The sequence below is a fragment of the Diadema setosum genome, chromosome 2 (assembly GCF_964275005.1).
Source record: "Diadema setosum chromosome 2, eeDiaSeto1, whole genome shotgun sequence".
NCBI classification, from domain to species: Eukaryota; Metazoa; Echinodermata; class Echinoidea; order Diadematoida; family Diadematidae; genus Diadema; species Diadema setosum.
The window spans coordinates 17081938-17219825 of record NC_092686.1 but is presented as its reverse complement, the minus strand read 5'-3'; the positions used below and the strand labels follow the sequence as shown (position 1 = coordinate 17219825).

The window sequence follows — 137888 nt, the reverse complement described above, 5'->3', positions numbered from 1 at the left end:
GATACAGTATATTCCTGTACGTGGCAGATTTTGCTCTCTTCTGCAGTGTTTGGGAGGGTTTCTATTCGTAGCATTCACTCTTGCAGAATGTGAGCTACCAAAACATTCCTATTACGCGTGGTTCTAGCTACACGTACACGTGTACAGTAAGTCTTGCACGCACATAGATATGATAGAGACTAGTGCACCACTGCAGTGTGCATACATGTGTGCATATTAGAAGGCTGAATACAGCGTTTTTGAGGAACGAGTTCCTTGAAATTATCATTAGTATTCTAATTACTAGCTTATTTTAGGGAATCAACGCACAATGAAGGGAAAATATGACTTCCATTTCATTTTATGGTAGGTTTGCTACAAAATCGGTAGATCAGAAGAGAAAATCGGTAGCCGGTCAAAACCTCTAAAAAGCGGTAGTCTACCACCCAAAGCGGTAGAGTTGGCAAGTATGTTACAGTGCTTGCTGTGGTTGATGCCATACCATGCCAGTGTTAGAATCTTAATGACAAGACTATTAAAATTTTACAAAACTTAGTGAATCAATCAGAGAACATTGTTTTGAAGTCCCATGCACTGACACTTGGAAAGCAATGAGGATGATGAATCTAGAAACTTTGGGGCAGAGAGATTATCATTAGTGGTGTTTTGATTCTTTGTTTGCATGGAGCTTAGCACACCATACCCACACAGTATTTGTACCAATAGCATGCCTATACTATGTCTGTACCCTTATCATACCCATATTACAGTATATCTATACCCTTTATCATACCTATACTACCTACATTATCATACCCATAGAGTATCATGTAGTTTTAGGGTTTTGCAGTTGTATAAAGATTTTTTTCCCCCTTTAATATGAATTTCACATTCACCCCAGCCCGAGAATATATGATGCAGTAAGACAAACAATTCGACCAGAGATGGGAATTCTATATTTTCCTCTTTTTTTTAAATTTCAGAAAATCAGCACGATGATCGTGATCATACAAGTTTTTACGTTTTCTTTTCGGGCAGTACAGTTATGCATCTGTTTACAAAGGGTGATTAAGGTAGGTCTAAGGTGGTCTGTTTGTATAGCGAGAGACCGCCGCTTTAATGTCAATTTACCTCCGTTTTTAGCATCTGAAGTGTAGCTATTCCAAATAAGGAATAACGGCTGTATGATCCACTGAGGTTAATCCGAAAATGGTCGCTGGGCTAAATCCTAATCACGCGTGTAAGAGATCGCAGATGAGCTAGGCTTCTACTCGATCGAGGCATCCCGTCAAAGATGACCCGCCATGATGTCATCCGTCAGTGAAACCTTCGAGAACGGTGATGTTGATGAGCGAAACTGATGAAGATACTGCAGATGGAGACTGTGGAATAATAACTTCCTCGGCCACAACACTCTCAATAAGTTAGTTTAGGACTTGCAACCATGCTAAACAAGTTCAGGGGATGCCGAGATGAATTTCACGATGCGCTTGATGATGACACTGAGAGCCGTGGTGCTCTCAAAGTTCAGGTAATATTAGAGGTCTAACGTTAGAACTATCTAACAGAGGCGGGGGTTAGAGGACAACCGGACCACAAAGAAGCGAAGGTGTCAGAGTTCATCTCGAGTTGACGACGGGTAAAGGAAATTGTTCGATGATGTCGGACGTGACGTGCAACGGCCGGTATCACGACAGAGTCTGATTCATGTTTGGGACAGATAAACCAAGCCCCCCGATGATGTCGGATATGAGATGCAATGGCCGGGACCATGACAAGGTTCGCTTGGATAGAAGGAATCGTCAATGTGCGAATCAGAGATATAATGCAACGACAAGGATCATGACAAAGTTTACCTCAGGCGGACGATGGTGATGATGACCACTCAACGGCAATGTATCGCGACTAGTCCGAAAGCTGGTAGGATCTATAGGATCTGGTTTTCAAATGCAACACATCGATGGCTACTAAATTGTCCAATCCTAGTCAATAATGCAGGAGGTAAGCATTGTGGACGTGGTGTTAAATTGCCATGAAATGAAAAATAGCCAAAATGGAGTACGAGAGACAGAGCAAGACATGATGGCCTTCTCCTCTGAAGGCTAAAACGGAGACTGACTTGAAAAACCTGAAAAAATCCTAAGCATGTGTTTGCTCGCCCAACCAAACAACTTTTGGCCAATCAAATTGTGTCTTTACGAGCCGATCAAAAATAAGGCAAACTGACCAATTACTGCTAATTACTTATGGAGGAAAAATGTCAAAGCGAGACTTACTTGTGCTAGACTACGTTTAAAATTTAGTAATTTTGTAAAACCCTGACCACAATCATTAAAAGTTTTATACAATTATGAACACTTAACATTAAATCGCCATATTAATTAAACTACTTTCCATCTTAATCAAATATGCATTCAGTAAAAAGTTCAGAAGCACATGAAAAACTGACTAACCACACCAAAGAATGGTATTGCAATGCAGTCACATAACTGTAACCAACCAGTGAAATGAAAGGAAATCAAGTGAAGGAAATTGTGTGCCCATTCATGACATATTTTGTGCAGGCTATGAAGGAATGTACACATGGTGGGCCACCATGCCGCATAGATCGGAAACAAAATCATGTCCCAGGCCAGCACGCCTTGGCTCTGTTAACACGCGTGCCTGTGGTCGCTGCTAAAACTGTCAGCATTGTCAGCACGTTTCTCACAGCTGATATGCTGTGCGGGCCACTACACATGTGTGTCATTATTGTGTGATGAGATCTTGTATTCTTGGTCATTTATACACCCATATAAATTTTCATGGTATTTTGTTTCTGAGAACTCTCTACATGTACAGTATATTAATATTATCAACTTGTTACATAAAATAAGTGATAAGAGAATATGGGCCTACATGCAGCATACATCGATGTTTCAGCTTTCAAGAAGCATCTGGGTATATTGCAGCTATTGTGTATTGTAGTACATGTATCATCCATGCACACATACATTTAGTCCAGTTTTTGCCCTAGTATAAATGCACAACCTGTCTGAAGCAATTGATTGTACATGTGTGATACCCTTGCCTTGAATAATAAAAACCAAATATGGAGCACATAGATATGTGCATAACAATTAAACAATATGTGAAGATCTTATGTAACTCTGCAGTGCTGATAGTGTCTTGTTCTGCTATTGATAAACAGGCACTTTCTCTGTTCAACATCATTTCACAGTAGGGACCTACATGCCTTGGTGTCAACTACATATATACTTTTGAGTTTGAGAACTTTGTGTGTGTGTGTGTGTGTGTTAATTTGTATTTTTGTTTATATGAAAAAGAAAATAAAAATAAAAGATTGACAAAAAAAAAAAAAGTTTTATCAAGGAATCAAAACAATTAACCTGTTGAGTGGTTTATATTTCCCGACCTGCGTATCTCAATATAACTACATGTATATTTTTTTACAAATGACTATAATCTATGTGGTATATCAAATACAATAGCTATAAAAAACCCTCGAATAATATACTATTTATTCCTTATTTATCTAGCGATCCACGTCCCACAAGCTTTGCTTTTTAGTGGATCACTATTTTCCATAATCGAATATATTTTCCGCACGCCCACGAAGTATATATGCATTGTTCCTCCTAATTATTGTATATACATGTATATAAATATATGTTGTTATATAATTTATCTCGGATACTACATGAATCTTTTGCAAATGTTTAAACAATATTATTTCATGACATGTATACAGTGTACTTTGTACTATGTTTTGATTTTCGTTGATTGGAAATAAACTATGATTGAATTGAATTGATTGAATTGATATTCACGGCATTTCTTGGCAAAGGCACAGAAATACAGTCTTGAAACATCTATTGGGAAAAAGAAGTATTACATTTATATAACATGCAAGTACAGGAATGATCAAACAGAATTTACCTTATGAATATGGTTTCAAAAGCCACATGTACCTCTTCCGTAAAATTGTTTGATTCAAACCATTATTGTTTTACATCTCTTGAGAAATTTTCTCTAAGGACAATATTTGAACAGTGGCAATGCAATAGAACTAACAGGATAAACATTAAGAAAATCAAATACTAAGATTACCAACAGTGACTATCACAAGTCAACTAAAAAAACGTCTCGTGGGCATCTCTAAGCAGTTATTGTAGACATTGTATTGAAATGGTTGAGGTAGTAATTTCTTAATGTGGCTTGTTCATCTGTATAAAATGTTTTTGTTTGTTTTTCAAAGATACTTGGCTAATAAAATGAGAATGATGAAAATATTCACAACACACAAGACAAGTCACTCAACTGACATAGCCATTCCTTTCAACCCTTGGGATCCATGCTAAAATGCATATCGTTGCTGGGGCGACAAAACCTTGTATCTACAAAATGTCAAATGTTCAGGAGAGCCAAAACACATGGCGGCCAAAGCACTATACCAAATGGGACAGCAATTCCTTTGACGTGCCATGGTGGCTTCATTTTTGGGGTAAGACATCTAGGATTTGGACAGGACATCACTTAACTGATTATTTGACCATAAATGCAAAAAAGTCATTTTCACCAAAATTGCAGATACAAGGTCTTTTCATGGGTGTTACAATAGTTTTTGATGTTTTTCTGTGGTTCAATGTGCTTGTATTTTCACTATTCTGTATTTGCTTCACTTAGAGGGAAATTAAGCCCAATGTACATTGTGGATTGAGTGAATGCAACACTATAAGTAGAACACATCCGTGAAAGTTTGAGGAACATTAGACAATCCATTCAAAAGTAACAAATTTTTGAAGTGTTGATGCTGTTGTTGCTGGATGAGAAGACAATGTACCAGTTTGTGATGTTGGTGGTATGAAAACTTCGTTTCACCTTGTAGCATAATGAACGAGCACTTGACTTGATACCTCTTTCAGAAAGCAGGGGGAATGATATTACCCTTAACATATGAAAAGAATGTGTACTTTTCCTTAAAAATTGATTTTGTTGAATTTTCTGATTTTTTGTGTATAAGCCTACTGTCTTTCATACATGTACAGTGTGTGACATCACAAACACCAGTATTCTTCTTATCCAGCAATGGCAGCATCAAGACTTTAAAAATTCATAAATATTGAAAGGATTGTTCAATTGTCCTCAAACTTCAACTGATGTGTTCTACTATCAAAATATTGCTGCATTCACTCACTCCACATGTTTATTTGAGTTTCATTTTCCTACACAGTGCACTCCCGTTATAACAAACACAGTTTTAACAAAATTCCAGTTACATTGAAAATTTTAGGCTGCAACATTATCCACTCTGTTTTTTACTGTTTATTTGTTGGGTTATAATGACAGAAAACTACCGGTCCCAAGGAACTTTGTTGTAACTGGGAGTCCACTGTATATTCATCTTTCTAATCTCATGGATGTCACAGAAAGAAGCACACACTTAAAAACATACTGCTTTCAATTGCAAACTAACTTTATTTCTAACATCCATTAGGGTAAATTTCTTCATAAATCTACTTTTGTATAAGTTCAGGGTATCAAATGTACCATTTCAGTAACTAGAGACCACAGACACAAGCAAGTATGTCTGCTATGTGTCTGTGCTAATTCTACTTTTCCACCACCTATGATTAGGTGTACCTTGCAATACTACATCTACTTGTGTTTCATACATGAACATACAAATATCAATGTGCCACCATACTCATGTAGCTACCTCTCCTATTCAGTGGAAGGGCCCTGCTGACATGAAATAAACACAACGAGCATTCTAACCAGGCAGCTCTATCATACTCCACAGAGAGGTAGGTTCATTGCAAATCACCATGCTGTATGTTTCACAGTACAAGACAATGGCTTGCATGTCATACTTTGCAAGACATACTTATTGTCATGCAACTTTGACTTGGCTTACTTGAAATAACTTTGTTAAAATGACAAAACCCTTCCTAGAGAAGAATTGCACAGCCAAAGAAATGTGTAAATTCAATGTGCAACTGAGTTCTTACACATACATGTATGTAGATAATGGCAGATGCCGTTCAAAGCAAGTTTCATCAAAATCTGTATTACATAAACGACACAGTTTTTATGGTAATAGTGTTTTTTTTTTTTTTCTTTTGTGTTCTCAACAGAAATCTATCCTGAGGCAGTTTGTTAGTAAGGTTATCCGGATGACAGTAAGAAGCTACAGCTGTCATTGTCAAGGCAATTACATGGGACTCCTAAACAAGAGTACTCAAAAGTCACAAAGATGGAGAATGCAGCGTCTTGGCAGCGCTTGGCATATCACAGTTGTCTATCAAAACACTGATACAAGCTTGCATTCTGCATATTAAGAAACTACACATACCCTGCAAGCCAGAGAAAAACAAGTCTCCAGAACAAACTCATTTCATCTAGAAATTTCTGCAAATATTTCTTAAAATTAGGAAATCTTGAAATTTCATAGTTGCCAATAGTGAGGAAAGACGCAAATTGGAACATTTACAGCCGATAGCTACTGCATATAACACTATGCAGATTACTTCTCACAAGCAGACAGTTTTCAATGTTAATAATCAGAAGTTGCAAAGAACACTGATCACAAATGTACAGACACATAAAGAAATCATTTCCTAGATCGAATTATCACACACAGCTATGTTAGACATTGGTCTGTTTAACGGAAGATTGACAAATGAGGTACTACCAATTTCAAACACACATTGCATCTCGACAAAAGTCATTGTTCACTTACCAGCTTCAAGAGAGTTTGCTCAAATTAGGGAAGATTTTGCTGTGCCAAGCAGTCGTAACATTCAAATAAAAACTGTTACAACTCCTTCACCCCACACCTGACACTTGCTCAAGAAATAACATAATATGCAACCTTTGATTTCAGTTTGTTACACTACAGTGTACATGTGAGTGTACATGTGTGTGTATTTTGTGTGTGTGTGTGTGTGTGTGTGTGCATGTCTCTAATTAGGTATGGCCTAGCATCAAGTGCTTTGGAATAAAAATGTGCAGGAAACCTCTTCCTGGCAGAAGAGTGGTCATAACTATTCCATAATTTCACATCTGCCTATCACAAGTATCAATATCTTCTTTGTTGCTAATAGTTGTATACACATGACACTCTTACAACACACATCATTCAATGGCTAGTAATGCTTACTACCATGTGATGAATCAATCTGACAGAAATCTGCTTGAATTTCTAAAGCATGAAAATTGTAATATACATTTTGCACCAACGTCCACTTTAAGAACAAAAGTACCTTTGCTTATCAATAACGTTACTGCGATAATAATGGGATACGATTCATTTATCAAAAGTACAAAATTTACTTTGACAAAAGCTGATGTAAACAGTACAAAATATTTCCTACAGGTTTGTTTGAATAAATATCTCCACAGTATTATACCAACACAACACACACATCGAATGTATATCAAGCAATATAGTAATATCATAAATGATTTTCACATAATCAGAATACCAAATGAAAAAGGCAATGTCTGGCTATTAAAAAAAAAAAAAAAAATGTAAGACACAGAAACATTTCACATTCTAAGGATAACACCATGTTTTCTGGGGAAATATATACATACAATACATGGTTTCTTGATTCTGTAAACGAGCATGGATATCGAGTCTGTCCTACACTTAGCTACCATCCCAAAGTTTAGGCAAGTTGGTATTCACATCTTGAATAAACATCTGCCACATAACATAATTCATGAGATATCATGTGACTAAATCATTAAACATAAACTGCAGCATTGAGTCTGATAAACTGAATACACACATTTCTAGCAGAAATGAGCAAATTTTTGACTGTTGTGAGCTTTCTAATGGGACCACAGTTTGAGAAAAATGTGTGTTCCTTTCTTCACATCACAAGTGATAACACATGCTACACCAGTAATGATGACTCCTAAATAAAGGTTACAATTCAGATTCTGAAATGCACATGGGGTATGGTCAACTTATTCATGAAGTCTTAGACCTAACATGAGCAACTGAAAGGTAAAATGCATACAATATCAGTGTACAAAACACATCGAACAGGAAGATGTTTCATAAATTATGCCATGAGATTCCCACTCTGTAGCAAATTAGTTTAGAACTTGTTTTCAAGAAAATGTTAGAGCAAAGGAGAGAATGCTTCAAATCTGGAGAAAATATGGATGTGACAGAGTCAGATTGATAGGTTTTATTTCTGGCTATTTTCCCCCTTCAAAACAGCATCAAATCCACCAAATGTCAAATAGTAACGTGACTTGAATGTAGTGACGCTCTCCTTAAATCCTAAAACATTCTTGTATACATCGACGATGCAAACAGTTTCTTCAAAGTACTGTCATGAATCTGTACAGTGGTGTTTCTATGACACTGTCTACCCTAATATTCTAGCACCCAGCTGGCATGGACAAGGTTTGTCTCGGTGTAAGGCAAGTTGAGTTACTTTATGCACCTAAAGATTGTTTCAATTTCATTTTGAGTTGACCCGTCTACGACATTGCTAAACTCTTTTACACTCTTTCTGAAGACCAATGCTCTTTTCAAACATTACGAGGTGCAATTAATACTGAATAAGCTGTTATTTTCACGAGGGTTTAATTTTTGCGAATTTTGCGAATCACGCATGGGCCGCGAATTCAACACGCGAAAATTTCACTGTGCGCTGAGGTAATAGTGCGCTTATGAAGCTCTCTGCATCAATTTGCGAAAATGTCTATGATCCCCTCATTCGCGAAAATATCTGTACGTGAAAATAACAGCGTACACAAATACAGTATTCAGTTCTGGAGCATGAGGCTGTCATCCATACACATGATGAGGCAGCATGAGTTTCTCAACTTTCTGGATCTTGGCCCCATTTCATAAAAAGTTGATATGATAGCAACTCTTGCTTGAGTGGCAACTGTCATGGAATCGACAAGAATGCACCTTCCTGATTGGCTGTTGCTATTGGAAGTTGCCATTCCAGCAAAAGTTGCTATCCTAACATTTTTTAATGTGAAATGGGGCTGTTGTCATCCCCTTGCTAAATTTCCAGTGTTTGAAGATGTTTTCTTGATAAAGGGTTAAGACGTGTAACTACTCCACTATCTCTATCTTTGTGGTGAAGGACTGATTAAAAAAAAGATAATAATAAATTGAAGTACAATCAATCTTGATAATGGAATGTACTCGCAATATGCCGACACCCTATTCCAGCGCCTGTGTGCTGAACAGTGACTTTATTTGGATTGGAGTGACATGAATTTCAGTTCTCTCATTGGACAATGACAGTATCTGCTGCATAAATGAAAGATGATCACAGATATTCCCATAACGATTTGTGAAATATGCAAACAGCAATATAATACAGATATTTCAAGGAACACAAATTGACTGACAGTGTAACTACAGCATCAAACAAATGGAATGAATCAATACTATTTGGTATGGTCAAAAGAAAAGCAATCACATACGTGCATACAACACTGAATTAGCAACAGACACATACACACAAATTATATCTCACCCCCACTTACACACTTTGAATCAAAATCAAAAGCTGAGGCATTAACACAAGATTATTGAGTGTTTCTCACTACAAAGTCATGTCAGTCAATGAAATATTTTCAACCACAATGCTACTATATCAAAAGAAAAAAAAAAAAAGGAGAAAGAGATATTAAGTGTATTTTTCTTGGCACGTATAATATTGTGGAAATACTGGTCGTCTTTCTTACCTGATGCATTAGCATATGGGCACATGAAGAGTGACAAATGGTCAGCAGATTTATACAGTACAAAGCACTGCTACACGCACATGTACTAAAGAATCCAATGTGCGTCAGAAAGAGACCTCTCTACACACAGATTTGCATGTTAGTCTGGAACATGTATCGATGCAAAGGTGTCACATGGACAAGAGATGATACATGTATAAAAACACAGGCACATTCTAATACATTGGTTTTAGAACCCAGAGTCACACAACCTATGTCCACCCTCAGATGGCATGTATACAAAGTTAGAATAACAATGGAATCAGTGACATAGACATGTACAAATGTAAGCAAAGGTTACTTTTGAAGCAAAAATATCTCTACTAATACTATCTTCTTGAATTTTTAATGGTATTATCTATTGCTCTGTGGTTTTCTACACAGTATCTAGTTCTACAAGGAAATAAATAACATTTGCTTTGAAAAAATCTTGCAAGTGTAATCTACATGGTAAACCATTTCTATAATTTAATTGCTTTTCAAAATATAAAATAAGTCTTTATTTTCACTGTAATCAAAATAGAGATCTGTACTATTACTATATTGTATAACTTAGGATTCAAGAAAATTGAAGTGCTGTAACAAACATCCACTTTATTTTTTCACAACTGTGATATATTTCTCTAACTATTAATATGAAATCACATTTCTCACTCTCTATAATGAGTACTGCATGAATCTACAGCAGTTCATGACTTTCCTGTAATTGAACAGATGTGAAAGTGAAACATTTTTTGGCAAGATCATAGAGTTGGTAACATCATATTCAGGCTCATACACAGTGAGACCATGTATAAGTAAAGACAACTTGGAAAAGTTGGTATACTGGCACTGCACATGACCAACAGTGATTACTTCTCTGCATTAGTTTGGATATTTCTCCAGTGCACTCGTATGGCTACCACTCGCATTACTAGGGGTGCTGAATGCACTGCTTGATTGCACCAAACAATTCCATGCGATGGAACTGATGATAATTCCACAGCTGCTTTCACTTTTCTCATTTAAGTGAATGTCTAATGCATCAAAAACTGAAGAACAAATTGTCTCACCCCTTCCTCAACAGAAATGGCTTCCTTCCACCACCTGATGGGAAGACAAAATCCCAACTGAATGGAGACTGTAAGGAGACATAACTGAACCAGTGTAAGGTCTGCTACAAACTGAAAGTGTTACGTCAGTGAGTGATGATGAATTCAATGCTCTTCACAAAGGCCCGCACGACTGTGCTTGTAGAGGAAAAACGACACGTTTGCTCCATGAATTCAACAGACAACCTTGTTTTCAAATGAAACTAGATATTTGTAACTGCTGCATTAGAGCCTTGCAACTCTTACTAACAGTGTAGGAGTACCAGAATGCGACACCCTCTTTATTTTATATACACACATTGCAGTCAGATAATGTCTAGCACAAGAACACGTAATCCCTCTATATGCTACCACACAATGTAGCTATATAAAGCAGACAGATCAACTACACACATTCTAGGACCCTTCCAATATCAACACATATTTTCTATTCCAATAACCACTGCAGACAGTGAGCATGCTGTAAATACACTCTCTGACCAGTTAACTGCCTTTCTCCGGATTACATCTCATCTTCAGCAATGATTAGTATGTTTTTTCTTGCTTGGTTGAATTTTCCTCTTCGGCTGGTTGGTGGGTAATGTAAAACCAGGTTTCTTTCTCTCCTGGTTAATTCTGAGGATCCCTCCCTAATCCATCACCAATCCACACAATCTGAATACTGGGAATCTTCCTCGCTGTACCCACACTCATCAGCTTGCACAGATTTGACCATATCACCAGCCCCATCACATCCCACTCCCCCCTCCTCTATGCAAATTCCACCCACAACTACCTCCTCCTCATCTTCCTCTTCCTCCTCCTCGACATCTTCCTCCTCCTCCTCCTCCTCCTCCTCCACTTCTTGGTGTGCTTCCCTCTCCTCTTCATCTCCTTCATCCTCTCCATCGCCCTCTCCACCATTCCCATCCTCATTCCCTTCTTCCCACTCATCATCAGCGTCCACCTCTCCATCCTCATAGTGACCCTCCACCAGTGGTCCAACATTCTCCTCCCCATCTCCGGATGTTGGGATGTCACCACTCCAGTCCGAGTCGAAGTCGTTCTCGCTGTCGCCGTCAGATCCCATGTACTGCAGGTAGTCGAGAAAGTCATCAGCCTCACTCAGCTCGCTGAAGTAATCCCATTCATCATGCCAGAGGGATGACCCGAACAGGAAGAAGTCGTCTTCATCACTTCCGAAGTCAAAGAGGCTGTTGCGTTGCTCGAAGAACTCCCAGAGGAGATGGGGACGCAGTGTCTTGATCTTGTTGCTGGATGAGCGGCAGTGACGAATCTTAGAGCGGTCCTCCTTGGTGCCGTCAGGGAAAGCATGCAGATAGAAGCAGTCTGCCCCAAATGGACACTTTCCATTTCCCTGGTCAAAGTACTTGCATGGCTTGGAACTGTAGACCAAAGCAGAGATGTAAGATATACATTAAAATCCTTCTATCAAAACATTACCATTCTTTGAGTCATTCGTACTGGACATAATATATTGATTCCTGAAAAAAAGAAAGAAAGAAAGAAAGAAAGAGATGATAAATAAGACTGACAATTTCATTCATAATGTTTATTACATGGATTGTAAACATAACTGATTTCCAGCTGCAGATATCCCCACTGATCTGCTAAAAAGGCTTCTCCCTTCAAAGCAGGGAATAATTTTCCTGGTATCGCACAGAAATTCACTATACATTTTGGATATGACTGCCATATGAAATGCCATTTGTGGAGCACTTTCATTACATAGAATTATACACTTTTTTGTTAGAAACATTTACCCATTGACTAAAATCGGCATCCAATTTTGAGAAGGGAAAGTATTCCCTGCAAGGCTGACATTAAAACAAAATAAGACAAAAGAGACATACCTCAGAGCAGCTTTGTACTTTTCAATCAGCTTGAGCTTCTCCTCAGGGTCCTCCACCCAATAGTCACTGGGGGTCACAAAGTTTGACATCTTGCGACAGGTGGGACAGCCCCTGATACATGAAGTATGACATACACAGACAAGGACAGAGTTAAGAATCAGATTTCTTTGGTTCACGTCAAGCACAATGCGTAATGTCAATAGATATGTTAGTCCCTTCAATAGTAAGAATACCACCACAGATCTGAATTGTGCAACATCAAATATTCTCAAACATATCATCTCCTTATAACAAGTAATAGATCATTCACAGCATACACATCATATACATGGCATACTCTGCCTCATGTGACCTAGAAGCACTGCTGTGTACGTGTAAGTATCTTACCCCTGGCTGTGCTACCATGTATGTGTGCGTATTACAGTACTATGACCCACTACCACTACTCGAGTACAGCGCATTGCAGTCATCGAGGTTTTCAGTAATGTGTATAAGCGTAGTGTCTTCTACCGCACTTTAGAGACTCAGATGCAAGTGTGTTAGGTGGAGAAATATTTAGGGCAAGTTTGAAAACCATTCAAGAGGCAGTGCAACACTACAACTAGCTTCCTAGTGTGATAGCGGGCACAAGTACATAACCATTGATACACAAGCCAAGCTCTTCATACTCTTATGCATACACAAGTGTTGTGCAGAGACAACTTGTCCATTCATGATGTCAGTGCTGATGTTCTCTACAGCGCGCCACATACAGGACCACAGTATCACAGTACACACAGCGGTAGGTTTGTAGATTATTCTTGCCTAGCAGTACAAGTAGGATAGTGAGTATGCACTATCTACGATTCTATTAACATGGCGTGTGCTTCGATACGTGTATTTCCTCTGTATTTACGGCTGCCAAAAAGTAGTAAATATAAAAAAATGGCAACTAAAAAAGGACGTGGTCAGGGATGTGAAACACAAAATTTTGATATCTTCATCAGATGAGCCCAGGGACAAGAAACTACATGTACATTGTACTCTACATGTACATTGTACTTTTTCTCTTTTTCTTGGCTTAATCTAAAGAAGCATGCGCATTATTGATTACATGAACATCACTTCTGTCACTCGTTCATTTGGTATGAAAAGTCATATATCCGCTACTTTGTGCCTCGCTCCAAATGGTTGGTGATTTTCTGCTTATTTTGTTTCATCAAACCTCCACACCAAACTCCTTTGTTCTTCTTTATTTTTTTGCCCACAGTTGCCTTGTAATCTCTAGAAATAACACACGGCCATAGGTTAACGCATAATAGAAATTTGGGCAATGACTTCCCTCATTACATATGCAGTTTTTATACTTCATCTGACCTTGTTGTCCCAAGATTCCCCTGTAAACAATGAAATGGTGGAGAGCCATGCTTCTCAAATTTCCAACCCGATGCCAACTTTGGCTCCTACAAATCTCTTGAGGCCCAGTTAGATCCCATACGTATGTTTCTTTTCTATTTGATTTTTTGCCGACATTGCTTCCCACCTGCGAGCGCTTTGCGACCCACTGGTTGAGAAGTGAGGGTGTAGAGCAGATATCTACACATTAATCAGCAGCAAACTACAGCACAAGAGACACAGGTGTGCATTATTCATTCTACCTGATGATGGTCTTCTCAAACTGCTTTCCGCTCCGCCACTTCCTGATGCAATCCAAACAGTAAGGGTGAGTGCAGTCCGAGAGGATGCCAAATTTGCGTTCCCGTGGCGACTTGTCCATGATGGTTTCCATACAGATGCCGCAGACTATATCTTTACTCTGCTGGTACAGAAATGCCTCCTGCATCTCTTTCTCATGCTTCTTGAGGCAATCCTGGGATACAATGTGAATTATCATTCTAAACTTCCACACACTGAATGACCATCATAGATATTCAAAAGATTGTTATATATGTCTCTCTTTTCACAAAACAAACATACTTGCATTTTGCAGAGATAGAATGATGTAACAGGAATATCATTTTCACTTTTACAAAAGTTTTAGTAAACAGGAAAGACAAAAAGAAAAACAATTCTGGAAAATTATGAAGGTCTGTAGATATCAAGAAAAAGACGACCAGCCAACAATCACTTAGTTAACCAACTCTTTCATACAGGCATTTACTCAAGTATCACACTTTACAAATTGTAATTTGTGAACAAACTCTCTTCTGCTACTGCTTAACAACTTCCATATAAGCTCTGTCAGTTTCCTATTTGAATTATGCATACTCTCTCTCCAAACTATTGACTCTATGGTAAGAGACAGTAATGACATACACCTGAACACAGTACAACACAACAATCTAGAATAAAATATGTGGCCTGTATGACAAAGGGTGTTGTTGTCTCCTGAAATATATGAAAAAGAGGCTAAAACATGTTCCCTTTTGAGGATTTCACTGTGTGTACAAATGCTTATACAGCTGCACACTATATTCAATGATACTCAGTATTGTGATGATATGTAATTTTGTTTGTCTTTACAGATTTTTATAGAATATTGTATGCACAAATTGTATATTTTTTTTTTTTGAATTGCATTTAATTATAATTCTTGCCCATCCTTTTGTCCCACCCTTTTATGGTTGCTTTTGGTATGTCTTGGTTCCTTCCCTTTGAATGTTCTTTTCATGTCCCTATTTATTGCAAATCCGGTTCTTTTTATACGACTCATGATTTATGAAACAGTGTATAACGACATACAGTTTTAATATTGTATATTTGCTCATGGGATAGCCTCGAAAGGCCAATGACCTACTGCTGATTTCCTCCACCATTTATTTTAATTGTTATGTCAATCTTGAACACACACTTTTTAATTTTTAACTGTGATTATGTACTTATCCAAAATAATTTTTGGTTTGTATATGTATTGGTTAGAACTGATTGATTGTATATTTATATGTTTTTACCTGAACTTGTGGAAATAAACTAAACTGAAACTGAAACTGAATAATGGAAACAATTTGTTAAGTGGTCTTGATCAATTAATATCTACTTCAGCCTAAGATTATAGCTAATGTACAAATCAAATACTTGTCTGATCACATCAGTACAAATAAAGTCACCCTAAAGATAAGAAGAAGACTGCAAACTTCAGTCGCTGGTAAGGAAAGCCTGAAGAAAAATGCCATCAAAGCTCTCAAGTATAGTTTGAATTCCTCTGAGATGATATGTTAATTGAACATACATTGGTATATACAGAAAACAATTTCTTGTTCATTTTGTCTGGCATCATTGTATTAAATAATGACTTACGAGGAGAACAGGAATACATACCAATCGATGTTGCTTGTTTTGCTCGTCATCAAATGGCATCAAGCAAGCCTCACCACAGAGATCACAGACCTCTCCATGCATGTAGAGACACTTAGTGCCATAGCGACACGTGCCCTTCATGGCATACGGGCACAGGACTCCCTGAGGAGGCCCAGGGCTGTCAGGTTCTGCTGAGATGACCAGAGCATTACTTTCACCGTTCTTCTTGGCTGCCGCACTGTAGGTTGGAGGTACTACAGTTCCAGAAAAATGTAGAGAAAAACAGTCATTTAGTTCATTAACAATATTTCCTTTTAACTTAACTATCCAATTGATGCTTTTCTTTATTTTGCTCTTGAAACATATGAAATTTGAATATGTAATATGAAATGTGCAATGTTTCATTCTTGGTCATATGTCCTACTGCAAATTTTCTCAGCATTCTAAATATTGGGAACCACTAGAATGCCAACTTAATTCACTTTGCTATCATATGTCTACTGCAAATTTTCTCAACATTCTAAATATTGGGAACCACCAGAATGCCAACTTAATTCACTTTGCTATCACTAATGAACAAAATTAAGCTAATCAGTTTTCTTGTTTACATTTGGACTTAGGAAATTGTGGAACTATGCCTCATTAAAATGTCACATTAGGTAATCAAGATTTGATGCTCAAAACTAAAGTTTATGCAAATATATATGATCTTAACCCTATTCTAACTGGGCTATTTGAGACCAAGTTTTTACTGAGGGGGGGTCAATTTGACCCCCCCTTCAGATCTCGGCCGCCGATCGCGCGATCGCCGTGAAATTTTGCCTGAAGATAGAGCTGGATGTCAACTACAAGATTACATCGTCATACAATAGAAAAATATTGCCTTTCTATTTTTAATAAATTAATTATGCAAATTTGTGCATGAAATCATATTTTTACCTATAACTCCATTAAAAAGACTGGAGGATTGCTAAATGTTTGTGTCAGAATTCCTCAAGACACATCAAACAATTTTTGTATAAAAAAATAGCTCAATTGAAATTAATTTCTTTTGTTTTTTATTGTTTTGTTAATTTCTTATGTATTTTATTGTTTTTTCAACCTTTTGTTTTCTTTTGTTTTTTTTGCCAAAACTTGTTGCAGGCACTCTTTCAGGCTTATCTACACTAGAATCGATTAATTTCAATGGTTAAAAGTTGAAATAATCTAATTTATATCAATTTAACCAAAACACACAATTTGCATTGGATTTGCACACGATATCATGAATTTGAGCTGTTTTTTGGTTGACATGCATATGCAAAACATTACGTAACTTCAAAACGGTGTACCCGGACGTCGCAAATTTGGTCCCAAAATATGCGGGAGACTTCAATGAAAAAAGTCGTGAAACGACGCGGTAAAAGCTTTGCGCGTTGCGAAATCGTGGCGCGAAACGTCGAGGGGGGGGGGGTCAATTTGACCCCCCCCCCCAGTTAGAATAGGGTTAAGGTTCATTAAATCATGGCGCTTACTTCTCTTCACATAACACAGAATCTCACAAAACTGAAAAGTTTCATTGCTCTATTCTAAACATATCATCAAACTTGTATCCTAGACTCTCATTGTTGCTTTTGTATGATATTATGAGCTTCAATAGGTCTTACGACTGTAAGGTGATTACTTCAACTGTAATAAAATTATCTTCCTGTCAAGAAAATGTACGACACTAAATGTGGACTGCTCTGTATAAAAGCTAACCATACATATTAAAACCAACTGCACTGCTGAGACTGTGTAATGTCCCTACATAGCACTTTTTCACATAATTTTTTGTTTGAAGAATCCCTTTACATAATTATGTGACCGTGCATCACAAAACAAACAAAAAGATGCACCCCTTGATTTTATGTGAGGACTCAAAAAAGATGAAATGGGTCAACCAAGTCAATCTTGAGTTTTTCATATTTTCTGAAAGGCGTATCCTTCTTCTACATTATTCATAAGTTTGGGATCATAACATGAATGGGAAAATGTGTTTTCAGCAGTTTTTCTACAACCCTTTTTTTTTGGGGGGGGGGAAGAACAGTATGTCCTAGAGTCCCCTTTTCATTTCTTGAAATCCTTTACACACTCTTCACTTTCAAGTCTAATAACTTTTGAAAGGATAACTCTACTGCTTTGAAAGTTAGGATTAATCATGGACAGAATGTGTCAATAGAACATGCTAAAATTTCAGCTTAATCTGATAATTCCTTCATCGTTGTTGCTCCGGTGGTTTACTTTTTGTGTTTTGTCCCTAATTTCACTGCACAGCTAGCACAGCTTAGTAAAGATTATAGTGCTTGAATAGACTCTGTACTTCACAGCCTCTTTTCCCAGTTCACAGTTTTCCAGAGTATGTGCTTTCTTTCCAGTATTTAGATAGGTTAGGGGAGTCCAATTGAATTGAGTTATACATCTTAAAGCTTAGAGTCTGCTCTTTAAGAATCTGCCCTCAACTAAAATTCCATGTCTGGCGACTCTTTGTTCATTTTGTGATGCAAGGTCACATATATGGAAATATTTTGGGTGATGCTGTTCAGCAGTCGATGTTTCTTATAAAATCAAAACCATTGAGAAATTTGTGTCTTACATGACCCTTGGAATGGTTGTCCTGGGATGAACTCTTTGGCATTGATGAGGTCTGCCATGCGGTATTTGCTGCCCGAATCTTGATGCTGGGCATTCTCACTCTCTTCCTTGCCACTTTGGCCCAGAGTTGTCAGGTTTGACTTGATGTCCTTGTCTTTCATCGACACCACAGTGGGCGATGGGCCGCTGGCCTTCTGGTTGGCTGGTGCTACATGCTGAAACCTGAAACAGGTATCAAAACATGTTCAAATACCTACATGTAAGTACCTTTCATTCATATGTTTAGTGAAAGCTCCTAATAAGTATTTCTGTAGTTACACGTATATAAAGGTATGTTTTAGCAATGGTGACTTGTATAGAGAAGTATATAATTATTTCCATCTGTATGGAAAATGACTTGATAAACTCACAGTGTGTTAAATCAAAACATTATTCTTATCTTAAAACATGTACTACCTATTTGGTGTGGATGGTTCTTTGGAACAGGGCGACTGAATCGAAGAAAATACTCCCCCCCCAAAAAAAAAAAAATAAAAAAATAAAAAAAATAAAAATAAAAATAAAAATAAAAATAAAAATAAAAATAAAATTCTTATGAAGAAAGAATATCACCATAAAAACCTAGCACTGCTCATTACAAAATAATTATGTATGATGCAACATCACTTATCATAACATGAATTTCAGTCTTTGATTTCTGAATCTTCTTACAATAATGTCACTATTCCATCCATAACACATTGTATTCTATGACCATGGTCTAAATACAGACAGTGTACATTGTGCTCATTCTCAGCACACCCTTTTCTTTTTTGTCTATAAAAGTAAGACCTGACCAGACAGAAAATATTGGTTACTGCTTGAACAGGTACATTGTATGCGTGTCATTGTTTCTTTGAACATGAAATGTTGCTTGAAGTCAACAAAATTTGCATATTTTCACAGATGCCAGAATCATGTTTTGAAATTTTTGTGGTCTGTATAAAGATTTGGCAATATTTACTGAATGGCTGTATATAATCCAAATACTGTGCGGTGGCCAAGGTTGCAGCAACAAGCTTTTTGGGATGAAGGTAAGCTGACTCATGATTAACACATTTATATAATACTAAAACAAAGGCAGGACAACTAAAAGTATACAATACATTTACCACAGCGCAGAACTGTACAAGGACTACAAGATGAGAAAAGCTATCACAATCATACATTTTCACATGTAAAATCGAATGTGAAATATTTCATGCAGGATAATCTTTTACAGAGACCGTTTCATACAAGTTCTACAGATAACACATTGAGCTGACATTTTGGATAAGCATTGTTACAAACAACTGGCAGATGGCCAAGCATCTCACTGGTCTCACAGATCAGTCACACTGTCACACACATGCCGTACGCCCTATACTATACAATGTCATAATTTGGCAGGCTGTCTAGTCAGCTGTGTGCCCCAATGATATTACTCATTGCACAAATTGACTTCAGCAGAGCATGTAACCCAGGGTCATGACTTTGACACAGTAAAATGCTGAACAGTTTCTGCCTCAATAGGAGCAAAACTTCAATTGTACTTGAATGGAACGCTGCAAATACATAAAAAAGGGTCAACTTGGGACACATTTTAAATACAAATCACCACAATTTATCTCCATAGAAATAAACTGTTTCTGTGCATTACCAGAAAAAAAAAGAAAACAACATGAAATGGGATTACCCACTACGCACCAAGCTTCTCTTTATCCTGGTTAAAAGATGCCAATACTCCAAACCCAAATACTACACATGCTTCTATATAGTGTGCAAATCCTCACAGAAAGTTAACAGTGGTACAAAAAGTATGATATTAACTAACCAAAGCACATCTACAATGTAAGATCCGAACTTAAATAGTGATTTCTCACTGCAATGCTGTAAATACCTGTGTGTAAGAATATTTACATCGTAGTATGGAAGCACATATCTTCTTTGAATACAACAGGCTTCTCCTTTATATTGTCATTGCATATATCACAGCTCCTCCCCCTCACACGTGAACTTTCCAACCTGCAGTGGGCTACGGCTCCAACGGAAACGAGCATGAGCCCTTTGTACATACACACAAGACATTTAATTGTGAGTGACAATATACATGACAGATTGCTTACTTGCAGGCTTCTCCATACAGGCATTTCCCCTGGAGGTAATAGCGACACACATTGGACTTCACCCCGGGGTCAGACCTGTAGTGAGCATATGCACATCTTTCCCCTTCCCTGCACATGCCGTGGATGAAATACCTGCAAAACAAAGGACAAACACAAACACATATATCATGCAAGATTATATTCCATAGCTCATGGCAATGTGGTGTCACAGCTTTTTATACAACTCACCATGGCAGATTAATTTCCTACCTTGCACTTGAATTCTTTCTCTGGTAAACATTTCTTGATTAGCTGCATTGTATTACAGTACATCACTGGGGTATTAAGGCAAATTAATGCAAAGAACACATCACTGCCTCCTATTTATATACACAGTGTACATTGTACATGTACCGGTACATGTACATAATTTTGTCTTTTCCCTGCACGTAAAACCGAGATATGCTGTAATAAACTCCCAACATTGTTCTTGCTCAGTTTGCCTTCACTTCAAATCAGTCTGGCAGAATACATGTACCGTATATCACAATGCTAAATGTTGTAACAACACAGTGTACACTGTGCATGAACGTATAATAATACATGATCATGTTGTTTGCAAATGTACTGTACATGTACCAAAGACCTCCAAAAATGTAGCGTAATACTTGAGAAATTTCTCTCAGTCATACACAAATAGTTAACACTATTCAGCCAATGTTGTCCCACATAGCCATACCTGTGTAAAGTGTAGCTACTACTGTTCACAGTACAATACAGTTTCTGTACTTCTTTACCACCTGATAGCTGATGCTGTGCACCAACAGACTACATACAGTAAGATTTATATTCAGTATGTTACTGACAGCCTACTTTGGCTACATGTACATGAATGCATGCCTGCATATAAAATTTGATATGAAGTCTAAAAATGACCCTGATGGTGAACTTAGTCATCACTATTCTAACAGAGTTCAGGAAAATACTGTACAGTAATCATCTACTAGTATACTGCACAGTGAAATATATACAGGGACTGGTACGTTGTGTGTAGATTCCAATAACAATCTATCTCAAACTCATCTTCAAATACAGAAAAAAAGCTATATCTAGCAGAAACACCACTTTCTAGTTGATATAATATGCAATCTTGTATATTGTACATGCTATGATTTAAACAAGCACTACTCAATTCTCAGAAGGGCACTGTGTATTCAGTGTTACTGTACAACAATGTCATACAATGGTTTAACAGAAAATAATCCTTTGTCATAATCATCACAGTATATTCCTATACGGTACATTTATCGTAGTGTACAAATGGGTACAGGGCAAGTACACCCTGGGCAATTACCCCAGTAGACCCTTCCACTGACCCTAACCCTAATCCTGATCCTGAACCTAATCCTAACCCAAACTCTAACCGTAAAACTAACCCTAACCCTAATCTTTACTCTAACCTTATCACTAACCAGTATTTAGCTGGGGGGTGGGTAATTGCCCTGATACGGTGCAGACAGCAGGGTTCAAAGCAAAATGTTCAGTTCTCATGTATGGATTTCTTTGATTAATGGGCTATTTCCTTCTAGAGTAGACAGACTTAGTGTGGCACTGATATAATCTCACTTGCTCTAAATTCCTGGCAGGCGATATCATATATTGATTGTGCCCCATGAATATGTCAGTTTCACTAAGAATTACTAGAAAAATAAATTTGTGCCAACTGCATGATCACTAAACAAAAACACACTTCCTTGTTGGATGTTGCTATAATGTTAAATTGAAGAAGACTGCAAAGAGATGGTCAAATTTGACAATATAGGGCTTACATTATGTATAGTATTTACATGGATGTACTGTAAAACATGATATATTCGCGGCATGAAATTTTTGCGAATTGGTGCCGACCGCCTTTTTCGTGGCATGAAATTATCGCGAACATTCCTCGTTTTACAGTACATTGTATAACTACACAGTAAAATATAGCAAGTGGATGTTTAAAGTGAAAAGCATGTTCTTTGTTCATTCTTTATGCGATGAAAGATAAAAAGATCCACATACAACTGTAAGGTGTAAAGGAAAACAACTTATACATCTACTAGATCTTTGTATTGCCTCAGAGACAGAGTTACAAACATAATTTATGTTCATATGAACTTTGAGTGCATTTTTTTTTTATATAACACACTGAGTGTATACTGTAATTTTTGATACCATGGAGGTTTATGACTACCATAATATGCAATTCCATTATTACAACTGGTTGTTTGCAGACAATGTCAATGGAAATATGATGTGGAGGACCTAAGGATGTTGATTGACAGAGGAAAAATCAAACAAGTAGAACAGAAGAAGTTTCACTGATATATCAGTCATGTTTAAAATATCAAAATGAAAATATATTATCTTCAGAAATTGTCTGGAAGCAGTGCTATTGGCCACAATCACAATCAAGGCAATGAGATCCCCTCATAATTCTCCCCTGGTTTATTAGTGCATACAACTGAAGGAAAATTATGAGCATCATGGTTTCGGTTTGAAAAAAAAAAAAAAATGTACTGAGAGCAGCCCCACCCTTCAAAGTCATCACTGCTCTACTTGAAAATGTCCTAAAACAAGACAATTTGTCCCTTGATTCCAATAATGGTAAAAAAAAATGGGAGACACATTTATAGGTACGGAGACTATTGCTATTTGCATGATAAATGTCAGTGCCGTATATATATAAAGAGAGTCAGTACAACTGCTATTAATTGGACGCCATGTCGTCACTCAGCGTATTACACATTAGTGAGTTAGCATGTACTCTCAGACATCATAATGAAAGCTACATGTAGCCAAAGGGGTAGTTAACAACGGACACTGCGTGCGAGCGCACTTTGGTAACGACATGGCTCCATGAAGATCATGAGAACAGTTTTGACCAATTGCACGCTTCAAAACTCACAAGCCAAAAACCAAGTTGGCCAGACTAGAACGTATGTGTGAAAGTTTGAGGATGATCGGACAATCGGGTTAAAAAACTCTGAATTTTTAAAGTTTCAGGGCCACCATCCCTGTATCAGAAGACTAATTACTACAGGTTGTGATGTCATGTACGCGCAATGATATGAAGAAAGCCTAAGGAGAATTGAACATATTTTTCCCTTTTCTAATACAATGAAAGAGGCTTAGAGCACTTGACTAATACCTTTTTCTGACAGTGCCAGGGGAATACTATTATCCTTGATCCAGTATGTCAATACCGGATCAAGAAATGTGTACTTTTCATTAAAACTTGAATTTTGTGGAATTGTCTTTATATTTTCTTTATATCATTTTATGTGACGTCATACAGTTCACCTTCTGAAAATAGTGCCACTGAAATTAATCTTTGTATGAAAGAGTATAATAATAGTGTAGCACTTCTTGCTGTAGAAAACAATACAGCAGCCAAAAATCTGATGATGCATGCAGTTTTGAAATTTTATACTCCTTCATATATTTCCCTGCTTGCACGCTTTTAGTAAAAAATGTGACAGGCATTGCTGTATTGCCATTGGTGCATTGTACAAAGGTCAAATTGTCATGAATCACCACCAAAGAAAGTTGTCATGTGCAGTCCTCAATGGCCATCTCTAAGAATAACGGCATCCACTACCCTCATGTTAAACAACTGGTACTCTGTACCATATGTGACCGGCGACAACGGTTTCAGGCAAAAGTCGGGAATTTTGAAAATTCATTTTTTCATTGAATCACTTTGCCCATTTCCTAAGCTTTACATTGATATACAACACTTGTATTCTCCGGTACTGTAAGTGGTCATATAAAGCGAAATATAACGCACTTTTTTATTTGTTAGCCTGACAAAATTGCGAGAAAACGGGCTTTGAAGATTCCCCTCATGCTCAAAGACAATGCCCAGCGGCGATGCGAGGTGAAAATCACCCATCCGTACAGTAGTGCCAATCGAGATTAAGCTCCGCCTCTAGCAACCATAGCGGCTTCTGATTGGCTCACTGAGAGAGTCAAATTTCCCGGGCACCTTCCTCGAAACTCAGTGTATGGAGCCGAATGCACAATGCGTTTCGCTCAGGTTTGTTTACCAGTACGTCTTTCAAGATGGCGGATACGATAATTACAAGCTGCTGGTTGCGTGTGTATGGTGCATGTATTACTCAATGGCATCCACACGCTATGCCTGTGTGTATGTACGTCACAGAAGCGGGTGGCACTTTCCACATCTTTACAAATCATGTTTTCATAGCGGTTGATTTGTCTTGTAAATTTTGTCATTGGGACCCTTTCAAGGGCAGAAAGATGAAAAGGGTCATGCTTCCTGTTTTTGTTTTTGTTTTTCAAGCTGTGAATGTGTTGCATTGTGCGGTAGACATGCAAGCAAGCAAACAAACGAACAAACAAACAAACAAACACAACTTTACTTAGTTTGGTGCAATTTTGACGTTTACTACAGTGTATTATTTGAATACTGGTCATTTATGACCACTCCTTTTCTCTCTTCTAACGTCTTTTTGAGTCAACCTGCTGTCATATTTACTACAAGCACAATTAAAAAGTCAGTTTCCGATCGTATGTTGCACGATTTGTGTGGCGATTTGTCACTCTGATATGCTTAAACCATGTTCCCTATCGTATCTGTTTTTCAACTTAGTGTTATGCTGTGAAATTTAGTGTAGATGTACAAAAGAGATATCAAAGATTCAATTTCTGAAAAAAAAACCAAAATCGACAAAAATAATGGTCAAAATCTTTATACCCCGCCTAGGAGGGAATTTGCTCTTGCGACTTTTGCCTGAAACCGTTGTCGCGGGTCACATTCTTACGCAGCATTTACTATACTGCACAGGGAGAGTGAGGTCATAGTGGAGATGCAGCACACTACGACATTGTGAATTTACTTGTACCTGAGAGTGTGCTGCATCTCCACTACAATGACAAACTTAAATCTGTGCATTAGTTGTTTTATGAAATGAGTCTTATGAACTATAGTATCAGCCATTAAATCTATGTATTAACATTGGGCCACTCTTCAATCAACCGTGCCGACTGTGTGAATCAAAGTGATTGTTTGGGTTTGTGCCACTCACACAGCAACAAGATATCACGTTAACATAACCTAGAGAAATCTGCACTTTTGATTTTTGATTGAATGTTTTGATGAAAGCCTTATTATTTATTTACAATAGCATACAGTACAACTGTACATGTGATTTCAGCGTGGGCTGCTATGTAGCTGTTTACGGGGATCCAATTACACATGCACATAAAGGAAATCAGTAGTTTCGATAAGTGCATACAACACATCATGACACACGCTGTAACAACTGACTTTTTGCTCGGACTAATCTGCAAAAGACATGGAATATCATTCTCAGCAATTAGATGTCTGCCATAGTCATGTGACACTGCTATTAAGTAATATTGGATATTTAAAGTGTCTGCAGAAGTCATGCAGACATTTCAATTCAGTCAAATTCATGCTACAGTTTGGTGGGTTTTTTTTTTCCCCCTGTACACTTTGGGCACTTATTGTATAATCAGCATCAGAGTTCAGCTCAATTCTAACATGTTCCTAGTCAGATAGTGAGGCTACCATTTAGAAGTCTAATCTAAGGTATTTAAGCTAGATAAATCTAATACAACATTACTTTAAAAAGTGAATAAATCTACATGTATGTTTGTTAAAAACTCATCTGTTCATTTCATAGTTTCATGCCTGAGCAAGTGCAGAAATACTGTACATACATGTAGTACATGTATGTAGACCTGAACATTCTGAAACTGTACATCTTTCTCCTTCCTTTTTCTCTTTCTTCTCAGCACTTAGAGACATTTTAATTGTGATAAGTGCTTTATGAATATTGTAAATTATTATCAACTAGAAACTTTTTCTACTTCTGCACCGACAGCAGTTTCCGCAGCAGAATTTCACACAAGCTGGCTGATTTGAACGTTTACATTAGACTTCTAGTTTTCTACTTTATTTGTTACCCTACACTGTAGCAATGTCAGAGGTCTTAAAACATGATTCTTTTTTCCTCTGTTTCTGAAATTTGAATTGGTTGGCTTGCAATTAATAGATCTAGAACTACACAGTTTGAGAAAATTCTATGTATTCAGCACAGCTGGTTTACTTGTAATCTATAGCTTAGCTGTGCAGAGTGTCACTAACATCAATCACAGTCGTCACACTAAAGGTACAGAAATGTGACTGGAAGAATAAGAATGGTTCAAGTAGGGAGCCTAGATTCTAGATCTCAATCTAATACTAGCATAGACTAGTTACGGGCAAGGACAATATGTTACCAAATATGGGTTGGGATCTATGAAGTGCTCACAGCATGTTGCCACATGGCTCACCTATCAACAACTACTCTGAGAACGCAGACCTCCGCTAAGCAGCTAATTTCCACTGGGTCTACGATCTTGTTCTTCCATAGAGATCAGTGATTTCCACCCATCCGATGCATGTTGAAAATCCCCTAAATTCCCAATATAGAAGCCTTTTGTTACGTTATCAAACCTCAGCTGCGCGGCACCTCGCCCTAGCAGAAACTAGAGCACGCACTTCAGTGCGCGTATGAAAACCTCAAAAATGCGCAGCTTGAACTCCCAAGTTCGCTGATCCTACCTGCCAAAATATAAAAAATCCACCATAAATTCCATAAAAATTCCCAGATCACTACCAAAATTTAATCACCTGTTACTTGTGTCATTCTCAACCTTTCCTCTTAGTTTCATCCAAATCCCTACACTACTTATTGAGTTATTTTGCACACAGGCAAACAAACCAATGCCAATGAAAACATAACCTCCTCCCTTGACAGAGGTAATGGGTCAGAAGTTGTTGTTGTTGTTGTTGATCAGTTCTATTTATTTATCTATCCACAACAACACAAGCCAATTAACCCATTGAGGACGAGTCCTGAGTATACTCGGGCAGGTGTCTATGGAAAATACATGTTTTAAGTAGCAAAATCAGTCCGTTCTCAACAGGTTAAAGTTAAGGTTACTTTCATAGCCATGTAGGTATCTCAAATTCAACAAACCCAAATCGCATCAAAATCACAGGCATTACTAAATCACTCTAATTTGCCATCATGGTGGACGCTGCCAGCACAATCTGAAACTGACTTTAGCTGTCTAAAATCATGTGACATATTAAGTATTAATCCATGAGCATCTACAATTATCATGACATGTTGAAAGAAGTCATCTGAGTATGCATGTGTATGTCTGTAGCTTTGTGTGTTTGTGTGTGCCCTATGATCTGCATTATCAACTGACTTCATTCAGCTTGCCATATTACTGATTTTTAGCTCCTGGTTACGGACTGTACTTAAGCTCTTACTTGAAATATATGTCACATAATATTAAACTTAGGTTTATAATAATTTCAGGTTCACATAGTGCAGGCAGGATACGCCGTGATGGTGAACAGAGGCTCACGAAAAGCTAGTTGTTATGAGTGAGAACATGAAAGATGACATCAATATTCTAGCTTTAAATTTGCCAATAATTGATTTGAATCAAATTTAAGTTAGTGATTGGAAATGATGAGCTACATTGTAGTTAGCATATCCTGTGATTTTGATGCAATTTGGGTTTGCAGATTTTGAGATGCCGATAAGGATATTACTAATTAGAGAATGTACATCAGTGCCAAAGTTATCGTGAACATAAATTAGGGATCTACTGCAATGTGCAATGCCGACCCTTGAAATTGACATGATTATCAGCTGTTTGATTGCAGTCACTTTACTAGGAAGAAGAGACATATCTCTGTAGATACAGTACTCTCTACTTAATCTTAATGCCTAATTGGGTACTACCCTTAATTGATTTACATGCTGAAAAACAGTTTTTGATGCACGTTTTCTTTACCAGATAATCGTGTAGGCATTTTGGATAATAAGTGGCTGTAAGTGACATACAATGTACATTGTACAGAAAGTAAATAAAAGGCAAGCTGTCCATAATTCAACCATGGCAACAACACCTTCAGAAGTCAACGTCTTCTTCAAGGCCAAGGGGGCATATTAAATTCCCCTTTAGAATACCATTATGCACCAATCTGGTGCAATTGGTGCATAGCTCATCCTTCTTCCCCAGAACTTCTAGAGACTGGACGTGGACTGGAACCACCTACCAGCAGACCCGGCTGACTCACCCTCTCTCGAGGTATTCAAGTCCTTCTTGAGGGAGACGTTACTGCAGCTCATATATACGAAATTATGAATTTTACTTGCACTCCATGTAGATATATATATGTTGTAAATACACTACTTGTAGAATTTGAGTGATGCAGCACACATACGGCTGCACACTCTCACACACTATAGTACAGTGCATAATCTTCAGCCTTCAGGCATGAAGCTACACTTAAAGGGAAGGTAAACCCAAAGAGCAATGTGGATTGAGTGAAAGCAGCAACATTAGTAGAACACATCAGTGAAAGTTTGAGAAAAATCGGACAATCGATGCAAAAGTTATGAATTCTTAAAGTTTTGGTGTTGGAACCGCTGGATGAGGAGACTACTAGAGGATATGACGTATGAGTGGACAACAATACAAAGAAAATATAAAGGATATTCAACAAAAATTCACTTTTCTAGAATTATGAAAGAGCAGTGGACCAACCGCTTTCAGAAAGCAGGGGGAATAATTGCTACCCTTAACATATGTCAATATCAAGTTGATGGAATTTGTAATTTTCATGAAAAATGGATTTTTGTAGTATTTTCTTTATATTTTCTTGATATTGTAGTCCACTCATACGTCATAACCTCTAGTAGTCTCCTCATCCAGCGGTTCCAACACCAAAACTTTAAAAATTCATAACTTTTGCATTGATTGTCCGATTTTCTTCAAACTTTCACTGATGTGTTCTACTAATGTTGCTGCTTTCACTCAATCCACATTGTTCTTGGGGTTTATCTTCCCTTTAACAGAAGAAAATAACCCTGTCCAAGATTCTACTGCCAGCTAGTTTCTACACTGTAGGGCCTACATGTAAAGTCCTACGCTTTTGGTTTGCGCGCAGTCAAATTCTTGCACAGGAGGTCGAATCTTGGAGTGGGTTTTTACCGTGCGGTGTGTCAGATGCAGTAGAGAGGTGTGTGGTGATTGGTACGCGGAATCTGCATTGTGAATGAACTAACAATGCTTTCTGGTTAATCAGGAATTCTGCTGTAAATTTAACCTGGGTGTGGAGCTGTGTCCCATTGAATGTCTTGTCTTGAAGAAGGCAGAACCTCTGTCCCCTTTCTTGCTCATTCTAACTGGCCTGGGATTAACCCCGGGGAGCTTCGGGAGCTCCTTGGACACAGTTATACTGTGGGAGCCAAACGCTTTGCGTTCGAGCTGGTCGCAGTTTTAGGCTGGGATGGATGGGGTGCGTGTGCATTCAATGGCCAACAGTGACGTTTGGGAGAAAAACATAGGTCTATATAAAGAGAAAGGTGCAAGTAAAATACAAAAAGTACAAACACTAGAAAACCAGAGAAGGTCCTATCATTCACTGCCATTAAAACTCAAGAAGACGGTCTCAGCAGCTTTTTTAGTTTTAAAAGCATGTCCATGTCCAAACTCTGTTTTTATGATGCTTGTTCATTCTGACATTGACATTGTATTTGTAATTTGTAGATTCTTTCATACATGACAACACCACAGAGATATAGATCTAGATCTTTTAGAGATCTAAATTTATGTAAATTGGTGATCTTGCATTTGTCAGACTGATGTTTATCTGTGTCTGATTTTCATCCAAAATAGAGACGTAGGCCTAGGCCTAGACCGTCTATTGTCTAGATCTAGTAAACGTCAAAGTCTAGAAATAGCAGAATCTATTTACCTGCAAGTGATGTTCTTGCGCCAATCAAAGTGTGAGTGTGTCGGCATGTCGACCTGCATGAAACTACCAGCAGCAGCCATGATGAAACGCACTGTCTTCAGAATTATCTTCTGCGATGCCGGGAAGGGGATCGACAATGGGTGAAACTATTTTTTTTTCGATGAATCTGTTTGAGGACGACGACACCACCCAGACAGCAGGAGGACTGTGCAGTTTTGCGTGAAGATTGGTCTCACTTCTTCTAGCTAGCTACACAAGTCGTCGTCTGTCCCACTGTAAGTCAGTACGTACGTTCGCCTCTCTGGAATTGTGTAGTCAATTTGTTGCCTATCGCATCATAACGAAGTGTTTCTGCTGCCTGCTGCCCTAAATGTTATTGTCAATTTCGCAGATCGATACAACGTAATACGCTTGATCGATCATGAACAGCTGCGCAGGGGGCGTGCGCGCGCGCTAGAATGCAGCATGATTGGGCGCGGCCTGCGTGTATCCTTTGACCTGCTTTGACCAGGGGCGGATCAAGCTTTTTGCTATATTGGGGGGGGGGGGGGGGGGTGTAACCCCCTGACAATGGCCGGGCCATGACAAGCAAAACAACGACAAAAAGTCTTCACATTTTTAGACGTTTAGCTGAGCCTGAGACAGGGTGCTAGGAGCACACTGTGTGGGTCTGAATACAATCATAATTATGGCGTTTTCCACATCACATTTTCACTTGACAGCCGAAGGAGGAGGGGGAACCCTTGGCCCCTCCTCCCGTAAATCGGCCACTGGGTACTTCCCATGGTGGGCAGGGAACTATTTGAGACATCCATTGAGAAACGAAGATTAATTTGTGTAAGCTCTGCTTTAACGAAGTAGACCCCATCTTGTGCTATTTAAAGTATACAAATTTAGCAGCCTTTATACGAGCCTCTTTCACGAGCCTCATTGAAAACAACTCTCACTAAGTAACTCACGTAAATAGTCATCGTAAGCTAATGTGCCGAGGCAAATATTATTGCTCGAACATTCTGAAGAATGCGCTTATTGGTGAACTTGTACACAAGCATACAGGTGCACTGCGGAAGTTTGAAATTCTTAGCATTTTTGCTCCTGAAACGATGTCAGATGGGTACCGGCAAATGATCATGATTGATGGGAAAGCTTCTAAGGATACTCTTCTGGCCCATCGTTAGATAATGATGAAGAAATTCCTCCGTAGTGGCGATGCAAGTCCCATCACGAAAATGCAAAGATTCCAGGTTTTAGTGATAAAATCACAAAGTTTAGATCATCATAGATAGGCCGAATACCTCTGAGCGCACTTGACCACAATCCCGAAAGGTACATACATCCACACAAGTCATACACTTAACATGTTTCAAATAATTATTTCAATTTTAATGAGATGTGACATAAAATGCGATATATAATAGGCCTCTACAATGAAAGACGAATGCACACATCTGTCACATTTAACATGTGATGTTTACAAAGCGTTTGATGACTCGGTCACCCCGCCTTTTACTGTTGTCCTACTGATAACCCAAACGATGTTACACAACCTAATGGTCTCTTTGAATCGAGATGGAAGTCACGTTTTCCAATACCAGACACTATAATAACACCAAGATTTAGTGAGCCATATTTTATACTTGGAAATCAGAAGCGTCGAACCATTTTCAAGATGGGGGGGGGGGGGGAGGGGGAATGGGAGGGGGCAAAATATTGGATGATATGCGCGAGAGGGAGAGCACCTACTGAGCGGTGATGGGAGAGGAAGGGTATCCCTCCACCCCCCCCCCCCCCCACACACACACACTCAAGGGAATTCTCTGGTATGCAATGGACACTTGGGTGAACTATCAATGTTTGGAAACTTTCTTTATTCAAAATAATTGGGGTGAAGAGCCTTAAAGGAGAACTTCAGATGATTTTCAGACCTTTATAGTATACATTTTGAACAAGTGTAGGCCCTAAATTGGTTATTATGGGCACGGAGGTTCAGAATTTATTGTCATTGGGCAATGGGATAAGGAACAAGAATATCTGAAATCTATAAGAATTCACAACGAACAAGGATGGTAACTTACATGTAGCTTCACCATAAGAATGCACGAGTGGGGGCTCGAGGAAGCAGAACAAAAGAAGAAAGGTGATAGCGGCATTGTAATGGAATTTAGTTGCTATGAAATTCGTGCGAGCCTTTTACTCATAAATTCTTACGGTGAGCCCCCACTCATGCATTCTAATGTGGTGAAGTTGCTTTTTATTTCATCATCCAATTAATTCCGCAAATGGAGCTGTCGATTTATGTATAATGTATACTACAGGATGTGTGTGAAATTGTAAAAACACCCCATGTGTGCAATGCCTTCACTGGTGTATATACAAGTCAGTATAGCACTGATGGAGGAGGACGGAAGGGGTGGTTTTTGAGGGAGCTTTTGCATATTTGGAATGGAAATTGAAAAACCGATCTGGTGTGCACACGTTGGATTATTTGGAAATGTTTCAATCCCCAGATAGGCCCAGATAATTACATATAGATCTGGACTGTATAAAAGCGTGCTAATTGTATAATACCTCTCTTGTTCCTTTTGACTGCGCCTTCACTCTGTGAAAGTCAGTCGGAGGTGGACGGGGGGGGGGGGGAGGTATGGAGCACAAAAAAAAATAAAGGTTCAAATTTGCACCTTATTTGTCCCCATACAAGCACCCTGGGGTGCACATTTGTACCTTTTATTATACAAGTAGATAATTAAATATCTTAATATTTATATTCATACCTACAAAGCTGCGGACATATCCATTAGAGTGTAAGTTTGATCTTCAAAACCTTGGTACTCGTGGTCCAAATGTTTAATTCACAGTGTATTAATGTGTATGGTGCATGTTTGCACCCTTGATTAGCACAAAATTCAGGCTCAAAATTCAGCGAATTGCACCGCTAAGGGTGAAAATTGCGGCTTATTGCGGTGCAAAGTTGCACCCATTAGGGTGGTTGTATAGGGACAATTTTGGGGTTCAAATTTGAACCCGTATTTCTTAGTGTGAGGGGTATTCTCCACCCACTTCAGACTGGTTTCATATTTTTAGAAATGGAATGCGATCTGGTGCATTCTTTCGGAGGAAGTAAATGGAAAGTTGTGAAGCAGACAATAAAAGTAATACCTACAGACTGGTTTACCTATATATCTGCAATGGTTATAATGTTTGCTCACAATTGCCTCTTTTTTGTTTAGTTTAGATTTGTTTTGTTTTCACTTTAGGTCTTATATACCTGCATTATACTTGTTTATTCAATTTTATCCCTTATTATACTCCCTGAGAAAGCAGTATGATTTCTGCATATGCCCGCAGTTTACTATGTTAAAACAAATCCTGTCTTAGTCCCAATGACTTCTCTCGTCTCCTGTTCCTCGTATAATGATCTAAAGGACTTCATGTATCGCAAAATGTACCAGCTTGGAAAGGCTGGAAGGCAACATTTCTCATCAATGCTGGTGTGAGATGAGATGAATAATAATAATAATAATAATGTACATTTATATAGCGCTTATTACAGTATAAGCGCTTAACATTTAAATCTTAAATTAATACATGACAAGGATTATGAAAAGCATAATAAATTATATAACATCACGTTAACAATATTACATTAAATTACATTATATTACATTACATTGCATGACATTATAATAAGTAATTAAACGAAATAGATTGGATGACATGGAATCAGTGAATCGAACTACAGTCCATTGAATAGATATGTTTTGAGTCTGATTTTGAAGGTGTCATAAGGAGAATCACGGATTATCTGCCGTAATGGATTCTGGCCCAGATCATCACTTGGCCTCCTCCACCTTGGGTTGTCTGGTGGACACAGTCATCCCGAAGGCTTTCCCCACCTAACCGACGAACTCGCTGTCTCCCATCTGCATACGGTCAAGGATGAACCGGCTCTATCTCGTCCATGAAGATAACATGTTGCGAATGTTCCAGTTGAAGCGTTCTGTGCTGCCGGCCTGGCCCATAGGAGACGAGCTATCCTGTGGCAAACCGTCAGGCGTGGACATCTAACCAATCATCGTGCTCGGTAGCCACGTTGAAGATTGACTGTTGATCTTGAGACGTTGATTCCATGATGTCTCCTCCATAAGCGTCGGGAAGACGACTCGCGGGTAACTTCCGGTTTCTGTGGCTCATTTTCAACAGTTGGCGATCATCTCTACTTGTTGTCAGTCTGGGACGTCCTGGTGATTTCCGTGGCCGCACGTTCTTCTCTCACGATTTTAGAGACTGCACCCTGTGAAATCCCTAGGATTTCTCCTATACGAGTCTGTTTGTAGCCCTCCTGCCTAAGCGCTATCACTCTCTCGCGCATTGCCGTCAGCATTGGACTAGACATAGCCTATATGGGGACTCTACCGATTTTTAATGCAGCAGCGCAGGGAACTTGAAAAAAAAAATCAACTTTCTTTACACGGTGCAAAATTAGCAAAAAGGGCAATATTTCAACTGCACGGACCTTTATAGTCTGTACAAGGTAACTTTGTTACGTAATAATAACACATTCTTCATGTTCAAATATCCACTGAATAATGGGGTAACAGTACGTAATCAATAACATACCAGCTTGTCTATACAGACAGCCTTTTAAATGCTGACAAAATGGTCAAATTTTATTCAATACAAAATTATTCCACCTTTTTGACCAATAGTGTATAAAGAAGGGGAAAGATGTTCTTCTATCCGCATAAGTCTGAATTATTTGAATAAGAAAATAAAACATCCAAACCCATGCTGTCCATGCAGAAGTTTTGTTATCTTGCGAGTTTCTATAGAAGCCATTCTCCCTCAAGCTTATAGCGCTAATTGATTTTTGAATTGGTATATAAAGCGAACGATATTGAGAGGAGTTGAATCCAATCAAATCAATTTGAATCACAAAAATAAACCATTTGATATAGACAGCCAAACAGAATTCAAAATGCTGATTCGTGATAATTGATAGAGATTCATGTGGATAGAAATTGTGAAATCAAAATCAGACATGAAATTATGATCGGTAAATAGAGATTTCGCGTAATGGTTCTCACATTCAAATCGATATAATAATATACATTTAGTCATCGTGAGATTAAATTGACATTACTCTCAATTCTCTGAATAGTTTGGGAACAAAATTAATATCAATTAAAAAAAGAGGAGTGTCTGAGTGGAAAATAATGTCAACACTAATGGTATCGGCCTACAAGCTTGCGACCCCCCCCCCCCGCTACCATTCAATGAATCTAAATTATTAGCATAATACAAGTTTTATCCCTTTTCATCTAACGAAATACCTTGTGTTGGATTCATTTGATGGTTTTTGGAGACTCATCAACGTTGGTCACGAACCAGAACAGATTCGATCATTGGTACACGGAGGGTGATAAAGAATGGGAAGATCAAAGTTGAAAGTTTCAATAGTAACTGTTTTCATTGAAAGAACAAAAATTATATGAATGTTTAAAATGACATTCCAAGATTTTGACTGTCATCATGACCTGTACATGTCAACGAGATGATGATGCCACGCGTAAAACATGCGCTTTCATGATGGGACCAAGGAGATTTGTAGCCCTATGTCTTCATGGTTGGGACCCGATATACCATGGAGCTATTATGTTCTATATATGCATGCTTGTACTCTAGCTGGGGCGTCGATCGGGGTGGGGAGTAGTTGCCCCTATACCCCATTGTTATTAGGTCCCATTATATATATATATATATATATATATATATATATATATATATATATATATATATATATATATATATAATACGATATATACACTTGTATATATATAATACGATATATACACTTGTATATATATATTTTTTTTCTTTTACAAACACATCATTTTGCGCCTCCATAAGTTCCTATGAGATGTGGAAAAATTCTTGGCTATTTTCAGTGGATTTTCCAAATATTTCACCAAAAATGTGCACGCAGATCGTTGAATTTCAATTCTGAAAATACAAATCTCCATGCGTCGCAGTAATAGGAGCAAGCGCGCCGGAACACTTCTGGTTTTGGGGGGGCAAAATCTCAGCGGGGGCACATTGTGACGATGTGAGATCCTCGGCGCGGGAGCGAAGCGAGTGAGGGGGGGGGGGTGGAAAGGGGGATACCCCCCCCCCCCCACACACACACACACACACACTGTAGGGAGCTTTTGTAAAACAGGGTACAAAAGTCGCGTTTATAGACCATTTAAAAGCAAATTTCTAAGGAATTAAATATAGTGAAATAATATTATAATCAATGCAAAGGCCTATGATTATTACATACGGGAGTACATAATAATGTGATGGTGTGACATCCTCGGCGAGGGAGCGAAGCGACCGAGCTGGGGGAGGGTGTGGGAGGGGGGATACCCCCTTCCACGGTAGGGACTTTTTGTAAAAACAGAGTATAAAAGTCGCGTTTATAGAGAATTTAAAGCAAATTTCTAGGGAATTAACATATTGAAAAAATCAGTTGGAAGGACTATGATCATAACGAACGGGGAGTATACATTAATAATGTGATGGTGCGAGATCCTCGGCGAGGGAGCGAAGCGAGCGAGTGGGGGGGGGGGAGGGTGTGGGAGGGGGATACCCCCTCCCACGGTAGGGACTTTTTGTAAAAACAGAGTATAAAAGTCGCGTTTATAGAACATTTAAAAGCAAATTTCTAGGGAATTAACATATTGAAAAAAATCAGTTGGAAGGACCATGATCTTAACATACGGGGGTATATTATGTGATGGTGTGAGATCCTCGTCGAGGGAGCGAAGCGACCGAGCGGGGGAGGGTGTGGGAGGGGGATACCCCCTCCCAGGGTAGGGACTTTTTGTAAATACAGACTATAAAAGTCGCTTTTATAGAGCATTTTAAATTAAATTTCTGAGTAAAAGAATAGTAAAAGAAATCACTGCGAAGGACTATGATAATAACTTATGAAAACTTTTCATTTTACTATAAGTACGGGCAGAACGAGCGAGCCACTTTCACTTTGCAATTTATCTGAAATGTATTCATTAAAAGCTTAAACGTGATCGCATCGTTCGAACAATACTGCTAGAAAGCAAAGAAGAAAATGAAAAATTGTAAGGTTTACTAAAGGTATGTTTCAGTGGGCACACTCGAGGACACGAGGCTACCATCTATACACTAAATTTACTCATAAGTTACTATTAGTGTATAGATACAATAATGTATGTTGTTAGTGTTCGCCCCGTAAGGGGCGAAAATTTTTGCATTTTCAGTTATGAAATTACAACATTTAGACAAGAAATATGCCTTTATTGTTCATTTTGGTCATTAAATCAGTGATTAATTATTTGTTACAGGGGGCACTTTGGGGGGGGGGGGGGGGGCAAAAACTCGTTTTGCCCCCCCAACATTTTTTTTTTTTTTGGGGGGGGGGGGGGCAAGTGCCACCCCTGCCCCCCGCTTCCGGCGCCCTTGAATAGGAGAGGGATATTCCTACACCGTCCTCCGCTCGGTCCAAACATCCACAGACATTAACAGTACAGTTTTAAGATTGACAAAACGTGTAGGCCCCACATCCTAAAGAGATTAACAAAAAATGCAAAAGTTCCCTCATAATGGGACGGAGATATTCCCTCCCAGTGTAATCCTCCCCGCTCCGTTCCTCTCTTAGGCTAGGCCTATATATAGGCCCTACACAGTAGTCTTTTTAGATTTCACAAATATTTAACTTACGAGATCATTTCATTTAAGAATAAAAAGGCCTCGGTTGATCCTCGTATGGAAGGAGTATTACACCCCCCCAACCCCCACCCTTCTTCCCTTGCTCGTCTCCCCTCCATGCATAAGGTTACAGCTCGTTATTCCGAAGGTTCGTTATTCCGAAGGCTCTTTATTCCGAATTTCATTTTCGGATTAACGAATCTCCGGAATATCGAACCTTCGGAACAACGCCTCAAATCAATCAATCAATTCAAAGTTTATTTCATTTTCCGACAAAACATAAGTTACACTTCTTTTGACAACAGAGAATAAGGTAAACAGAACATTATGTATGAAAAGAATGTACAACAATTGAGGACCTTATAGTAATTATACTTTGTTGTAAAAAAGAAACAGAAGTGATCGAAATGAAGTACATGTATAACTTTGCTTAAAGTGTGAAAAATGGAGAGACCCACTAAAAAGACAGAGCTTGTAGAATGTGGGCCCTCTGCTTGTAGAATGTGGGCCCCTCTAAATGTTAGGATTAACGAACCCTTTTTCATTTTCGGATTAACGAACGTCTAGGTATAGGGAATTTGTGTGTTTCGGATTAACGAACCTCCGGAATAACGAACCTTCGGAATAACGAGCTGTAACCCTATGCATGGAGGGGAGACGAGCAAGGGAAGAAGGGTGTGGAGGGGGGGGGGGTCCTCAGCTCATCTCTCCCCTTCCATTTCCGTTTTTTTTTTTTCAGCTGACAAGCAAAAAAAAAAAAAGCAAAAAAAAAAAGGTCTTCAGTGGAAAAACATCACCTTACCGCGCTCACACTTTAAGATCTCTATCTATTTCTATTACTAGTAGTGCCACTTCCGTACTTCTGGGTTAAAAAAAGTGTTGGGGCCCAAGTGATGACACCTTATGTATTCCTTTATGGTGCACAAAAAGTGTGGGGGCCCGAGCCCCCACGGCCCCCACGGTTCCGCTGGCCATGCAAAAGCTCTGACATAAAATATGGGGGGGGGTGGCAGGAGGAGGTATTTTCTATAAAAAAAAACACACACACACAAAAAAAAATCTAAAATATCCAAAAAGAGTATTGCTCCAATTCCTAAATTTCAGGTCTGAAAGTGTCGGATGGGACATTCCTTCCCCTCCCCGCTCGCCGCTCGGTCGCTCAGCTCACTTGCACGTGGCAAACGCCAAATAAATTTATACTGTAACAACAACAGCAACAACGAACAACAACAACATCCCGCCTTCCGCGCTCGTACCTCTCTCCCTCTCCCTCGGTTCTTCGCTCTCGATCTTTATGTTCTCGATCTTTATGCTCTCAAGCGCAAGCGCTCTCTCGCCTTTATACTGCATTGGCACGCCGAAGCTTCAAAGCCTACTACTGCCTATGCTGTGTCTGGTCACTCTCCGCACTTTGAGAGGTAAAGGTGTAAGTTATAAAATATTTATAGGGTTGAACAGTTACATTGTCGTGATATTAGTGATCACGTACCGTTGGGCTGTGGAAAAATTTCGCAGTTATGGTGTTTGTATTGATGGAATTTTGGTAGCCCACACCCGACCGGACGCCGTCGACTTCAGCGTTCTATTAGTAGTAGGTACATTGTACGTGCAAGTGACAGTTAAACCAGCAGGTTCAGGGAGGTGGGATTCCCCGGCCGCGATTTTTTTTTTACACAGCAATACTGTACTGTAGGCCCTAGGTGATTTGTTGTTGAGAACCCGCCCATCCGTTGCGGCGCGGCGTTTGTCGAAATCAACCTGGAGGGCCTGGGGGTCATTTCATGAAGGAACTTGTCGGATAAAATATCTGACAAGTCTCTTTTACATTTTATGCGACAAGTTCCTTCATGAAATGCCCCCCTGGCCACCTTTCCTTGGGTGGCTCTACTAGCTGTCTAACTATACACAGCCCACAGATTCGCATAGCGTAACAGTGTCTGGTCGGGCTACTAGCTGTCCAGAAATGGGCGGGTCGAATAGCGCGCTAAAAGGTTGACAGATGCGTAAAGGTACGAGAAGGGTAGCCGAAGTACTAAGTAGCTAGGACAGGTTTTCACCTGGTATCACCATTAGATGGTCGATGGATGACACCTAACGTTAACCCCGGCGCTGGGCGCTGTTAACCAGTAGTAGACCTAGTACTTGTAGTAGGGTGGCACATCCAATTACCGGACGCTTTCTTTCGTGGCTTTGAATTCCGTACTCAGAGGATGAAATTTGGGCTAAAAATAACATCACTTATTCACAGACTCCTGGAAATTACGAATTCAGCCAACTGATGTCAATTGTTCACTCCAGTTTTTAGAAAATATGCTTCAAACATAACCCTCTACAAAAGTTGTCTTTTTGCACGGTGCAAAATCGCATTGTATTACCAGACACGATTTTCGCAATGAAATAATCGACATCTTTCGCACCTAATCCTTGCACAAGAATCACAATTTATCCCTCAAATCATCGTACACATTATCACTGAGCGGATGACAAAGAAAAAATTGGCAAATGAGGCTAAAATTTCGTATTTTATGGTAAATGTCTGTCTTGAACATTTCGAACAGTTCACAGAATAAAACCTTGTGAAAAAATCGACAACTGGTTAGACTCTACTTCTAGTTTACATGCTTTGTCTATGGGAGCTGCACGCGCGGGTGATGAGTTGCGGGCCCCTTAGCGCACAACTATTCCGCATCGTTCGCGTTTGAGGACGATAGCTACAAATTTCCGATATCGATCAGTGAACTTTTGGTTCTATTGGAATCTTCAGCATTTTTCCTGTATGTGAGTGGGATTTCATAGAATTTCAGTCGCGAAATGTGATTCAAACATGCATAAATATTAACTATCTCGAGGTGCGGGTCACTCAACTATAAATTTGAGGTAAAATGTGAATATTTTCGTGTTTTTACATTTTTATGTGGCGTTTTTTGCGATTTCGGTCCACACAAAGTTCTGTGAGGTTAATCTACGAAGTCTCGCGCGTACAGAATGTCATTAGTACGCAAAAATGTGCGTGTCCGGTAATACCATGCTTGCCCCTACGTAGTACATGTATTGTAGGCCTAACGTTCGTGTAGCGTGTTAGGGCCATGGCCATGGGGTCGCTGGCTGGTGCAGTTAAATGACACCCAACTTCCTTGACTAGGGCCTGGGGCCCGTTTCATAAAACTTGTTATCATTGACAACTGCCACATTTTTATGACAAATTTTCTCTCGGCCAATCAGATGCAAGGATTTCACTAGCTTGTCACATCTATGACAACTTGTCACTGATGACAAGTTTTATGAAACGGGCCCCTGGCCTGCCTTTATAGATTCTAGAGCATATTCTAGGCCTACTGGCTACAGATGAGATCTAGACGGCCTAGATCCTCTAGTTGAATATGTGAAAACCGACAACTAACACTGTAACGTCGATCATGGTAATCCGTATGAATGCGAAGGTTAACAGTTAGATCTCGGTCTATTCTAACTGGTACCATGCAGCCTGAATGCAAAGCATCGTGAAAAGTGGATTGTATCACTGGATGCTGATATTTTGGCCAAAAATAGCACCAGTTATTCACAAAAAGTCCCGAAAATCATGAATTCAGCAAAACTTTGAAAATAATTCTCTCCGATTTTTGGAACATTGACTTCAAAAAGATTCTACCCCTCTCCAAAAAGTTGCCTTTTAGTGCGGTGTCAAATTGCATCATAATTGTGGACTCAATTTTCGTAATGGAATAATCGACGTCTTTTGCACCTTGTCTTTGCACCAGAATCACAATTTATAGATGATTTACCCGCAATTCACCATACATTCTTACCGAGCAGATGACATAGAAAAAATCGGCAAATATGAGGCTCAAATTTTGTATTTTACAGTAAAATGTCTGAACTTGAACATATCGAAGAGTTAACGTGATAAAATCTTGCGATAAATCAACATCTCCTTCTAGATCTGAGGTGAAATGTGAAGTTCTTAGCGTTTTTACATTTTTGTGTCACATTTTTTGCAATTTCAGTCCATAAAACGCTCTGTGAGACTAGTCTACAGTATGTACAAAGTCCTGCACGTATTGAATGTCATTAGTACGCAAAAAGGTGCGCGTCCGGAACCATTCTGTCCGGTAATACCATCCGTACCTGTACTGTATGTGTAACTGTGTGAGGGAGCGCCCTGGGGATAGGTCTATTCTAACTGTGACCAGCCTTAACGTGAAGCGTCATATTATAACTGTGTACAAGGAGCGCCCCGGGGTTACAGTTGTAGGTCTATTCAAAATGTACCATTACTGTAAAAAGTGGTTTCTTTCGCGTACAGATACTTTCGCGGTTTCCATAGGTGCCGACTTTTTAGCGTGTGTTTAAATTCGCGGTCAGCAAAATCTGTGAATTCACAGTCGGCAAAAACTGTTTTGTTTTAAAAACTGTTTTGTTTTACACATGAAAACCCAAACTATAATCGAATTATTCTTTTATTTATTAAATAGAAATTAAAATTGAATGCAGGCTTGCCTGAAATCCCATCTCTCGAGTACTGTACTTTATAACATGCTTCTACCCACATTGCGCGGTATCCCTGATGTGTGTGTGTGTGTGTCGACCATCAATACACTAAATGCGCGGAATCTTCATGTGTTCATCTGCGCATTGTAACAAGGGGCGAGTTCAAAACATTTCCTTGCGTGGTTAATTTCGCGCGACTTGTCAAAACATTTTCGCGTGATGTTAAATTCGCAGTTCAACCTAAAAGCGCGAAAATAAAACCACCGCGAAAGAAACCACTTTCACAGTATTGTATTACTGGACACCAGGGTACTTGTAATTCTGGAGGCGTACATCTCTGCCTTTTATTAAAATTCTAAATAATAAGTGAATGACATTCAATACGCATCAGGGCTTTATAGTTTAAATGTAGCCTAATAGTATTATTGATTGTTGTATGGGCCAAAAATAATGGCCAAATATGTTACACAACTATGTAGAAATGCTGAGAAATTCACATTTCACCTTAGATTAGAAGGAGATGTCGATTTATCACATAGATTGTCCATAATGTTCGTGTTGGACCTTTTACTGCACAATATGAAATTTGACTCTCATTTGCCATTTTTACTCAGTTGTCGTCCGCTTGGTATGGCATGTGTACGGTGAATCGTGGGTAGTGATTTCCAGTGCCAATCTCACTCAAAACAAACACACCTTAAACCATTATCATGCAAATACACGATGGGACATATTCCAGTCATCGTAGTGGACTGTAACTTTTAAGTCAGTTTGTGAGACAATGCCAATGACTGGTGCCATGCTTGTCACTGGCACTGAGTGCTCAGCATTGGTTATAATGCAGCGGCAGTATTCGACAAATCGCAATATCAATCCCATTGTGGTTAATATCAGTCAAACAAACAACACTTGAAGTGATATTGTATTTATATTTTGTTTTATTTAAGTATCAATTTATGCAGTATGAAACATGACGTGCCATGCTGATGATCATAATTTGGTAATGTGTAAACCCCTAGCATGATATGCTATAAAGTGCTGTATATGAGCATAAATCTTGTAGCGTCTAAAGTCAAGACTATACAAGATCATTATGTATGCAGATGAAATGTAAATGTATACCCGGTACTGACCCCACCAGGTCAGTCTAGCACACTGCACACACGTGCAGACTATTATGAAACGTGAATGAAACGTTCGGCAAGATGCTTGAGAGCAGTATGAAAATAACAAACATGAACCCGGACAAAATAGTGGTCAATTTGTCATTTATTTGGACTCGATCCTGTCAGACATATTGTTCGGTGAGTGGGCCATATGGGTACCGGTACTTCATCTCTCTTATCTAGCCAAATCGATTATCTGGACGCCTGCTGGTCACGATGGGGTCCTACTGTCACATAGTACTACAGGTCCTGGCAGGTGATTCCACAGTTTTATGGCTCTTGGGTAAAGTGAATACCTATGAGAATGGTGGATTTAGGAACTGTGTATTTGAGTTCATGATTGTGCCTTCCGATGTACTTAAGATATCAGGTGGAAAGAGCATGTCAACCTGTCCAGGGGATGTTGAATTTTGTAAAAAAGTACATGTTGGGCAAGAAGGTGGCGAGAATGACGGCTGTCCCAGGAATTTAAAGGACTATTTCACCTTTATATACGTGGATTGAGTGAATGCCACAATATTAGTAGAACACATCAGTGAAAGTTTGGGGAAAATCGGACAAAATCCGTTCAAGAGTTATAAATTTTTAGAGTATCTGCATAGTCACTGCAGGATGAGAAGACCATTACAGTGTATGATGTCATATGCGTACAGTGATATAAAGAAACTAACAAGAGAATTTGACAAAACTTCACTTTTTGAATAAAGTGCACATTTCTTTGAATTGTTACTGACATACTATGTTGAGGGTAATATTATTCCCCCTGCCTTCTGAAAGAGAGAAGTCAAGTGTTCTTTTGTTATGCAAGAAAAGTGGAATATGTTGAATTTTCTTTATTCTTGCTTTATATAGTTGTACACATGTGACATCACTATAAGTAGCTACTTGTATAGTAGTCTTCTCATTTACCCGTGAGTGAGCAGAAATTTCAAGAATTCATAACTTTTGAACAGATTGTCCGATTGTTCTACTAATATTGCTGCATTCACTCAACCCAAATGTCTGTGAAGGTAAACTTGTCCTTTTAATTTTTTTTCTTTAATGTAGGCATTGTTATGACCTCAACGGACACAAGGCCATCAATACCCCTTGTGCAGACAATTGAACGTCATTATCAAAATAAAACAAAAAAAGTATATATAGATACACATTTATCAGAATTCAACTTTCACGGGTAGTTCTCAGTTCATGGGTCTTTCCCTACAGCATGAAAAATGTTAAAAGTTTGTTAATTTGTAGTGTATAAGTGTAATATTTTATAGTGGTATATGTAGATTGTAATATGGAATTAGATTACCGGTACATTGAAAGAAGGCCCATTTTAGTTTTTAGGACCACAAATATTTTTCTTTTTGGGAAAGTTAATGAAATTTTTGATTTTGTATGAAACGAAATTGAAAAAAAAAAGAAAGAAAAAGTGCAGAACATCGACCGATCATTAGCTCATCCGGAGTATGAAAGTTCCATAAAATAATGTTCGATATATATAAATATATATTTATAGAATTGATATAAATGTTATAACGTTTGTTAATGTTAAATATTATTGTTGGTACTGGCGCATTAATCTCACGAATGTTATTTGTATTGTATGTTCTTGGAATTGTTATTTGTAATTTTCAATGTATCGGTCTGTAATTATCTAAAGGGATTTACAATTGACCTGGTTATGTATTTCATTTTCTTGAATTAAGAAATGATTCAATCAAAAATACTAGGACTGTAGAGGGTGGTAGATCATGCATTTCCACAACAGACTCTTTTTTTTTTATATATATATTTGTAGTATATTATGATTGGGACTTTATTCTTAAAGCATAGTCACCATTCACTGGATGAATGAATGACTTCATAAAGGAGTAATACTTAGATATTTTGTGGCATTGCGCCCTCTGTTGAATTTATGTTACCTTGAGCTGTGTGTGTGACTGTCATAACAACTCCTTGAACTGTAGCTGTAAATCTCAACCTTCGTCAACCCGAGGCCTACATTGGCTCCTACATATAAATATATATATATATATTTTTTTTAGGCTTAGTTACTAGAACTATTATTACCTCCACCAAGGAAATCGGCGTTGGTTTGTCCATTTGTAAATTTATAGAACAACTCAAAAATTTGTGAATGGATTTGATGAAACTTGCAGAAAAATAATTAATGACAAATGGAACAGATGATTGAATGTTGGTAGTGATATGAGAATTTTTATGGATTTTTAAAGGATATTTTAACCTATGTTGTACTATAAAGGTCATTGAACTCTGGCATGGGTAAGGTACAGTTCAGAGCGCTTTAGGAGAGTGCTTGAACGCACCCCGTGTAGTTTGAAAGAAGATCACGGGTACTTAAACCACTCTTTGTATTAACTATACATAGTCCAGTCGCTGTAATAATGTGACAGGCTTTTTACAGTGACTGGGCTGTGTATAGTTATCTTTGTATATGATTTGTAGCCAGGTTGATGTATGCTTGATATCTTAATTCTGTGAGGCTCAAACAAATGGCTCGTTTGGCCATCCGCACAGTGCATTTGTGTATTTATATTTCTTCTTTTTTTATACAAAAAATATTCTTTCATAATGGACAGACTTTGAAAGAAACAACAGATTTGATGTGAAGGTGAAACTGATCACTACCGGTAATTGCTTACTCACAGTTCTAGTATTTTTTTTACCACATCTTTTGGGTTGAGTGAGCTTATTCTCTGTATTTTTGTTTTGTTTTGCATGGTTTTGTTTTTCTCCAGATCTTCAGTTTTGAATGTGACGTAAGGAGCTGAGCTTGTTCTAAAGTGGATGCCATCACATGTCCTGTAGCCAAACATGATCCCGATCTTCATCAAGCGCCTTGCTATCCTGGATGTGGGAGCGAAGGTTCTCACCATACTGCTTCTGGTGGTTCAGGCAGTTCTCCTCAACATCTTCTTCATCAAATTTGACAGTAATGCAGGAAAATATGCGTGGTTTGTTGGAGATGGGATTGTTCTCATCATATGGATTGCAGGCCTTGTGCTTGTCAGCAGGACTGGAAACCCAAAACAAAAGACCGACACAGTCGAAGAGACCGGAGCACGGAAGTGGCTCACATTCTGTATGGGTGAGGTACAGTATGCCTACTTTTCCTGGATATTGTACAGCATAGTTGTGACTGCCAAAATCTGGTACATGTTTGGAGATTTTGCAGAAAATCTGTCCACCTTAGGATATTACAATATGACCGCAAGAACAATTGGTGGAATACTCAAGTTTGAAGACAGCATCCTCTACTCCTCAACATCCATGAAAGTTATCCTGTCCATTTCTGGCCCGTTGTTTCTGCTGCTGGCGTATTCACACCACGATGAGGTCCACAATTCCAAGTACAAGCTTCTGATGGAGAAGTTGGGCACCACAGCCAGCATGGATATACTTGATTGTCTCATGCTCCTTGCCTTGCTCTTCATTGATGACACCCTGTTGGTCCTCCCCTACTCCTTGGATCATGCCATCAAATTCTTCACATGCTGCTGCTTTGCTCTGCCAACACTCCCACTCTTTATTCTCAGACTCCTTGGGAAGAGGAAGGCTGAGGAGAACAACTTCAAGGTGATTCTAGCAATTAACTCTGGGCTGTATCTCGTAATTGTTAATGTTCCACTTCTCATTATCAGATGCTTTTTATGGTTCAGACATGATGTCGACATCTCGACATTTGTCACCAAAAATGTGATGTCCCTTGTTAGATGTGGCTTGGATGTGTACAATGAAGTGAGACAGTGGCTGAAAACAAAACAGGGGGCTGTTCCTGCTGAGCCAAGTGACCTTGCAGACCAGGACATTGAATTAAAAGACCAACCGGCCCGTGTCTAAATTGTGATAACTTGTCCCCCACTCTTTGGTAAAAGTGTTTGTAAGGTAACCAGTGTGGTTTGTCGTTGTGAGCATTGTTTTATGTAGCACTGTCAAAAATAATACCCTCCCCCTCCCCCAATAAAAAAATTTAGACTAAAAACTATAAATTAGAACAACAGCATGAATACATGATGAGATATTCACCAGACCTGCCAGAAATTATTCCCAGGGGTATTGGAAATGATGTCCTTTGTTATCATAATTGTTGGTAACCTCACTAAATATCTATATCTAAGTAACATAATTAAAGTGACAAAAAGAAGAATGAAAGAACGAAGAAGAAAAGGTGCAGGTCTGTCAATGCAGATTTATGCACGATGTACTTGTATACACGTACCATGATTGTATGAATGCTATCTGCTTCAGTGCAAAAGTTGCTGCAGTGTTGGTGGAGGGGAAGAATGTTCATGTTTTTGAGTACTGCTGCACATTCTTCATTATATTACTTGTATTGTAATTGATATCCTTTATAATTATGGCTGTTAAATATGGTACTTGTATTATATGGGTTACTATTGACTGTTGCAGGTACCGTATTGCAGTTGTCATGTCATGAAATAATTAACCTAAATATTAATGTCATGTGTTTGGTACATCATTTATATGACTGCATCTTTGGGACTCTTTTATAAATATTTTGTTGCAGTTTCTGTGCTCGGGGAAAAAAATTGCAGTGTAACATTGATTACCGGTATCTTGGGGTATTACAATGTATGATATTTTATAATGCCTGTGTTCATCTGTTTGTCATTTAGTAGTGCATGTATACCTGATTGTCCCGTTCATTGCCGTAGTTTGTGCATATCACGTTACATTTCATTCACACTGAAACTCACTGTAATTCTAGGAAAACTGCTGTAAGATTCCGTTGGAAATGCAAGTCCAGTGATTGACACCAGAAATTTGTACTAATTTATATTGTTGTCAAATGCAAATGATGTGGAATAGTTGTGTGCTATTAGGAAGGGGCCTGAACTTTGCCACCCTGCATGTACATCTAGACAAAGCATGTACGTGTGCGGGGGACTATGACGATACTTACGCACGTATTCAAGTATAGATTCAAGATTTTCAAGAAAAACTGCCCTGTTTTTACCTCAGTTTGCTTGGTTGTGGTAACCCTGCAAAGTTTCAAGTGTACTGAACACAGTGAGTCATGTGCGTACATTTTTGTTCAGTGCACTTCTAGCAATTTTACAAGGTGTGGCAGATTTTGAAAAATAAATTGTAGGGCCCCTGGCAATGTGCAGGCTCCTCACTATACTCAGAATGGATTGATGTATTGTTGTGTTTAAACATTAAATTACAAGTAATGCATGTCATTTGTGTTTAATGTGTTATACTGCATCATAATGCTACATTTCCAATTCAGTGTTGTATTGATTTTTGAACTGTTTTGATGGGACAATTCATGTTCATCCTTATCTTCCCATCTGCAGTATTGACTTAACTGTTAGTACTACAACTGTATTCAAACTTAACCAAGTGAAGTACAAAATAGAAACCTGTTTTGTTTTATTCAGGTACAGTGTATGTAACTATGACAGTCTAGACTTGTATTGCAATGATTCATGTATGATTAAACAAAATCTTAAAGTACTGTAAATCTGCATTGAAAAGGAGAAACTCATTGTAACAAACAATGTAACAAGCACTGATATGCTGATATATCTACATTTCTGAGGACATTTTACTAGTCAAAAATATAGTCCCAACTTTTCTCTATACACTGTAAATGGCAATGCATTAAGCTAGTCTTATAACAAGATAATGCTGCAACAAAATAACTGCTTTGTAAGTGGAAAAAGTCCCAATGTCCTTAGAAGATTTTCCCTCAGCCACATTGGTGTTGGTGACATACAATGTATATGCTGCTGTAGTGCAGTAGCCGTATAGAGTTCATGCACTGAGGCAACACACATCCACACAGCGTAACTAAAAAAAACTTTTGAGGTATCCTAATGAAACTTGGCATGTATGTGTATTAGGGGGTGAAGTTGTGCCCAATCAAATTTTGGGTGCACATGCTCAAGGTCAAAGGTCAAAAGGTCAAGGTCAAATGCTTAAAATTTCACTATTTCCCCCCATATCTATGCAATGCCCGAAGATATTTTCTTGAAACTTAGTGTATACATGTATTACCCAATTAAGATTCTCTGGTGAAAGTTTGGGGTCATGAGGTCAAAAGGTCAAAGGTCACAAGGTCAAGTAAAATGTTAAAATTTCACTTTTTTCTCTGTATCTTGGAAATTGTTCAAGGTATCTTCATGGAACATAGTATAAGTGTATGCATGTACTGACTGGCAGTGGTTATCTAGGGAATCTAGGGTTCATGGGGTCAAAAGTCAGGGGTCAAAGGTCAAGGGCAATACCGGTACTTCAAAATTTTACTATTTTCCCCATATTTATGCAATGCCAGCAGGATTATATTGTTTTTTACTTGATGTATGCATGTACAACCCAAGAGAGATTCTCTGGGATTCTTTTTTTTTTTTTTTTTTTTTGCCAAGAAGGTCAAAGGTCAAAAGGTCAAAGATCAAGTGAAAGTGCTGAATGAACTTCTTTCTCTATATCTCGGAAGTGGCTCAAGTTATCTTGAAACTTAGTACATATTTATGTATGTTCTGCCTGACAGTGATTCTCTTACAAATCAAAGGCCAGATGAAAATGATAACAAATTACTGTTCAATACAGAAATGGCACTTTTTCTCCATACCTTGAAAATTACTCAGTGCATAAACTTATGAAAGGGTCAAATCAAGTTAAAGTTCTTAAATCCCCAAATACATGTACATGCTCTCCTATTCATCCAATTAAACCTAGGTCAAGGAAGGTGTACATTCAATACATTTGTGACAAACATGTAATTTTAATATTTTGCCAATTTTGTGAAAATGTAATCACACATTGTCCACATGTACTATAGACCTATTAGGAGAATCATGCATTATGGCGGAGGCATACCAGTCGCCATAGCGACATTTCTAGTTTTTTTTTTTTTTTTCTACAGGCTTTGTACTTACTGGCAGTGATTTTGTGAGGTAATGATACTGTATATAGTACATACAATACAATGTAACATGTTTGTGCACCTGTGAACATGCGTGTGTCTTGTGCATACATACTGTGTAGTAAAATATTGTCTATACCAAGGAATATAGCATGGTCCCAACCTCATTGGTGCATCAAGTTTCTTATGTATCTTATGTGTAAAATGGCATGTATATGATTTTATTTTATCATCTACATTTTGTATCTCTTCCGCAGATTATATAGGGTGGGTTTTTTTTTACTGTAGGAGAAATGTGAAGAAATGTGAAGCAACACATCTTTGCATAGTAAACTGTTTTCATTTATCTTTTTTTTTCAGTCATTCAGGAGTTTGTATATATCATACATTAAGGTGCCTTTTGCCTTTCAAATGTTTCTGATCATGTGTGTACTCATACATTGTAAGGTCATCATGCTTCATTTCATGACTTGGTGTTGTACTGTACATAAGCAACTGTTAACTTTCTTTCTTGTTTTGCTGAGATAACTTTTTTCATTGAAATATTTTCATCCGCAATATGCCATATTTGCTGATATAAGGTCAAAACAAGGAAAAAGTCACAAATGATTAACTGGGCTTTCTTGGCTTCAAGGACATACATGCTGTACAAATTGTAGTGTCAATCTACATTTGTACATGATCAGTCCAGGTAGGTGCAACACCTCCCTCTATGGAGCTATGACCGACTTAAGAGTTTGGATTGTGGCCAAATTTATAAACCGATGTCAAGTTGACTGTATATGTATAGGTTACCCTTTACATTGTACCTCATTCATTGACTGAAGTATTTAGATCTTATTTGATATTAGATTTGTACGGGAAGATATTTATGCAATGCGGTCATTATACTTTCAGGTTGCCGTGATATGTGTTTTATGTGACTGACTGTCGGAGGGGTCTTTGGTTTCCAATCTGCCTTCTTTATACATCATGTGTACAGTCAACATTGCACAAGTTGAAATTGTCTACATTGTAAGCTGAAATGAACTTACACCTGATGTACATTTGTTTCAATGTACCATGTACGTCAAAAAGTTTTCACTGGTCCCTCTGGATTTTTTTTTTCTCAGCCTTGAATGAGGTTAGACATCTTTTTAAAGGATGATTTAAAAAAAAAATGGAAACTGAAAAAATATGCAACTATGTTTTTCAGCTGTCTCTTGTGAAGTTTGAGTGAACAGGGATGTCTGCTGATGTCGGCGGAAGGACATGCTAAATAGGAAACAATGTAAGAAGCGTCTATTGAAGTAACATAACTCGATTAACATGGGTAATTCTTTATGTGCTTCCCTGATTGGTTTTGGCTGTCATGTGTTCTCTGAAGAGTGAGTCGTATACTGTATGTTACTTGCTCACCATCTGTTGATGATGCAAGAAAATCTTGGCTGTAATGTACAAAACTGGTGAATACATGTACATGTAATATACAATTGTACATGCATTTTTTCAATTGATGCATGTCTTTCCTTCCTCCAGAGTAACAGGGTTTTGATGTGCAACATTGATTTTTAAAAATTCTGAAAATATGCTTTTTTCTTTTCAGCAAAGAATTATGCTGAACGTGTGCAATTTTTCCAATTCTGAGCCAAACTATGCCATCTGCAGTAGAATAACTGCTCTTGACTGGTGCATCAGTGTACTTAATAGTTTGCAGTGGACGACAGCCCTGTATAGAATGTATTCGTCTACTCAGGCTTCACAAGGAGATAGAAACTTCTCTGAAACACCTACCAATTATTTTATTTAATTGACATCAGCTTGCATAATGTTGACTTTGAGAGATATTCATCTTCTGTGCTTGTGGGGATAGTGCCAGATGTCATGATCTTTAGATGAGAAATGTTACAGATGGAAGATACGTCATGTATAGCAAGTCACATTTCTTCTTGCCATAGTTGCATAGCTTACCACTGATAAATGTAGTTCAATTTGTGTAATGCTTGTTGGAGGGTATTGAGGTACCATGCCAACCAACATGGCTTGCTTGCCAGCTTGGGACATGGGCAAAGTCAAAACTGTCCATACACACTTTGTCACAAATCTTTCAAGTTTTTGGCGTTACATGATTCTGTTTACCTCTATTCTTATATTTTGATGATCTGCTCAATTAATCTATAGATTTCATGTCACACTATATTGTCATTATACTATCTAGCACATTAAGGAATCATTGTGTGTATAAGAATAAAATGAGCAAAAATCCTGCTTAATGTGAGCATGTCCTTTTAGAGTGTGTATAGTTTTTAGAGAGCAGAAAAGATTTGTATTGATAAGCTTTTGTTCCATTGAAATTAACTCAGTTTAATCCCCATATGGGTTTAGCACCATTTCAAACATTTTGATGTAAGTCCATCATCAGACAGAGCTAAGTAAAATTTTTCCAGTGATACCTAACTTGTTACAACATGTAACAAGGAATATTCTGGAAGTTATGTATAAGGTATCCCATTTTTTCATCTTCCTCTTCTTTTTTTTTAAGCAAACTTTTTAAAGGGATTGTAGTTTTGGTTGAGACATAATTTCAGGTTTCTAACAGTTTTTGGTGAGATAATGAGAAACCTCTTATGAAATATGAAAGAGCATTTAATTCTATGAGGAATTCAACGTTTATTTTTAATGAAAATTGGTTGGAAATGGCTGAGATATCCAAAACAGAGCGATTCTAATAAAGCGTGGGACCCACATTTTATTATACGATCACTTTGTTTTACTTTGTTTTTGGATGTTTCAGTCATTCCGAATCCAATTTTCATCAAATAATCTTTGAATTCCTCTTAAAATGGTATGCTCTGTACTATTTCATAAGTGTTTTCTTGGTACTGTATCTCCCAAAAAGTTAAAAGCCCAATTCTCATCTCCACCAATACTGTACCATCCCTTTAAAATATTAAAAGAAAATGGAGTTACGTCGTATTGCGACCAAACTTGTCATAGTTTATATTCTTACTCCCTATCTGCGTTTTATTGCATTGTGTCTCCTTTTCGGATGTTTATCGTGCTTGGCTGTGCATGTACGTTATAATGTGTGCATGTGTGTGTGCGTGTGTGTGTTTTTTTATGTTTTTATTGAACAATTGTACAAAAATAGGTATGAACACACTTGAAGCAACAGAACAAAGCACTGAAAAATAAGACATAAGAAAGTAATAAGAGAGAGAGAGAGAGAGAAAAAAAAAACACGGAGTCACAGTTAAATAAAAATATATGCTGACCCGCGGGTATCCACTATGATGTATCGCATTAATTTCAGCGAACTACCAGTATTTGGGCCTCCCCCAGGATGGCCCGCAACCCGACCACGAAGGCGGTGTCACACCTGTCCGGGCAAGCTACGCAGGCTTGTGGCGAGGAGGTAGTTTAAAGCACGTAGAAGATTTTCCGCGGGCGGACAAGAATGTTTGCAATTTTCGCACTTGTTTCTTACTTACTAGACGCGTGCTGCTTAGCTTCTACTTGCGTGCGTTCCGTGTGACTCACGTGAGAGCTTTGAAACCGATCCATTTTCTGTTACGAGCGACTTACGGGGATTGCGAAGTACCTGCTTTGGAGTTGCCTGTGAGGTGCTACCGGTAAGGGTTTCCTACTTGTGTTCTGCGCGTACCTCTACGGGCAACTCCCGTGACTCTTCCGGAACAAGTTTTGAGCATGCTCAAGGCCTTGTCATACCGTATCTGGGGAAGTTTTGCGGCTTGACTTGCGGGGAAACAGATTTGCTACCCGGAGCTCTCCGCAGTTGGCCCGAACTTGACAGTACCTAGCACCTATCTCGTCCTTAGTTGCCCGAAGGTGCGCACGCTAGTCCAATTTTCCCGCAGCAAAGTTTTGAGCATGACCAAAACTATTTATGGATGAGTCGCGAGGATTGCCCGAAGAGTTCCACGCAGAACACCCGTAGGAGGGCCGTAGCCGCCACAATTCACAGGCATTTGACCCACTTGAAGTAGGTAAGTTGCCCGCTGATCTATGCCTATCTATGTGAAGGGAGTGCGTGCCATTTGTGGGCTCATTCTCTTCTTTGTCCTCTGTCCTCTGTGGCGTCGAGGACTACCTGGTCCCTTTCGGACAGGACTTCATCCGCCGAATGGACTTCAGCAGCAATTTGATGCATTTGCTGTGAATCTTCCGGGCTTTGTGGCTGTCCATCCAGTACTGGACGTTCTCTGCCCTTGTGCACTTTCCGTCTACGGGGCATCTTCACTTCTTGAAAGCTAGTTGACAAATGATTGTTTGCCAATCCACTCGAACCAGCCTATTGTTCAGGCTAGCACTCACCTCGCAGGCGACGAGTACGCAGATAACACGCAGTTGTGGCGCAGGTACTTCGCAGAGCCCGTATGTCGCCCGTAACTGACATAAAAGAAGCTATCACGAAGCTATCACATGACACCCACGCGCCTAACATGCAGTTCAAAGGAATACACGCAAGAAGACTTGGGTTCACGCGTTTATCATGTAATACCCACGCCAAACTCGCCCTAAACCTTGTCCGGCCGCAGAAATTCTGCGTGCTGAAAAATCCCCATACGCAATAAGCCCGCTTAGCTGGTGTGACAGGGCTTTTTTTTTGGCAGCGGGTAAATAGAGCCAGCGTGCGCACCTCCGGGTAACTACTTTTGAGATACATCTAGGTACTGTCATGTGCGGGTCATCTGCGGGGACCTCCGGATAGCAAAAATGTTCTTCGGAAGTCGCACGCAAGGCTGGTGTGACACGGCCTATCGACTGATTTACTGCTTGGACCGGGACGGCCGGGGCAGATTGTATATGTGTGTGTGTGTGTGTGTGTGTGTGTGTGTGTGTGTGTGTGTGTGTGTGTGTTTATTTCTGTGCATGCTCGTTTATTTGTTAGTCTGTATAGACATGTATGTTTGTTTTTGTACTATAATGTGTTTTGCATGTGCGTGTTTGTATATTTCGGAGGAAATGAGGATGTTATAGAGGATACGATATCAGTACAATGTATATGAAGTCGGGGTTTCCATTGTTGATTTTATGATATTGTCTTGCAGTTGTTGATGTGAATTGTTGGTTGTGTCCCACTGAAACGTTTTAGAAGAGTCGATTTCTCCTCTCACCCACTGCTCTTGCAAGGCTGATCAGGCTGATTACTATCCACAAATTACTTTTAATCTTCACGCAACCGATTCAACAACACATATTCCTCTATTTTTTTTTAAAATGAAAATACTGTACGTCATTTCGATTGACGGATATCCTGAAGACTGATTTAATCATCCTGTTATCTGAATAATATCTTGCTTTTCTGCTTTCTGACTCTTCTATCCACGTCGGCCAGGATATCCTTAATCCATCGTGTCAAAGGATTGACAATTTTACCTTCGTCTCCCCGTTTCCCATCTCCCGATCTTCACCATCTCTTTTTATCTCATCCTGACTCTCTCTCTCTCTCTCTCTCCCTCTCTCTCTCTTTGTCCCCGCTCTCATGATATTGTATCTGCATCGTAACCATCGTGAACTGTCATGATGTATATGTATTATACAACCCGCTGTATCTCCCCTCCCCCCCCCCCCACAAAAAAGAAGAAGAAGAAGAAGAAAAAAAAAAAAAGACAATCGTGCATTTCCTGTCTTTATTTCTATCCGCCATCTCCGGATTTCAGTCAAATTTGCTATCATGAAAATGCCATGCTAATGCAAAATGTAGTGGGATTTGTATTTGGTGCTATGGCGCCCTTGTACTTCCCACTTATACAAGTATAATAAAAAAATACAATGCACTATGCCGAGATCAGGTGAAATTTTGATAAGATTATATTAGGACTGGGTCTTCAGGTCATTCGAATTTGCCATTAATTGCCAGTGATGGAAGGAGAATGGGGAGTGAAAGAGTTTATTCTTTCGGAGCCTCTCGAAGTCAACCCTCCAACCAGAGAGTACGGGTGCTGAATATGAAGCAGATAATGATTATAAACAAGTAGAAGAAAACACACACACAAACACACACACACACACACACACACACACACACACACACACACACACACTCACACACACACACACACACACACACACACACACACAACAAGAAGAAGAAGAACAACAACATTAGTTACAGTTTGTTATTCCGAAGGTTACTTAATCCGAAAATAGAATAAAGATCATAATTCCGAAGATTCGTTATTTCGAAGTTTTGTTTATCCGAGATTGAAAGAAAGTTCGGTATTCTGAAGGTTCGTTAGTACGCACCTCTTTTTTGTATTCGGATTAACGAACCTTCAGGATGATGAACTGTATTTCATTTTCGGAATAACGAATCTTCTGGATAACGCCACAAATTTTCGGATCAGCAAACCCTGTTTCATTTCTATTTCAATTTCGGCTTAATGAACATCGAGGTGTAGGGAATTTGTGTGTTTTAGAATAACGAACTGTGTTTCATTTTCGGATTAACGAACCTTCTATTTAACGAGTGCAACGTCATACAGAAACAACAGAAAGTGTTGGGAATACAATGCTCACATACATTATCTCATCAATTATTGCAGTACACTGCATATTCTTCTTTAAAACAACATATCACGTTACAACACAGAGTATAGATATACACTGTACTGGAAATGATCCTACATCCAGGGCCCTGTTTCATACAGCTGTTCGTAAAGTTACGAACAACTTATGAGCAACTGGTGATCAGTTCTGATGTGCTAAACTTATCAGAATTTCCATAATTCAGCACAAGAACTGATCACCAGTCGCTTTTAAGTTGTTCGTAACTTTACGAACTGTCTTATGAAACACCCCTCAGGTTGCAACAAATGCACCTGATTTCTTCTACGAGTGATTCAAGTTTATTCAAATGGATTATTCAATATCCTGTGAAATGTGCTATTCACGCCAAACATGGTAAGATCAATCATGTGCTATTTATAGATGTCATCATAATTATACGGCGATATAACAAGTTTTGGAAAATTTAAGAGTTGTGTGATGTCACGTAAATTGTCGTCATTAGTCTCGAAAACGGAATACATCAGATGGGTTGTAACGCACTGTTCTCTGTTGTCAAACATATTAATTCCCATATACTTAACCAACTGTGTAAAACAAAATATCAACTCATTTCTCATATTCCGTGTACTTAACGCCCAGCTCTGCCATCCTATGACGTACTCTGCATGTAATCATTTAGAATCAGACAGATACCCGTACTTAACTCTCTCCAAACCAATCCCCCATGTTGTCCGTGCAAACTATAACTGTAAATATAAATGTGATGTTGGCTGTCATCTAACAAACACCATGGTATTTATCTCATACATGTATTTTTGCCAAACAAGCATAACCATCATAATAATAATTGAAAGATAGGTCCGTATAAGGCGATATCGATCAGTATTCACCAACAGCAATGGATCCCTTAGATGAACAGTGTATTTTAGTTTCATCACTTTTATTCCCCAAATGTCTTATAATACAATGATTATTACATACAGCTGCTATACAATGAGTATAGTTGAATTCACCAGACAACCAACAACAATGATTAATATCCATACCTGTAAGTACAAAGTAAGCTAATTTGCTTTCTCTCGCGGCTCGATTCACGAACCCTTGTGGGTGACACGCGCGTACTCTTCATGCATTTACCGCAGAGCCTTTTTGAATAAAAGTGAGCAACATCATCCAAAATGTCCATTTCAAATTAGGGGCCGCGGAACCGGCGGGCTGGGGGGCTGCAGCCCCCGGCCACACTTTTGGATCGTGAAAAAAGAAAGGAAGAAAGAAAGAAAGGTGAAAAATCGGGGGAAAAATCACACTACCCGAATTTCTCACAAAAAGTGTTCTTCAGATCGCTTTATCTTGATTTTAAAAACGCAAAAGCTCCGTCGAGTGGGAGGGGGCATCCCCCTCCCACACCCTCCCCCTCTACCTCATTAGACTTTGTACATACACATAGATGATGCACACGCGGAATAAGAGCTAAATGCCGTGATTTTGCTATTAACACCTTCCTTAAAAAAGTCAAAATTATTTCCAGAAATATTTAGGGGGGGGGGGGTGGGGGAGCTAGAAAAAGAATCCAAGTATTGCAGCAAAAGTTTGCACCACATCGCTGAATTTCAGGTCTGAAAATGCAAAATCACCTTCGTGTGGGAGGAGAAATATCCCTTTTGTATATACACCCTCGTGAGCATGCCTTTTCTGTTTGATTGCTTAACAGACAACGTTCATGAAATTAATTGTAACAATAGATTAATACAAGAAGTTTATTTATATGCTACCACTTTATAGACAAATTGTTCAATAATAATCCACATCAAAATATCCTGCTACCCTAAACAAGTGCATGGGGCCGTTTGAAGTCAATAAAAGACGGAAAAACATGCATCAAATTGCACCATTTACAACATAAAAATGCAAAAAGTTCTCACCGTGTGAGGGGGAACACCCCCCTCCCACCCCCCCCCCTCCCCGTTCCCTCCGCTCGGTCGGGCTCGGTCGCTTCGCTCCCTCGCATATTATAGTACCCACCGCCCTCCCAATATCACACGATCATTATCCAGGCTACGCCGGTGCGTCCAAGCGGGGGGGGGGGGGGGGGGGGGGGGGGGAGGGGGGGGGTCAAGTCGATAAAAGACGCAAAAAGATGCATCAAATTGCACCATTTACAACATCAAAATGCAAAAAGTTCTCCCCATGGGAGGGGGAACATCTCCCTCCCACACCCTCCCACACCCCTTCCCTCCGCTCGCTCGGGTTCGGTCGCTTGGCTTCCTCAAATAGTAATTTAACCTAAGCCGGGGGGGGGGGGGGGTTGACCTTGATACACCCCCTCCTCTCCGGCTGCGCAGCTCCCCCCCCCCCAAAAAAAAAAAAAAAAAAAAAAAAAAAACAAGCAAAAAAAAAAAACCCAAACAAACTGAAAAACGTTCCGCGGCCCCTGCAAAAGACAAATTTTATGCATTTCTATAACAAGAAGCACAATAATGAAGTGCAACATTTAAATATTATGGTGGATGGTGTATTAATGGAACAAAAAGAGAGTATCAAATTCCTCGGAATATATATAAATGAAAATATGAAATGGAATGTTCATGTACAATATATCTCTGATAAAGTATCTCGTAATGTTGGTATACTTCAAAAGTTAAAGTATTATGTCCCTCAGAATATTTTATCTGTTATATAATTCATTGATATTATCGCACATTTCTTATTGCAACATTGTATGGGCAACTTCAAAAAGCCACATTGATAGTATATTACTTTTGCAAAAGAAAGCAATACGTATATGCACCAACTCAGGTTATCGAGACCATTCAGATCCTTTATTTGCAGAACACTTAAGGTAAATGACATTAATTTTTTTGCAAAACTCGCTCTTTATGTTTCGCTTACATAATGGTCAGTTGCCATCTTCTTTTTACTCATTATTTCAATTAAATAAGGAGATACATTCTTATCCAACAAGACAATCTGATAAGTTTCACTTGTATAATCCCAAAACAGTGATGGCTCTGAAATCTGTCAGACACACCGGACCCGATGTTTGGAATTCTCTTCCTTCTGAAATTCGAAGTTTAAAGTCCACGTATTCTTTTAGGAAGGCTGTAAAAACGATGTTGTTATCTGAATATCAGTAATTCCGTTGTCATTGTTATATACACGAAATTCTTTCGTACAAATATCGACACAATTAATCTATTATGTAATAATGATTATGTAACCGACCATGACCTGTATCAACTGTCCACCTGTACCTCGTTGAAGAAATATTTTGTCATGTCTTGCTAATCAGTGATACAGGTGATTTTATTTTGTATAAACCTTTAGTGAAAGCAGACAAACCTCTCCCTTCCCTTTCTCCTTTCAACTATCCTATCTCTATGCAAGTCATCCCTCCCTCCTATTCTCCTTCCGATGTACATTATAATATTATGTTATGCTACGGGGGCTGCACCCAAATCAAGCTACGCTTATGCTGTAGCCCCTCTGTATTATTCATTGTAGTATGTTTTGTTGTACTTTTGCTGTACATTGTACACAGGCAATGAACAAGAAGAAAATACTTATATATATTATATTTATGTTTGTACATGAATGTGTATATGTACATTGATGATACAGAAACCAATAAATCAAATCAAATCAAATCAAATCAAATCAAATCAAATGATGATACGATTTGCACAGATGATATTGTAACCTGTGTTACATTAATTCATTTACAGCTATCTCATAATTTAGTTTAAACAAAAATGAAATGAAATCTTTTAACAGACTACACACCTTATAGAACACCGTATACTAGTACTCGTCATTTCAACATTCAACTAGTCGTCGCAAGTATAATGATATGCAGAGTGATGGCCAACTCGCAGATGGGCGCTAAGATCTTAAAAACTTTTGTTTATAGTAATTACTATATTGTGACAACCATATATCGTTCAGACCCATTGCAATAAAAAACGTGGCAACAGTCCATCAAGCATCGACCTTAAGTGTGTTTAGAATGCACTTTTCATGAGTTGGTTTTGCCCACTGCAAGTATAAACGTATGGGAAATCCAGTCCAAAAATAAGTTAGTGTGATTAAAAAAGTAAAACCTTACAAGTTCAACAGTAAAAATTTGTCTGAAATCGGATACAAAATAAAGAACATTGAAGACGTTATGAAATTTTGAAGTTTTGCTAATTTCTGCAAAACCGTTCTTGTACAGTGGATATGAATAATAACCTCACAATTTTCCATTGATCGATTGAACGAAAATGCAATGTTTCTGTCATTGAAGTCTGAAACATGTTGTTACTCCTGGTTGAATAACTTCAGAATAGTTTACATCATTTAGATATAACAGGATTTGAGGCTCAGGCCTAATTGCGTTTGAATCTAAGACTGGAAATTTCAAAATTGTATGTGCAAACTATATTGCTAGTTGTTGGCGGATGCTCACTTTGTCATTTACATATTCGATTTGACCGTTCAAGAACTGTTTCCTCAAAAATTAGTGAAATTTCAAAATGCCATAACTTCCTTATTTTTATGCGATTTCGATCAAAATGATATCGTTGAACTCGTAATACTCTTTCATTTTTTTTTTTTTTATCAGACTAACATATTTTGGACTGGATTTCCCCTCTAACGCAAATAGATAGTGTTGTCTCAAACCAAAAACACTAGACATTCAATGCTTCGATATAGCACTGATCGTGCATTTAGATTGTCTCCCATAAGACTCGTTAGTATTGCAATAAAATAACAATGAGACACAATCGCAGAAATCATTCAGCGGCTAAATGGCATCACCAACATTTACGTCTAAACCGTGGACATGTATTTATAATGCCACAATTTGTACTAATTCATTAATTTTCCACAAATTATTATACTCATGTCCTTAACAAACACGACATAACAATGCAATATAAGACTCTAATACTTAACTACGGTCTTTTAGCATGGGGTAACGCTCATCAAATTTTACTAGATAGATTACTGCTATTACAAAAAAAGGCACTTCGTGTTATTTGTGGCGTCCCGCCACGTTCCCATACAGATCCATTATTCACTAAATATAAGATTTTAAAAATCAAAGATTTGTATTTTTTTCAACTTGGACAGTTTATGTTTAATTTCAACACAAATGCACTTCCCTGTATATTCAATTCAATGTTTGCAAGGAATCAATTTTTCCATAATTATCCCACCAGACAATCTTCTGAGTTTCATCTACCTCTTCTGAGAACATTATTGGCTCAGAATACATTTATATACACAGGCCCTAGATTCTGGAATTCATTAAGTAGCGAAATAAAAAATTCTCCTTCTTTGTATTCCTTTAAGCGTAAGTTGAAATCCTTTCTGTTAAACCCTCTCTGATGTTCGTTTTTGTTAATCAAGTTCCAACAACCACAGGGTTTATCATCCAACCATCAATCAACTGATTTCTGAATTCATTAATTTATGAAATAACCATTATAATTTCTACACAGCTGTATGCAACCACCGGCTGTTTAAAGAATTTCTTCAATTCCCTCTTCAATTCTCTCTTTCGTTTCTTTGATCAGCGTGTAGGCATTCTCTTTCCTTCTTCCTTCCTTCATATCATTTTCCACCTTTCTGTCTAGTCGTGTCATGTTATTGTGTGTCTCCCGTTTGTTTCCGTCTTGTGTAAATCAAACTTGTGTCCAGCATATACAAATAAGTATTTAGTTAGAGTTTCTTGAGTGGTTCACAATCTACAAGCTTGCTTTTTAGTGGACCTCTCAGTTCTCCTTTTTTTTTTCAACTGAAACAAAGACTTGTATTATTTTGCGTATACATAAAATGTTACTTTATTATTGTATCATTTGATATCATTTGTAAGTTGTGTGTATACGATTGTGATAATAACCTAATTCATACTGTGTTGAGTTTTGTTGGAAAAAGGAGAATGAAATAAAATGAAATGAAATGAAATGAAATGAAATATAACATAAATCCATACGGTACTCATGGGAGATGATTTGGGTTACATACCTCCTGCGAAGAAGATTGCAGCCCAATGGTTGCCTGTCCACCTCTCTGAACAGTCCACAGAGCAATGAGGCGCATGGTCATGTGCAATCTGCTATCAGGAAATGTACCCCGCCCACTCACAACGACCACATATCAAAATAATGACATTATTATATTCACAATACTCATAATTCCAAATGAACTAAGTATATTTGATAGACTTGACATATTATGTACTAGATCATCATACTCAGGCGATGTGCATCATTATCAGGTCATGTCAGCCCGTACGTCAGCTCGTGCCTGATGTTAAATAATTAATGGATTAAGATTCTTGATATAGTATTAGATAATTGTTTAGGTTTGAAAGCATATCCCACTCAGAAATTAATCATAAGAAATCCAAACAAAAACAGGGTAATTGTTACATTTCAATTTTACTGCACCAATTATTATCCCCCGTACGCTTTGTTCGCTCATTCTTTTATAGCTTTCACGACAACAATGTTCCACAGTCACTATAAAGGGAAGCAAAACGACAGACAATGAATAGAGCAGATTAAATATTAAAGATTGCAGAAAAGGATAATCATAATTCATCGTTTCAAGCATTCAAATCCAACATTTATATCGGCGAAAACATCAGAAATGTTGGTGTTTATGCTGAACGGCAACACAGTGCGTTTAATAATACTTGCACTGAGCACAATCTCATCAGAAAAAAGAAAAACAAAACAAAACAAAATGCCACAGATGGAATATTTAAAGGGAATATACAGTATTGGTGGAGATGAGAATTGGGCTTTTAACTTTTTGCAAGATACCAAGAAAACACTTATTATATAGTACAGAGCATATAGTACAGAGCATATGGTATTACCATTTTAAGAGGAATTCAAAGTTTATTTGATGAAAATCGGGTTTGGAATGGCTGAAACAGCCAAACACAAAGTAAAACAAAGCAATTGTGACAAAGTGTGGGACCCACACTTTAGTGGAATTGCTCTTTTTTGATATCTCAGCCATTTCAAAACCAATTTTCATCAAATAAACGTTGAATTCCTCATAGAATTACATGCTCTTTCATATTTCATAAGAGGTTTCTGATTATCTCACCATAAAATGTTAGAAACCTGAAATTAGGCATGTTAGGTCTCAACCAAAACTGTACGATCCCTTTAAGCACTTTTCTCGACATCCCGGACAAGTTGAAAGTTATTCAACTTGCCATACACTTGTCTGCACACGAAATCTTGATTTTTTTTCCGTTTGTTTGTTTGTGTGTGTGTTTTAAATACAATTATGCCCCAGTCTAAAACCCTAATGATCTGACTAATCGTCATTTTGAAGGTGTTTAGCCAGAACTATTCGCATTTACATTTTTGCATAGCAGAATATTGAATTTCCGTCAGCTTTGTTACACGATTAAAGAAAAATTACGAGATGAAGACATGATCAGCTCACTCATCTGCATATTCATCTCGGCCGTTTTGAAATAATTAGCAAAACTTCAGAATATCATAACTCCCATTATTTTGATCCAATTTTGATCGAATATTCGCTGTTGTACTTATGAAACTTTACTCTTTATTTAAACTGGTCCGAAATTGTCCTTTATGGAAAACACTCTAATTCAGATATATAAGAGGTAAGAGGTTGCAAAGCTATACGAATATTTCAAAACTACTCACATACAGTCTATCATAGCCTATACGCAGTATGAGATGAACTGCAGTACATCAGCATTGATCTTCATTTTCATTGTTGGTTTCATACTGAGTGACGTATTTATAGTTTCTTGTGATGCAATAGAGGTACGCCATGTTGAAGAAGTTGACCACTATCAGAAGACCGAAGTAGTATTCCAGATGTCCTTTGTTGATATCATTCGGAATCCACTCATTTCCTGAGGAAAATACGGACAATGACATATCGCAGTGGTGAGCAAAGATTCCATAACTGATGAGAAAGGAACAGAAAATATACGAGATTACAAAATTAAATTTAAGGTATGCGAAGTTAGTGTTTTTCCCCCAAAATGTTGTATGCGACATGTCGCGTGATATGTCTAGGAATAAGAAATCAAAATAAAACAAAACATAACATAACACGCTCACAACATTTTACGATATGCTTTGAGATGGCAATGAAGCAGAAAGACCCGACCTTAAGAATGATATTTATCAAATATACAATAGTTACTTTCAATGATGGTGTCATTTATACTGTCCTCCTCTCTGTGGTAAGTAGTTTATACTGGGAAAATTGAGGAAAAGCTGAAGAGATAAAAACGATTGTCCTAGAGAACGAGTTTAACTCGATCTCATTGCAGTGTGGTGATGGGTTGACCGACCAAGAAGGTATAATACAATACCTCCTTGGGTTGACTCACCTGCCGATACTGCGTTTGCAATGGTAATGAGCAGAGAACCGACGTAACTCCCAATTCCATTGTAGAAGAGGTAGATACCCGTTATAAAAGCCTGAAGCGATTTAGGTGACTGCGAGAAAGCAAATTCTAAACCTGTTGATTAATTAAAAAAAAAGAGAGAAAACAGTTAAAACCCCCAAAAACATGCTAAAGAGCAAGTCCCAACAAGATTAAAGGGATGGTACAGTTTTGGTTGAGACCTAATTTCAGATTTCTAACATTTTTTGGTGAGATAATGAGAAACCTCTTATGAAATATGAAAGAGCATGTGATTCTATGAGGAATTCAGCATATATTTTATTATATTTGATGAAAATTGGTTTTGAAATGGCTGAGATATCCAAAAAAGACCGATTCTAATAAAGTGTGGGACCCACACTTTATTACGATCGCTTTGTTTTACTTTGTTTTTTGATGTTTCGGTCATTCCAAACCCGATTTTTATCAAATAAACTTTGAATTCCTCTTAAAATGGTATGCTCTGTACTATATCGTAAGTGTTTTCTCGGTATCTCGCAAAAAGTTAAAAGACCAATTCTCATCTCCACCAATACTGTATCATCCCTTTAAGCTTACCACCTTGACTGACAATCAATTCTTATCTATAACTTGATTTTTTACTTGGTTTACATAACGTGACGCAGAAATCCGCTGTCTTTGCATTCTCATAGGGAGTGCACACTAGTATGAATGTTGAACATTCTTTCTTAGCCAATGTTAACTGTGTAACTCTACACCTATACATTGTCTAACTCGTAATGAAGCCCGTGAATGAAAGTAACTAATTTCTTAGAAAACAAAAAAGGATAGAGGGTGTTCGAACTGGACCCCTTGTGTTTTGATGTTAAAGATATCATAATGGACATAAATAAATGTATTTTGAATTGAATTGAATCAAATTTAATTTGATTTAATTTAATCAAATTGAATTGAATAGAATTAAATTGAATTAAATTGAATTGAATTGAATTGAATTGAAATGAAATGAATTGAATTGAATTAAATTGAAATGAATTGAATTGAACTGAATACAAGCAAATTACCGGTGATGAGAATGAAGACGTCTCCAATCCCAATAAACATGTACTGGGGGATCTGAGCATATATTGACAGTGCGGATGCACGGAAGATCGTGCCAGAGATGACCTGGTCAAAACTGCCGCCGTTAGACAGAATTTGCTTCCTGACAATCTCCACGATGAGGGCCGACAGGAGCGAAAGAAAGGCGCACACCAGTCCACAAGCTGGGAGAGATAGGGAGAATGGAAGTTACTTTTGTTATGGTGTATTACAAAATAATATATACATACAAGGACGGTGAGTTGACTCAGTCAGTAGCGCGTCTGCCTCACGATTCTAAGAACCCGGGTTCGAACCCGAGTCTGGACTGAGCAATGTTGTGTGTAAATATATATCGTCCCCTCTAGCAAGATGCAAAACACTCTGTCCCTCTATATAGGACATAAAATGGAGCTCACATGTATGAGAGAGTCACAACTCATGCACGAAAAAAGATCCCGCTCCATTCATTCATCGCAAAGAGCAGGGTGTTTAACCCGATGAAGTGGTCCCACCTCACATTCAACTGGACCCCATCAGGAAGACCAGCTTAGCATAGCTGAATATGGGCTATCCAGCCATCTTCTCAGATGGAAACGAACAAACAAACATACAAATAAACAAAAATATAGTGTAATTCATCATTTGCTCAATAACAGATTACGCAAGATAAATGATATACTGTCAAGTTTAAATGGAACTTTCCAAGCCTATCTGAATAGACGAAAGTTTCATGTGGAGCACAGCTTATACTCTCAATTGAAAATGTAGATAGATATATACATGGTATGATAAAAAAACGGTCAGTCATTGTCTAAAATATTTAGTCTGATTCTTTGTTTCTGACAAGGACACGTTACAGTGTATGTCGGCTTATCGACATACCAGAAGATGATTAACAATGAACAACTTCGCGTCTCATCAAGTTTCCAAAACAATTAGGCTAAAGTTTCATTACATTTCCCTTCTAGCACACAACTTTAACGGAAGACATAAACACTCCTTTATCGACCAGGTCGACTATATAATCTATTTCAAGGGTGCTCGGACCGATAAACTACTTGTGTGTCATCAATATGACCTATATACCAGCAAAGATCTTTTGTATCGCATTCGAATTACATGTACATCGTGAAACACACAGGAATTATCATTCAAGAATATACTGTGAACGTAAATCTTTTATTGAAAGTCGGCATTCGACGGTCAATGTGAGGTACATCATTTTGTTCTTTGATGTTACTCTCTTGCAAAGAATGATGGTATATTATATCTGTTTTGATATCTACTTCCTGATGTAGATCAATGTAATAAGACATGGCAATTTTCTGGTTGGTCAATATAGTATAATGGCAAAGGAAGTCAGTTTCTTATTCTGATATTTCTCATTTGATCCCGAAATCTATGGAGGTATACAAAACGGTTACAGCTGTTATTCCGAAGGTTCGTTATTCCGAAGGTTCGTTATTCCGAAGATTCGTTATTCCGATGGTTCGTTAATCCGAAAATGTGAAGAGGTTTGTTATTCCGAAGGTTCATTAATCCGAAAATGAAGTAAGGTTCGTTATTCCTAAGATTCTTTAATCCGAAAATGAAACAAAGCTCGTTATTCTGACGGTTCGTTACGGACCCTATATTATTTCGGATCAACGAACCTTCGGACTAACGAACCCTATTTCATTTTCGATGGAATGAACCTTCGGAATAACGAACCTTCGGAATAACGAATCCTTTTCATTTTCGGATTAACGAACCTTTAGGTGTAGGGAATTTGTGTGTTTCGGATTAACGAACCTTCGGAATAATGAGCCTTCGGAATAACGAACCTTGGGCATAACGAACAGCACCCACACAAAACAGGCATTATTCTGTCAAGGAGATTCTTTTTTAAATATAAGGCAGTATATACTAGCATTACAGAGGAAGTCATTCAAATAGTGAGCCTATACTAGCCTACAGCATGGTGTGTCTACCGTATGATTTTCAGTTGACGTTGATATATACTCTTTCGACTCACCCATCCGCCGGATCAACGACACTCTTACACCTGATCTCTCAAGGAGTGGATAGACGACGCGGTCGACTAACGGCACGGTGATGATCACGAACAGGGAACGAACAAAGCGAGGAGCGCAACGGGAATGCCGTCCAGATTGAGACGTTCGGCTTGCAGCAGATACGTGGTCGAATACTACGACAACGGTCAGCGACGTCGAGCAGGAGTGAATGGGAAAGAATATACGATATCATCCATTGAATCAAATCAAATGCGGTTCAGAAATCAAGTCAAGTACATATACAGATATAATAATATAAGAATAACTTAGCACATACACAGAAGACAATTATGACATGTCGGATTGCATGATTTCAACTTTCATGCATCTATTTTCCCTCATATGGCTTACTATTGTAATATTGTTTGGGGCAATACTGTAATAAGATGCAGGTAAATTAATTGTTTTTATTGCAAAAGAAGGCGATCAGAATATGTTCACACTCTACGTACTCAGCGCATACGACCCTGCTATTTAAGCAGCTAAATGTGTTAAAAATTGATGATATACATAAGTTTCAAACTTCTGTATTCATGTATAAGTACACGCAAAATTTGTTACAACAGTCCTTTCAAAACTTTTTCGATTGTTGTTGTTGTTCATTTCCATCTGTGAAGATGGCTGGATAGCCCATATTCAGCTACACTAATATAAGCTGGTCTTCCATGGGGTCCAGTTGGATGTGGGGAGGGACCACTTCACCCTGCTCTTTGCGATGAATGAATGAAGCGGGATCTTTTACGTGCATGAGCTGTGACTCTCTCATACACGGGACCTCGATTTTATGTCCTATCGAGGGACAGAGTGTTATGCCTCTTGCTAGAGGGGACGGTATGTTTACACACAACATTGCTCAGTCCAAACTCGGTTCGAACACGGGCCGCGTGATCGTGAGGCAGACGCGCTACCGACTGAGCCAACTCACCGCCCTGCAATGCTAACATTCATTCCTACCGTACAAGACACTCAACATATTTTCATCTTAATAATCCAAAATCTCTTATAGCTCACAGGTCAGTGAGGCATCACAGACCTGACACATGGAATGCTTTACCCGACTCCCTAAAGACACGAACATCTCTGTTTTCTTTTAAAGCTAGTTTGAAGAAATACATTTTAACTCAATATATTTAGTAAAGTAAAGTATAATAATTGATATGATTTTGTTTATGTTTCGGTTTGAAATTATTAGTATCATTATATTGATATACTGAAAAATAATTATTAATCATAAATGGCCCCAACACAAACATTCAACTCACCTATTGCATTCGCACAGCACTCACTCACATCTTCTTTTCCCCTATAAAGCGTACTATTGTAATGTAGAACAAAAAAAAAAATCTGTACTTTCTGTGAGAGGCAAACCTGAGTTATATTTCCCAATGAGACCATCAGCCCAGTCAAGCTATGCCTATGCTGACGGTCTCCTAAATGTACTGCCTTATTTGTATCATAATGTAACTATCAATGTTTTACAAAGATTTTTGCTATGCATGTAGTATAACCTGCACTTTTGTTTTGTATTGCTCCTTTATCATTTGGTTATGTTTGGTTTGAATTTGTCACATTGATGTTATTCATATTTTATTTGATTTGATATGAGAAGCAAGGTAAAATACGAACGAACGAACGAACTTAAATGAGAAATGCCATTGAATATGCCTCGACCGCGGATCCCCCCCCCCCTTTTTTTTTGGGGGGGGGGGGAGGGTGATGGCTTAGACCTTCAAGATTAGGCTCAAAACGCATCTATTAAATCATTGTTTTGTCATTCATCGCAATACTTTTATATCATTTGTACTGTATTTTGTAACTGTACTGTTATAATTTAATAATTATTGTGGGGGTCCAAGGGCTCATTTACACAAGACGCAATTCATGTTTAGAAATATACCAATTTGGCCGACTCAGGCTATGTACTTGAACATTCTTTAGGTATAGACAGTTTATTAGGCTAAATGTAATTATGCATATATGACCTTTTTTGTAGATATTTCTGAAGGCGGGGTTATTTATATATATCTTTTTTTTCTGGTATGTAGCAAAAAGTATGTGTTTTAGCTGTTGATTGGGATCATGAAGGCTTTACAAAGTAACAATGCCAAAACACATGTACTCACCTGGAAGCGAATGGTGTTATAAAGTATAACAACACTCAAGACGAGGAGGGTGTTAAGAAACCACTCCAATTCTTCCACCTCCTGCCTTGAGTATGTCCCACCATGCTCCGTCGTCAGCCGGTCTAGACAACTGACCTTCTGGGGATTCCCCGGTTCCACGTCACTAGGTTTGATTCCAGACTCTCCAGCATGTCCAGCCTCTGTCTCGACCAATGCGATGTGCTCGGGCTTTCCGTCCTCTGTCGACAGCAGCGCACTCGATTCAGAGGCTGCCACTCGGCTACCCTGATGGGGAGGTTGCGGTTGGGAAGATCCACAGCAGCAACAGAGAGAGCACTCAGAATCACAGTATGTTGCTGCCTTCCATAGCATTTGGCATATCCTGCGAAGAGTTTTATTTCCTATAAACACACAGAAACAAGACACAGTCAGAGACTTACAGGCACGCAAGCTATACAATCACAAATGTACAAACAGGCCAGCATAGCCTAAGTTCCCCTCTCCTCAAAATGACAAAAAGAAAAGAAATGGCACGTAACTTCAGAATTATCATGAAGGGTTGTGAGATAGTATTTATGGTAATAGCGTCCGACGGAACAGGTGTAAATTTGCCTGATTTGGTTTGTTTAATTCCTTTGCCTTGATCTGTTGATAATGATAATGATCCCGATATTTATGACAATGGAGACTATTATGATGATGGTCGTGCTGCTGTTATCATCACAAGGCCTGTGGTATCTTCTCAATTACTATTACCACCACCATGACAGTTGGAACTACACAGCCTGAGCGCATAATATGGGACAAATAAATACACCAAGCAAGTATAATATAAATATAAACACACAAAAACTTGACATTCCCTGTCGGTAATTAACAAATGACAAGAACCCTAATGTATCGTTCCTCTGTCACTACGGTCGTGGTGTAGCGAATAATAAAACCCTTTGTATTTTGCTAATAAATTTACGTAATTTATTACAAATATGTTCCGCTTATACTTTTTTAAATAAGTCTTTTATGTTAATTTGATGGAAATGAAAATAAATTTGATCTTAGACTGAACTTTGACTTTGACCCTGCAATGAAACCTTCAATCGAAACGACTGATTCTTCCGACAAATTTATTGAACAGGAAATTCAAAATTTTCTCCGATTGTTGCTAGCTCGCATGGATAAATGCATGATGACATGGAAGACATTGTTATTGCTCTTTTTCTCCTTTACCTTGTTTCTGTTATCATTATCATTATCATTATCATTGTGATTATTATCTTTATACTATAATAATAATGATAATAATTATAATTATTATTATTGTTATTATTACTATCATTATAATTTTTCATTCTTATTATAAAAAAGTAATGACGATGATCATAATAATAAAAGTAATTATTACAATAATAATATTTATTATCATTATCATCATTAACATCATCATCATTATTATTATTTTTGTTGTTGCTATTGTTACCATAATTATCATGAATCCAGAAATGACAAACTACTCATGAATAGTCAGTGTCAATCGCCAAAGTAGCTTCTCATATCGTAAAGCTTTGACACAACTTTCGGTTATTTCATCTTGGAGAATGTTCCATGTGTGTAACGCATGTTATTTATTACCTGAGGTAGGTCTGTTTTTGTACAAATCTCGTCCAGCGCAGAACACAAAAATGACGAGGACGTTGAAGGCGAGCATGACGAGGAAGCCGAGCGCGAAGGACAAATCCTGTTCGATGTATGACAAGAGAGAATAGCTGAAGAGAGGAGCCAACTCGGCAATCAGATAGATCCTGAATCAAAGCAGAAACAGAATAACAAACGCCATCAAGGTAAACTCAAATCATGTCTCTGAGAATAATGACATGATAATACAACTGCCTGGCAACTACTGCTGAAAAATATTTGATTGACAGAGTTGGGTATCCCTCTGATCAAAAAGGAAATATATATTATAGGCTGTACCTTTTTTCAGTGGTGACATTAAGAGGTGGAATGATAGCAGGTGGTAAATTATCAACCAAAAACATGATTTCAAAAAAAAATTATTCTTTGTGCCCAAACTAGGCAAATCGAAACACACGACTATACATGAGACGCACATGTCCATATTGGTCTAATAATTTATTATAATCATGTCCGAATAATTCACAGGCTGGTAGTTTGTAAACACCGTATTGATTAGCAGTGGTTTAGGATAACTATGATATTTTGTGTCTTTTCGCAAACTTTCTTCATGAAAGTTTTATAAGTTATAGTAAGACCTGTAGTGAAGGTTATCGTATTCGTGTAAAGAGTTGAAAAGGAGAGTTTTCCGCTTGCCTTCCGGAGAAAGACGACATAATATCCTTCACTATAGGCCTGTACATCGTCTGTTGTCGACTTTACAGTCATCTTTCTGTTAACTACGGTAAAATTCACTATGGTGATGGCATATATCATGTCAAGCACGCAATCTATTGACTGACATGATGTCATTTAAAATGTCTTCCACTGGCTTTTCAAACAGGGACAAGTCTCACTAAATACGTCACAGCGGCGAATGAGAGGATTAGAGTGGCAAAATGAATGAGCAACGTGTCACTGTGTTTACAATACGAATTCTGCTTCTCCTTTTATTTACGGTATATTCGTCAATTAGCTGATGGGCTATAATGGGAAACGACTGTTTGTTTATTTGTTTTTCCAAAGTGTTACAATGAATAAGTGAGATAGTGATAGCGAATTAGATCTGCACGAAAGCAAAGTATCTTCACAATACACATGACGTTCTTTGTCTTACAGACCGTCAGTGTGCGGGCATGTCCAATTTGCGAGGAAGCACTGATACCAGCATACAAGCAACCAAGTACAGGAAACTACTGTACCAGCATAATAATGAGTGAAAAAAGGAGCGTTTACCTGTTCTCAGCTTAATGAACTTATTCCGACTCGTTATATCATAAATCAATGTAATATCGGATTATTATCTAATAGCAAAATCGAGGTAGAACCTTTCACGCTCTCTCCCTCTCTCTACCATGCCCTTTTCAAGGATCAGGCTTTTATCACATTTCGAGACAGTTATTGGTACCTTCATCTATCAGCTTCCGTGTCTTATCTCTCACACTGTGTCTGCACGCTGTATACTTAGTACTTATTGTCTTTATGTTTGCGTAGTTGCCTTGTCACTTTCACCTTTATAGTCTATTATTCTTCCTTTATCATTTACTCTCCCTTCCTTTCTCCTTTTAAGCAGGGCTTTACTTGAAAAAAAAAATCTAAATCATTTTATGCATATGCTTTGTCACGCGTCCAATTTTCCAGGGCCTACGCATAATGAAAGCTGCATGTGCCTTTTGAAGTTCCACACTTTTGCTCTTGTATTATCATTATTTTGTTGTTCAGAGTTTTTCACTGATTATATCTTTTCGTTTGTTTTATCTTAAGACCCATGGTGTGTGTGTGGGGGGGGGGGGGGAGGGGGGGGGGGGTGCTGAGATGCAACGCCGTTCAGCGGCCTCTGTCGGTTAAGTTGAAACGAGGTAGAAATGAAATAAAATATGGTGAGAAGTTGAGAATATGAGGCAAGAAAAAAGATGTGAAAACAATAAAGAAGGTATACCTCCCTGGAACAACTAAAGGAGGATACAGAATCAAGCTGAAAGACACAGCAGCCCCATAACAACCATCAAACATTGACGCATAAGAAGAGTTCAGGAAACCACCTAGATGAATTCTTGAAAACAACATGGCTCCATAATACGGGCAGAGGACTACACACACTGATATCTACATAGAGATCAGTGACTATGAGATCAGTGACTATACATATTGACAGCATGTCAACGAAAGACCTCACTCAGGTCAACCACCAACTTACTCAGCCCCCCCCCGGCCTTTTATAGAATTTAATCACGAAATTTAAGAGCGCAGGCTTTGCGACTTAGCCAAAAGTCGCAACCACTTTTCTCATGTCCGTACGTCATAATTTCCTCCAAACGTTATAATTGCTGTTTGATCTCATAAAGGCGCGGGCGGGCACATACCACTCAAAATGTCGAGGAATTCATACAACTCTTCTCTTCATCCCCCCCCCCCCCAAGCTCTCTGCCATACTGCATGTATACTCCTCGGCACTATTCAGTTTCGCTAGCATAAAATGAATATTCCTTTTCATCAGCTCCCCTGCACCCACTACAACCCTTGCATGTACATTATACACCATGCATGGCGTAAAACTCTGCACAGATGTTACAGCTTGTATTCCAGTAGGCGTATCCGATTTTCCATACAAATCACACTGAACAACTTATGCACTGCTTTCGTTTCTTCACAGTCACCATCGCTACTGATATTTCTTAAAGTAAGGGACATAAGAATCACCCTTAATTCACACCTGCACGTTATTAAAACTCGGAAGAGGAGAACCTTCGTTGTTGTCCTGTGCTTATACTTGTATAGACCGGTGTAACTGGTAGTAGTGCCTATACGTTCTTAATCGAGTCGATATATACCGTGTGAGGTATTAAAGAGAACAGCAAATTGTTATAGATGAAAGCAAAGAAAGATTATTCTGATTGAATCTAGAAGAATGAGAGAATTCTTCAGTTTCAAATGTTTTCAGGTGAATGAGTTACAACCACATTATGAGATATAATAATGGTGCCACTTGTCATGATTATATCATTAGTCTGTAACCATCATCATCAATGATAATTCAACAATAACCAAGAAACGACAATCACATCCTTTTTATAAAGTTATCATGAAACATTTCAAGTCAGATTGATTTAGCCGTTAGAATAAATTTCGTACTGTGAGTCAATGAAATTCAGATCAAGAGAAGATTTGTATGCAAGCTATAGCCGATGAAACCCTTTCATTGTACCCTTTCATTGTATCGTCACGGCCCTGACTTGCGTTTATCACTCTTACATGTAGACATGTAAAACTATACGAAAACTACGGGTTAAGCTTCTAAGTGCAATTTTACTCGATGACATTGCCAGTTACTTTTTTTAAGTCGACTTAATATTCTCATCATGTCGACAGGTCAAGACGTTAACTCACCATGTCGAATTCTCAACTTTGATAAGTCAACATGGTGATCGCCAAGTTGACTTCCTGAAAAGCTGTCGACATGTCTTTTTGGAAGTCGACATGGCGAGATAAGCTAAGTCGCCATGTCGACATGCACTTTTCGGGAAATCGATTTAGCGAAATAAGCTATGTCGTCTTGCGACATTTTTATCTGCATTTTTTGCGAAATTTTCTTACGCTATTTGATGAACGCTATAGGAGGGAACCACAGCATACAGTCTACAAAAGACCTGAACATTACTTTTTACACAAACGCCTATAAAGAGGGGGATAAGCGTGTATATAACATGATTTGTTTTCTCTGCTCTCCTTTTTACCAGTGATAGATGGCTTGTATGGTTCGGATTCCGAATTGTTCCATCTGGACTCCAGCGTATGGTCCTGTACACGCCTTGATGGGTGATGTCCCCACGTTGACTATGGCAAGCGTCAGGATGAAGAAATTTCTCTTGGTCTGCAGAGAGAAGCCGTACGCTGGACCGTATGCAGCCGACCAATCGTATGCGATGAGGGGTAACATAGTGGTACCTGTCGGACAAAATCGAACCAAGATCTTTTTGCCTAACAACACCTCCTGTTCTGTGTCATCACTTGCTGACACCTTCACAATAACATCACACCGTGGTGGTTAGACATAGATACTCCGACTTTCCTGCTTATACATCAACTTGGATCGAGGTAAAAATACCGACAGATATTGCAATGGGGGAAAAGAAATGGGATGTGAACGTTATTTCGAGGGGAAACGATTTCATTGAAAAAAAAGAAGCAAAATATACTAATTTTGCATTGCTAAATGCAACATGTTTACTTGCATGTTTTGCGAATGAGTAAAGACTAAGTGCTGTTTGAAGAACTATTAACTTTGGATGAAAATGAGAAACTTCATGGTTTATAGGCTTTTGTTCTAAAAGACTACCATGAACACAGTACTACAGTTTATCATGCCAGGTGTACAAACTGACAAAAGATTTTGACATGTCTTCATCTTTTCGTTATAATTTGTCGATTTATTCAGACACTGGACTTGATACGACGCCAATGTATAGGCTGGTATATCTTCGTCCTGTAACGGTTCATAATTGCCACCAAACAATATACGGCATGCCATTAAGTCACAATGCGTATGGCAATCATTCTAGGGAAAAACGGATCTCATGGCACTGATTTGGCGGATTAATAATAGCAGATTAAGCTTAAGCACAGTCACTGGTTTATCATGATTGTCATTTCTAGAGAATCTAATGTATGACATGAGATACTGAAGTCACAGAATTACTCGCAAACCAGTAAAACATTTGATAATCTCCACAACAAATTATGGCTATACACGGCGCGGCGTTCTTCAAGGAAAGGATGAAATAAGATCAGAATAATCTTAAAAAGTCAAAGGTAGGTGCATGTTTATAAATTGACAAAAACCATCGCTATTTCTTTTCTAAGAACGTTACTGAAGGCAGTTTTTCACCTATAAGACAAATCAGAAGTCCCAAATAAATTGCATTGTACATCCCCAGGTAACCATCAGCTATCCATCCACCAAGAATCGTCAGAACATAGTTGGTTCCAGTGAAGACGAGACTGAACACAGCGGCAGAGGCACTCGAGTAAGCCAGGTCGTTGGTACAGTACAGAACGAGGTTCACCACGATTCCATAGTAAATGATTTTCTCCACAAAGTTTACAGCAGCGATGCAAAAGAACAAGGCAAGATCGCGGGAGGACGGCTTCCTAGACTCACTCACCTCCCCGGCTTGAGTCAGCGACGGTCCTGAAGGCGTATCGTCCGTAGTTGAATGTACAGAGTCGTACATAGCCATCCTCAAAATGCAGGAAAATATTATTCCACAAAAGGGCGAAACTAAAAGCAATGGTTCGCTACCTGATCAGACAAAAGCGACAAATCCCGATGTAATTCCACGCAACTCTTACTTCGGAGGCTGACTTTAGTTTTGGGTTGTTCTGTCAGTAGAACGTAATGCAATACATTAAAATCCTGTCCTTGATCATATACCTTGGTATAGAATCCACCCAGCAATCCCGCGCGCAACATGCTATGGCATGATGATCATTTCAGAATGGCTGGTATCATTAAAACCTGACCTTTTGTGTAAGTGGAAAAATGTGTGGGTTTGTTTTTGCTGTTGTTGTTGTTCTTGTTGATGGTGATTATTTTCTTTTAAGATCAGCCCGTCATCTGATTTCGGGCGCACGATTTTTATTATCTATTTGTGTGTGTGTGTGTGTGTGGGGGGGGGTGTATGATGGTTAGCAATGAAGTTGTTGGGTCGAGGGGCAATGTTTCCTCCACACCTCTCCCCACCCCCTCTTTCTCGAAGCAAACAATCTCGGGTGGAACCATCGGTAAATGCTTCTTGTATCTTGAGCGCCAAAAGTGTGTATGTGTGTTGGGGTTGGGGTTTGGGGTGGGGGATGGGAGATAGAGATGCCACCCTCCGACTCCCCGCTTCCTTTCGCCTTCTGGCGACCCCCGACTCGTAGCCCATGCTGAATTGCCATTGATTAAGCTTAGAGAAACGTTATGGATATAGTTGAAAAATCGTGTATAAGCATGTTTGTCTGCACGGTAGGCTAAAATCCCCAGAGTGAGGTTTATCATGTATATTGAATTGCGCTCCCATGATCCCGCCATGTATGGCGCTGATGGCGGGTTGAAATTCCATTGTATCTTCCTCTGTATATAGGCCTACTCCATAGGGGGAAAAAGCGGTGCACTTCTTTCAACGGATCTTATTCTGGATGCCTTTTCTCCACCAACGCACAATTAGTCCAGGCGCAGCGACCCAGAAAAAATGACTTCGTTCAACCCACCCCGCAGAAAAGGTTTGACTGCGTGGGGTGGTCGGTTGGACCCTCTGGAACACCCCTAGGTAGTATGTGATATCAAATTGTGGTATCAATGAAATTTTACAGGCCATTTTAGTTGCGACATGACCATATTCTTCGAGGAAGCGTCTGCGCACACTAAGACTACTACACGTACCACTGGCACTGCTACAGGCGCCAATGCCAGTGGTGCGTGTTATAGTCTTAGTGTACAAAGACTTTTTCCGCGACAAACATCGGTTTTTGCCTGCAAACTAACTTTTCACGATAAGCTGGGGTCGGTGTAGTGTAGTTTCCAGACGTTTTTATTTCGTCTTTATTTCTCCGAGTTGAAGCAAGCCAAGTGAGAGTGCATACCCAGCGATTGTGACGCCCGAACCGTTTTTGGTGGCAATCATTGAGCATGCACCCTCACTCGGCTTAGCGCAATACAGCGGGCTTCTGCACAGTACACAAACTGTAACTCAGAGAAATAAAGGCGAAATAAAAACAGCTAGAAATTAAGACTAGGGTCGGTAACGCTTGTTGAGATTGGGGCACTGAAAATGACAAAATTATCACAGTTTTTGCATTTATTTCACGAAGGATTCATCGAAACGCCTTAAAAGTATATATGTGCATGTTGCTAGAGATGTCAGCAATACAATGGGATATATTGTGCATGGTTACCATGGTAACCGGATGCCTACAGGTGATTGGTAACTCCCAAAAATATCTGGAATTTAGACAGGTTTGTTTCTTTTGCCTTTCGTGCACATCACTCATTGAAGATGAGCTCTACACTGTAAAATTAGTCTGGATAAAAAGGGAAAAGACGCCCAAAATTTGTCCCTCATTCTCTCCTCAGCATCAATTCATTACTGCACGTTTTGAATAAAATTTACATATCATGATATGTCATTTCATTCTATAATATATATATATATATATATATATATATATATATATATATATATATATTTTTTTTTTTTATACAATAGCTAACGAACGCAAAAGTACGCTTAATTCTTTGATGGATAATCCAGCGCACGTGTATATTCCTTCTTTAGAAAGGAATTTATCGGTATTCTTGAATAAACTTCCTTTAAGAACATAAACAATCAATTGCTTTCCTCTGCTCTTTTCCAGGATTGTTTTGAATAACCATCGCTCTGTAAATACTCGAAAGAGCTACTATAGAATACTGGCTTTGCTTTCTGTATTCATCTTACTTTTAAGGGAAATTTGTGTCCATACATTATTAAAAACTATATACATTTGCCTGTGCTTTGAAGTCAAATTTGTGTTGAAAGTACGACGGGTGCAATGTATTTTTCATGCATTTTACTATTCGAAAATGATATTTTTCTTTCAATGGCCGTTTATTATGCCTTTGCTTACAAATTTTGGATAATACTGGTTGCCATGGCAACAGGGAAAACTTTTTTAATGAAAATCAATAAAAAAGTGTGTGTGTGTTTTTTTTTTTTATTGCATCTATAAGAAAAACAAAACAAAACAATGTTTGCAGCAGCAGGAGGCATTTTGGGGGTTACCAGTCACCTTTAGGTATCCGGTTACCATGGTAAACATGCACAATATTATAACTTACAATGAATCCCACTGTATGGATGACATCTCTAGCAACATGTACATATATAGTTTTATGCAGTTTTGATGAATTCTTCGTGGAATAACTGTGAGTTTGTCGTTTTCAGTGCCCCAAATAGCGACAAGCGTTTACCGACCCTAGTCTTAATTTCTAGCCGTTTTTTGTCTTTATTTCTCTGAGTTGCAGCTTGTGTATTATGCAGAAGCTCGCTGTATACATTGCGCTAAGTGGAGTGAGAGCACACACCCAGTGATTGCGATTCGGTCGTCACAATCACCGGGTATGCGCTTTCACTCGGCTTGCTTGAACTCTTGAAATAAAGACGAAATAAAAACCGCTAGAAACTACACTACACCGAACCCAGCTTGGCGTGAAAAGTTAGTTTGCAGGCAAAACCCTTGTTTATCGAAGAAAAAGTATATAAGACTACTACACGCAGCACTGGCACTGGCGCCTGTAGCAGTGCTAGTGGTGCGTGTAATAGTCTTGGCGTGCGCAGACTCTTTTACGTTTGTTCCAACAAATCATGATGAAAAGTGGCCAGTAAAATTCTACTGACACCACAATTTGGAACCACATACTACCTGGGGATGTTCATAGAGGTCCCATCTACCACCTTGTCTGGTCAAACCTTTTCTGCGGGGTGGGTTGAACGAACTCCTTAATTAAGCCTCTTACAGGAATTAGCGCCTTGACTAAATATCCCACAAGATGAAAGTCCTATATGAATTGCAAACCGTAACTGCTTTTCTGTCGTCATCGCACAGTACAGTGTATTGTACAGCACGTCAAATTATTACATTACGCCCTCTGCCGATGTACACAGTCATCATTAGGCTCCAAAACACTACAAACCAGTAAACATGGGAAGCAGAAATCAACTCATAACCTGAAACACACACACACACAAATATGGCAAACAAATAGGTATCAGCGTGAAGCTTAGACTCTTGGAATCATAATGAAATACACGTAAATCTAAAATCATGTTTGAGCTGGACAAAAAAAAAAAAAAAAATAAAATAAAAAATGCGTGAATCGTAATTCCGGAGAGAATTGCTTTGCTGTTTTTCCATGGCATTGTGCTGGACATTAACTAGTTCAAAAAAGGTCACAGAAACACATTATTAACCTCAGCTTCTGACCTGTCGTTGGATTGACGTAAGTGTGATATAATTCATATATATATATTATATATTATATATATATATATATATATATGATATATGATATATGATATATACCAACAGACTGTAGTGAAGAAATCCGGACCAATGCGTAATCCCTACGTGACAAGGTTTAACCTTACCGGCGTTCTGATCATGTGAAACAATTAATTCAAACCACAACTGTATCATTGTAGGCTTTTGTCAATCTCACCTGCAGAAAACATTAACCCTATACCAACTTTCACACATGCATATGGTTTTTCATAAACTCTTTACCATTATCGTCAAAAAAAAAAAAAAATCACCGCTGGTAAGCGTTCTTTTCTATGATTTTGATATATCTTCCTCCCCAGTCTCTCACAGTGACATGCTGTTCAAAGTGTCTTTCCTGTATTGCCAGATCCACTCAACATACAGTCATGAATTACGATAAATGTGCAATTTGTTGTCCGTTACACAGCCTCTACAACTTCAGTCTCTCACAGTTTGTTCAATAACGCCATCAACTCATGAAAAAAACAAAACAAAACCAAATGTTAATGATGAACATGGATTTATTATTCTAAACATTGTGCTTGCCAAAAAACACTGGATTTCAGTAGACATGTGATAATCACCAGACTGCGGCATATCTCATGTTACTTGTGGCTGTCTCAAAATACAGCACCGGTGGCTGTCAGTGCCGTATCTAGCTGTACAATCGCAGCTCCCTCTACGAGCCGTACTCTAAATTCACAAGCTCAGGTATAACTCTCGCTTCTGCTATCACAATAAATATCCAATACTATTCAGTACGCACAGACCTGACTTTTGTGCAGATATACTAAAATGTGAGTCATATCATTTTCTAGCTCTTCCATCTATCGCCATTTTACCCGACCTTTAAAGGTACTATAACCATTGAGAGCAGTGATTTAAAAATGTTCAAAATTATCATATTTCGATGCACACGAGTAGATCAGTGGTGTCACAAATATCCTACCAAAAATTACAATAAAGCATAAAATATAATGAGATATCAATATTTTTTTCCTGAATAACCCGTAACTTTAGAGGGTTTATTCTAGAAACAATATTACAACTAATGTTCACATTTTGTACATCTAACAATACCTAACATTTATCATAACGATACTGATTAACATTTTAACATTGGTGTGTTTCTTTCCCTAACTCACATTTTAGAACTATTTTGAAGCAGTAAAGCTGGGTTTCTGTTTCATCTGCAAATGGCAAGTAATACCTTTAAGCACAAACTTTTCCGTGGGTTTGTTATGTGACTATGATTACAGTATTAGTAGAGGCTACTATGTAATCCCGTGAGATTTTTGTGCCAAAATTGATTTTTTTTTTTGGCTATCTTTGTCAATTTGGGGGTGTTGAATCCAAAAAACTTTGGATCCATTTTTTTCCGACCACGTCTTCAGCCGCCATTTTGAATCTCAAAATGGCCGCCATAGCAAACTGTATTTTTATCCATATCTCATTAAGTGAGCATTGTAGAAGCTTCAAATTTGGTGCAAATTGCATGGTTGTGATGTCAGACACTCTGGTATATCTTTTTCTGGTATTGTTAATTGTTTTGATACAGTTTGTAGGCTGCCATCTTGAATTTCAAAATGGCCGCCCTAGCAAACAGTATTTTGAACCATATGTCATACAGTGAGCATTGTAGAAGCTTCAAATTTGGTGCGAAATGCATGGTTGTGATGTCAGATACTCTGATATATCATTTTCTGATATTGTGGATTGTTTTGATTTGACAATTTATAGGCTGCCATCTTGAAATTCAAAATGGCCGCCATAGCGTTTTTGCCCATATCTCAGGTTGCAATTATTGTAGGAGCATCAAATTTTCAGTAATGCACATGCTTGTGGAGTCCAACGTTCCAGTACAGCTATTTCCTATTGTGGATCATTAGATAGGTCACCATCTTAAAATTCAAGATGGTGGTCACAGAAAAACATGTAATACTGCGGTAAGCGCCTTAGATGAATTTGCCAAAGTGTCCTAGTAAGACCGAATTCATTTTCAGGTCACGCAGAACGACAGCCATCTCTTAATTCAAAATAGACGCCATAAATTCAGACTGTAAGGACGAGGTTCCAATGACGTCATAAAGCCATCCTGAGGGGCAAAAACTACGTGAGGGGGGGGGGGGAGGGGTCCCATACCACTTCCCATTAATGCGGGCAAGCGTGTAAGCGTTACATCCCACGTCCCATGATAGCCAAGCGGGTATGTGGTTTGTTTTTGCCTCTTAGGCAAAACATTATCTTGTGTCGTGAAACCTCGTTGATAGTTATATTTAATCCCAGTTATTAAACATCTGTACAAAAGCAAGCATTGATACGATTAAAGGTGATCTTCAAAAACTTGATGCTGCCTCGAGAGAATGAAGACAAACAAGGAAAAGTCTCGCAATGGCAAGAAATGCCATGGTCACCCTACCAGGCATCCCACTCACAAGATTGTTTTGTTGACCACAAAATGAAACAACTCATCAGGGAGCTCATAATTGCTGGATGTATTTCTGGAATAACACAGAATGAATAAGGAATGCCAATGAGTAGGTTTTCCTGATTGTCCTTGTGTGGGTCATCCTCAATTATCAAGACTTTCATAGATTTTCATAGATCCTCGGAGAAACTATCATTCATATTATTCTTTCTTATATTCTTATATTATGACTCTAACCTTTTCTTTTCCCATCCCGACCCAAATATCTTAGCAAGAACAGTAAACGAAGAACTGAAAAAGGTTATACAATGGATATACGCAAATAAATTGTCACTTAATATTCAAAAAAAAAAAATTATGCTTTTTAGTAACTCTTTAGATAGCCTCCCGGGCAATATATCATTTGATACTACTCCCCTAGAAGAAGTTTCTACTTTTAAATTTCTTGGTGTTTGCGTTGATAACAAGCTTTCATGGAGGAATCATATTGATAGCATATGTAAAACTATTTCACGAAACATTGGCGTAATGAACAGATTAAAATATTATCTTCCTTCATGTGCATTATTAACTCTTTACTCTAGTTTGATACTACCGTATCTAAACTACGGGATTCTTGCTTGGGGTAATACATATCAGATATTACTTGATAAACTTTTTTTATTGCAAAAGAAAGCACTCAGAACTGTTTTTAACCTAACTACAAGAGAACATACAGATCCTTTGTTTTTTTACCATAAAATACTAAAAATAAAAGATTTGTATGTGTTTCAACTTGGTCAGTTCATGTTTAATTATAACAGCAACTTTTTACCCAAAATATTTCACGACTCTTTTCATCGAAACAGTCATGTACATAACTATCCTACGCGACGATCCAACGAATTCCATCTTCCATTCATGAGAACCGTACATGCCCAAAATACATTTCTGTATACCGGACCCAGACTTTGGAATAATCTAGATAATAGCTTAAAAGACTCACCCTCATTCCTCACATTTAAATACAAATTCAGAAAACATTTGTTATCTACTTATAATTCTAGATAATCTGAATTAATTGTTTTAATTTATGCTTGAGGTTTCACCTGTCCTGATGTCGCAGCACTTGGCGTGTTCTGCATGCAGACCTCTCTTCTCTCTTTATTCTTCTTTCCTCTTCCTTCCTGTCTTTGTTCCTCGTAGACTTGTATTGTCACCGTCTTCTCTCTTCTCGGTACTGTCTCGCGTCGTATATGTGTGTGGGTAACTGAATGTCTGTACGAGTGTGTCGTCCTTCTTATATTTTCCCGGTACACCAGTTCAATGAACACCGTCTGGGCATTAGCATTGATACTTATTTCCTATTATTGTCGAAGCCAGCGTATAGCTATATTTTTACAAACGACTTAAGTAATCTATATTTAATATAAATGCTGTAAGAAAATAATAAAACAAACTTGAATAATATATTGCTTACTCATCAGTTATCTAGGGATCCACGTCCTACAAGCTTAGCTTTTTTGTGGATCGCTATTTTCCAAAATTGAAGTTATTTTCTGAAAGCTCGCGAAGTATACATGTATACGCATCGTTCCTTCTGATTATTGTACATATGTTGATGTATATAATTTATTTCGTATATTACATGAACCTTTTGTAAAAGTGTAGACAATATCATTTATGATATGTATACTTTGCATTACGTTTTGATTTTCTTTGATTGGAAATAAACTATGATTGAACTTGAACTTGAACTAGACTTCCAAGATGCTTACTGCTGTACCGCCAAAGATTCTAAAACTACAAAGGAGCAATAATAGCTCAGTTCTGTGGCACTTTGGATGCATCAGAATTCCTCAACAATTTTTGATACAATTATTTCTACCACTGTATTAAGAGTTACCTAATGCTAAACTCAATAATGTCACTGATTGATAGAGAGAAGCGAGAGAGAGATAGAGAGAGAGAGAGAGATAGAGAGAAGAAGAAGATGATGGTGATGAAGAAAAGAATGATAATAAGAAGAAAATGACACTCACCAGTCTTTATTTGTGGAAGATCATGTTTTCTTCATCAGTTGCACCAAAATATGTATTCTTCAATTTCTTACTATGTATAATTGTTTATCCCTGTCTATGTCTGTCTATACATTTTCTCCGTCCCTCTTTCTGTTGTGTAGCTGTTGTCCTCATAGATAATGCAGACTTGTCGTCTATTCCTAAAGACTCTAACTGTAATTGATTTTTCGTGATGTATTGACTCTTTGCTAAGTTTTACTCTCCGTTAGTTACAGACATAGTGTTTATGATACATGGAAGATACTGAAGGATGGAACTTGTTAAAACTCGCTCAGATGCCTTGCATACAGAACGAAAAGTGGATAAAGCAACTTTCTAAAACTCGCCTTGTAATTAACAATAAAAGGCACCTTGGAGTCTTTAAGATTCTAAAAAAGTCGTATTTCATCACAATTAAATTTGGGACCAAAAACCCAAACACTTCATTTAACTTCCATAAAGCATGACTCCATGCAGACACCGAGAAAATACATCGTACTTTATATCCTTCTTCAATTAAGAAAAAATAAGATCTGGGACTGACGGATGACTGAAAGACGGACTGACAACCAACCGGCATCATCATCATCATCATCATCATCGTCCGCTTTTCTCCATCCCTTGATGTCTACGAGAAGAAACTTAAGACTTTCCTTTTTAATGCTAATCTGTGACTGATTTTTGTTGTGAAGTGCTGTGAAACCAGTCGTTGACTGGGTAAGGGCGCTATATGAATGATCCGATTGTATTGTATTGTATCACCTCTGTGTTACCCTTTCTGGCTGAGAAATAAGAATTATTAGTCCTCAAGAAATAAGAGTGTTCGTAATTGTCTTCTCACCAATAACTCCACTTACCAATGATAGATGGCTTGTATGGTTCTGACTCCGAATTCCTCCATCTGGACTCCAGCGTATGGTCCTGTACACGCCTTGATGGGTGATGTCCCCACGTTGACTATGGCAAGCGTCAGGATGAAGAAATTTCTCTTGGTCTGCAGGGAAAAGCCGTACGCTGGGCCGTAGGCAGCCGACCAATCGTATGCAATGAGGGGTAACATAGCGGTACCTACCAGACAAAATCAAACCAAGTATAGTGATTATCGCACTTCATATTGTAACATAAACCAAGGAGGTACTGGGCGAACTTGATTAAAGTAACGGCCGATTTTGACGTATATAGACATGACAAGATCCTTGAAATCCTTGTTAGTACTTCACAAGACATCTAAAATATGCCTCGATACAACACTGAAAAAAGAATGAAGATTCACTACATAAATTATTCACCCTGAATATGCTAAATGGAACAATATCAAAGAATAGGTCTGAAGAAATGTTATCAGAACCTGATATGAAGTAACTGTATCATGTTGGAATATTGCCAAACTTCGTTGTATAATGAAATTATATTACCTCAAGGTTTGACTAAAAACAGTGATATCCACGCTTACCGTAAAAGACACAACAAATCTTATCAATTTTCCTCTATTCGTAGTTCTAGCCCTTAAGTTCTAGCCCTTAAGACAATAACCTCTACTGGCTCTGCATCCTGGAATGAGATTGTTTCTGTTCGGTTGCCATCAAGCCCTTAAGTTTACCTTGATAACATGAAACATAATAAATATCTCTGCGTTCTCACAATGGTGCCTCTCTCGGGTGATTACATTATTGTTTGTTTGATTGAATTGCCACTTTATTTTGCATTGTATAACTTGAGCTTAATTATGAACGTTATATGATATTTTGCGCATTCCAAAATTTATTACATTCTCGACATATTGTATTCTTGTATGTTTCGTCATTTGTCGTCATTGAAACATTGTACCAAACGCTTATTATAATTATGGAGTCTACATCTTACAAGCTTTTGCTTTTTAGTAGGTTCCTCATATTTCACATTATATCTATGTTTAATACCATCACTAATTGGCTGTTGTGTTCAACTTATTTTTCGTAATCAAATGGAATATAAATTTGTAAAAAATGTGGAATATGGAACAATAAATACAAAAGTATGAAAGTTGTTGCTTATTATTGTTCCAAATGATAACATACAAAATGTATTATTTATTGGCGACAATCGCCATGGAAAATTATACGAAGTAATAGTGATATCAACTCATAAGTCTTCCATTGTAATAACTCGTCACTGAATTCCTTCTTTCTTAAATTAAATCATCAGGACCAGATTATGGCTATCACTGATAGCCATAATCTGGTCCTGATGATTTGATGATATGGTATCAGAATGATGATTGTAAAGAGGAACTCAGCGGCTATTTCATGTACAGAGTAGAGTGAGAGTTATGGGATATCATCTCATCTGGCTAGTATATAATTTAGACCAATAATACACAGAGCTGATTCTTGAAAACATGTCAAACATTCAAATCTCGTTACTTTCTTGTTTGACATCCAGCATTTAATATAGTAATATTCGTTTTTTTCTGTTATTTCAGATTAGCAGGGCGCTACGACGCTTTACGACATATCGTCCGAACAGCTCCTCCAACTACTGATTCAATCCCTGAATATCTCAAACTTCAAGGCATTTCAGATCTTGGAATATTCTTAAGACATTATTTGATGAAACAATGAGACGACAAAAGCTGTTTTTGCACTATTTGCAAATGTGTATTGGGCATCATCCTTCTCGAAGACTGGCATACCCGCAGACGGACCTAACTAACCCAGCATTCGATTTTAACAAGGGATCGCAGACCAAACGGAACAGCGCCAGTGTCAGTTGAGCAAATCTACATTTCGCTTGTAGCTCTTGAATGGTGATACGGGAGTTCAAAGGATTGGTTTGCTTTGGCGGAACTACCTGAACACCCATGAAAGCGGAGTCAAATTGATCAACAAAGTTATAGAAAACAAGGGGCTACTCTTTAAGTATAATTATGAGACCAATATCTTGACCAAGCAACGAGTGAATATGTGACAAGAGACACAATTACAGAAGTCCCTCTGTCAGTCGGTGACAAAGTCGTTTAGTAGACAATATCTATACATACAGAAAGTGCAATACCAGGACGCGGAGAAATCTCATAGACAAAACGTAGTGGTAAAAGGTCAAAATGGTGACCTCGTTTGCCTCATCGAACCCCATTTCCAGCCCTTTACATAGACAGATAACTGTTTCGGAAACACTTCTCTTTCTTTTCTTTTCTTTTTTTTTTCGTTAGAGGGTTTTCCAGCAAACCACAATAAAATGCTCAAAATGTATAGAAAATGGTCATTTACTCTGCATTTCAATGCAAAATTAAAGAACATGAATGAAATCAGGTCACGTGAGCAAATAATATGATGCCAAGACGCCGTGACAAAATGCAATAAGATCGAGTTAAAGTCAAAGGTGGGCATGACTTATGACAAATTATTTGTTGTACACCAATCATTGACATAATCGACGTTGTTATCTAATAATAATGAGAGAAAAGCAGTGCAAATTTACCGACAAGACAAATCAGAAGTCCTAAATAAATTGCATTGTACATCCCCAGGTAACCATCAGCTATCCATCCGCCAAGACTTGTCAGGACATAGTTGGTTCCTGTGAAGACGAGACTGAACACAGCAGCATCGGCACTCGAATAATCCAGGTCGTTGGTACAGTACAGGACGAGGTTCACTACGATTCCATAGTAAATAATCTTCTCCACGAAGTCTGCAGCAGCGATGCAAAGGAACAAAGCAATGTCACGGGAGGACGGCTTTCTGCACTCAGGACTCGCCTCCCCGGCGTGAGTCAGCGATGGTCCTGCAGACGTATCGTCTGTAGTTGACTGCACAGAGTCGTACGTAGCCATTCTCAAATGTACCCGAATTCCAAAAACGAGGCAAAGCAAACAACAATAGTTTGCTCCAACAAATTCCTGAAAGGAGCCTATAGTGGCAATGCCCTACGTCATTCGCTGAGCAGCTCAAACTTCACTTTCAGCTTCTAATGTTTTGTGTTTGGACGCAATGCTAAATGAAAAGATTTATTATCCTTTATGGGATCCATCCAGCAAATTCGAACGAACTGCTTTGATGTCTTCCTTACGAAGTAACAGTGTTTATACCTGAGATCTGCTTCGGCAATTCGGCAAGCTTGTCTATCAGAATCTGCTGGTACCATCAGAATGTGATCATCGCAAAGGCGGCACAGCTTCGCTCCATGTGTAGAAGTTAGAGGCAGGCTTATGACAGAATTATATGATTAGGTAGCTGTTCACAATGCCATCGGTATAGACATCTTTGTTTCGTTAAAAAATGCTTAGCACTATCCTTGTAAAGAAGATAGAAAAATCTAGCGTCACTATAAGCATTCAAAACATAGTAACTTTTATGATTTTGTATATCATCTTTTAAGCGCTTTGCCTCTTTCGTTAGCAAACGCTCGAGACATTTCTCTGCCTCTAGATTTATACGATCTGGTTGTTTGTGATATCATTTGTGACATACAAAGGATCCGTCATTCTGTCTCCACGTAACAGAGATATAATTATGTCAAAGGTTATATGATTTTCTTAAAACTAAAGGAATAGAGTATACCTCCACGAAGCAAAGCAAACTTCATATCATCAGAGTGGTTTTGTGACCATATTGTCATAATCATAATGTATGTATTTTTTAAGGACACATTTGAAATCAGCACTAGCTGTGGCTGAAAGTGCAATTACATCATACGTATGTATGTATGTATGTATGTATGTATGCATGCGTGTGCCTATGCACGTGCGTATTTGTTTATTTTGTCATTTGTTACATTGCTTATTTCCATGTATTTGTCTGTTTGCCAATTACGTGCGTAAAAACGTGCATATGCTTAGATTCATAAATGTTTACAATGGGTCTGTTTTCATGTGTCATGGATGCGCATGCATTTAGCAGTAAGCAATTACCAGCTTTATGCAGTTAACTCAGTGGTGTTAAAGGGATATTGAGAGGGATGTAGGACATGAAATTATGACGTTGCACAAAGATACATGGTGTGTGTACTATACTATGTATGCAGTGGCGTATCTAGGAGGGGAGGGGGGCAAGGAGGGCACGTGCCCCGGGCGCTACTCCTTGGGGGCGCAAAAAAAAAAACGAAAAAAAAAACGAAAAAAAAAAGAAAAAGAAAAAAAAAACGAAGAAGAAGAAGAAAAAAGAAAAAAGAAAAGAAGAAGAAGAAGAAAAGGAAAGGAAAAAATCGCCCGGAAAAGGGGGGGGGGGGGGCGTGGGTGTGGAGAAAGAATGGTGGGGGGGGGGGGCGGGGCAGAAAACCAAATCAAACAAGATATAAACAAAACATGATGATGACGTGGAAAAAATGAAAATTTTCGGCTCGCTCGCTGCGTTCGCTCACCAAAATCTATATAAATAAAGAAGGTTAGAACAAAACGTGATAATGACGCGGACAAAATGACAATGTCTATATTGTGTTCACACATGTAATTTTATATTTAGCAGGCAAAATGTTTCACGAAGCAGCGGCTGCAATTTCTTTCGTTCTGAAGCGATCGCCAATTGGATCAAAAGAAGGCGCCAACGATTTCGAACATACGGGGGAGGGGGCGCAAAAAAAAAATCAAGCAAGATAAGAACAAAACGTAATGATGGCGCGGAAATATAAAAATTTCGGCTCACTCGCTCGTACAATTTAGAGTATTTTTTTCCAAGTCCACAGTTTGTTGGTGTAAATCGTTATCTATAAGGCCGCCACTATATCTTGATTACGATTGTAAACTTTGATAAGCAAAAAATGACAAGAATTCTTTGTTTTGTACTCTGAAATACAAAAAAAAATTTCGGCTCGCTCGCCAAAATTTATCAAAAAGAAGAAGAAGAAGAAGAAGAAGAAGAAGATAAGAACAAAACGTGACGGTGACGCGGACAAAATGACAATGTCTATATTATTGCGTTCACACATGTCATTTTATATTAAGCAGGTAAAATGTTACACGGAGTAGCGGCTGCAATTTCATTCGTTCTGAAGCGATCGCCGATTGGATCTAGAGAGGACGCCAACGGTTTCGAACATGGGGGGGGGGGGGCGCGCAAAAAAAAATAAAAAAAGATAAGAACAAAACGTAATGATGACGCGGAAATAATAAAATATACAAATTTCGTCTCACTCACTCGCACTGATTTAGAGTACTAGTATCATAAGTCCTCAGTTTGTTGGTGTAAATCGTTATCTATAAGGTCGTCACTATATCTTGATTAGAACTGTAAGATTTAATAAGCAAAAAATGACAAGAATTCCATGTTTTGTAAGCTGAAATACAAAAATTTTCGGCTCGCTCGCTGCGCTCGCTCGCCAAAATCTGTCAAAAAAAGAAAGAAAGAAAAAAGAAAGAAGAGATAAGAACAAAACGTGATGATTTCGGCTAACTCGCGCGTACTAATTTAGAGTACTTTTTAAATTCCTCGTGTAGTTTGTTGGTATAAATCGTTATCTATAAGGCCGTCACTTATATATCTTGATTAGAACTGTAAGATTTGGTTAGTAAAAAATGACAAGAAGTCCATGTTTTGTAACCTGATATACCAAAATTTTCGGCTCGCTCGCTGCGCTCGCTGGGCAAAATTTATTAAAATTCATTACATTTAAATCAACCTCAAAAGACCCCTTTTAAGTGCTTGAAAAAAATTAGGGGCGCAATTTTCGCGCTTGCCCCGGGCGCCGTTTTCCCTAGATACGCCGTTGTATGTATGCATCATAATAATATGTGTCCGTCAAGTTGTAGTCATACCAAGTAGTAATGGAATTACCTGTAAAAAAAAATTTGTGTATATGCGTCTATGTTTATAGGCATATCATCACTGATAAGTATTATAATGGTGATAATCAATAATCATTACGCTGAATCATTCACATCCGCGCTTCTCAACCATGTGATCTATCTGGGCCTCAAAAAATTTTTGGAGGGGCAAAAGAGGGCCTCGGGCTAAATAATAAAAATGATGATGATGATGATGATGATGATAAAAATGATAATAATGAAAATGATGTCACCTAATTGTTGCCAATTAATTATCGACTAAACAATTAAGTGGAATTTGTTCAATATCCAAAGGATTTTTAATTATACACTTAAGTAAGAAAAAGATACCGAACTTCAAAGAATCAAACCAATCAAACTTTGAATAAGTTGCAAACAGTTAATTGACCTGATCTTTAATATAATCTACCCTTTCCCATCACATACTCAAATACCGGTATTACAAATACAATAATCACAGTCAAATGTACTGTTTTAGTTTGCAAACATACACAGTACTTTAATTATGAAGTTGATGGTTTTATGGTCTTGCAACAGTTTCAGTATTCAGAATTCTTACAATATATTTTGGTTAATTTGACCTAAAAACCCTAAGGTGCACCAATAAAATGATACCGACTTTGCATGGGGGGTGGAAGTATAAAGCTCCGCGATGAGGGAGATCACGCGTGAGTACTCATGTTGATACAGAGTCCGTCGACGAGTGGTAATCAATGACGAGGTCGTTGTCGGAGATAATCGAGGTCGTTCGAGACCAATTTGCCGAAAGCGTGGAGTTCGAGGAGGTAACGCCAATGGCCGGCGTCTACGAAGAAGACATGGAGCTTACTTAGCCCAGCTAAGTTTGTAGTAAGGCGAGGAACGGGATGAGGAAATCTCTGTGGTCTTGAGTTTGGAGATGTGCTTTGGTGTGCTGTGGCAGCCAAAAGGAAGTCCCGAAATTGCAAGTCTGACAATTACTTGCTAGTGGGGGGATCCAAGTCGTGGCTTTCTCACACCCAGAATCCACACACATCCAGTCACACCACTGTGAGGATGAAGAGCTCAACCTCTCAACTCAAAGGTTCAATATGGAGTGCGACATAAGTTACTTTAATAAAAATGAGAGAGAAAAAAACAAACAAACTGCTGTACAAACGCTGAAGTTTTAAGGAGCTAAATGGGCAACCCGTGTGACAAAGTCATCTTCATTCTGAAATCATGAAACCTGCCCCTGTTTCAAATAATGATTACATTACTGGTCTACATCTTGAATAAGCATAAAGAAAAAAAAGAACATATCTAAAACAATATACGACAAAAATATGATCAGATCCCTTGTAAGAAACAAACTTCAGGGTAGATTTGGTTTTGTGAGATCGAAAGCTCTCCAAAAATCAATGCTATGAACTACACCATGGGTCACATGTGCGTTGGCTTTCATATGTAATAATCTCTCCCCCATACACACGCATAAATGCCACTTTCAGTCACTGTTTGGTTATTCTTTGCCGTAATCTGTCTCACTACAGGCTTTCGTCACCCATCAAACTTAGTAGAAAACCTGTAAGAAATGACTTAAAAGCCAACAAGACGTTCTACCCCACGGTCTTGTGACATTGCTTAAAATCGACATTACACTGTACAGACAAACAACAGACTGTATATACAACAAATGCTACTCCCTTCGGCAACTGGCACAGGACAGTTTTTACCCTCTCCAGGACAGTTTTTTTTTCTCCACCAGCCTGACCATCACAACTGTGATTTGACCATCACAGTTCAACCGTCATTTTGTTTATCTTCACATGTTTCATTTCATTTCATTTCATTTCATTTCATTTCATTTCATTTTATTTCATTTCATTTCATTTTAGTTCGCCTAGGGCATCTACCAATCTCTTTACACACCAATCTGTACTTCAGGCCGCAACATTCATACACACTACAACATTCACAGGGGTCCTTGTTGGCTTGATGGCCTGAATCCTTTAAAAATATCTTATACGAAGCACTAGGAACCATAGAAGAAGAGTACCTGTTCAAATACACTGTATCACAAACTATCTGATCTTAGAATTCAGCAATTGAAAAAAAAAATGAAAATGGGGGAAATGGCATTTCCAGAAGACACTTCAAGGAATGCAAGTTAACACTGAAAATGAAATATTCAATTTTTTTGCAGTGTGTTTCCTCCAATTTGACAAGTATTCTTACATTATTTCATCAGGGCATGTGATATGGGAGATATAATACTTAATAATAAAAAAAACAGGAATCCATTTCAGTGACACAGTTGTACAAACCAGAAAATACAACAGATGAATATTCCAACAATAGGATGACATACAACAAATGAAAAGAAAGGGATATGATAGAAAGGTCCGATTCCCTACATCAAGACAAGTGCCAACTTATTACGACAAATCCCTGCTCTGCAGCAAAGGTTAGGATATTGGGAAGCAAAGCTAGAATGATGCAGGGAATGTACACTTCTGAGATATTAGAACACGGCAATTTATCGTTCCAACGGCGGTTGGTGAGCAAAGAGTATGAAAGTCCATCCCGAATCTAGTGGCTTTTGTTATGTGGCCAATAGTACAATTAATCTTTCTCACTGACACAAAATAATAGATGATCGCTAACCTAAAGAGGACTTGCACTGTCATCCACTCCTTTCACTGTAAAATTGGGCTGATTATCATGCTCTCACAGTACTGTAGGTCTTGACTCAAGAATAGTTGGGAAAAAAAAGAGAATAATGCCTCTGATATTTTCAGGAAACTTAAATGGTGAGATCTAGACTGAAAAGGAAGTCTATATCATCATATTTCTTTGTTATGAAAATGATGTCTTTGAAATGAGAAAATATACTGTAGGTTCATATATACCACATACTGACAAATGTCACAATAGTGAAACTTTTGTACAAAGAGAGTGAGAGGAAAGAAAGCAAAAAAGAAGTTGTGATGTAAATAAAGCTGAAGACTGGTGTTGTGAGAACAGGTGGTTTCCTCCTGTGCCTTGGCTTCGACTGCTTGGTAAAGGTGTTGAAATGTCTGTCCTTGTAGTCTTCTGGTATCCAAACCTCTCCTGTGCCCTGGTTGTTGCTATGGAGCAGCAGCATTCTAAAAATATTCTAGCTCTCAATCTGTGAGTTATAGGCGTCCAGCTCTGCATCCAGTTCGGCTGCTGTGGGCACGGGCTTGTTGCCACCTCCCCTACCCCTGCCACGACCCCTTCCACCACGACCCCTCATTCCACCGCGGCCTCCCCCGCGTCGCCCCTGGTTGTAGCCATTGATCTCTTAACATTGATCTCTTGAAAGAAGAGCACATTCTTAGAAATAAATTTTGCAATATTCTGCAAGCAAATTTTTGTAATATTACAATTGATAAGCCTTCGAGAATTACAGTCACTTCATCAACGTTGATCGATAATATTTTTACGAATATTGACACAGATTATTCGAAATCCGGTCTTTTGTATAGTGATATCTCTGACCATTTACCCATATTTTTCATTTGTGGCGACACACAGAATTCTCATGTTAAGCAGAAAGAATGTAAGAAGAAGCGGAAATTCACACTAGAAAATATATCATTACTCAAGGATGATTTAATCACGGAAACATGGGATGATGTATTAATTTCTGCAGACCCAAACATTGCTTATGACACCTTCTGGAATATATTCCTTTCTTATTTTAACAAACATATCCCCACAATTGAAAAGAAAAACAATAAAAAAAATCAAAAATCCGTGGATAACAAAGGGAATTTTTCGTTCCATTAAGAAAAGAAATGTTTTATATAAAAATAGTTTACGGCATCCCGATAATGATAATGTTAATCGATATAAATCATACAGAAATAAACTTACACAGATTATCAGGCTTTCTCGCAGAATGTATTATACGGAAGCTTTTGAAAATGCTACTGGAGATATGTCAGCCACTTGGAAGGTTATTAATGACGTCATTGGTAAGCAAAAAAAGGTGTCAACATCTCAAATTACGAATAATGGACAAACGTTTTGTGATCCTAAAGATGTAGCATGCTGTTTTAGTGAGTATTTTGTTAATGTAGGTCCTAGTCAAGCTTCTAAGATTGATCATACACAGACAGATTTCTCGCAGTACTTGGGCACGTCAAACGATAATTCATTATTCTTCAAACCAACAGATTTTAATGAGATCCTTGATATTGTGCATTCTATAAAATTTAGTCATACATGTGGTCGTGATGAAATGAGCACGTCTTTTTTAAAACAGATTGTTGGGAGTATATTGACACCTTTAGTACATATTTTGTAATTTGTCGTTGTCAACTGGTGTATTTCCGAACGCATGTAAAATTGCAAAAGTTATTCCAATATACAAAAAAGATGACTCTTCTTTTGTTTCGAATTACCGACCTATCTCTATTCTTCCTAGTCTTTCTAAAGTCATAGAAAGACTTGTTTATAACAGACTGTATGATTTTTTGTTACAAAATGATATACTGAACCAAGACCAATATGGTTTCAGGAAATTTCACTCTATTGATATGGCACTAGCCCAGTTGTATGACAGAGTGTCGACTGCCCTAGCTGAACAAAAACATGTCATTGGTGTGTTCATGGACCTAAGCAAGGCATTCGACACTCTTGACCACACTATCCTTTTACGCAAATTACATTGTTATGGTGTTCGTGGCATTCCACTGGAATGGTTTGAAGATTATTTATCAAATAGACAGCAATACGTATACTATGAATCGGTAAACTCTGAAGTTTTACCCATACATTGTGGCGTCCCACAAGGATCCATATTGGGACCACTACTATTTCTAGTGTGTATAAATGATATTACAAATTCCTCTAAGTTACTGCAATATATACTGTTCGCCGATGACACCAACGTATTTTGTTCCAATTCTGATTTTCAGTCGCTTTTAAGAACTCTTAATACTGAATTGCCGAAATTATCTACATGGTTTAAGAGCAATAAATTGTCACTCAACTTAAAAAAGACAAATTTTATTTATTTTCATACTAAGAAGAATAAAAATGAAATGCGCCACTTGAATATAATGGTGGATGGTATATCATTGGAGCAAAAAGAAAGTGTCAAATTCCTTGGAATATATATCAGTGAAAATATGAAATGGAATGCTCATGTGCAATACATCTCAGATAAAGTGTCTCGTAACGTTGGTATACTCTGTAAGCTTAAGTATTATGTCCCAAAGAATATTTTATTTATGCTTTATAATTCGTTGATATTGTCGACTATCTCATATTGTAACATTGTTTGGGCAACCGCGAAAAGTCACATTGACAGTATATTGCTTCTACAAAAGAAAGCTATACGTATATGTACCAATTCAGGCCATCGGGACCATTTGGATCCTTTGTTCGTAGAATTAAAAACACTAAAGGTAAATGATATTAATTTTCTGCAAAATTCACTTTTTATGTTTCGTTTGTACAACGGTCAGTTGCCATCTTCTTTCCTCCCATTATTTCAGTTAAACAAGGATATACATTCTTATCCCACAAGGCAATCTGATAAATTTCATCTACAAAATCCTAAAACGGTGATGGCTCTGAAATCTATCAGACACACTGGACCTGATATTTGGAACTCTCTTCCTTCAGAATTTCGAATTTTAAAGTCTATGTATTCTTTCAAGAAAGCTGTAAAGACAATGCTGCTTTCTGGATATCTGTGATCTTATAATGTCATTGCATTATTATTGTATCGTATGTGAAATTCCCTTGTTGAATTATCGCCGTTCAGAAGTTATTGCGTAATGTTAGGTAACCGACCATGACCTGTAAGTGTTCACCTGTACCTCGGTGAGAAAATACTTTGCTATGCTTTACTATTCAGTGATCCAGGTGATCTAACTTTGTGTATAGTGAAAGCAGACAGACCTCTCCTCTCTCCTTTCTCCTATCCTATCTCTATGCAAGTCATCCCTCCCCTTATTTTCCTATATGTTATGTATTATGTACGAGGGCTGCATGCAAATCAAGCAATGCTTAAGCTGTAGCCCTTCTACGTTATTCATTGCATCACTGATATGTTCTGTTGTACATTGTAAAGGCAATGAAGAAACTGTATTGCTGTACATTCTAAAGGTAATGAAGAAACTTACCTTGTTAGCACTTAATGTTTATGTATATCCATTTATATGTATGGTACCAACAATGTATATGATATATGTGTAGTATATGTATCTGCATAAGCAATGATATAATGCAGGAACCAATAAATTAAATCAAATAAAAATGATGATGATGATAATAATAATAATGATGATAATGATAATGATAATAATAATAATAATAATAATAATAATAATAATAATAACAATAGCAATGATGATACTATTACTATTACTATACAACTAATAGTGATAATAAGTTGAGAGGCACGGATTTAAATCACTGGCATCAGTACTATCGTTATCTTTAATGCTTGTTATGAATGATTGTCAGTTATCAAGTATCATGCGAGCTATAATGAGATAGAAAGCTAAAAAAAGGCCGCACTGGGTCATGACTGTTGCATTCATGACCATGATAAAGCCACTTGGACAGGTAATGTGACCTCATATTGCTCCCATCATTGAAATCAATAGCAAAGAATGCAATAATCCCGATTCGAATTGAACACATTATAGAGACGTAATTCATATCTTTCGGGAGAGTAAGATTATAACCTGCCTTGAATGTCCCTTTTTAATACCATAGCGATAAACGATAGAGAATTGTTACTCCCGGTTCATGTCCACTTTGCTAAATGGAACAATTTCAAAAGAATATACTTGTACATATTTCATTAGGTCCAGACATAAAATACGAGTTATTGCGTTATAATTGATCAAAATGATTTCACAAATATGGCATTAGTGACAATCATAATTAGACGTAGAAATTATGCTATTTCTTCTCCTGATCTTCATCATGGCCGTAAGCAGGAATAATTTTCTGGGAGCAATAAATGACTTTCATGTAGACTTTGTTCAATACTTTTAGTTTGTACCTGGAAGACAAGCGAGGGAGCGCAGCGAACGCGGGCGATCCGATGCCCCCCCCCCCCTCCCGCCCGCCACCACACGATGACAATTTCCCATTTTAAACCTGAAATTCAACGATTTGAAACCTAATGGTGGAATTTTGGGGGAAATTGACAATCAAATAAGAAAGAAAGATGAATATTTAAGAACAACGTGATGACTAGTTTGTCGTATCATTTATTCATTTTTTTTTTTTTACTTTTTTTTTCACTGTGACGGACCTCAAAAGGAAGAGTGTGGGACGGGGTATTCCTCTCAGGCGTGGGAGCTTTGGCATTTTTAGAATTAAAAATCAACAATCTGGAGCACACATTATTGAGGGGAATATTTTGAGAATGTTTAATGAAAAAAGAAACTGCAAAAATATGAACATAATTATGCAGAAGGGGAGGGTGTGGGACCACTCGAGGGAGCTTTTGTGTGTTAGAACTGAAAGCCAACCATCAGGTGAATCTGATGCATCTTTTTGGTAAAATATTTGGAAGAAATGAATATCCAAAGACGATTCGAATGGCTAAATTGTTGTATCTGCCGCTTCTTTTTGTGTGTCAGCGTTTTCACTGTGTGATAAATCTATGGAGATGAACTGGAGGGGTATAGGGGTGGCCCACTCCGGCGTGTGGGAGGTTTTGCTTTTTTATTTTCTTTTACTGAAATTCAACGATCAGAAGCACACTTTTAGGTGAATAATTCGAAAAATGTCAATCTACAAATCATAAAGATTGATATTCAAAGACAATGTGAATTGCTATATACATTATGTTATTGTATCTGTCACTTGTTTTTTTTCTCTCTCTCTGCCCGTGCGTCTTCACTGTGTAGGCCTTCTAAATCTATGGAGATGGGCAGAAAGGGTAGGGGTGGGGTGGGAGGGGTTCCCCCCCCCCCCGGACCCTTTGAGGCAGTATTAAGAAAAATTTCAACAAAAAAGAGAGAAACATATACTAGTGAATATTCAGGATAATATGAATGGCTAAATCGTGGTATTTCCACGTGTGCGTCTTTTACTGTGTAATCGTGGTAATGATGGAACGAGCGAGTGAGATATTGCAGTTTTAGAATTGAACATGAACGATCTGATGCAAGCTTTTCGTGGAATTCAAGAAAATTTGCAATGAAAAAGTAAGAAAATAGATAAAGAGCTGGGACAATTTCAATGGCTGAAAAGTTTTATCTGTCACGTCTTGTTCCGTGTGTGCTTTTAGTGCTTACAAATCCATAAAGGTGCATCCAAGCCTTCATCGGTAATGCCATAAACGGCAGTGAATGGAGTGCAGACAGATATCCCTATGATAATGCCATGTGCATATTAGGAAAACGAGATGCGAGAAATATCATTAACAGACACAAGAAACAAACAAAAAGTATCAATTAATGATCAAATTACTTCAAAATCTTATATCCAAGTCCAAAGAAAACACGGGGTTGTGGAAGGGGGAGGGGTATAGAGGGCAACACTGTGAAATTTCAAAATTTCATAAATTCCATATTTTTTGTTTGATTTTGATCAAAACATTTTCAACGTTGTCTTAGTCAAGATTTACTCTTTCTTCTGAGACTAAGACCCCGTTTACAGTGCGGGGCCGGGCTCGGCCGCGGCTCGGCCGCGGCCGAGCCCGGCCTCAATTGCGCGGCAGAGCCTCGCAATTTTGACCCCGTTTACAGTGCGGGGCCGAGCCTCGCAATTTTGTCCGTTTACACTGCTGGGCTCGGCCGCGCTTTTGATTCAAACCTTTCAATATTTTGTCGTAGTGGCGCTCTGCTTGTAAACAAATGCAATTTGGTATTGTCTGGTTTTCAGACCCTTTGCCAAATGAATTCCGTGGCGACGAAGTCGCCGCTCGGGCAAAGGCCTTTGCCGAAGGAAAGAATCCTTTGCAGGACAAAACCACCTTAAACTATACTTGTTTTCGACGTTGAGGGGGTTAATATCCTGAATAGCGAAAGATACAGGCAGAGGGTTTGGAAGCCAGACTAAAATTGGCCGCGCAATTGGCCGCGCATTTGGCCCAGTTTGCGTTTACACTGAGAAAAGGCCGGGCTCGGCCGCGGCTCGGCCGCGGCCGAGACCACCTCCAGAGCGAGGCCAAATGCGAGGCCAATTTTGGCCTCGCATTTGGCCTTTTGCGCGTTTACACTGAAGCAAGGCTGGACTCGGCCGCGGCCGAGCCGCGGCCGAGCCTCGCACTGTAAACGGGGTCTATGTCCGTTTACACTGCTGGGCTCGGCCGCGCTTTTAATTCAAACCTTTCAATATTTTGTCGTAGTGGCGCTCTGCTTGTAAACAAACGCAATTTGGTATAGCCTGGTTTTCAGACCCTTTGCCAACTGGATTCCGTGGTGACGAAGTCGCCGTTCGGGCAAAGGCCTTTGCCGAAGGAAAAATCCTTTGCAGGACAAAACCACCCTAAACTATACTAGTTTTCCACGTTGAGGGGGTTAATATCGTGAATAGCGAAATAGTACGGGCAGAGGGTCTGGAAGCCAGACTAAAATTGGCCGCGCATTTGGCCCAGTTTGCGTTTACACCAAGAAGGTGCCGGGCTCGGCCGCGGCCGAGACCACCTCCAGAGCGAGGCCAAATGCGAGGCCAATTTTGGCCTCGCATTTGGCCTTTTGCGCGTTTACACTGAAGCGGGGCTGGGCTCGGCCGCGGCCGAGCCGCGGCCGAGTCTCGCACTGTAAACGGGGTCTAACTTCTTTTTTCTCTGGTCAGACCTCTTTTAGAAGACCTGGTGTCTATATCAGAGATCTGCTGAGACAAGTCAGTAATTTGTCTAGAATCTGCTGGTATCATTGTGATCATCTTGCAGAGCTTTGCTCAATGTCAACCATTAATGAAGGAGAGACAAGCTTGTGACAGGATTATGAAGACAGGTAAATGACTACAAGACTACAGTACCATCAGAAGATAGACATCTTTGTTGGTTCAAACACGCAGAACACTATCACCTTGTGGAATAGAGACAAGTAGCTTCACTAAACGCATTAAACATACTCAAAACAATAATTATAATTTTGTATAGCGATTCCAAGTGCTTTGCTTCTCATACAATGTCATAGTGCTGAAGTGCAGGCAAATATTTCCCTTACCTATTTGCTCTAGAATGTTACGATCTGGACTTTTGGGATGTCATCACAAAAGGAATCCATCGTTTTGTCTCCACATGACAGAGACATAAGTCTAATGCTGTAGATATCAATAAATAAGGTATGGAGTAGACTTCTGTAATGGGCAGCAACCTTTCTGTCAGACCACTTTCTGACCATTATGCTGTCATAGATGTATGTATTTTCAAAGGATAATTTTGTAAATCAGCACTAGATATGGCTGAAAGGCAAATCCTCCCCTGTAGTAGAAAATAAATAAATGGATAAATAATTTTAAAGTTGGTCATTCCGAAGGTTTGTTAGTACATATATATGTACCAGCCTTCTTTCATTTTTGTCTTTTCCTTCCCGGATTAACGAGCCTTCTTAATAACGGACTTCATTCATTTAATTTCAGACTTATGAATTTTCATAATAATGGACATCACTTACGATCATGTCAGATAGACCATTCACACGGACGAATAATGATGAATATGACCCTTTTCCGCGAGGTCGGTGATCGTCAGTCCCTCAGCTTCTCAAAGGGTAAAAATGAGAATTACATATAACTAAAAATTAACATTACGACTGACTTAATAATCTATTCAACTGATGGGAATGGTAAGACACAGAGTCCATGTACGATAAGATCAAAGAAAGGTATGTTTATCATACAGTAATTACTGCATGCCATTGTTGTTATCTATAGGAATAGCAAGGAAGCTGCGCAAATTTACCGATAAGACAAATCAGAAGTCCCAAATAAATTGCATTGTATATCCCCAGGCATGCGTCGCCTATCCATCCACCAAAAATGGGCAGGGCATAGTTGGTTCCAGTGAAGACGAGACTAAAAACTACGGCAGCTGCACTCGAGTAGTCCAGGTCATTGGTACAGTACAGGACGAGGTTCGCCACGATTGTGTAGTAAAAAAGCCTCTGCGTGAAGTCCACAGCAGCGATGCAACAGAACAAGGCAAGATCTTGGGAGGATGGCTTTCTGGACTCACTCACCTCCCTGGTGTAAGTCAGAGATGATCGTGGAGACGTCGTGTCTTCAGTTGACTGTAGAAAGTCGTAAGTAGCCATTCTTAAGATGCCAAACAATTCCTCAAACAAGGCAAAGCCAGCGGGAAATACTTGATGCACCAATACCGGCAATGCCCTATGTAATTCCAATCATAGTTCTATCTTCAGAGACGGACGTCCAGCTTCTGGGGTTGAGGCTTCAAGACGTATAATATTTATTACCCTTTGTTGGGATCCTTCCAGCTTTAACGTGCTGATTTGATGTTGTCTTTCAAGTAATTCAGAAGTCAAGGGCCCCATTTCATAAAAAAGTTAATGTGATAGAATGCAACTCCTACTGGAATGGCAATTGTCAAAGAAACGACAAGAATCCAGCTTCCCGATTGGCTGTTGACAGCGGAAGTTGCCATTCCAGCAAGAGTTGCTATCCTTAACACCTATGGAATGGGGCCCTAGTGTTTTATACCACAGTGGTGCTGATGGGAGTGACGTGCTACGCGTCCAATAAAAAGGGGGGTCGAAAGGGATCTGTTTATGACGCCGATGTTTTTCTTTAAAAAGGGATTTTTCTTTCTTTCTGTCCCTAAAACAGGTACTATTTCATATATATATATATATATATATATATATATATATATATATATATATTGTTGTATTTACATTTTGTTGAAAGAGAAAATAAACAACTTGAACTTGAACTTTCAACAGAAAAATAATAAATATTTTTCTACCGATGTTTATCAGATGATTAATCTCCTGTCTTTGGCATCTGTTAATAACCAGTTTACTTCGACCACCTTAACTCAGAATAGTACAATCGTTCTATTTCACTTTCTATGTAGGACCTATACTGGGCTTCCTGCATATTATACTATTGACGTACATGCACTGGTTACACGATGTGTACTTCAGTATATTTGATATCCATACTTGATTCGAAAGATGGATCATCTAACGAGTCACATCCTACTCTTCTGGAGAAAGTAAGAATCATACAATACTCTGACTTCCGTTTTGAGTTAACTTTCTACTGTTATGATTATGAAGATCACCACTAATTTGGTTAAATACAGCTAAATCTGACATTTGTTTCACCGAATTCCTTATCATATTTTTCATCTGGCGTAAGAAGCATTTATTGCAAACGACTTAGTTACCATGAATAATTTCGCCATGGTAATACAAGATGTAGGTATGTGACGTCCTTAGTGGCTCTATCTAGGAAACTAGGGTTTATTTTGCAGGTGCGGGGCCATTAAGTGTGAATTTGTTATCTGTTATTATTATTATTATTATTATTATTATTATTATTATTATTATTACTATTATTATTATTATTATTATTATTATTATTATTATTATTATTATCATTATTATTATTATTATTATCATTATCATCACCATCATCATCATCATCATCATCATCATAATCATCATCATTATTATCATCCTTTTTTTTCTGATGTGTGCTGTAGAATTGAGAACCACCCTTGGGTGCTTCGCAATTGAGGTATAAATGTAGCCACAAGTCTTATACACTAAAACTAGGCAAAAAGTGGTCCTTGTGTTTTTTATTTCCACTTGACTCAAGCTACGATCATTATTGTCTCAACGTGAGAAAAAAAACCAACAAAAATGTATGGGCTGGTTCAAGTTTTATGCCTATGTCTCCGAAAAAGGATATACTGATTGCAACAAGCGTTACGAAACTGCTTTATTTCAATTCCGCAAACAAACACATAAAAAGTGTACCTTGCCCAGACTAATGAAATGTGATTTTCACCATGATTAATTATCAGTCACTGTAAGCAGCCCTTCTTTCTATAGTTATATCACCTGTCCTTGAAGCACAAACTCGTCTTCCTTGGTTTCTTCATAATATGACTCACACGTTTACGACAATCGTCACACCGTCTTGCATTACATGCACTATTTGCTGAGAATATCATGCAAAAGGAGATATAATATCTTAGAATGTGGAGAGAAAGGGAGAGAGAGAGAAAGAGAGAGACGGCGGATAATATTTGATAGGTAGGCAGTGTAATAAGAAAGGGAGGGCGGCGTTTGAGTGTTTGTCAGAGAGATAAAGATACATTTCTTTTTGTGTGTGTGTGTATTGTATTTATGTATATACATTAAACCATTTGAATATTGATATGGTGGATGGTATTGGAACAAAAAGAAAGTGTCAAATTTCTTGGAATACATATCAATGAAAATATGAAATGGAACGCTCATGTGCAATACATCTCTGATAAAGTGTCTTGTGATGTTTGCATACTTCATAAGCTTAAGTATTATGTCCCTAAGAATATTTTATTTATGCTTTATAACTCCTTGATATTATCGTACATCCCATATTGCAACATTGTTCGGGCAACTTCAAAAAGTCACATTGACAGTATATTGCTTCTACAAAAGAAAACTATAGGTATAATGATAATAATAATAATAATGATAATAATGATAATAATAATAATAATAATAATAATAATAATAATAGTAATAATAATAATAATAATGGACATTTATGTTGCGCATCGCAGCTACTATATTCACTGATAATATATGCACTGATTCAAGTTATCGGGATCATTCAGATCCTTTGTGCGTAGAATTAAAAACACTTAAGTTAAACAACATCAGCTTTTTGCAAAATTCACTGTTTATGTTTCGCTTATACAACGGTCAGTTGCCATATTCTTTTTTCTCATTAGTTCAATTAAACAAGGACATACATTCTTATCCCACTAGGCAATCTGATAAATTTCATTTACAAAACCCTGAAACGGTGATGGCTCTGAAATCTATCAGACATACTGGACCCGATGTTTGGAACTCTCTTCTTTCTGAAATTCGAACTTTAAAGTCTATGTACTCTTTTAAGAAAGCTGTAAAGTCAATGTTTTGGTGTACTGTACATTGTAAAGGCGATGAAGAAACTTATTTTGTAAACAACTAATGTTTATGTATATAATATTATACATGTATGGCACGTACACATGTGTATATGTATCTGCATGTGCAATGATATAATGCAGGAACCAATAAATCAAATCAAATCAAAAATTAAATATGTATACACGTACAGTGTATATATATATATATATATATATATATACACGTACAGTGTATATATATATATATATATATATAATACATATGTGTATAAATCTATAACTATACATATATAGATATACATATATAAACAAAACAGACTTTACAATAAAATGTGCTTATAAAAGCACACAAACATGTTTTATATACATATATATTAATACATGTATATATATATATATATATATATATATATATATATATATATATATATTACTATGTATACTGTTCATACACACATTCGCATTTGTACAAATGTACCTACAGACACACCGCACACACACCTCTTAGACTATGATATACAATAGTTTGTTAAAAACAAACAGGTTAAATCATACACAAATGTAGAAGTACAAAAATTGTTGTTATTACTTTATAAAATACAAAAATATCATCGCTTATAAAATGATATTGCCAATGTCAATGTTAAAAGAAAATAATCAGAATTCATACTTCGTCGATTATGCAGTGCATTTCGTAAGGAAAGGGACAATATAAACTTTCTGGTTATTGATTATCATTCATTCAGTCGCAAGTGACCAGCTAAGATTATCGAAATGTGTGATGTACACGTACAACCCAAACGTCAGTGTTCTACTCGCTAACGAGATACTACATGCATAGTTAGAAACTTCGTCTCGTTTGTATTACAATCACTATGTCCACAGTAGGCATCTGATAAAATGATGATAAATGAAATACAATAATGTATGTAAAATTTTACATACAATACATAAGGGATCTATTTACATGACATCGTCCTTCAGTTTTTCTTAACTGGCATTGTGTCGTTCAGTCAAGTTAAGGAAAGACGATGGATGTTAAACTCGAAGATCAAATTTACAATTGAGAATGGCATGAAATATTAGCACACTGCTTATATGCTTATAGTCTTATGATTATGTTCGTAGCGCCTTTTCAGGGTTCACGTACATGAAGATCAAACATTTCCCTTGTCTATGTTACTGCATCATGACGTCAACACTTTGAATGATGTTTCATGACAGCTCTATGATCTCCATTTCTTGCTAGTAGGAGTTTAATCTAACTAAATCCTGGGCAGTGATAAGGGACACTACATCCAAAGAGTAACAGCGAAACCCTCCAACGCTTCCTTACACCCACTGCAGGCGTGCTTGACTACATTCATTTCCATTACATACGTACATTGCATGGACAGGCAGTTGAGTCAAGCCCCTTGTAAATTCATAGTTACGTAAGTAAGCCTATACAAATAAAACTAAGACAACTCAGGACAAGATCTCATGAGAGAGGTGAATATTATAATCTGGTTTGTAAGTTTGTCAGTCTGACAGAAAGCGGGATGTTTATGTATCGGATCATCTTTATCAGCATTTTCTCAATTATTTCGCAAAACTAGATCATGTGCCATGCGCTAATGGCAAGGTTATGACAAGTGATGACTGTGGCATCATAATATCACTCCATCGCGCTAATTAGATATGTGTCTCTCAATCCAGGGCAAGAAGCGCGAAATCCTGGTGTAGTATCCATATTTACTCTCTTGCGCACATCCCTCCCCCCAACTCACGATCCCGATCTGATACCACCTGCCCTCATGCAGCATGGCAAATGGACCCCCACTGTCCCCCTGGCAGGCGTCCTTTTCCACCCGAGCGTACCCCGCACAAAACATATTGGCTGTGACGTCGTAATTCGTAGTGGTCTTGCACTTTTTCGTCTTGACCACGGGCAAGTAGACTTCAGTCAGATATCGTGGGTAGGGACCCCCTTCAGCAATTTGACCCCAACCCGTTACCCTGCCTATGTTATCTCGTCTGAGCAGGAGCTTGGATAGCCATCGGGGTGGGAGACAAATGGGACGAATGTAATCGGTGAAGGCGGCGAAAGGCTGCTTGAGCCCGATCAGGGCGATGTCCTTGTCGAATGTGTTGTCGTTGAAGTCCTCGTGCTGTATGATAGAGGCAACTTCCACCATGACTTGAGAGTCCTCTGTGTTCAGGGAGTCGTGATCGCCGAAGTAGAGGAGGATGTCGGAAGACTGCAGGTTGTAAAGCGTGATGCAGTGGGCGGCGGTGAGGGCCCATCTCTGGTTGAGGAGCGTAGCGCCGCAGATGAAAGTTCGCCGGTCCTTACGCCAGATTCGACCCATGTAGGGCGCCGATCCCCGTTCGGCCTGCGAACCTCCGACGATGCGGCCACCTTCGTTAGCAGCACTGGGCGTGGTCACTTCTACCACATCAGGACGCACTACCGTCCCACACACTTGAGAGAAGAGAAGATAACAACCAGAAGAAATTAATGAACAAGAAGAAACAGGCCGATGAGGATCAAGGTTAAACACACTCATACCTACACAGAGACACACGTACACATTGCTTACGTCTTATGCCGGGAGAAATCAGGAGAATGAGAGGGGGGGGGGGGGCACAACGCGTGGTACTTTAATACCCTGATTGAACACCTGGCTGTGATTCTACGAACGAGCAATAGTCACTTTACCACCATTATCTTTTAGATTCATTAGATCGGTGACGGCATGGACTCAAAGCTTGACAACAAAATGACAATCCTTACCTTCAGTGATGTTGATCGAAGGTATATCCACGTGTCTGGTTACAGTCAACCAAGCGTCGGCGGTGCCTTTGACGTTGCCTTGCTGATCAGACACCCGACACGTATACTTCCCCGAGTCGTCTTCTACCAAGTTCCGCAGGAGCAGAGCGCCCCCAGCAATCTGACATGAGAATTGCAGTGGCGTAGAGAGAAGGGCAACGTGACGTCATTTTCAATTGTACTGATTCGAATACTGTAAAACAAATTAATTTTAAAAATCATTCACCATGAATATGCTATCAATGAAATTCAACCCGACACTGGTTAGATAGTGAACTTAACTAGAGGTAAGGTAAAAGACGTTATTTCATCACTAGGATATTCCACTTGTTGGTACTGCAAGGGTTTTCTTTATCAAATAAGGTTACCACATAACTATCAAAACAAGTTATACATTGTAATTTTATGCAACGTTAAGTTTGAATGCATCATTTCTGTATCCATAAATGGTTAATGCAAAAAGGAGGGGATACTGATTCTGTTCGACTTACTCCCTTTTACTACTACTTGTAACACGATCGCAATAGCTAACCAGCTTCTTGTCACCTATCAGTATTTCGCGAGGCATACACTGGAAGATAGCTGAATGACGTCCATCCTCTAGTTCTTTACTACTGCTAATGTGCAAAAGTCCTCAACATTGTGGTAGGCAGTTAGTAGGGGAATATCAGTCAGATACATCGTGCCATAGTACCACAAGAATAAAAGGAAGAAAAATTTCAATGCATATACAAAAGCAGGAAAAGCCCTAATTTTGAAGTCTTTTATCTATTGTTTTTAATCCTATCTCATTCTTACAACTTCCTCTATCTTGGCGATCCCATGCGTCTTGTACCTCCCTTTTCTTCCTTTTCCTGTCCACTTTAGTCTCTCTTGTCATTCCTTCCACACTTACCTACTTTCTTTTTCTGTTACAAGAGAGCTGCCTCGTGTTACTGTGCATCTGTGTTTGAATGTATACTATTCTGTCACCTTTTCTTGTTTATTTTTTTCCACAGGAAATTTGCCTAGTTTTGTTAGTTTTATGATTAAATATTTTCATGAGGGGAATGCAAACTACAAGCCTTGCTTTTTAGCAGTCCCCTCCATTTCCAACAACATTGTCACGTTTGTTTCGGAATTTCCCATAAAACTTACAACATAGTATTTGTATCTCAGTTCACAATTTCCTTGTTTTTTAACATCACATTGTTGTACTGATTTCGTGTCATCATGTGCATTCAAACATTTCATTGTATTTTATCATGTTGCAAATGAAACAAACAACTTGAATATTGAACAAACCACGATGACTTGGTCAGTCTCGACCAGCAGGGAGTCGTCCTTACGCCAGGTGACCGTGTCCAAAGCCGACCTGGCCTGGCACTCGAACAGATGGTGTCCGTCAGCCTCCAGAGAGGCATTGGTAGGGAAGACCTCAAAGTGTCGATATGGGTCGAAGACTGCAGGGAAGAAGACAGTTTGGTAGTTAATGATTCATTCTCAGATGATGCGATGACTATTCAGAGCCCCCTTCCCCTTTCCATCTCTTCTGTACAGGTATACAGATATTCTTTAAATTTTGATTTCCCCCCCCCAAAAAAAAAAAAAAAAAAATGGAAATTCGTAAAGAACCTGGGATAATATCTTTAGTATTATCATTCTATAATCTTATCCCATACATGTTATCATTGAATCTAGTACAGAGAGGATCTCTTTTTGGTGTAAAGACTTACAATGGATAAAAATAAAGCAGGGTAATAGTGCTAAAGTGGCATTCTACCAGTGTTAAGCTGGTTAAACGATTGTTACCGAAGCAAAAGTAAACGATATAATGAGATGGAACCTTACGCGAAAGAAAACAAGCAAAATGGAATGAAAGAAATCAATTGCTTCCAAACAGAAAGTACATATTTTTCACTTACACATGTCCACTTCCACTCTCAGGCACTCGGTGCCGGCGAAGGATGCCACGCAGGCGTAGCGACCCTGGTGACTTGACTGGAAGCCGGGAATCAGCAGGTCGTCGGTAGGTAAGATGAAAACACCCTCCAACGAGCCTGTTCATATGCATCAAAACAAAAGGAAAAGAAACAAGATAACGCTCATTAAACATGATTTATGAAACAAATACCGGCATGTATGGCTTTACGATGTCTTTTAGCAAGGACATGTTCAGTCCTGCAAGGTAACGCTCATGATCATGATTATGAAACAAATAATTATTATGACTTTACGACGCGTCGCCTCGTAGCAAGATCATGTTCAGTCTTTAGAGGAAACGGGCAAGCGAGGGAGCGTAGAGCTACAGACTAGGAGGGTTTGTGAGGGACTTGGCATTGACAGTGTTCACAACGTTATGGAGTTTTCCATGTCCATCGACAGGCGAAGCACACTAAGGGTTAAGTAATAAATGATTTACAAAAATTAAATCTGCAACTGCTCGCATTTATGGAATACGGAGGTTTATGATCTGAGATAAAATTGCGTCAGACCGAAGACGTAGTTCTAGCTCATTCTCACCTGCCTGACAACATCGCACAGAGTGTACACACAGGAAGGTAGTTTTCCAAAATCCTCAATGATCCTTGCATGCCTTAATCTAGTGAGCAACAAGTCTTTTCTATTCAAATTCACGAAAGACTTTTCTATTATACTAACCTGATGTGAGGCGAGTTCCATCCTTATACCACGTGATATCAACCTGTTGCTGATTGACGCTGCAGTACTGTTGGACCAAGTCATTTTGGACAGGCGAGAGATCTTTCGGTACATCGACAAACTCTAATTCAGAATTACAGCTCGCTGGTTCGTTGGTAGGTTCAACAAACTCTGCAAACCCAAAGCAAAATCATTGTGTTTGAACTCGTTGAGAGTAACACTTACAAGCCTAAACATACGCTTTTGGTTCAAATGATAAAGTTTTATCAAGAAGTACAACTTTTAAAGCTGCTGTCAATATGCATTCAGGATGGGACATATTTCACACAACTCATGTTTTGATGAAGTTTGTTAGAAATGTAATCAAGGCTACTGACGTTTCTTTATTTATTACTTATCTATTTTACCAGAGCATACAGCGTTTGATACACTGGATTACGATATTCTGATTAACAAATTTCAACTACATAGAATTACAGGTGTTGTTTTATACTTATCAAAAAGTTATTTGCAAAATGAAAGTCAGTTCGTAATCATCAACAGTTCCAATTCTGAAGGTAGGCCTCGGAGATGTATGAGGTAGCCAAAAGATACACTCTTGGAGGCTCTGTTATTTCTCATTTACATAATATATATATATATATATATATATATATATATATATATATATATATATATATATATATATATTGTGTGTGCAGTATTTGGAACATTTTGAGATACGCAGATAACACCAGCATTGCTATATCCAATAAAGATCCATGCATACTACAGAACACTTGTAATGATGCAATCATTGGCAATAGTTTGCATTTCTTATAGAACAATTGGAAAAGAAAATAATGTTTGCATACAATGTGGATGATGATGTTGGTCGGATGAATGAGGTATCACACACCTATTAACATTCTTCACAATAAACTTTTATTCACATTAAACATTTGTTCATTTAGAACTATAGAATTGCTACAAAATTCCTCCTTGATATAAATACAAGAACAACTCTATCAATGAAGTCTCTTGTTTATCAAAGCCCTGTAGTGTAGAACTCATTAGCTGATGGTAAAAAGACTCCAATTCCATAAATTTCTTCTAACGTAAGTTAGTTATGAGTTAATAACTTAGTTATCCTTCAGACAAAATCATAGAATGTTATTTATATACGGGGAAGGGCAGTACGTGATTGTTTATATCTATTATTTTCATTTTCTTGTGTCGATTTGAAAACAGCAAAACCTTCTGTCCATTTGTGAATGGCTAGGGATTAGGCCCTATATATAAGTTTAATCTTCATTCTTTTTGGCTCTTTCCCCTTGATTCTTTTCATCATGTTTATGCGATATTATTCTTATGTATATATTCATACTTGTATCTATCTGTAACGTGAGCAACCATGGGAGCTTTTTTATTCTATTTTTAAACGAAAAATGCATTAAGTGAGATGTATCAAGCATTAAATACAGGCCCTTACCGACACAAACAAGGGGCGTTCCCATCCATTGGCCCTCGTGTCCACAGACACGCCTCCTCATGCCGCTGCTTCTAATGTATCCAGGCTGACAGTCATGACGACATAGCTTGCCCGCGATGAAGGGAGGGTAGCACGGGGTGGAAACAGCGTGCGCTGGTACCTCCAGAGGAGCGCACTCCAACTCTATTTGGTTGGAAAGGGACACAAACAGGAGTTCAGGGCAGATCATTAAAAAAGACTAAATGAGCACTTCATATTTGCCAACACTCGCATTCGGCCATCGAAGTCGAGGTCTCTTCCTTTCCAAAAATGTTTATTAAGATTTTTTTTCCAAAAAAAAAAATATCTTTGAGGATGAAGAGCAAAATTTCACGAAAAGCAGTTGTAACGAAACATCCTGCAAATGTATCTCTCAAGAGCATACTCCATTATCGCGAGTTCTTTTTTTGTTCAGAGTAAATGGATGTCTCGTAAATAAATTTGTTTCGTTCTGACATTTTCATTTAATTGCACAAAAAAAAAAAATATCTTCGCTGGTCACTTAATACCTACTGGTGATAGCAAAAAATAAAAAGAGCTCTGGTGGTATAACGATGTTGATCATTAAACCTAGTGATTACAGTTGTAGTTATTAGCATCACGATCATAATCGCTAATAAGCCAGTTCGGAGATAGCTCATGTGCACATAGGTACAAATGACCTTTCCTTTTTCTCAGTTGGTTAGGCACTGCACTAAATTTAAAGCGACATAATGCAGCAGCTTGCCCAAAATAGCAATTTATGGAACTCGTATTCTAACAAAGAATGAACCTGTGTAGCTGAAGTGACTAGAATGGTTCGTCAATCAACACTTTGGGAAGCATCTATTTCATTGTGCTGTTTTGAATACATTAACAAACTTTTTTCTGTTAACATTGCCAAATACCAGGCTTGCCGTCAAGTGGATGTTCTGGCAGGCACCATTTATAAGGATTCCATGAATAATCATAGCTTTACAGATGCTTATCTCAGTGAAATTAAAAACCAACCTGTCTCTCGGTACAAATGACCTTTTTCTGCTCATGCTCAAACGGGGACCCCGAACTGACTTATTCCAGCATGATCATGATTTGAATTATTTCAAGAATTATCATTAGTAATGCAATATGTGTTAAGAGGAGCCCAAATTTTCATTTTCTAAGTTACACAAGTTGCCAATTGTTTGTTTGTTTTGTCTTTTCTTTTACCTATGCAAATAGAGTTTGGATCCACATCCCAGACTCCGGAGTGTAAGCAGGATACGGAATTCACGGCAGGAACATGACCGGAATAGCACAGCACTGAACAGTTACTTCCGGGTTGCCGATCACATGACTGAGCTACGCCCCCATAGTGCCACGAAAAGGGACATTCGACATTCACATCTGCATCAAACACATTTAGAGTGTTATGAAAACAAGAGAGAACCGTTCGAAAAATAAAATCTAGAAATAAAAAGTAAACATCGTTGAAAGGGCTATGCACTGAAAGATAATTTTACTTTCTTTAATTCTTTCATAGTGTCTTGACCTATTTCTGATAGCATTGTCTGTAGATAGGTATGTTTGCTCTTAAGAATGACTTTGGAGTGATAGGTTCGGCAAATAAGTGTTATTATATACACACACACTAACATACATTCACACATACATACTGATACATACATACATACAAACATACATACATAGCCTACATACACACATTTACGGTATACTAGTATATTATTTTGAAACTTTAGTACTGAGACTTAAGAATATCAAAAAAAAAAAAAGACCTCTATCGATCTAAAGACTCAATTTCTGTGGACAGGCATTTACCGGAGATACAGGTCACGCTGTCAGAAGCAAGTTCAATATCGTCTGCACATGCGCAGGTCCTCCCCGTTGGAGTAGGTAGGCACAGAGTAGAGCACTGCCCGTTATTCTCCGAACATACATTCGTTCCTTTTGTTAAAACAAGAGAATAATCGACAGAGATGAGTATTGTTTCTTGTGCCTCCCTTTACTGAGCATAAATGTTGCTCTGATCTTCAAGAGAACTATGACATTTCATCATAGGGTGGTGATATGGCTCAGTCGCAGCACGTCTGCCTTCCGATCTAAAGGTACTGGGTTCGATTCCCGAGTTTCGCTGAGCAATGTTGTGTGTAAGCATTCCGCTCCCTCTAGTAAAGAAGCAAATACTCTGTCCCTCGTGTGTGAGTTAGTCACAACTCGCACACGTAAAAGATCCCTTTTCATTCATTCATCGCAAAGTGCTACCCCAGTGGTTCCCCACCCACAAAAGAAGAAAAAAAAAAAGGCGAATGATGCCGACCCCTCTTGGATCGCCCAGGTGACTAGCAATAGTTAGCAATCGGTATCATCCAGGCACATTGTGTCATAAGCTTGAATGAATAAATATATCATGATCAAAGATTGGTTTCCTTTAAATCTAACGCTAACAAAGTGTCGTTATCGCAATCAAAAACATGAGTTTCAATGACAACAAAGTAAGAAATATGTACCAGATGGCAATGAGGTTGTTGTAACAGCGAAGAGCGCGTTTGGTCTTGTGTAGTCATTAGGTCCAACCGTGATGTTTCCTCGGCCTGTTCGCTTGTCTGCTTTGGAAAGCTTCCTAGTCCTCCAATCGGTCCAGAAGACGTGCTGGTTGACAATGCCAATGCCAAATGGGTGAAATTGACTTCCTAAAGCGATAATCACCCGACGACCCCTACCACTAAGGTCGGTGGATTCTATTCTGCCAGTGCCACCGTCACACCAATAAAGTAGATCGTCTGTTGAGCCAAAGCAAACACACAAATAAAAATGATCGAAAGATAAGAGTTTTGTTACGGTTGCATTCCACTGAAGCTACAAACATAAACGTCTAATGGAAGCAGCAATCAGTGACAGCAGACCACTGTTTTTTGGTCCGCTATTAACAAGATATGAAATACCCCTTACGATTCCTTTTCTTATTTGAATTATCGAAAACTTCTCTGAATCGCCCAAACAGGGAAACCTCCTTCCATGTCTTTGATATTTTATAAACTTTGTCCATGAATTGAATGTTGTAATGCTAGTCCTTCACAAGGTGGGCAATGTGCCTTCAATAATAAGTGCTACGGTTAGCAAAATTATAATAGCTACTTCCTTTTTGCTGATGGGTGTTAGCCAGTATATATCAATCGTACGAATACCACCTTTATACTGAAGATACCACGACATTATGACAAGAAGAGCTATGGCAGAGATGGCGCAATATGTATGCAATACACCGAGTACCTTAAATGAGAACTTCCAAAAGGGTAATGGATGAATAAGTATTGACCCACGTTGAGCATACTAAAACAGAGGTGATGTCTCTTATACCGTCCAGTAGATCAAGGGGCTTTTAACATGTCAAAACATTGTGCTTGATTTAAAGCATATAATATTATTCAAGTGCTATGTGCTATCCGTTTTGATTTTCTTTTTCTGTCGCTACATCACAACTGCTCTCTGCGTGGAGTCACACTCGTCCATGGATCGATTATGAATGCATATAGTACCTTTGTAATCGATGGTGAGTCCGTTCGGCCATTTTAGGTTCCCAGTGACGATGCTACGCCGCATGTTCCCGTCCATGTGCGCTCGCTCGATCCTCGGGGACAGCTGCCAGTCTGCCCAAAACATGATTCTGTGTGAACAGTGATGAATACAACAGAATTACGGGTAAGCAGCAATTCCAGATACAGATTTTTATAAATGGCAAGGAAGTTTGGTCTTCTTAATAACTGGCTCATTTAAGGTGACAGGATTGCGTCACACTTGAAGATGCACTACTGAACTCTGTTGAGTAGACTACCCACAGTTATTTAGCTCGCTCCTTGGAGAGACAGGCAGGAAAAACTCGACTTTTGAATCAGGAATAACATGACAGCTCCTGAGGCATGGGTTTCTTCAATTTGTCTCCCTCTACAGTTGTGATCTTACAAATTTCATTTGTACAGAGGGAGCTAAATTTAAGAAAATTCATACTTCAATCTTCACCCCTCTGCTTGATTATCTCTCGCTTTCATTTAACCTGACATCTCCTGCTGTTAAAGATGTCTATTTGGCAAACACGTTTATATGTGCTCTTTGGCAGTTATGTGAGTCAGGCTCTGAAGTTTCTGTTGCATCAGTTGACGAATTAAGCACAGACATCGTGATGTATTCATAGTCATCGATTCTTCAAAAGTAAATGCCTCATAAAGTAAACATATTGTCTGAAGGAATTACATTCAAGGCGCTGCGAGGAACTCATACGGTTAATAGCACAAAAGTTCGTGTCACACTGGCAAGGTTTCTAGTTGTCTCTATCTGCTCTTGCGCGAACCATAATAGAAATATTAACTCTATAGGGGTGTACCCTATATGAGGTCTTCAGACATAGAAATACATTGTAGAATTACCCATTGACGGGATGAAGAGCGATGCTCCTTGGCTTTTTTAATCCTCTGACCAGCGTTTTCCTGTTCAAACCATCCAGAGACGCTACAATAATTGTACGTTGATCTACGTCTGCCCAGTAAAGAAGCCTGGACACGGAGTCTACAGCAAGAGTGTCTGCGTCTGTAACGATACCCATTGGTGCTAATGAAGACATTACAAACGTACTGTAAGGTGTATTGTTACGTTCCAGGAAAAAAAAAGTAGAACTTGAACCAACTTCTCATAAGGCTATAATGCCATGTGAAGGTTCATCAATGTTAAAACTTTTGAAAGAAACAGTAATAAACCAGGAATCGATTTATATCTGAACGATCGACTACGCTAACAACTTTTTACATCCAACACAGTGAGGAACATTAACACAGGCCCTTGCAGGCCTCTATGCTATAGGGGCTACATGGACGTATGAATTCACAATTTCTCTGCTATCTTAATTTCATAGAAACATAAAATTGTCACTCCAGTCCAGAAATCAAGAAATAGAACAGTGACCTACTAGCTTGTCTGAATTGCCATACCACACGTCGAAAGGAGAATATACTGTTTCATTTAAACGCTAGTGTAGGTGACTATAGCTTACTGTTCTAAAAGAAAAAAGTTGCAGACAGCAAAGACATGTTACATTTTGTCTCACGATTATGATTTTGAAAGTGACCTATGACAAGGCGAGTCAACCTTACAGCCAGTATTGTCGAACAGCTCCTGTTGGCTACCATCGAGAGAAGCCCGTCCAATCCGACGAAACGTAACGTCCGACCAGTATACCTTCTCCTCGACAGGATCGTAGCTAACGCCTACTGGATTTGGGATGGTGATTGGGAGCGCCTGTGGTTGGTAGGCGGATTCGAGCCCAACTTGGTAGATTGATTGGTGATACGTATCACTTACCAGCAGGAAGTTGTCTGCAATTATATCTAGTCCAAATCAAAGGGAGAGAGCACAGTATGTTATAATAAAGTCAGTGAATGACTTTCTCATCATTTAAACTAAGTAGTTGGTCTTTGGATGTTAACTTATTATCTTATTGAACAATTTCTAGGAACCTTAAATTCTCTTAAGAGGTTTTTATTTATTTATTTATTTATTTATTTATTATTATTTTTTTTACTAACATCATCCATTGATAACCTGCGTAAATGACATCTGTACAGGTTAGTTAGAACATCCATAGAAGGCAACCACTGATAATAAAGAGAACGTTGAACACGAAGTTGATACACCCTAGATAATACACCGCAGCAAATACGCAACAACTGTCACGACTGTGTCTCCGAGTTAGACGTCACAAAAGCGTTAGTGTAAACAGTTAATACAGACAAAAACAATGGGGGTAGACATAAATACATCTGAAACTCTTTCTTGACGTTCCACTCAAGATAACATGCGCTTTTCAAGTATTCTGTCAGAAACCATAGTTGAATTTATGCTGCATGTTCTAGAAAGATCTTTCTAATATAGCAGTTTTCTTGTTGAAGATGGGATTTTCATGATAAACAAGGAGCGAAAGAGAAATACATCGGTAAAAATTCACCAAATTCATATTTGATAAAGTCTTGACCATGAAAATGTCATTAGATAATGTCCTAGTACTGTCCTAGTTCTGCTAGTACTACACATGTGAAATTAGGAAGCTATTGCTGTGGTGCGCATTTCGGCAGCTTGACATTATGCATTTTTTTTTTTGCTGTGGCGACGGGGACGTCAGATTGTTAGTGTCGCGTGCGAATTTTCGCAGCTTGTCGTCCTGCGTCCCCTTAAATTTACACCAGTATAGTCAGCCAAAATAGCGTCATACTAGTATCTCCGACGCAGCTTGAGGAGTGCGACTATTTTGCATCTGGGGGAGACAGGCACCTCACTGAGCTGCCGCGAAGGCGTTAGTAAAGCACAACGGTCAGAAGAACGAGGTACAATCAATGTTGGTTGCTTCCTGCGTCGCTGAGGTCACTGCGTCGCCTTGTGATAGCTCACTGATAACTAATAACTGACCCAAGACAACAATGGTGAATAGGAGTAAGGAGTTGATACACCAACCTGACACACAGGATTTGCCATCATTAGCCAGTCGATACCCCATGATGCAGTGGCACACGTAACCTCTTGAATTGGCTTGAGATCCAAGGCAAAGCTGCCGACATTCGCCGTTGTTCAGTCTGCATGGGTCTATTATCAATAAGCAGAGAAAAAATATCATGAACATTCGAAAGTTTTCAGGATTGGCCGGACACAACTTGTGCCTTCAAACTTGCACAATGTGTTTCAACTACTGTGCCCATCTTGATCCCATTTCATCATGGAAATGTGGCGGTGCTAGTGCAATGATGATGATACGGAATTCTAGGAGAGCACAAGAATGGACTACCTGGATTGGTAATCACAATTAGGATTTGGTAGCTGCAACTTGTATCTCTATCACTGGGAAACACACCAGAAGACTGTAAAATGGGATGACTAGAGAATGTTGCAGCCACGTCGCAGCAAATACGCAACAATTATGTCTTCGAGTTACAACTCACAATACGTTTTCAACTAGAGTTTAAATGCAAAGAGAGAGAGAGAGAGAGAGTGAGAAAGAAAGAGAAAGAAAAAAAAAAGGCAGAGCAAGTTCGCAGTTTTCATTCCGGAGAAGGAATTGTAGTATAATGCCTAACAATTAGACGACAGTGCCAATGTTACATGACATGCAGGTCAATTGCTCGCAAAACGTTGTACTGTCACTTGTCTTGCCTAATCCTATGCCTAATTCTACGGTTTGGTAATCCAAAAATTTGATGAGGTTCTTTACTCGGACAGTCAGAAAAAATGGTACTTCCTAACGTCTGTGGTAGATATGAACCTACCCTGTGTATCAGATATGGTCTTGTACGTTTGGAAACTCAAGCTGAATTGGAATTGAACGGTCAGTTTGATAATTATCATCATTAATTGTATCAAGACGGAAGTTTTGTTCGAGAATTTTTCCCCTTAGATGTAAATGGGGCTGATGGATGAGAGTGTCAATAAGACTCACTGTGAACTACAGTCTGCCTTGTATCTGCGTACATCTTGATCCCGTAAAACTGTTCCTCTCCTCCAAGATAGGCCTGGACCGGTTCACCAGTCTTCTTGTTTCCTACGTAGATTCCATTATGCCGCAAGTCGGTCCACATGATGTAGTCCTACCAAAATCGTCAAACCATTGAAGCAGTTTTTAATGACTACTGGAGCTTGCATGGAAGTGCAATGTTTGCTTAGTAACAAACCTTTATGGCAATGAAGTAGTTGTTCATTTATATAATTCCATTGCTGATTCATGGACACATCACCATTATGATAACTAATCAAATATCCTGCGGGAGACATGTAACAAAAGTTGGAGCCATTGCAGTTGACAATCATACGTATATAGAAAAAAAGTACGAGATATAGGCTTTACTTTTATGAGGAATTAAGAAAATGAGTGAAGATAACTCATCAAATGTGTATTCACCTTGAATATTGCCATGTCGAAGAAGAACGCGCCAACTTTTGTCAGGATGGAACGTCTGTTTTCACCATCATAATCCATGGAGTAAATGACCCCGGTAGAAAGGTCGCCACAGTATAATCTGCAAGGAAGACAAGCATTTAACCTTCCCAAGACTGCGCTCTCAAAATGTCACAGAATTTTTCTGCTATTTTGCACTATGTATTTGGAAACGAAATGCAAGTATTGATGACTACTTGCAAGCTCAGGATCATTTTACAACACGCATTCTAAAAGTTGTATGCATGTGTGTATGAGTGTTTGTGTGAGTATGAGATTATATATCAGAGAGAAAGATATTTTCCTAGATACGTCACGTGTCACAAGATGCGACGAAACGAATCATCAACGTCTGGTTTGGTGTAAATTTTAACACTCTGAAGATTGTGTTAAAGAATGGGATGAGAACAGAATGGTCTTCATCAAGATCTAAAGTGATTTTCTTTCTATGCTGACGCATTTAAAATTACAACAGCAACACAAGGACACACGAATATTTCTATAATGGACAAAGTTGATGGTCATGTATACTGATGAGTCTCATCCGATGTGTCCGATATATCTTGGGATAGCTTCTATAAGAATCAATGGCTTCGTCAGTATAAAAGTAGGATCATGAGAAGTGTGTGACGTCAGTGTGTCGGGGGGGGGGGGGGCATACAGGAATTAAAATGAAATGGTTAAAGGCATACCTACATGCTCATCAGTTGTTAGTTAGAGACTGCTACATGTTGAGTATCATTCAACAATTTTACTGGCACAACTCTCACCGTTTCTCCTTGTAATCGATCACCAGACCACCGGGCTGTTGTAGATCAGGATCCGCCGTCACAATAACTCTCCTGGACGTACCATCCAGAGAAGCTCTCTCTATTTGGCTGGGAGGCCCAATTTCAATCCAAAACATGAATCTGCAGTGAAGCGGTACAGCGAAAATGAAGAATATTTCACTCGTCCACAGTAGTAATATCGTTAATGGTGTTACATAATTTACCAGTATCATGAAGATAGGTTTTGGAATTAATTCAAAAGTTATGGAGGAAGGGGTACTGTAGTTTAGTGCATGATGTTCTAAGGTCTTAAAAAAGAGACAATGCCACTAAACTTTGCCTTGTGCTGCATACGGCTTGAATATAAAGGCTGTATATATCTTGAACGAGATGTGTTCCTATCGACTGAGGCGTTCTTTTACTCAGTATTACTGTCGTTTTTCCTGATGACCTTATTGATATATTAAGTATAATCAACATCATCATTATCAGTAGTATGTGTAGAAGTATATATAGTATAATTGATATTATTATTACTATTGTTAATAGTAGTGGAAGCAGAAGTACACTGTATTAGCAGTATTGTCATAATCATCATCGTCATCATCATAATAATCACTTTTCTTTGGCGTCGATAACGATGTTCCTTGGTCTCAGTACGTTGTCTTTCAGGAGGATTGTCCTAAATGAGCCGTCGTATCTTGAGACTTCGATGGTGCCTCGTGGGTTGTCTGTCCAGTAGAGAGTCTTAGTTAGCCAGTCGACTGCCATGCCTGCAAAGCATTCAAAATTTTTTCTCTGTTGCATGACACTGAAGATATTTTGCATAGGAATTGGGGGGGGGGGGGGGACAGCATATAGTTGCCTACTATACAACAAAGAAAATGGTATTAAATTAGTTGGATGAGGTCCAGCAACTTGATGTTCATGAAAACCAAGTATTAATTTTTATAAGTTTTCAGATTCCGATGTCAGTCAATCTATGAAATCCGTCTTTTGCATCAATTTATTATTGCATTAAAGGTATTTATCTTGTTTTGTGTTGTTTCATTATGGCTTTTTGCTTTTAATAGTGGTTCTATTCATGTAATTACAATGTTACTTTTATTTTCACAATGCAAGGTGATCAAACGGTTTCCCCTAGCATTGTCTAGCATGGGCGGGGATCGATCACCGACAATCTGTTTAGTGAGACTGCTGTCCGCATAACACGATGCCTTACCTTCCACTGACGACGTAGCTCCAGTGACGTAGTCGATCCGCGAACCATTCCGGAGGGGAGCGCTACCTATGACCTGCCGCCCTACGTCGCTGAAGAACAATAGCCCGTCTTCTAGGTCGACGGCCAGAGCTACGGCGTGCGAGCGCTGGAACAGGAAGGGGGAGACGCGGAAGCCCGCCGTGAGAGGCATGTCGGGGAAGTTTGGCGGAAGGGATGACAGCTGCGTTCGCGAGGCAACGAACAGCTTGGGCGGACTAATGGCTCCTTCTACGGGGAGTAAAAAAAAAAGAAAGAAAAAAAAAAGAGCGCCACCAAAGAGATATGTGACAACTAGTAAGATGTCAAAATCTTGCAACCTTAATCCGGACTACAGTGTATATCATTTTAGATTGAAAGTTGATGCATTTTGACAGATTAATAAAAAAAAGAAGAAAGAAAGTCATTCATTGAAGAAACTGAAGAGAATTAGGAAGCATTTCAACACCTTCAGATGATTAAAATCCAATGTATTTACTGTCTGTTCTATACATTCATACGTCTTGATGTTCTACTTCAACAAAATATTTGTTCAGAGGCAGATAGAAAACAAATGTCCTAAAACTTATAAAAAGAAGATCTTGTCATTACACAAATTTTATACCGTGGAAAAAAATGGATAATGTGATTTCTGTTAGCCTAGTTCATCCAGTTGTTCCTGTAAATGAAACTAATATACTTTTGCACTTTTGCATGATTTTCATAAAGACATAAAATAATTATGACGTTTACTGACATAAGGTGAATGCATTCACAAATGAAGCATTTCGCACTATCATGACTTGATTGTGGTATAGTTTTCACGACGTATTCTTGCCGATTGAGAATCACCAGAAAACTAAAGAAGCGTCATTTATCCATGGCTAACATCCGAATAATTCTCACCGCTAACGCACGTTGTACGATCGGAGTTCAGAAGCTGCCCACTGCCACACAAACACGTATAGCCGCCTGGCCCGCCGTCTACGCAGAGATAACTGCACGGGTTGCTGCTGCAAGGAGCTGAAGGAATACAAAACGTGGAGAGACAAAGCCTCACCTCATATCAGACATTATGAGACATTTTGCTAATGTTCTAACTGTTTAAGTTTGTTTCTTTCTTTGAAGAGCTCGAAGATTTTAGATGCATTTGTTCAAGGACAGTGCTCCGACGCACAACAATAACAAAATAGCAAATAAGGTTCACGACTCAAGGCTTGAGCACTCATTGCTTTTTGCTGCTTAGACTGACTAATTCAATTTCAAATTCACATTCAAATTTATTTTCATTTCCATCAAATAAACAGAGAAAATTATATAAAATGATACGCAGAACATATTAGTAAAAAGTGCAACAATATATTTAAACAAAATACATGTGAAAATGAGTAACAAAATGAAAAACATAATCACATTTTAAAAAATATATACATATCATACATATAAATATATAAATACCCTTTTCCAATCAAAGCCACACCTCGCTATGGATACCATAAATGTCTGTGATACATACGGTCAAGGTAATTTCATTACCATGGGATAGCACCGTTAAATACTTCTCGACTCAAAAGACCTGGACATTATGATATCGGTTACAATGTATTCGCCCGATCAGAGGTCGAATTGAAAAGGGCTCAATCAGCAAAATGGGCATTATACCATCCTGGCTGCATAATAAGAAGTGGTTGCGGTTGACATATCAATTTTCTACTTACACACTGTCTGGGGCTGTACATCCGGGGCATAGGTCACGATGCCAAAAGGTCGTAGGGGCAAGTTGAGAGTGAAACCAATCTCTCCCGTGTCTGTGGTCACCATGTGAATGGTCGAGTCGGCGTTTCCAGTCACGTAGAGGAAACGCTGTCACAAACCATAATGCGTATTACATTGAGTCTCCTCTACATCGTGGTCCACTGGGTTTGATGCTATATAAAACTCTAGCTTCATTCTAACTTCAAGACAAATTCTAACAATTCAATTCAATTTCGTGACATTATCTGTATATGCCAACATTTCTTTATATTCCTAATTATTTTGTTGGAAATGAAATAAATCAACTTGAACTTGAACTTAAACCTGAGAATCGATGGTGTATTCACACATGGTCTATAGACAAAAGGCCGAGAAACGATTTCAGTTCATTTGCGTCTCGTTTCGATTTAGATATGATGACAACTGAACGTGATACTGAACAATGATGATAACACTGAGAAATATTACACAATACACATATTTTCAATACTATTATATAAGATTCTTTTCCATGAAATAGAGGTTTAAGAAGTGGCTATCACTACCGTTGCACAATATTTTTTACTTGCTCGGCGCATAATTATGAACACTTCAATCGCCTTCTACCACTTGCACAAACATAACGATAGAAATGGAAACTTTCTGAGAAAGAGATAAGGAATGATGTTCCAGACCAAAAGATATAATGATGAAAAGACGTGAAGACTTAAAGATGTAGATAGTAGATAAATAGACTGATTGATACATACATGAAGGCCCTATATACACACACACATGGAAAGGAAGAGAAAGAGAGAAATTAGGGGGGGGGGGGAATTTGATATAAAAGGATGACGAAGAACAAGAAGAAGAAGAGAGGGGAGGAGAGGAAGGATGCGGAAAAAAGCTTACAGAAAAGATGGTCAGATCGTAGAAACCGGGAGATCCGGGAACACGATAGAGCTCACGTCTGGTGGAGCCACAGACAGCCATGATGTCACACACTTCCACCTTGTTACCCGCGGGATCCGCGTCCACCCAGTACAACCTGCCAGGAAGATTTGGACAGGAAAATAAGCACTGGTTAGTTGCTTCCTGACAGTTTTCCCAGCTTTCGTACTAAAGCGATGTGTATGGATGTTTTGAGGACATATAGTTCAGTGGAAAAGACCACAGACTGTCAAACAAAAGGTTCCTGGTTCGAGCACCCGATCGAAAGTGTTTTGCCATCACTATGGGCTTTTCATTGCCTTCACTTTTAATTCTACAGTACGTACGTGGCAAACCATACCCTTTCCCGTGTTCATCTCTCATTTTCTTGTTTAGCCGCCGAAATTTCAGGCAACCATTTTAAAATCTGCAGCTCACTTTTAGCCTGTAAAAAAGTCGGTGTCCACACATTATAATAGAGATTGTTATTATCTTCAATTCCTTAGTCTTGAAGAAACGTTTGAATATTCTGTCCCGGAAAATGTTGCATTCTATTTCATAACCACGCAATCCTCCTGTCTTCCCAAGCTCTCAATCTTGCTTTCTATGTAACTGCTAGAGTACTTTAAATTTTCTACCAGTTTTTCAATGTTCTTCATCTACACTTTCGATACAAGTACTCTTCTTCACCACTATAAGGCTCAAAATTTACTTTAATTCTTATTATTGTATGAAATAATTAGTATGTAATTATATTTACGTTTTTCTACCTTTATTAAAAAGAATGAACTTACTTGTTTTCTATGTAATCCACTGTAATACCTCGAGGAGCTACCAACTCTGAAGTGATCAGCTTCACGCGGTGTCCCCCCGCCAGGTCACTGCGCTCCACCTTGGGTTTTGGGCCGGTATCAGTCCAGAAGAGGAAGCTGGAATGGAGAGTGGCCGGCATGTCATTCCCATAAATTCTCTACTCAGTGCGCTGAATGCATAACAATGAATAGTATGGGGACCAACGCCCATTTTATTACTTGATTTTAAATGAGTTTCGTAAATCGTTAGAATACATAGTGCTCATACAGCGCATATTCCTAGCATAGTGTCTCTATGTGCTTTAAGGGAAGGGTTGAAAATTAATACAAAAAAAAATGGAAAAAGGAAATGTACTGTATGTACCGTAGATGATGCAGTTTGCAAAATTAAAACTCATTCATAATACTTTTTTTTAAACAGAAATGTCTTGAGAAGAGTTTTTAACTTTAACACTGTGGTAGCTTCATTTATGTTACAGCGTTTGCACAGTGCAGGGGCAGCATGAGCAAAAGATCGCTCACCATAAAACTTAGTTGTGGTGACAGAATACTGGAGAAGATTTTTTTTTGGTGACGTGGTCTTTTTTTTTTTTCAAAAAGAATTCGTTGCAGAGAATAATTGTATTCAATTGTCATTGTTCACAACATTTTCGCTTCGCACAATGTCTATCCGGTTGTGCTTTCTTCTCGATTGGTATATATTTTATCAGATCTTATTACACTGGATATAATGGAAATTTAATGAACTTCACTTTTAAAGTTCACTTGATACATGGCAGTTATGTTAGGTACATGTGATGGTGTAATGGAAAAAGTGATGATCTCACCCCTGGAGTGGATGGACAGCGATCCCAAAGGGCTCATCCAGGTCTTCATCGACCACAACGGCCTGCCGTGTGCCATCGGCATTGAAGAGGACAATCCAGTCGTAGGTAGCGTCTGTCCGATAGACGTTTCCGGTCAACCAGTCCACACAGACACCATTGACCTGGCTCGATGTCCCGTGAATGAGCGCCGTCGCCGCTGGTTGGGGACCGATGTGACCTGGTCCAAAACGGAGAAATATCTTTCACTTCTCTGGAAGAGTTTGAACCTTGAGACCATAGGTCTTCATCCCTCATAATCAGCAAGATGAGAAATTGTACATTCAATCATTGCTTAACCAAATAATCTACTTCTGTCTTTATATATACATCATGCATCATATGTATAGGCCTATGCACATTTCATTTTTTTTTTCCAAATGCATATTCCCCTGCCTTATTTCTACACATTGACTTACTTAGACTTTGGTTCATGAACATCCGTGGCCACAAATTTCTTGCAAGAGACAATGGATCTCACGTATCACGTATGACTCCTTGAATCGATGAATATAAAGTGACACTTTAATGACGGGGATTCAATAATGTAAATTCATTTTTCATCCATTCTTTTGGATTTTTTTCTTTGAGGGACCTGCACTTTACAAGCACTGCTGTGTAGTGGGCTGTTCCTTTTTTCGCGGAAAATGCCTTAAACTTACCTTCAATTGCAATGGCAAGTATATATATATATATATTTTTTTTTTTTTCAAAAGAATGATTTTCACAATAATTGATGTGACTATTTTGTCATCTCATCTGCATACCTTGTTAATGTCTGGACAGTTGAAAAATGAAATAAGATTCAATATTGAATTGACCTGAATTGAACTGAATTGAATTGAACTGAATGGAATTGAAATTGAATTGAATGTTGTGACGTCACACCTTTGAGGATTCTTTTTTGTCCTCCGTCGAACCAGAGTATTTGCTGCTGCCCGTACCGAGTGGCCACGGCACCCCAGTTTCCCTGCTCCACGTTGAAGAAATAGCGGATGGACACGTTCTGCTGCAAGGAGCCATCTAATGAGAACGTCTCACGGGGATCGGCCGGGAGAGACGACAGTCTCGCTTCCCTGGTCTGAGGGTGCGAAGCTGTGAAAACTATCCGGGATCCCACGTTATCGTCAACTACATTTGAAAATAGGAAACAGTATTAGAAATTATTTGTCGCCCATGGTTCAGGACACCATTTACCGCGAATATAAGAGCAAAGAAGAAGAAGAAGAAGAAGAAGAAGAAGAAGAAGAAGAAGAAGAAGAAGAAGAAGAAGAAGAAGAACAACAACAGCAACGACAACAACAACAACAACAGCAGCAGCAGCAACAACAACAAGAACAACAATAACAACACCAACAACAAAAATCGCAACAAAAGACCATGGGTCTGGCGCTCTGAGTATCGCAAGTTCACCATCCACCCACTCTTGCAGATTACAAAAACATAGGAAACTTGTGCGGGGCTTTTACTGCTAAGGGGGGGGGGGGTGGGGGTTGGGTTATGAGGTTGCCCTGCGTTTTTTATGAGAACTGTTATGAATTATTGTAGGACTCATGGAGCAAGTTCTTGAAACTGCCCTAGTCTGATGATATCAAGAATCCTTCATAAATTTTGTCTGGAAGAAGCTAGGTCCAATTCGTTTTTGTGTAAAGTTCTTTATAAAACGTACATAACCAGATTTATGTGGTATTGGCAGACGAAGAATCACTGTTCATTCTTCTGAACATTAACCCATGAAACCGTATTCCCATTTTCCTGTGGACTTATATTACTTAATAATCTAAAATAAAGCCCATCCCAAAAACAATTTTCCGTAGCTAACCTAACTACCCTTCCTAACCATAAACTAAGGCATCCACACAAGAACACACAGGAACACACTCACATACACACACATTTACACGCACACGCACACACACACACATACACACACATGGTATGACCTACGAAGTCTTTTACACACCTATCTCATAAGAGATGAGAAATCCCTGTCCCTGTCCCTCGAAGTCAGATGTAAAGCGAACCGTCAGGAAGCGAGATGTGGACTGTATTGTGACGTCACCACTCGGCGTTTCCAATCCACAAAATCGACCCGATTCAACAGAGTCGCTGGCTTCAGGCCCATCATAAAATCGCAAGGAATTGAGTCTGAAATAATTATCGATACACATAATTATTTCAACAGTCACATAGTTAGGAAAAGACAAGAGATACAATCCAGGCATTTATAACGGTTTGGTGTTAATTCGTGTGTGTGTGTGTGTGTGTGTGTGTGTGTGTGTGTGTGTGTGTGTATGTGTGTGTGCGCGTGTGTGTGTGTGTGTGTGTGTGTGTGTGTGTTTTCATACAATCTGCAGCAGGAATATCCAGGGGCCTATAAAGTATTGGGATGCTAGTAGTCACTTTCTGTGTTCCCACTACATACGTTCCAATACTTGGAATCATAATATGAATGACAGTTGGCGCCATGTTGTGCAAGGCAAGCCAAGTCATTTGATCGTAGGGGCACAATCAGATGCCTGTAGGCCTAATGATGTTATCAAGAAATTTTATTTGAGAATAAAATCCATTAGAATGTCAAATTTAGCCGTATTAACATACTGTGATATCACATGAGCTTCGTTCATTTATGTACTCCGACGAAGCAGTAATTATATTGCTTCTCGGAGAACATTTCACTGACAGCTTTCTCTTTTGGAGTCATCCGTGTTAAGTCTTTTCCTGGGACCTGTACCATGGCATTTTGTTACATCGGCCTATTTTGTTTTCTTCATTCATGTATATCCATTCAAAAATGTTAAGCTTCCTAGAAGACAAGTAACTCAGAATGTTACGATTTGTCTAATGTTTTGATTTGATCCGAGTGGCAAACGAAAAAAGAACGAACGAAAGGAAGAAAGTTATAAGGGTGACACCAAATTAAGTGGACTTTATTGCTGCCTCGGAAGTCAACCTACGTGCAGTTTTCACCAGTTTCCGGTATGTCAAGGTGAAAAAACCGGATCCTTATCCGGGTGCCCTCCGAACCCCGGATCACCCATGTGCAGTTCTGAGACGGTGGATACCAACTTGGATAATTCGGAGATCGGATAGTTCCAGCTCCTGCCTCCACTACGTAGCTACACGTTTCTGCAGTAGCGTCGATCTGTAACCTGAAATGTGAATGAAAACAAGTGTACCACGAATTAAATCTGCGGTTGTATTCGCGGTCATTGAAAAAAAAAATGAAAAAGAGATGGGGCGCATGTTAATCTATAATGAATGGAGAAAACCTAAAACTCCGACTACATGATGGGTTAAAGTGCATTGGAAACGTATACGAAATATCAGTGTATGCTAGTTTGCTTTACTTGTGTGTTCTTCATTCAACCAGAACGTCGTTTGGAAGTTGTCACATCAGTAAAAGCATTGCACATCATCTTAATATCCATCAAATTTAATAAGAGCAGGACATAACCAATTACTTTTTTTTTGTTGTCTGTGCAACAATGTTATTTGTACCATTGCATTTCGGGTATTGCTTACGAACAAAACACCCCTGAACAAACAGGAAATGTTTGGCTATCAACCGTAATTATCTGATATGCGGTATGATTCTCCTTAGTTGCTACATAAGTTATGGCTGGTACAGTATTATAGGGTCGGACCACTTTTCATGCCATTTCCGGCATCTGGTTTGAGGTCAGGTGCTATCAATCCAATGTCACAATGGCAATATCCGTTTGACAGATAGCCAGGAAATTCATCAACAAAGGAAACGGAATAAAACTCGAAGAAAACGCCCACAAGATTTATGAAAAACGTAAGATATGTCGCAATGGAGGGAGAACACATTGTTCACCGGTACAGGTGGTAAAAAGATGTAGAACTAGAGTCGCAGGTGGTTTAGACTGTATTGGCAGGTGGTTCTGACTTAATCGTCACATCAGTTGTTATGGGGAGTGCGTGCAGCTCTTCACTATTTACATGAGGATGTTAAATTGATACGAATCCTGCTGTACGTGTACGTTTGTGTTGGCGTGATTTGTATTGCAGACACGTAGCACAAATGAGATTATTCTCGTATGCATTTCTAGTTGTTTTTATTCTTGTTATGTGCTAGGAATATAAACATAATGGTTCAATAACACCAGCAAGCTTTTACAGGCGTTAGAATTGCGGTGGTCAAGATAACATATCCCCTCCCCGAAGAAATGGGCCTTTTTCATATATATAGCATAAAATGGTACTTTTCATGAAAACAAATTCTAAGATTCCAATGACGTACACACAAAGGGCTGAAGACATTCTGACTTTAATCTCACATAGGGCCTACTTAGACAAGTGTTCAAGTTAATAATACAAACATACATGCATAAGAACACACACATACGCACAAACACACACACACACACACACGTAGTGGTTAGATACGAAGTCTGCTGTAAAAAAAAATCATGATATTTGTTCGTTCGTATTTATTCTGCTTCTCAAATCAAATCAAAATAAATGACATACATGTAGTTGTAACAAATCTAAGCATAACATAGCCAAATGACAAAGGAGCGACACAAAAGTGCAGTTCATACTACATGCATAACAAAATCATTGTAAAGCATTTATGGTTCCATATGAATTAATAATGCAGAAAAGACGGTGCATTTGATTCAACAAGGTAGCAGGAGACGGTCATCATAAGCATGGCTTGACTGGGCTGATGGCTCAGGTTTTAATATTAGATTTAGACCGAAGAAGCTACAAAGTGTCAGTTGAGCTAATTCTTGCTTTATTGTTATGTTCATCGTTCATATCGATTTGTTTGTCATTTTCATTATCATATTTGCGTCTAGGGCCCCGTTCATAGCGTGACTAATCTACAATGTATACGGGGATGTGAAAACGGAAGAACGCACAAGAAAAAAGTGGAAGCCGTACATTAGACCGTTAGACCATCTGGAACTCCCCTTCGTCTGTCACTGTCTATTTTTCAGTATATGCATCATAACATGGCAAGTGTTACAATGTAATCTCTCAACTTACCCATGTGATTTTTTTTTTTTCGTTGATGACTCAACGTTTGCCTTCTTTTACCTCCTTTAGTATATGACTTTTGTCTTCTCTAAAGTTCATCACTGTAAACACTTCCAGACCGTTTCCCAATTGTGTCATTGACAAGACATCTTGTTCATACAAGGTGTTGATAGAAATCATTGTGATTCCTCATCTATCGTGTTTATGACGATGAACCGTTTTGTCTTTTCATGTCAAAACTAAACGCCTTGTATATCGGAGCTCCAAATTATAATGTAATTCGGCTTTCACCTTGCAGTGCGTTTGAGAGTGGTTACAAGTATTTTGGTGAGGAAGGCGAAGACTGTTGATAACATTTTTTTTTTTCGCAAGATGACTATGTTGTAAATAAACAAATTAAACAAGTTTGGTTCAAACACTCAATTCGTCTGTACGGTCTTGCAAGCGGTCTTGTAATCGAAACGAAATATTTTGTAAACGTAATTTTAGTTTCGAGGTAGTTTTTAACTCTTACTAATCAAATTTGATCATCCGTGTTTTCACTTTACTGGTTTTCCCTGCTGTTCCGAAAAAAAAAAATCACTTTAAATAGAGAAAAACAGTGGGCGCTTTGATAATGAGGGACATTTATCTCTTGGTGATTCATTCATCGCATCAGTATCTCATTGCCCGTCCGTTTTACCTCTACAAAGTCAGCCCATAAAAATCAAATGTCGAGGCAGTACTCACACTGTGGAGAGACTCCAAAGGAGCGAGATTATAGTCCAGTTGATCAACGCCATCTCACCATCGACGCAGTGACATACTCAGCCCTTCCCAATCTGTACAGGTTTCTTCATACACGTCTTCAAGGTTGACAGATGACAACTATTCGGGAGAAAATTCATTTAAGCCGCATCACAGCAATTTAACTTTAGCAAGTTAATGCCCACGTTTTATATTTCCACGATGTTCGCGGCTAATGTTTGTTTGTTTGTTTGCTTGTTTGTTTGCCTTTACTCTGCTCCCAAGTCAAAACAAAATAAACTTACATAGTTGTTGTTATCATCAGTGTTATTATTAATATCTATTTGGCCAAAAAACTGAAAAAGAATCAAACACAAAAGTAGATTACAAAGGAGCATAAAAAGAAAACAGTCTCACGTAACACTACAGCATAGTTATTACAAAACAAACATGGTTGTATAAATCACAAAACGGTGCAAAATGCAGTACGGCATCGTCAGCATAAGCATTCGTTTTTATTGTTGTTGGCTGATCTGTTGATAGAATCTAATTTCTCTTTTCATATTGTTCTTGGTTGATCTATTGATAAAATCTAATTTTTCTTTCCGTATTGTTCTTGTTATTGTTCTGTTGATAATAAACCCATGGGGTTTAATTGTGGAAAATTTGAATACTTTGTTTTTCAAAATTTGGATTTGCCTGCAGGAAAAGCGTTTCAAGTGATAATATCATGGCTATTTTTCCATCGATGCCGAAAGGGAAATTGTTTGTAAGAAATGTGTATAATTTTTTTTTTTTTTTTTTTTTTTTTTTGGGGGGGGGGAGATGCCAATGCTCCTTGCATGATTCTCAACATTAGGAGATACTGGAATATGATTTGACAGATTGAAAAATATGTAGACTGGCCTATAATATATATATATATATATATATATATATATATATATATATATATATAGAGAGAGAGAGAGAGAGAGAGAGAGAGAGAGAGAGGGAGAGAGAGAGAGAGAGTTATACACATACAGACACACATAATTATACCTATGACGGAAAAAAAGATATGGTGTATAAAATTCTCATTTTTTCGGGGGGATGTCAATGCTCCTTTATTATTCGTCAGCATTATAGAGACACTGGAATAATATGTTTTGTCAGATTGTATAGTGTCCTCACATTTATACACGCACGCACGCACACACACACACACACACACACACACAATTATATACATACATGTCTATATACATACAGCGTGTCCCACAAAAAATGGCAGTCTAAACGAGTACAATTTGAAAATTACCTAATCATATTGTATATAATTTTATAATCGTAAACTAGCATTTATTTTATGCAACTGGCTTAAGTTTTATGCGATATGGTCCATTGAACACAAAGATATGAGCCTTCTTTCAGCACTCATCAGAAAACCTCTCAATCCAAGTTTCGTTATTACGTTTAATAAAGTATGTCATTGTATGTAGTCAAATTACGTCTTCATTCACTCTTATTTTATCTCCTTTTTTAGATTTTGGACCCACAACTTGCGGGCCCATACTAAAAAAAAAAAAAAAAAAAATGAAGGTTTAAGAAAACTGGCAATACATCTTTGGTATGTTATGAGATGTGTTCTGGTCAAGATGATAACCTACACAGGTCAGAATTTGAGACCCCTGTTTCAACAAATGCATCTCTCTATTGTTCGTCATGTTTTGCTGAACGCACAGTCGTAAATTTGCAAGAATTTCTATTCATCAGAGGTGGATGAATGAATAATTTTTCCCCAAGTCCTGAACAAAAGAAAATCCTTGCAGATTTACGCCCGTTAACCGTTGCTGAAAGTGAATAGATATAATTTGCACCACTTGAATAGATAACAAATCTTGTCAGATGAACCTGACTACACGTACTACTTAATACAAAACTTGGAGAGGTTTCCTGATGTGTAATGAAAAAATGCTCATATCTGCGCGGTTATTGGACCATAGCACAAAAAAAAATTCATCCAGTTGTAGAAAATGACTTGTAATTTACGGGTGTAAACAATGGTAAAGATATAATTAATATAATGTTGTGATTTTAATATTGTACCCATCTAGAGTGTCATCAGCATTTTTGTGGGACACGCTGTATATACATAAAGAGACAAATAACAGGAGACGATGGAGCTTTTTTTTTTCATAAAATTGTAATCACAGGCAAAAAGTTGGTATTCCTTCGGACGGAAGAGGCGTACATTTTGCGGAAAGAGATTCCTGTCTATGTTTATTTCTGTAGAGGGTTTTTGTGTCAGTTACGACTAAATAGACATATCCGATGTTTCTTTTTTTTGGGGGGGGGGGGTGGGTGGGAGGAGATGGTTTGTGATTGCTTTTGTTGTTCTTCTTGACGTAAAACATGAATGCGTTCATGGAGGTATGGAGTCTTAGTGTCATATTTGAACGTTGACAGTCGTCAATCATCTATCATTTACAACCAATCCATTTGAATGTAAAGAAAATTGCTATACATCTGCTGTAAAAAGCAAGGATAAATATTATGAATAACAATTGATGCAGCCCATGCACAATAACTACAACACGTTGTTTGGAACAGTACCAACAACGAATGCAAACAGAGGCCAAGTGCGGCTTTTATGGGAGACCACTGTAATAAGTTATACACATCACGAACACAATACTCACGCAACGCCAAGTAATCAGCTTTGGTCCACACAGTGACGATATTTCCAACGAACAATTGATTCACTTCAAAAGTCTTCTGTCGCGTCTGCCTCAAATTATCTAGAAATTTAATATGTGATGTATACGTCAGTTCATCTTGTAAAAAATGAATTACGTTCCCGAGTATTCCACACTTGAACACACTGGTGTTCCTTAACTTACTTGTGGTCCGATCAAATTTTGCCTGCCTTGAGTTGAACGTGCTATAGACTGGTTTCCTTGTTGCCTCATATACCACCCAGTGAGTGACGTTTCTGGCCACAGCTTCCCACACTCAAATTCAAGGATCAAAGGTCAGGTATATGATATATCTAGACCCGCTTAGCTCCCCGTGACGTGCCAAGCAAAGATCAAACATTTGGTTTCCGCTGGGAACCACGTGTTTCCAGAAATTAACCCAGGCTGAACGGCATATTTACAGAGGTTTCCAGTCGGCCTAACTGTGCCTGCTATTAGGAGCAGGTGAGGTAAATTGAGGTATTTCAATAATATAATTGTTCATGCTAGCTATTCCATGTTTGTGTTGGTGTTTTGCCATTAGGAGTTTGCCTCATTTTCAGCTTTCTCTCCACTTTTACTTGCTCAGTAGAAATAAAACCTCGCAACTCAGCCATAATCCCCTATTGATGACATTTAGAGCCGTTTATACTTCTTCCACACCAGCCTCATGAATGGATGGTTTAACTTTTCCGTCCACCGTTACGTGTAATATTGCTTTACTCGTTTTCTTGGAAGCGCAACGACGTACTACACTTGAAATTTTTCGAATACATATTACAATATAGGTTTTCCCGGCCAATTTCGCACTTTTGTCAGTCCATTTGATAGAAAGTTCATTCAATTTAGCAAAAACCCTTGTTATCACACTGTCTGTCTTTCAAAATTGCAACTTGTGCGTTCAATTTAGCATTTCGATCAATTAAATTTGGACATGTGTCTTTGGCTGGTCCTCTACGTTCATTGAAATTCCCCATCACTCACCGACAAGGGTACTTTAGTCATTCAATTTCGCGAATGGACAGTCAAATTCTAAACATGTTCATTCAAATTTACGTCATATTATTTCTTTATTTGAAAAGGTGAGAACATTTAAACGCGTATTTCTACGTGACTTTTTGTTTCATCCACATACTGTTA

General features: G+C 38.4%; 4 protein-coding genes and 1 pseudogene across 4 annotated transcripts; 1 reads left to right on the top strand and 4 right to left on the bottom strand.

The window, feature by feature from the left end:
- Positions 1–8780: 8780 nt before the first annotated feature.
- On the bottom strand, positions 8781–30822 carry LOC140246192 (probable E3 ubiquitin-protein ligase makorin-1). Its single transcript, XM_072325638.1, has 7 exons — positions 30563–30822; positions 20728–20859; positions 18585–18805; positions 15992–16224; positions 14332–14543; positions 12695–12805; positions 8781–12226 (listed from the first exon to the last, which is right to left on the bottom strand). The coding sequence occupies exons 1-7, from the start codon at positions 30640–30642 to the stop codon at positions 11479–11481; spliced, it is 1737 nt and encodes a 578-aa protein (XP_072181739.1). The 5' UTR covers positions 30643–30822; the 3' UTR covers positions 8781–11478.
- A 15945-nt stretch (positions 30823–46767) lies between these two features.
- LOC140240400 (uncharacterized) lies at positions 46768–47793 on the top strand. Its single transcript, XM_072320173.1, has one exon. The coding sequence runs from the start codon at positions 46768–46770 to the stop codon at positions 47791–47793; it is 1026 nt and encodes a 341-aa protein (XP_072176274.1).
- A 17292-nt stretch (positions 47794–65085) lies between these two features.
- Positions 65086–77924, bottom strand: LOC140242966 (solute carrier family 15 member 4-like; annotated as a pseudogene).
- A 9140-nt stretch (positions 77925–87064) lies between these two features.
- On the bottom strand, positions 87065–90025 carry LOC140242955 (solute carrier family 15 member 5-like). Its single transcript, XM_072322702.1, has 2 exons — positions 89671–90025; positions 87065–87279 (listed from the first exon to the last, which is right to left on the bottom strand). Exons 1-2 carry the CDS (start codon positions 90023–90025, stop codon positions 87065–87067), a joined length of 570 nt encoding a protein of 189 aa, XP_072178803.1.
- A 17650-nt stretch (positions 90026–107675) lies between these two features.
- LOC140246191 (low-density lipoprotein receptor-related protein 6-like) lies at positions 107676–136940 on the bottom strand. Its single transcript, XM_072325637.1, has 28 exons — positions 136713–136940; positions 134035–134172; positions 131253–131447; positions 130259–130443; positions 129184–129426; positions 128260–128476; positions 127415–127549; positions 126603–126738; positions 125675–125819; positions 124863–124979; positions 123942–124208; positions 123339–123492; positions 122720–122860; positions 121914–122031; positions 121455–121602; positions 120479–120607; positions 119125–119358; positions 118405–118564; positions 117520–117647; positions 116491–116763; positions 115802–115927; positions 115193–115369; positions 113966–114148; positions 112495–112665; positions 111759–111893; positions 111139–111296; positions 109816–109975; positions 107676–109503 (listed from the first exon to the last, which is right to left on the bottom strand). The coding sequence occupies exons 2-28, from the start codon at positions 134085–134087 to the stop codon at positions 108710–108712; spliced, it is 5082 nt and encodes a 1693-aa protein (XP_072181738.1). The 5' UTR covers positions 134088–134172; positions 136713–136940; the 3' UTR covers positions 107676–108709.
- Positions 136941–137888: the final 948 nt, after the last annotated feature.

Excerpts from the sequence above, each read along its gene's own strand:
- LOC140240400 (XM_072320173.1), top strand. The coding sequence starts at position 46,768 with ATGATCCCGATCTTCATCAAGCGCCTTGCTATCCTGGATGTGGGAGCG.
- LOC140246191 (XM_072325637.1), bottom strand. The coding sequence starts at position 134,087 with ATGGCGTTGATCAACTGGACTATAATCTCGCTCCTTTGGAGTCTCTCC. Across the intron at positions 125,820-126,602 it reads ACGATCTGACCATCTTTTCT|CGTTTCCTCTACGTGACTGG; the intron begins GTAAGCTTTTTT and ends GGTTTGTGACAG. Across the intron at positions 114,149-115,192 it reads TCCAAACTCTATTTGCATAG|AGTTGGAGTGCGCTCCTCTG; the intron begins GTAAAAGAAAAG and ends CCAACCAAATAG.
- LOC140242955 (XM_072322702.1), bottom strand. The coding sequence starts at position 90,025 with ATGGCTACGTACGACTCTGTGCAGTCAACTACAGACGATACGTCTGCA. Across the intron at positions 87,280-89,670 it reads ACTTCTGATTTGTCTTGTCG|GTACCGCTATGTTACCCCTC; the intron begins GTAAATTTGCAC and ends TTTGTCTGGTAG.
- LOC140246192 (XM_072325638.1), bottom strand. The coding sequence starts at position 30,642 with ATGGCTGCTGCTGGTAGTTTCATGCAGGTCGACATGCCGACACACTCA. Across the intron at positions 16,225-18,584 it reads ACAACCATTCCAAGGGTCAT|TACCTCCAACCTACAGTGCG; the intron begins GTAAGACACAAA and ends CTGGAACTGTAG. Across the intron at positions 14,544-15,991 it reads AAAACAAGCAACATCGATTG|GATTGCCTCAAGAAGCATGA; the intron begins GTATGTATTCCT and ends ATTGTATCCCAG.